Source organism: Sciurus vulgaris, assembly GCF_902686455.1.
Source record: "Sciurus vulgaris genome assembly, chromosome: 7".
NCBI classification, from domain to species: Eukaryota; Metazoa; Chordata; class Mammalia; order Rodentia; family Sciuridae; genus Sciurus; species Sciurus vulgaris.
In genome coordinates this window covers 27,747,811-27,891,989 of record NC_136467.1, presented here as the reverse complement: position 1 = coordinate 27,891,989, position 144,179 = coordinate 27,747,811, and the positions used below count along the sequence as shown (strand labels likewise).

General features: G+C 40.0%; 1 long non-coding RNA gene and 1 pseudogene across 4 annotated transcripts; both read right to left on the bottom strand.

The window, feature by feature from the left end:
• Window positions 1–5,549: 5,549 nt before the first annotated feature.
• Window positions 5,550–20,086, bottom strand: LOC306666899 (non-histone chromosomal protein HMG-17-like; annotated as a pseudogene). The gene is made up of 2 exons: window positions 20,057–20,086; window positions 5,550–5,866 (listed from the first exon to the last, which is right to left on the bottom strand). The product of its transcript is annotated as a non-histone chromosomal protein HMG-17-like (transcript).
• Window positions 20,087–38,065: 17,979 nt separating this feature from the next.
• Window positions 38,066–139,007, bottom strand: LOC306665305. 3 transcript variants are annotated; one of them, XR_013764966.1, is made up of 5 exons: window positions 138,911–139,007; window positions 130,664–130,748; window positions 123,720–123,874; window positions 88,940–89,103; window positions 38,066–38,158 (listed from the first exon to the last, which is right to left on the bottom strand). It is a non-coding gene; the product is annotated as an uncharacterized lncRNA (long non-coding RNA). The 3 variants fall into 3 exon arrangements; XR_013764967.1 differs by lacking the exons at window positions 38,066–38,158; window positions 88,940–89,103 and adding an exon at window positions 104,356–104,682; XR_013764968.1 differs by lacking the exons at window positions 38,066–38,158; window positions 88,940–89,103 and adding an exon at window positions 121,452–121,519.
• Between the last annotated feature and the right edge of the window lie 5,172 nt (window positions 139,008–144,179).

Here is a 144,179-nt window from a genome sequence, read left to right as displayed (position 1 = left end):
TCAATTTCCAATAAGAATGGTTTTTAAAAGCTTGCCAACTAATTCTACTATGCAGCAAGGGTTGAAAACAATTGATTTATGGCATTCACAGTTATTGATTGGGCTTTTATAGGACTTTTTCTTCTTGAGGAAGTTAATTATCTTAGCAATGGACACCTTCCTCTTCAGGTATGCCTGAGTTTCAGAGAGAGTGAGGGAGATTCAAGCTGGTACCAGGAGGGTTGATGATTGAAAGTGCCCACTGTTGTAATGCCTGGTGTCAGAGACTCTGCCACCCTCCTCCAGAAGTATTTGGTCATTGTACATTTAAAATGAACATTTGAACATTGTACATTTACATACATCATCTCATGGAATTTCTCCTCTTAACCATCCCCAGGACATGATCCTGTGTTTGTCTCACAAGTGACCGATCTGAGGAGAGAAGAAGTAGCCTTGTGTGAGATAAATCCTGCCCATCACTCTGCTTCTAACCATGGGCATGGGTCCCACATCCTGCCACGGTTCACAGTGGAAGTGAGACCCACCTCCTGAACTTCTCAACATCAGAATCGGGGCAGCTCTGAGCTTCTTCTCCACCAGGAGACACCTGACACGTTTTTCTCATTCAAGTTTCTGCCAAGAGACCTCCAAATACAGAGCATAAAACATCAATGAGCTTCCATTGAGGTGGGTGAAAAAATGATTTTCCTAAAGGATTAGTCTGTACATGTGAGACCAGTAATACCAGAAGGATAAATAAATATTATAGATTCTAAAAGAAATTTTTAACAGAAGTTTTACATCTATTTAAAGGATAATTTGGGGGGGGGGACAAATTTCTCTCTTATATAGTAATTCATGAGTATAAAATATTCACATATATATTTTATGAAATGATAGCAAACTTGTTAGAATTTCATTTTGTTTCTGCTGAAATAAAGTTCTGCATCTGAGGGTACTTTAAAATATAGGACAAACACAAAGTTCAGTATCAAGGTAAAGGATGTGACTATAATTAGAAAAATATAGATGACTTCTAAGAAATTATCATGACTTCAGAGTCAAGAAAGTCCTAAATTTCAGATTTATAATTTTTTATCATTTATCATTATCAAAAATGTTTTAAATACCTTTAAATGTGTAGATTTAAAATATTTGTAAATGTTCTAATTTAAAATTTTGTTATCCTTAGTAAAATATGGGGAAATTTTGGGGACGCAAGTTATTTTTTTCAAATTTTAGTTTCCATTTGACTTTCAATATGTCCTGTTAAGCCACAGTTCTTCAGATTCCCGTTCCTGAGATTCTGCTAATGATTACTGATGCCTCTGGAGACACCTTACAGTAAAACTCTGAAACCTTCCCCATTCTGTTGACGGCGAAGTCAGATATTCATCTGCATGTTTCTAAAGCAAAAAATTCCCATTTGGTTATTCCAACTTTACTCTTTCTTCTTCCATGATGACTGGCTTTCTGAAAATGTTGGGAGCCCTAATCAGGCTATGGAAGCATTGCAATATTAATGAGAAGCAAATATTACAAAAAATAAACAACCACAGCAATACGACAAAAGCAAACTCCAGTGCGTCCACTTTGTGTGTGTGCGGAAGAAATTCTATTGCTCCTCCTTATAAATAAGGGGTTTGCAATGTGTCGTTCCTTTTCTGTAGGGGAGGGGGTGCTTATTGATGCTGCATCTGTTTTGTCAGAGCGTCAGCTAATGGAGAAAGTTAATTGTGTTGGTTGTAAGGCCACCTGTCACACACATGCCTCATTTCCATACTAATGGTCCAGCAGTGGCAGGCAGTGTGCTCTCTGCAGTAACAGCTCCTGCCTCTTTGGAAACGTGGGCCAAATGTGCCTATGCAGCAACTGTAGGCCTCTTCCGCAATGCCTCTAGTATTGTGTCAACCAGGGCTCAGATTAACCCCCTACTGGCGGCTCCAAGCAGGATTTGCAGTAAAAGTGAGGATGCTGCAAATGCTGCTCAGGAGTGAGGACCAAGTCCATGGTGAACCTGCTGGGAGAAGCAGCTTGAGGCTTCAGAGTTTCAGAGTTCTCTGCACGGCCTTTCCAGCCCATGAGGGGTTCTGGGAGAGAAAAAGAGCTAAAATCCTCTGTACTCAACTTCTCCTTTAAGAACAGCCTCTGTGTATTATTTCATTCTAATACCGAGTCTCCTTTCCCATGACCATCTTTCTTACCTTTTTAAATCAATATGTATCCCTAGGAAAACCTGCAGATACCTATCTCATTGCAAGACAAAGGTTAGTTTTAGAGCTCATAGTAATAACAATTTTCAGTTCTGTTGCCTGAATTATTCCAAACAGTCTGAACTGTAAAAGATTTCACTGTGGATACTTCATCCAGCAGTACTTTTTACAAATCATTTGAATCTCAGGCACAGTTGAGGAATCAATGCCTCTGAGAGGAGGCTGATGAATATTTCAGAGGGAAACTATTAGATGCAATTTTGAGAGGTGGCCTCCCCTCAGCAATGCAAACCAATAAAATGGAGAGCTATTTCTTCCCAGCTTCTAACCCCCAGGATGCAGTAGAATTCCAGGTTCAGTTTCTTTGGGATCCTTTTGTATATGGCTTTCTGCGACCTTACACAGGCATCATAAAGAGAGTTGGGGCTAAGCTCCAAATGCTGCAGTGCAGTCTGCTCTTAGAGAGATGGGGAACACATGGGCCAGACTGCTTACATTTTTTAATGGCCAATTTTGATGGAATTGTAGATTATTTTAGGCTGGGCTCTCTCTATTCCGGTAGCAGCATACACTTTGAATGGATGTCATAGGTATTTGGAGAAGAGGTTCAAGTCAGTTGGGTAGTGGTTTTGTGATCATCCAGCAAATGAAATGTCCTAAGCTATGACATTCTCTCCAGGATTTGACCAGTCAGTGCTGCTTTCTTGGAGAACCCCAAGGAAGCCTAGGAGCCAGATTCTAGAGGCTGCAGGGTTCAAGTGTATCCCTGCCTCAAAGGGCAAAAGACACTGAAAACATGATAGATACATTTCCTGACTGAGCTCTGTTGGATTTGAATTCACCAACATGCTACACAGGTTTTGAACAGCAATAAAAAAGAAGGGAGTTTGGTCACAATGAGGATCTAGCACAGATTCTGTTGAAAAGCTTGCTGGAGTCTGTAATCATTATAAACTCAGTGTCTTGGACCTCAGCCAATCCATTGATACCCAGAAGTTCCCTGCATGTCCTGAATTGACAACCTCCCCTCCCCACCATCACTGTTTCCAGAGTCTATTTTCCTTCAACTCCCTACTCAGAAGACAGCTTCATTTTTAATTCACAGAGAAAATGGGGTGCAATAAACCATCCCAACCTTTAGATCCAAGCTACATCAACAAGTTTATCTATATACACAGCCATCTTCATGACAGTGCTCTTGTCTTAGTAGTAAAGGTAACTTCTTTCTTCATCTTTCTTCTTTCTCCTCCTTCTACTCCTTTCTCCCCTCCCCTCCTCTCTTCCTCTGCACCAGATATGTGCATGCTCACACACACACACGTGTGACAGATCATGCATACATGGCAGAGCAGCCTGAGGGCAGACACAAGCACTCCTGGGACAGCACAATTTTGGTAAATTGGCAGGAAAGACATGTGAGTTGATTAGCAATTACAGTTGTCTGGAATTGTAGGAGCACAGAAGAGACATGTGTCACTAGGTGAAAGATCAGGGAAGGCTTCCTGAGAATGCAAGGTTTAGGTTAAGTTCAGAAGGATTTGAGGTAGATGAGACAGAAGAAGAAAATTTTGAGCAGATGGAAGAGTATTTATCAAAGTGTTGAACTGGTCCCAAGATCTGGATGCACTTGGGTTTGGTGGTAGAAAAGAGAGGTTGTGTAGGACAATAGAAGTTAAAGAGGTCACCAGGGGCCAGCCATGAAGGGCCTCATGAAATCAACCAGTGGACTTTAATTTTACCATCTAAATTTTGCAGAAACATTGAGGGTTTAAAAAACTTTTTTGCAGGGCTGGGGATCAAACCCGGTTTCACATATGCTAGGTAGGTACTCTACCACAGGGCTATAACTCCAGCCCTTTTATTAAGGGATTTAGCAGGAAAGGAGGTAGTGGTAGCATGGGAAGTGAGGAGTGAACAAGGCTGTAGTCTGGGGATGAGTCATTGCAGCTTCCAGATGAAGAATTTTAAACCATGGCTGTGGGAGAAGAGGAGAAGAAACTAACACGAAGCAGAGGAATTCTCAGGACGTGGTGACCAGGTGCTGGGGAAAGAGGAGTACAGTGACTGCCAAGTTACACTCTCAGGCCACTGGGCAGATGGTGCTAATGTTTTGAGATTATAGGACACAGAACAAATTTTAAGGAAAAGATACTTAGTTCTCTTTGGACCATTGTGACCTTGAGGATATGTAAGTGAATCTGTTCAGGAAACTGATTGCTTCATAAGGATAGTGAGCAGCCTGGAAATTCTCCAGAATGGCGGTGATGGGAGCCATTGTAGATGGGTTCACAGAAGGCAAATATGGGTCTGAGGTGCCCTGAGGGGCAAGGACAGCTCTGGATGGTACTGATGGTAGAGGAGGAAGAGGTGAATGAAGGGATCATGAAGGAGAACTAGAAGGAACAGCAAGAAGATCCCAGGAGAATCAAGGAAAAGGAGTTTCCTAGAAGCAAAGGGGGAAGAGAATTTTACAAATGGATTTCATTTTTCTGAAGCCACTGCCTTCTCTGTAACCTCAAGTTCTCAGATTTTTTTTTTCTCCAAGCCAAACTGTATCCAACTTTATTACTGATACTTTTCATAAATGATCATGGTATTTCAGGCAGGACACAGGCAGAGTCCTTAACAGTATACAACAACTTTCAAACTCCCTTCTTGGATGGACTACCAAAATCAGAAAGCCACTATAAAACCCAATGAAGTCTTCATCTGATGCTCTGAATAGGGAAAGTTTAGAGTGAGGGTTGACATTTCACATTTAGCGTGTTGTTCAACAACTTTTCACAAGTCGACCCTGACTTTCAGGAAACGAAATGAAAATGGCAAAAAATATTAATCTGAAGATCCACAATCCAGAAAAGGAACTTCTGTTCTTCTGAGGGACACTAACTCAATGATGTCACAAGGAAGTCCAGATTGCCAACACACTGGTAAAACCAATTGTTGGGAGTCAGGTCCCAACAGGTCTGAGTTTAGGGGAGTTAAGTCTATGCCGATAGCAGGGAGGGAGAGGAGGACATAAGGTGAATTTGAGTTTTTCCATATCACAAGGTGTTTGTGCCAAGGTGGCTATGTGTGCCAATACCAGGGAATCCCTCCTCTTGGGAGCCAAGAGGAAGTCTCTCAAAACTAGCAGGGGAAGGTGTTTTCCCTCACAGCAATCCAGCTTTGGAGACTTTCTAGTCGTGATTATGCTCCTTCCTCCCAAAACAATAATGAAGTGTTCTGTGTGCTAACAACGTAGCTTGAAAAAAAAAAGTAAAACAAAATTCTGCATTTTTATGAAACTTGATAAAAAATAGTATTTCAAACTGTGCAGTCACCAGAAGTACAGTTATCAAAAATGCATACACTTCACTTGGCATCTCCAGCCCCTTCAGCTTTCTGTGCCTGGTCTGTTTTGACATCTCATTTCCTGCAGGGTTATTCCCATCCTTGCCAGCGTCAGCTTTTACCTTTTTCCCTTTGGGTAACTTCTCTCCCTTCTTTGCAGGGGCCTTTTTAGGCTTGGGCTCTGTCTTTGGAGGAACAGATTTAGCAGATAACCTTGCGAATCTTCTCTGTGGTTTGTCCTCCACCTTGGCTTTATCTCCTCTAGCATCACTTTCAGTCTTTCTCTTGGGCAGGGTGGCAATGGTGGTGGGATGCAGGCGCTGGACTCGGGGATGCAGCTGCGCGTGACTTTGGTGGGTCTGGGGGTGGTTCTCTCCTCTTCTTCTTCATACTGCTCTGGGTTCTCAGATCTTCCAGGTTCTGTTTTCTACTGCCTCTGCTACTAGTGCCCTGTTCTCTAACTCTTCTACCATCTCCCTAAGTTTTCTCTTCTCTTGCTTCACTTATTCCTATAAGCCCTTAACAGGATTTCCTGTCTCCATTTCTTCTATTTCTCTTCTTAATAATATTGCCAAATTCATTACCATCACTCTCTTGCCAAAGTGCCTCATCATGTCAAATTTTTGTTGATTCTTTTTTTTCTTTCTTCTTTCCCTTTCTTTCCTTTCTTCTTTCCTTCCTTCCTTCCTTCCTTCCTTCCTTCCTTCCTCCTTCCTTCCTTCCTTCCTTCCTTCCTTCTTCTTTTTTCTTTCTTTCTTCCTCCCTCCCTCTTTCCCTCCCTCCTTTCCTTCCTTCCTCCCTCCCTCCCTCCCTCCCTCCCTCCCTCCCTCCCTCCCTCCCTCCCTCCCTCCTTCCTTCCTTCCTTCCTTCCTTCCTTCCTTCCTTCCTTCCTTCCTTCCTTCCTTCCTTCCTTCCTTCCTTCCTTCCTTCCTTCCTTCCTCTCTTTGCAGTGCTGAGGATTGAATCCAGGGTCTGGTGCATACTACACAAGTGCGCTACTACTGAGTTACACCTTGAACCCAACTTTTTGTTCATTAAAAGAACTTCCAATGTTAAAGTTTTTTTTTTTTTTTTCATTTTGTTTTTATTTTTGTTTTTTAACAAGATGGGAACAGGGCATAGGATCAGAAATGATAGAGGAATCCAGCATTAAAACTGCTAGCTTGGTGTTTAGGCTCTAAGAAGGGAGTGCTTGTGGGGTCTTGATGGAGGTCTGGAAGCTAACTGACCTCTAGTCATGTTGGGAGTGTACAGGCCAGCTGCTGGGAACCTTACAGGGCTGCCCACTGGCCAGGCCATCAGCTCTATCTGCCAGAACTTGACATTCAGTGCCTTTAAAAAGCTAACCCCATCTACCTGTTCAAGGAGATTTTTTTTTTCCACTTCTTTTTACAGCCTGAAACCAATCAATGCTGCTATCAAATTACACCATTTCTACAATAGGCCCAATGCTTTATAATACTGAGACTTATTCAAGCTCCTAAAATATCTTTCGGCTCCATTGGAAAACCTCAGCACACCTTGAAAGCATGGCTCAAATGTCATTTTTTTTCCACAAGACTTCCTTTGAGTCCCTTAAACTTAGTTAGCAATTTATTCGCCACTCTTTCATTCCCCCTATGTTTGCACTGAAGAGCAAGTGTTCTTTTAAAAGCAAGTGATTTTGTTTCCTTTTTATAGAATATAAATGTCTTAAGCATAGAGAAGCAACTTTATTGAATAGAGTTTTTGATGCCCAGAAAAGAAGCAGAGGTAGGAAATGAAGATTCCTTTGATGCAGTTGGAAGATGTAATGGTTTGCTGACTATTCTTTAAAATTTGCTTAGTTTGCTTAAAATAAAAAAAAGTTTGCTTAGTTTGCTTAGCATGATTAAAAAGCTTGTGTTCTGCCACTTGCTATAATGTTGGCCAATCATTTGCACTTATCTTCAGCAGTCAGGCAAAACAAACACCCCTTGAGAATTGCAAGAGGCACCTCCACTAGGAAGAGGCCGGTAAACTGAAGAGGTGTGCATTTAAATGCATGTATTGACCAGAAATGTATTGTCTCATATGGTAATGTGTGATTGTTTTATAAAGTTGAAGGAGGTGTTTATTTTGGCCTCTGAGACAGCTTAGCACACTAGAGGAAATCTGAAAAAAAAAAAAACAAAAAAAAAAAACATATTTGGCAACCTCAACTCTCAAAGTGACTATCCTCAGTTCAGAAAGTGACTACCTCCAGAAAGGCTGTCCTCATCCCATGGGAATTTGTCCTTCTCAGTGGTCAAGAGTTGTTGCTTCTCTCAAACGTTTTGATAAGGGAGCCCCTGGAAGGTGTTCCAGGCCAACAAAGTGGCCTTTCCATGGATTGTAGTGGCCCAGATTTTGCATAAAAGTTACAATAAATTGCTTGTGTGTGAAGCGTGATTGATTTCCCTGGAACGTTATGCAAAGATGTGAGTAAAGAAATTGAGAGAGGATTAAACAATCATAACTTAATGAATTATTAGACTCTTTTTTCTTTTTAATTTTTTAATTTGTTCTAATTAGTTATACATGACAGTAGGTAAATGCATTTTGATAAATCATATATAAATGGAGTATAACTTCTCATTTTTCTGGTTGTATATATTGTAGGATCTCATCAATCATGCAGTCATATATGTACATGAGCTAATAATGTCTGTTTCACTGTACTATCCTTCTTACCCCCATACCCTTTCCTTATGTTCACTCCCATCTACCTAATCTAAAGTAACTCTATTCTTCCCTAGTGGCCTACCCCATTATTGTGAATTAGCATCTGCATATCAGAGAAAACATTCTGCCTTTAGTTTTTTGGGTTCGGCTTAGTTTGCTTAGCATGATATCCTCCAACTCCATCCCTTTACCAGCAAATGCCATAATTTCATTCTTTAAAGCTGAGTAATATTTCATCTTTCCAAATATATGAATATATTTATATCCATTCATCTGTTGAAAGACACTTAGGTTGGTTCCAAAGTTTGGCTATTGTGAGTTGAGCTGCTATAAACATTGATGTGGCTGCATCACTGTAGTATGCTGATTTTAAGTCCTTGGAGTATAAACCAAAGAGTGGAATAGCTGGGTCAAATGGTCCTGTTTCAAGTTTTCTGAGGAATCTCCATACTGCTTTCCATAATGGTTGTACCATTTTGCATTCCCACCAGCAATGTATGAGTGTACCTTTTTCCCCATATCCTCTCCAACATTTATTGTTGTTTATATTCTTGATAACTGCTATTCTGATTGGAGTTAGATGAAATCTTAGAGTAGTTTTGATTTCCATTTCTCTTAATTGCTAGAGATGTTGAACAGTTTTTCATATATTTGTTGATCGATTGTATGTCTTCTATGAAGTGTCTGTTCAGTTCCTTAGCTCATTTATTGATTGGGTTATTTGTTTGTTTGGTGTTAAGTTTTTTGAGTTCTTTATATATCCTAGCGATTAATGCTTTATCTGAGGTGCATGTGGTAGAGATTTTTCTCCCAATCTGAAGGCTCTCTCTTCATTTTATTGATTGTTTCTTTTGCTGAGAAGAAGCTTTTTTAGTTTGAATCCATCCCATTTATTGATTCTTGATTTAAGTTCTTGCACGTTAGGAATCTTGTTAAGGAAGTCAGATTCTAGGTCGACATGACGAAGATTTGGGCCTACTTTTTCTTCTAGTAGGCAGAGGGTCTCTGTTCTAGTGCCTAAGTCTTCGATCCACTTTGAGCTGAGTTTCACCACTGTAAATGACATATTCTTCCCAAAGCAATGTGGATTTAGCCATGGCTTGTTTATTTTTTTTAAACAGCCATTTTAAAAATTTGCTCTTTTTAGACATACAGGTCAGTAGGGTGTATTTTGATATATTATACATACCTGGAATATAACATATTCTATATAGGATCCCATTGCTGTGGTCATGAAGTTACACTGGTCATGTATTCATATTTGAACATAATGAATTATGTCAAATTCATTCTACTGTCTTTTCTATTCCCATTACTCCTCCCTTCCCTTCATGTCCCTTTGCTTAATCTGAAGAACATCTGTTCTTCCCTCCCCCACTTATTGTGTGTTAGCATCTGCATATCAGAGAGAACATTCAGGCTTTCTTTTTGGGGATTGACTTATTTCACTTAGCATGATAGTCTTCAGTTCCATCAATTTACCCACAAAGGCTATAATTTAATTCTTCTTTATGACTGAGTAATATTCCTTGTGTGTATATATACCACATTTTCTTTATTCATTTATCTGTTGAAGGGTACCTAGGTAAGAATGGAATGGTATCAAACTTAAAAGCTTCTTTACAGAATGGGAGAAAATCTTTACCACATGCACCTCATATAGAGCATTCATCTCCAGGTTATACAAAGAACTCAAAACTCTTATACCAAAGATACCCAAATAACCCAATCAATAAATTGGCAAAGGAACTGAATAGGAACTTCACAGAAGAAATATGAATGGTCAACAAATATATGAAAAATAGTTCAATATCTCTAACAATTAGAAAAATGCAAATTAAAACTGTACTGATATTTCATCTCACTCTAGTCAGAATGGTGATTATCAAGAATAAAAGTAACAATCAATAAGTGTTGGTGAAGATGGGGGGGGTGGAAATACACTCATACACTGCTGGTGGGACTGCAAATTGGTACAACCACTGTGGAAAGCAGTACAGAGATTCCTCAGAAAACTTGGAATGGAACCACCTTTTGGCCTAGTCATCCCACTCCTTGGCCTAAACCCCAAAGGACTTAAAATCAGCCTACTATAGTGACACAGCCACATCAATGTTCATAGCTGCTCAATTCACAATAGCTAAGCTGTGAAGCCACCTAGGTGCTCTTGCACAGATGAATGGATAAAGAAAATGTGGTGTATATATACAATGGAATATTATTTAACCATGGCTTTTTTTTACAATGTCTACAAGGTTCATTGCATATAAGGTCAACTTACTGGATTATTTTAATTGCCTCCATTTTGTCTCTCAATTTTACTTTGTCAGGTAGCATATTTTGCTTGTTTCATCAGGGTGAAAAAAGATTTTCCCCAGGTTACTGATGCACATTTAAATTAAAATCGATCCTTCTCTCCCCTCCCTCAATATGTGCCTTTGATTAATATCTAACACTTCTAAATAAAATGATGGAACTAGGGAACTAGCCATATAGTCAACATTCAGTAAATATTTTAGTGAGTTGGTGGATGTAGCACTGATTATCAGCAAATACCACACTGAGTTTATCCTCTTGGCAAATATTTTTCAAAATAAAATACCAGAAAAGCAATAGAGATAGGTGTAAAATGACAAGTACAGCATACTCTTGTAGTAATGTAACAGAAAAGATTAGAAAGAATCTAACTTTTCATCAGCAAGTAACTGGTTAGATAGCTACACCTATTGCTAGAATACTGTGTACTTTGCAGTGAACTATCCACATTGTTCTGGAGATACTTGTTCTGCAAGATACTTTTTAAGGAATAAAACAAGATAGGAAATAGAATATATGGTATAGCATCATTTGCATTAAAAATATATATACATGGACATATGTTTTGTAAAATCATAAGCATTCTCTGGAAGAATAAACAAGGAGAAGTAGCTGTGTGTGCCCCCAGGGAGGGGAACTAGAGATCTGGTGGTGGGAAGATTTATTTTTCACTCTATCCCAGTTTTTATTTTAAAATTTTTCCTATGTTAGGTACAAATTTAGGAGGGAATGAATGGTGGTATTGATGTTGAGCAGGAAGAGATAGAAGTGTACACCTTGAAAGCTCATCATGTGGAAGACCTGGGCTAACTGCTCTACATGTGTTATTCCTGAGCTTTGCTCCCCATCGCAGTATTGTGAGGGGGATTAAGTACTTTTCCTAAGGACTCACCACTAAAATAAAGTGGGGACAATGCTGTGCTGGTAAATTTTTCACAACCAGAGCCACATGTACACATCCAACATGAGAGCTGGTTGATATTTCCATTTATGATAACAAGGCAGAATGAAGCATGTTAGACACATGTTGGAATGTCACTTGTCCCGTTTGCTCCATGAACCATCTCTTCACTGAGTTCACAGTTTTTAAATAGTCAACTATTATTTTCTCAATAGATATTCACAAGTTATCAGTGTTAGGACACACTTCTGGCTTTAATCTGCACTGCTGACATTCTCTCCATGATTTTTTAAAGGTGTAGGCAATTAACAAAATAACAAAGTAAGCCCCAGTTTGTAGTGTTTGTCTCTGTCTCCTGTTTAAGTACTCCCACCACAGCGGATTTCAAGCTACAAACTCAGAAAATGCAGAGGGGAAGAGATACAGAATAACACACAAAATCAAGGGAGGTACTAAAATCTACTAAAATGTAAATCACCCCAAGAGCATAGGCAATAATAATGGAGTTGGGAAATGGTGACTTTTGAATTTATATTGCCTTTATTTTTAATGTCATCTATAAGTTTGTAGAAGTTTATTTTAATGAAGTCCATGTTTAACGATTACCTTACAAATTTCCTGAAAATTGGCTCTCACAGTACAAACCAGATGGCTCCATAGTGAGTGGAGACAGAACTGAACCCAGTTCTTTCTGACTTCATTGTCTGGGCTTCTAGTCCCTTTGCCACATTCTTCCATTCCCTAAACAGTCACTGAGTCTAATCATTTGTCAGGTATGATGGCCTGCAAGGTGTCGTTGCTCCAAGCTGCCCTTCGTCAGTTTCCCAGTCATTATCTGAAGAATATGAGAAAGATGCACCCTCTTTGTGATGGCTTCTCTTATTGTTTCCTTTATAGCCACAGAGTTCCCAAGTTACCTAGAACAAAGGTGCATATGTCGATCTCGCCCCCTTTATTGGTAATTTGCTGTGGACATTCATAACTTGAGAACTTGCATTGAACCAAATAGCCATGAAGGTGAGTTGGAGAGAAGCTCAGACCTCTCAGAGGCACAAGCCTAGAAGTCAGGTTCTTAGTAACAGGGAAAGGGGTGGAAAAAATCATTACAACATGTACTGTTCTTATACTCTTCAAGTGTTAGAATTATTCTACTTGATAGTCTTAGTGTGGGAATGGGTTCTTTAATCTTGTCTGTGTTCAATCTGCCTGCAGGAGCATTTACATTATAATTGTGAAATTATATTTGGCACTTTGGAGTATTTTATACATTTTTATCTATAGCCCCAATGGTGTTTTCTCTCTAAAGATTTGTTTAAAAAAACAAAACAAAACATTGAAAGGACATTTTATACATGGTTTCTTGTGTCTTCCAAAGTCAAAAATGCAGGTAGGATGTATGTTATGACTGTTATAGGCACAGGTCCTAAGATCATTATTGGCCCTTATGCCTATGGTCCAAGTGCTTAGGCAAGTTAAGTCTCCAAACCTCACATTTGGCTTTTCCTCTACTGGGCTTGGAGGAGCATGAAATGAAATAATTCCTGTACATCTTGTAATAGAGTACCGAACTCACAAAGGCTAAGCTTATTGATGCCCACCTAGAGCTCAAGACAAGGTCTTGAAATGTAGGATTTGCAAATACAGAATTAATGCTTTCCTCACCCCCATCTAAGAGTGTATTTGTCCAAACATTATTTGGGGAGAAAATAAGGTTTTCTTCATGACCATTAGGTCACTGACCTTTATTTTTGAAAACTCACATAATTGATTCCATATTTAATTTAGTTGGTAAAATTTACTTGTATTAATTGCTAATCGATTTTAATCTCAAGGATGTGCTCTGAGTGGATGGAGTGGGAAATGCCTCTCATTCTTTTTCCAGGTACCATCTCCATCTACTTGTTGCATTTTATCCTTTTTATAGTCAGCAAGTGACTCACCAGATCTACATTCATTTTTTCAGTAAATATTTGCTGAGGGCGCACCATGTACTGACTCTGCACTAGGGACTGAGGGAAGTCCTGGAAGGATTGTCAGACTTACATATACAAAAATATTGTACAGCACATGATTAGGCTGAAAAAGTACTTGTGTATTTAACATTAAACTCTTTCTGGGCTTCTGTTTTTTCATCTGCTAATGCTGAATCACGGTGTTCATCTTCATATAATTTTTCACCAAGTGAAGGGCCTAGTCAAATGTCCCTCCAGAAACCACAGCTTAATATGCTTGAGGAAATAGAATAGAAATCTAAATCTACCAGTAGATAACACATTCAAAGAAATTATTGCCTGTTTCCTACTCCCCTGAGAAGGTCAATAGATCTTAGTATGTAATCTACAAAATTTCTGCTATTTTTAATGGTCTGGTTTTCATTGCAAGGGTAACAATAATTAGGACATGTAAAAGCATATTTTGGCCTCTCATTCTTTCTTTAAAATTATAGTGACTTTAATTATCTATCTATAGAGGATTGGTTCATGGACTCCCAGCATACCAAAACCTGCAGATGACCAAATTCCTTCCATAAAGTGGCATAGTATTGCATGTAACCTATGAATATTCTTCTGTATACTTTAAGTCATCTCTAGACTACTTATAATACCAAATACAATGTAAATGCTATGTAAATAGTTGTTATACTGTATTATTTAAGGAATAACCCCAAGAAAAATGTCTGTATCTGTTTAGTACAGATGCAATTTTTTTCCAGATATTTTCAACCACAACTGGTTGAATTCACATATGCATAATTAAGAGATGGAGCCACAGATAGAGAGTACCAGTACAGATAGAGAGTACTCTGTAATGTTAGAAATTCAGAGTAAAGAAAAGTCAGAACACCTGGAATCCCAGTTACTCAGGAATCTGAGGCAGGAGGATGGCAAGTTTAAGACCAGCCTGGGCAACCTCTTAAGATCCTGTTTCAAAATAAAATATGAAAAAGCAGCTGGAGTTGTGGCTCAATGTAGAGCTTGCCCAGTATGTATAAGGCCCAGGGTCAACCCCAGTACTTGTGGGAAGCAGGGGGAGCCAGGATATGACAATATGCAAATTTATATGGTCATATACATCAGCCTTGAACATGGTGATAGCTCAATGAATATTTACTCTTCAAAAAATCTGCAGGATCACAGCAGAAATCATCCTATGAGAAATTTGATGAACAACATTGTTATTTATAGAAACTGTCTTAGAGCAAGTGGTTTGTCTTGTCCATTTTGTCCATACCAAAGCTTAATTCCTTTATCAGAGCGTCCCATCTGCTTGCCACACAGCCCGTGCTAATTAAATCCTGTATTTGGGAGTATGCACACACAGAACAGGATTACCAAGGCTAACTGGCCATAAAGCAGTTGTCTGCTCTTATTCCTACTCTTTTCCTATAGAGTCAGAATGTAATGTCGGCACAAATTGGAAACAACACAGCAGCTTTTCTGAAATTTATTTTCCGTTCTAAAATGCATTTGCATTTTCAAATACTTGGTTTTGGCCTTAGTTTTCATGCAATTTTGTTTATAGCACTAGAAATAGAGCAATGTGACTTTTCGTTCCTTTTATTACTCCAATCTGATGCCCAAAGGGATGACGTCAAAATCATCAAACAAATGGCAGAAAGCAATCAATGTTCCCAAATAAAAGGTCACACCATAAGGAAAGATGAAAGTAAAGTGTAGATATCACTCATTGGTTTGCCTCGAAAATCTTCAAATTTTCATCAATCTATAAGGAAAACACTAAAATGAGAAGAACGGCTTTGCTTGGCTGTTTAGATGTATAATTTCTACTGAGTAATGGACTGAGGCTGCTGATTTATAGACATTTTGAAACCCTCTTTGGGTTTAAAAATCAGGGGGTGTGGTAGGGAAAAAAATGCTGTTGAGTCTAAACTTTCCCATTAGTTTGACCAGCAAAGATTCCCCAGACTCTGAAAGCTTCAGGCTTTTTCTGGCTCATGCTCAGTGAAGGAAAAATGGTACAAGAAGGAAAACATTTCTGAATAAACAGTTTGAATGTGTTTCAAAGGCAAAAATAAATGTGTGTCAAGCCTGGCCCTGAGGCCAGGAGTCTTCCTGAAATGTCAGGACAAGGCATTTGGCTTCCAAGTTAACATTAAGACAGAATGGTCACGGTCCTGTTTGGTAAGGCTGTTTCTCCCCAAGTCTGGCTGGCAGCCTAACTAAATGAAACCTCTCAATGTGCTGATGTGTACAGTGGCCGATTAGTGTCGGATCAGAATGAAATAAATCTATATGGCAATGCCTTTTTCAGAGGCAGCTGTCACTTGAACATGTTGACACAAAATATTTGCTTTCTGTTACATACATATTGGACTCTTTAAAATGCTGTTAAGTAAAATGCTAGCCTGAGTGGCGAAATGGCACCCAGCACACCTCAAATATAATATAGGCTGGAAAACCCCGTATGGTAACCACTCCTAGGTGGTTTCTGCCAGTGTGTGGAGTCAGCGCTCCAATGCACAAGATTGGAAGAAATTGTTAGAGCAATGGCGAACTTTATCTGATTGTCCCTCCATAGTGTATATATACACACACACATGTATACACATATATATGTTTATATGTAAAAATATGTTTATGTATGTTTATATATAATGTATGAATACTTATATACATACATAAACTATTGAGTATATAGTACATATACTATATATGTATCTATAAAATATTATATATAAGCTATGTATATAAGTATACATATAAACTATGTATGTATACAAACTATTATATACATAATGTATAAAACATTTGTTTACACACTTCCATATACATATATAGTGTGTGTGTATATATATATATATATATATAAGCATTACCATAGCTGTGTGACTTTTAACACACCTCTCTCACCACTAGATAGGTCCTCCAAACAAAAAAATAAATAAGGAAGCTATAGAATGAAAAAACACAATTAGTAATTTAGACTTAATAGACATATATAGAATACTTCATCCATCAATGACTGAATACACTTCTTCTCAGCAGTGCACAAATCCTTCTCTGCCATATCTTAGGTCACGAAGCAACTCTCAGCAAATACAAAAAGAAAATAGAGATAATACCTTGTATCCTATCAGATCATATGGAATGAAATTAGAAACCAATGATAAAATAAAAAATAGAAGCTACTCTAAGAGCTGGAGACTAAATAATACTGTATTCACTGATGAATGGATAGAAGAAAAATCAGGGATGAAATAAAAAATACTTAGATGTAAATGAGACTAGTGATACAACATATCAAAATTCCTGGGACACTATGAAGGCAGTGCTAAGAGGAAAGTTCATTGCAATGTGCTCATTCATCAAAAGAATAGAAAGTCAATAAATAAATAATCTAATATTACATCTCAAAGCGCTAGGAAAAGAAGAACAAACCAACACCAAAAGAAGTAGAAGATGGGATATAATTAAATCATAATTGAAATCAATAAAATTGAAACAAAAGAAAGAAACAATCCAAAAAGATTGACAAAACAAAAAGTTGATTCTTTGAAAAAAAATCATTAAAATTGATAAACACTTAGCCAAGCTGACAGAGAGAGAGAGAAAGCTCAAATTATGAAAATTCACATGAAAAAGAAAATATCACAAAAGACACTACTGAAATACAGAGATAATCAGAACTTATTTTTTAAACTTTTTATAGTTGTAAATGGACAGAATGCCTTTATTTCGTTTATTGTTTTTATGTGGTGCTAAGGATGGAACCCAGTGCCTCACACAGGCTAGGCAAGGGCTCTGACACTGAGCTACAGTCTGAGCCCAATCAGACCTATTCTGAAAATTTACACTCTAATAAAATATAAAATCTTGAATACATCAACAAATTTTTAGAGACATATTACCTACCCAAATTGAATCAAGAGGACATAGAAAATTTAAACACATCAATGTCAAGCAATGAATTTGAATTTGAAAAGCCTACCAAGAAAGAAAAGTTCAGGACCAGACAGATTCCCAGATGAGTTTCACCAAACCTTCAAAAAAGAACTAACACCAATCCCTATCAAATTATTCCATGAAATAGAAAAGGAAGGAACTCTTCCAAACTCATTCTATGAATCTAGTATTATCCTGATACCAAAACCAGACAAAGACACATCAAGGAAAGAACATTTCAGACAAATATCCCTGATGAACATAGATGCAAAAATTCTTCATAAAATACTGCCAAATCACATACAAAAACATGTTTAAAATATAGTGCACCATAATCAAGTAGGGTTCATCCTAGGGATGCAAGGGTGGTTCAACATATGAAAATCAATAAACATCAATAAACATAATTCATTGCATTAATAAATATTTGTGTGACAAGAATCACACAAATATCTTAATAGAAGTAGAAAAAGCAGTTGACAAAATACAGCATCCATTCGTGTCCAAAAACCCTGGAAAACCTAGGAATAGTTGGTACATACCTCAACATTGTAAAAGCTATTTATGCTAAACCCAAGACTGACATCATTCTAAAAGGAGAAAATTTGAAAGTATTTCCTCTAACACCTGGAATAAGACAAGGATGCCCTCTTTTAGTACTTTTATTTAACATAGTCTGGAAAACTACAGCCAGAGCAATTAGACAGAGAAAGGAATTAAAGGGATACAAAAAGAAAAAGAAGAACTCAAACAATCCTTATTTGCTGATGACATGATTCTTTATTTAGAAGACCCAAAAAACTCCACCAGAAAACTTCTAAAACTCACAAATTAATCCAGCAAAGTAGCAGAACATAAAATTAACATCCATAAATCAATTGCATTCCTATACAACAGTGATGAATCAACTGAAAGAGAAATTAGGGAAAGTATCCCATTCACAATAGCCTCAAAGAAAATTAAATATTTGGGAATCAATCTAACAAAAGAACTGAAAGACCTCTACAAAGAAAACTACAGAACACTAAAGAAAGAAATTGAAGGAGATTTTAGAAGATGGAAAGATCTCCCAAGTTATTGGATAGGTAGAATTAATATTGTCAAAATGGCCATACTACCCAAATCACTATACAGATTTAATGTGATTCCTATTAAGGTTCCAATAACATTCTTCATAGAAATAGGAAAAGCAATCACGAAATTCACTTAAACAAATAAAACACCCTGAATAGCCAAAGCAATCCTTAGCAAGAAACGTGAAACAGGAGGCATCACAACACCAGACCTTAAATTATACTACAGAGCTATAGTAATAAAAATCGCATGGTATTGGCACCAAAACAGACCAATGGTACAGAATAGAAGACACAGAGACAAACCCACATAAATATAGTTATCTCATACTAGACAAAGTTTCCATAAGCATACATTGGAGAAAAGATAGCTTCTTTAACAAATGATGCTGATAAAACTGGAAATCATATGTAATAAAATGAAATTAGGTCCCTATCTCTCACCTTGCAGAAAACTCAACTCAAAGTGGATCAAGGATGTACACATTAGACCAGACTCCCAGTGCTTACTAGAAGAAAAAGTAGGCCCAAATTTCCATCACATGAGCTTAGGAAATAAATTCTCAACAAGACTCCTAAAGCACAAGAAGTAAAATCAAGAATCAATAAATAGTACTGTATCAAACTAAAAACTTCTTCGCAGCAAAGAAAAGAATCAGGAACATTAAGAGAGAGCCTACGGAATGGGAGAAAATCTTTATCACCTGAATTTCAGATGGAGCATGAATCTCCAGAATATACAAAGAACTCAAAAAACTTAACACCAAAAGAATAAAAACCCCAAATAACTCAATCAATAAAAGGGCAAAGGAACTGAACAGACAGAAGAAAAATAATCAATATATGAAAAAATGTTCAACATCTCTAGCAATTAGAGAAATGCAAATTAAAACTACACTGAGATTTCATGTCACTCCAGTCAGAGTGGCAATTACCAAGAATAAAAGTAACAATAAATATTGGGGAGGATGTGGGGAAAAAGATACATTAATACATTTCTGGAGGGACTGCAAATTGATGCAATCTCTGTGGAAAGCAGTTTGGAGATTCCTCAGAAAACTTGGAATGTAACCACAATTTGACCCAGCTATCTTACTTCTTGGTTTAAACCCAAAGGAATTAAAATCAGCATACTAGAGCAACACAGCCACATTAAATCAAAGTTTATAGCAGTTCAATTCACAATAGCCAAACTATAAAACCAACCTAGATGCCCTTCAATGGATGAATGAATAAAGAAAATGTGATCTATATACACAATGGAATATTACTCAGTCTTAATAATGGAGAATGAAATTATGGCATCTGCAGGTAAATGAATGGAGCTGCAGAATATCGTGGTAGAAATATTTAGAGTTGCTTACCAAGCACCATGCATTGTTTTAAGTGCATTCTTGAATTAGATCATTTTTTTCTCACAACAAACCCAAAGTTAGACACTGCAATTGAAAGAATGAGGTGACACCAACTGCCAGTCCACTGGAGAAGTTCCGCTTTATTCAGAGAATACACACACTTTATGAGTGGAGAGAAGTCTCATAGGCCAGGGTATGGGATGGGGTGGTAGGTGATTGGACAAGCTTTGTTGTTAGGGGATTGAAGCAGGGCAGTGGAGAGTGATTGGGTGCAGGGCCATGCCAGCGGGAAACTGACACTCCGGAAGACAAGCAGGATATGCGCCATGTTGCCGAGGTGTGGTTCCAAGGCGGGGGGGCTTTTGCAGCTGCTTGTGGGGGGCTAGGCCTTATATTCCTCCCTTTTTCCTCTATATATGGGAATGGGGTCGTTGTTCTTCCTCTGGCTACTTCCTGCTGGAGTGGATCATCGTGGGGAAGGTAGAGGCAAAAAGGGAGGGTCGAGGAGTAGGCCACTTATTAGTCCCCATAACAGAAGGCCAAATGCAGCCACTTCACCGGGAGGGAAGTCCATGAAAGTCCCTTGGAACCACAAAATTTGCAGTTGGTCGTCCCACTGGGAGAGAGAGTTGCTGGGGTGACAATCCAGGCATCCGCGGCAAGGGTTTCCAGGAATACCTGCCACTAGTGACAGAAGGGGTTGGTCATCTTAACAGCTGGTGAGATGTTCTTGCGAGGAGTTGGTTGGATCCTTGGTGGCTAGAAGCTGGTAATTCCTGAGTAAGAGCTGGTTAAAGGTTTGATTTGAGATTTTTTCCACCTGGGTTTGGATGAATTTCATGATACAAGGTAGGAAGAGACAGGCCACTAAGATGACAGCTAAGGGGCCTAGAATGGGCCACATCCAAGTGAGGAGGGGGTTTTGGATAAAGGCCGAGAGAGGGTTAGAACCTGTTTGTGTCTGTAGGCTAGAAGCGGGTGTGCAAGAGAAGCACAGAGAAAAGAGTTCCCAGGGGAGAAGGAAGGAAGGGAACGATTGAGAACAGTGAGAGTAGAACCTGCACCCAAGTGTTAATGGGTGACCCAGGGGAGTTGGCGGAGGAGTGAGAGGGTGGTTCTAGGGCAGAGGAGAGCTGTTCCTCTTTGTGTTGGATGTTGACAGAAACCAGGGAAAGAGTTCTGTGTACGGGGACGTATTCCTGAGAAATGGAGAAGAAGCCCCAGGGTTTGGGGGACCATTCATAGTAGAAAGCGTACCTACGAGGGGAAGCCCACTTGGGATTCCAGGGATCATGGACATGAAGAAAGAGGTTAAGGGAAAGGGGAATGTCAATGGCTGAGGAACACCCTGTCAGGGGGCAGTCCTTTGTGGAGGCAAGATGAGTGATACTGATTTGCCTGTCCGAAATGGGACAGTGATTGGGGGCTGGAGTGGAAGAGATCATGGAGAAGACAGAAGAGGGAGAGTTTATCCTCGGGAAGTTGTAACTGAGAGTCTTCCTGAAGTGTGACCTCAGGGGTCGTTGAAGTTGGGGTTTCTGATTGCTGGGGTAAGGCCGGGAGGAGGGTGTTGGTGGTCCCTGACACAGCTGCGGCCCGTGCTGCGATATCTGCTTTACAGTTACCCTGAGTTATGGAGGAGTTGTCTGTTTAATGGGCTTTGCAGTGATTGACCCCTAATGAATGGGGCCGTTGAGATGCTCCTAGGAGTTTGGTGATTAGTGCTGGATTTGTGATTTATTCCCTTTGGTGTTAAGTAAGCCTCTTTCTTTCCATACAGCTGCATGGGACAGGAGAATGTGAAAGACATATTTAGAGTCCGTGTACAGGTTGAGGTTCTTCCCTTCAGCGAGGGTGCAAGCTTGGGTGGCGGCAATGAGTTCTGCCTGCTGATTATGACTGAGCCTCTATGACTGAATCGAGGGAGACTACCGCGTAACCCGCATAATGGGTGTGGTCTTCCCTGAATGAAGACCCATCTGTAAACCATGTGAAGTCAGCGTGTGGGAGGGGGCCCTCGGAAATGGAGGAGTGGCAGGGCATAAAGTTCTGGAGGGTCTCCAAGCAATTATGGAGAGGTGTTTTGGGAGGGTATGGTATTGGGAGTAAAGTGGCAGGGTTTAGGGACAGGCATGGGAGAAAGGAGATGGTGGGATTCTCCAGGAAGGAAGATAGGAGGGCTAGGAGTCTGGACAGCAGAAGGGACTGCAGAGCTTTATAGGAGAGCAGATTCTTGGGGTGATGGGGTGAAAGGATGGTGAGAGGTGCCCCCAAAGTTAATTTGTAGGCTTCCTTTTATAATAGGTGCCCGGCAGCTAGGGCTCGTAGTCAGGGGGCCCATCCTTGTACAGTGGGATCTAATTGTTTGGAAAGGTAGGCCACAGGGCAAAGGAAGGGCCATAGATCTGTCCTAGGACCCCCAAGGATGACTGCTATTCTCGTGGATGTAGAGGGAAAAAGGTTTGGAAAGGTCCAGGAGATGAAGTGCAGGGGCTTCAACTAGAGCTTGTCTACGTTTGAGGAAGGGGTGGCGAGGTGTGTAGGATAGAGGTTCTTCAGGGTCCCCTTTCGCTAGGTCATAGAGGGGTCGAGCCAACAGGGAGAAGTTTGGAATCCAGGCCCTGAAGTACCTGTCCACTCCCAGGAATGAGAGGATCTTGGCTTTGGTTTTAGGGATGGGGAGGGTGGTGAGGAGCTGTTTCCTGTCAAGTGTAATTTCCTTTCTCTGTGGGGAGAGCTGGAAACCTAGGTAAGTCATGGTTGAGAGGGAGATTTGGGCCTTGGAAGGGGAAAGGCGGTAACCCCTCTCTGCTAAGTTGAGGAGTGAAGCAGTGTCGATTTGGGATTGTTCCCAGGATGGACTACAGAGTAGGAGGTCATCCACATACTGCAGGAGGACAGATTGTGGATGGGATGCATGGAAGGTTTTGAGATCCTGAGCCAAAACCTGTCCAAAGAGGTGGGGACTATCCCGAAACCCTTGAGGAAGGACTGTCTATGTCATCTGTTCGGAATGCCATGTGTGTGTGTCCAAGTGAAAGCAAAGATATCTTGGGAGGAAGGGTCAAGGGGAATGGAAAAGAAGGCATCCTTTAAATCCAAGACCGAGAAGTGTGTGGATGATGCGAGGACTTGGGATAGTAAAGTGTACGGGTTAGGGACTAGGGGATGTATGGGAACAAGGGCAGCGTTGATTAGGCGGAGGTCTTGGACTAGGCGGTATGATCCATTGCCCTTTTTAACTGCCTTTTTAACTGGGTGTTGAAGGGTGAATGCGTGTGACGGATGTACCGTTTTCGGTGGAGATCCTCAATGATGGGTTGAAGTCCAAGGAGTGCGGTGGTGCTTAGGGGATATTGGGCCTGATGTATATATTTGGTGGGGTCTTGTGGTTTAATAGTAATAGGGGGACATTGGGCATTGGAGGGGCTACTAGTGTCCCATACGGTAGTATTTACGGGGTAGGCCAAAGTGGGGAGGGAATTTTCTTGGATGGTATCCCTGGTTTCAGAAAGGAGGGCTAAAAGGAAGAGGGTCATGGGGGAGGATGAAAATGGTATGGTGATAGACACCTTTAATAGGGAGAAGATATCCCTTCCCATGAGAGGGACAGGGCATTGAGGCATAACTAAGAAAGAGTGGGAGAAAGAAAAATTACTGCCTTGGATAGAGCAAGTTAGGAGGGGGGTTTTGTGGGGGAGAATGTGTTTCCCTCCTACCCCGACTATAGGAGAGGTGCTAAGTGTGGTAAGGCCCCAGAATTCCCTCAAGACCGAGAAAGTGGCCCCAGTATCTAGGAGGAAGGAGGTGGGGGTGCCGTCCACAATAATAATGACCCTGGGTTCTCTTCTTACTATGGACATGGTCGGGGAGAACCCAAGGCCTCATCGATCCTCATCGGCTAACCCTACCATAGACGGTTGCCATGTTCCGGGTGCTTGGGGGCCACTTGATCAACCGCCCCTTTGGGCAGAAGGGCAATCGGAACCCCAATGCCCCCTCTTTTGGCATTTTGGGCAAGGTGTGGTGGGTTGCCTGGGAGAGGGACAGGCTTTTGACCAATGTCCGTCTTTGCCACACTTAAAGCATGCCCCAGGTGGAGGCTTGGGGTTGGGTGTGGCAGGAGAACGCCCGGGGGTAGGTTTTATGATCTGAGCCAGCATTTGAAAATTGGCTTGATCAGCTCTTTGCTTCCAGCGCTCCTTTTCCTCTTCCGGGTTTGAAAAACCTTGAAGGCCACTGATAAGATCTCGGTCTGAGGGGTAGCTAGGCCCTGTTCCAATTTTTTTAATTTGGCTTTAATGTCAGGGTAGGATTGGGCCAAAAAATACGTCATAAGGACATGTTGGCTGTCATCCAAGATGGGGTCTAGGTTGGTATATTGTTGGAGGGCCTCGGTAAGCCTGTTTAGGAATTCGGATGGGGTTTCTTCCTTCTTCTGGATAATTTCCTGAATTTTTTGGAAATTGACGATCTTATGGGCAGCCTTTTTAAGACCCATAACCAGGCAAGAGGCAAAACGGTCCCTGGCTTGGATTCCTTGGGCGGTGTTATAATCCCAATGTGGGTCTTGTTCGGGGACTGCATGTGGGCCCAGTGGGTGGTTGGGGTCGATGTGGTGTGTGTTATTGGCATGGGTTTGAGCGGCATCCCGGACTCGGTGACGTTCTTCAGGTAGGAGGGTGTTGGCCAGGAGCATGAAAATGTCATGGTGTGTTAGGCTATAAGCCTGGAGGACCCATTGAAACTCCCTGATGTAAGTGGTGGGTCTGTGCTGAAGGAACCCAGTTTCCTCTCTAATTGTGTCAGGTCTGCCAGGGAAAATGGCACATGGACGTGGACCACACCCTCGGCGCCAGCCACTTCAAGGAGAGGGGCAATAGTGAGGGGGGTAGTGGGAGGCCCTCGGAAGCGTGTGAAGGGAGGGCTAAAAGGGTCGGAGGTGGGAGGAAGTGGGGGCGGACAGGAAGTTGGGGAAGATACTGGGGTAGCAGAGGGAGCAGCAGGAGGAAGCGCAGGGGCAGAAGGTGGAGGCCTATAAGGGGGGTGGTTCGTAGGCAGGGTTGAAGCCTGTCTCTGAGGCCTGGGGGGGGTGAGGGAGGTTTGCAGGCTAAAAGGACCTGAGACAGAGTGCAGGTGGAGCAGAGTGAGGGATGTTGGGCTAGAAGGTGGAAAGCTTGGATGTAGGGAATCTCCTTCCATTTTTCCTGGCACTGGCAATAATTGGAGAGGTATCCAAAAATGTTGGGATCTAGTGTACCCTCGGGGGGCCATATACTCTGATTGTCTAGGGGATAGTGAGGCCAATCCTGGGTGCAAAATTTGACGAGAATTTTTGGTTTGCTATCTGGCGTGAGGGTCAGGGTGCTAAGATTTTTTAGGAGACGTTAAAGGGGGGGAGGCCCCCAGGGGGGAGGAAGAAGACGTTCCCATTGCCGAAAAGGAGAGGAGGAGAGACAGGAGAGACAGGGAAGGGAGAGAAAGGTGAAAGAGAGAGAAGGAAAAAGAAAGGTGATAGAGGAATATCCTTTGGCCAGTAAGGAGAGAAGTGATCCTAAAGGGCGTCCCCGATAGGTCTCAATCAATCCAAGAGGGTTCGAAAACGAACCGGGAGAAGAGGAGGGTGTGGATCATCACCCAGGCCCTCACTCTTCAGGGGGCAAAGGCCCGGAGCCTGAAGGAACCTGGTACCAGGGTTTCTGGAGACCCACGGTCTGGAAAGAACAGCAAAGAGGAACAGTGGAGAGAAGGGGTGGCGCAAGGGAAGGTCAATTTCCGAGAGTCTTTAAAAGTGAAACTGGGCGACGGGAGTATGAGTCCTGATGGAGTTGTGTGTTAAGGTCTGAGTGAAATGCCGATTTTGGAGTGTTATGGCTGAGGAAGAGCCTGGGAGTTCTCTGTGGCCCGGAAGGCCTAGGCAGGGTGTGATCTCCCTTCCTGTTGGGCATTGGGACATTGCCGGACGATCACGGTCAAGAGTCCCATGATAGCCCAAACGAGAGTGGCTCCTCCGCCCAGGGGGACTTACCAAAAAGATGAGCCGGGTGAGTGAAAAGACCCAGCGCCGGGAAAGATGGACGAGGGCGGAGCAGCAGCAGTGTCGCAAAGAAGAGAGATGGAGCCAGAGAGGCACTCGTCTCTCCCAGGTTTCAGCACCACTGAAAGAACGAGGCGACACCAACTGTCCATCCACCAGAGAAGTTCCACTTTATTCAGAGAATACACGCACTTTTATAGAGTGGAGAGAAGTCTCATAGGCCAGGGTATGGGACGGAACAGTAGGTGATTGGCCACCCTTCAGGAACTCTCTCAGTTACAACTTCCCGAGGATAAACTCTCCCTCTTCTGTCTTCTCCATGATCTCTTCCACTCCAGCCCCCAATCACTGTCCCATTTCGGACAGGCAAATCAGTATCACTCATCTTGCCTCCACAAAGGACTGCCCCCTGACAGGGTGTTCCTCAGCCATTGACATTCCCCTTTCCCTTAACCTCTTTCTTCATGTCCATGATCCCTGGAATCCCAAGTGGGCTTCCCCTCGTAGGTACGCTTTCTACTACGGATGGTCCCCCAAACCCTGGGGCAGCTTCTCCATTTCTCAGGAATACGTCCCCGTACACAGAACTCTTTCCCTGGTTTCTGTCAACATCCAACACAAAGAGGAACAGCTCTCCTCTGCCCTAGAACCACCCTCTCACTCCTCCGCCAACTCCCCTGGGTCACCCTTTTACACTTGGTTCTACTCTCACTGTTCTCAATCGTTCCCTTCCTTCCTTCTCCCATGGGCACTGTTTTCTCTGTGCTTCACTTGCACGCCCGCTTCTAGCCTACAGACACATACAGGTTCTAACCCCCTCTCGGCCTTTATCCAAAACCCCCTTCTCACTTGGATGTGGCCCATTCTAGGCCCCTTAGCTGTCATCTTAGTGGCCTGTCTCTTCCTACCTTGTATCATGAAATTCATCCAAACCCAGGTGGAAAAAAATCTCAAATCAAACCTTTAACCAGCTCCTACTCAGGAATTACCAGCTTCTAGCCACCAAGGACCCAACCAACTCCTCGCAAGAACATCTCACCAGCTGTTAAGATGACCAACCCCTTCCGTCACCAGTGGCAGGTATTCCTGGAAACCCTAGACGTGGGTGCCTGGATGGTCACCCCCAGCAACTCCCTCTCCCAATGGGATGACCAGCTGCAAATTTTGTGGTTCCAAGGGACTTTCATGGACTTCCCTCCCAGTGAGGTGGCTGCATTTGGCCTTCTGTTATGGGGACTAATAAGTGGCCTACTCCTCGACCCTCCCTTTTTGCCTCTACCTTCCCCACGATGACCTACTCCAGCAGGAAGTAGCCAGAGGAAGAACAACGACCCCATCCATATATAGAGGAAAAAGGGAGGAATATAAGGCCTAGCCCCCCACAAGCAGCTGCAAAACCCCCTCCCCCTGCCTTGGAACCATACCTCGGCAATATGGTGCATATCCTGCTTCTCTTCCGGAGTGTCAGTTTCCTGCTGGCATGGCCCTGTACCCAATCACTCTCCACTGCCCTGCTTCAATCCCCTAGCAACAAAGCTTGTCCAATCACCTACTGCCCTGTCCCATACCCTGGCCTATGAGACTTCTCTCCACTCTATAAAAGTGTGTGTATTCTCTGAATAAAGCGGAACTTCTCCGGTGGACTGGCAGTTGGTGTTGCCTCGTTCTTTCAGCAATGATTCCTATTTTTACAGATGAGAAATCTGAGGCACAGAGAAGTTAAATAACTTCCCCAAATTGGAAAATCATGTGTGTGAATGAGGAGATATTTGTTTGAGAGTTATCAGTATATAGACTTTATATAAAACTATGGGAGGTAATAGAAACTCCCTCAGGGCACCCTAGGGTGCTGCCTATGCTCGGAGAAATGGCAGCATTTAAGGGAGAGAAAAGAAAGAGGAACTCCCAAAGAGTCTAAGACTGGACAGCAGGAGAGTTAGGAGACTCAACACCAAGAGGGAGTGCCACAGATGCCAGGAGAGGAGGATACTGTGGAGAGAGAGAGCCCAAGGGAGAAAATGCTGCTGAGCATCTGAGCAGGGGATGGGAGTGTGTCTCTTGGAATTAGCAGTGTGAAGGTCATTAGTAGCCCTGAGAAAATGAGGTTGAACCCAGGGTGTAGGGCAGAGTATTATAGAGTGCTAAAAAAGAAATTCAGCCAAGAAGGCTTTTCCATGCGGAGAACTTACATGACCCCAAGGACTGGAGGTGCCAAAGAGGCAATAAGAGATCCACAAATAGGTCAGCAGGATGTGATCAGAAAATGGATTTTATGAATGATTGATTCAGAGGCTTGGAAATTCCTAGAGATTATAGGTCCATGTTGTGTCCATGAGAATGTGAATTTAAAGTTTGTGAGTGAAAAATAGAACTTAGAACAAAATGCTGGAACTTAGGGTTTTAGATGAACTTTCTTCATAAACTAGGCAGTGGAGAAGAAAGCTTTAAACTAGGAGTTAAAAAGTCTTCAATGAAACAGGGAGGAAGAGAGTGGATATTAGCAAAAAAAAAAATGGGCAAGAGAGTGGTATAGACAGATATTTCTTTGAGTAGGGATTCTTTACATAAGGATGGAAGATTCTCCATTTAGAAAGGCAGAGCTGAGTGACAGGGATAGGCAACTTCCCATTACCTTTGTAGCATGTGAGATGGAGAGAAATGAAGAACTTGTCCTGGAGAGGTCCCAGGGCTATATTATCCTCTGGGGCAAGTCAGGGTTCTTCCAAGGCAAGGGGCACAGTGCGTATTCAATAATGAACTGAAGGACATATATGAACCTGTTAACTATGGAGTAAGAGTTCCATGGGGCAGAATGGAAGATCTGGGGAGAGAAGAGTGGAGAAAGAAGTTGGTTTAGAAGAAAGGAAGGGAATATATTTGGGGGAAAGAAATCTTGGGTAGTGATCAAGGAGAACAGATTATATAAAGCATGGTACATTGGCTGGGTAGAAAATATTAAAATAATGAGTCTTGTCAGCTTCCTGATGAAATCTTGGAATTAGAAGTAGAGAGTCATGCTTGGTCTGGATGATTACACATCTGAGAGTCCTCCTGTCTTAGCTGGGAAAGGAGTGAGTCAGTGCTGGGTAGATTGAGGATTTGGCTTAGGGGTGAAGTACTGTGGTTGGATTGATGGTGGAGTCTAGGAGGGCTACTTGTCAACAGATGCCCAGTGTTGTGGTTTGGATGTGAGGTGCCCCGCAACATGCTATTAATGCCAAACTATTCAGAGGTGAAATGATTAGATTACAAGAGCTGGATCTAATTCGTTCATTCTAGTTTTGATTGACAGACTGGGTGGTAAGGTGGGGCCTGGCTGGAGGAAGTGGGTCACTGGGGACATGCCCTGGAAGGATGCATCTTCTCTATGGTCCCTTCCCCTTTTCCTTCTCTGTTTTCTGACCCCACCGTGAACCGAGCAGTTTCTTCTGCTGGGCTCTTCCCCTTATGATGTGCTGCCTCCCCTTGGGTCTCAAGCCATGGAGTCAGCTGACTATGGATGGAGATCTTTGAATGAGCCCTAAGTGAACTTTCCTTTCTAAGTTGTTCTTGTCAGGTATTTTGGTCACAGTAGTGGAAAAGTAAACTAAAACACCCAGTGCACGGGGTGGAGTCTCTAAGCCAGACAAGGAGTCAACAATGAGATATCTGCATTTTCAAATGCACTTCTTTCTCATAACAGTAAATGATTGTGATTTAGTGTGGATGGAGATACAGGACACTGCAATTGGAAGTTCCTGGAGAAATTATGACCATTAGGTCCTTCATCCTTTAATTTGCACCTTCGATCTCAATTGGGATAACAAGTAACATTTTATAACTGTCAACTTTCCTTCATCATCTAGCCATGGGGGTTTGAGGGCATTTCAAAGTCCTATTGATAGTTGGAGCTGTCTTTGTGTAGGGACTAATTGGCCAGACTAGCCAAATCTTTAGCCTGAAACTCTTTGGAAGTTTTCTTTGGAAACAGCTACCTTCCCCAGACTCCTGGATCTACAGGTACTTGACCTGGACTGGGTTCTCAAAGCTCCAAGCAGAGTAGTGGATGCTTTTCTAGTACATCTCTCAAGCTCTCGGTTGTATCCTTTTGGGGGGCCCCTTGAAGACACACAAACATCTGCATTCCCTACACTATGGAGGCAACACAATGCTTTAAAGCCTCTCAGAAAACCTACAGGACAGTTAATATGATTTAAGCCTATATTTAAATTTTATGAGACTCATTTTCAAGGCTAATAACCCAGTTTACTGTGCACAATATCAAATGCAAATTTTATTACTGACTTGGTAAAAACCAAGACGATCATCATTAGCATATCTCCCTGCATCACCCTTTTTAGGCAAAAGGTGCACCAGGAGTAACAGTGGGGGTTTTTATATGTGTTGTAAATTACAGTTACTATCTCATTAGATAAACACATTTAAAATCAGGTTATCATTCACTTATATATCAGAAAGTTGTTTGTTCAATTGCAGCTAATCTCATATTCTAACATATGGTGCATGAAATTCTTAGACTAATAAAATTTCAAGGTACAGGGAGCTGGTGTCTTGGAAAAAACTGTTTCTGCTCTACGAATGGCTCGATATAATCTGTAATTGCTTTGAAACAATTATGCAGCAGGCTGTTTTGTACTTAATAGTATTTACATCCTTCGTTTTATTAGCAACAAAATGTGAGTGGAACTTGTGAAAGAGAAATTAATTTTTCCACTAAAAGATGTAAACTTTTAAATGAAGCCACTAGCAGATTGAGGAAACTAAAAACATGGGAATCAGGATAAATGCCTATTTCTTCACTTTCTTTTTATTATGATTCTTCCCATTTCTCATCAATACACCAGACCATTTATGCAATTATATTTTAAAACACTCATAACATCCAGGTTTCCAGCTTGAACTTGTATTTAATATTTAAAGATGTGCATCTTTCTAGAGCTATTTGTTTTGTCCAAACTGGAGAGTTCTGTATACCTTTGCAAAAGAAGAAATGCACAGGTAAAGCCTAAGTGTAGTTAATCTGTGTGAATTCAGTTCCCACCTCAAAGTGAGTGAAAGACCAATATTCTTTGAAATGAAGAGTTCTTATTATAGATAATGTATACAGATAATTTCTCTCTGTTAAATCATCTTCATAAAGTTCACATGAGTCTTGCAACCATCTTGGAGATGCTGGGTGTTAGAAAGGACTAAGAACTGCATCTCATTCTTCTGTAAACTGAGGATGTGCATCTCCAAACTCACTGAGATTTTGTGAGAATTCAATTAACCACAATTAAAATCAAAGACCTTTCTAAGTGCTGGAGCAGTGCACAAATATTAGTCCTCACAAGTGATTCCTCGGTAGTTTTCTTTGAATTAACATCCAGGCTTAATATGGAAGCACTGTGCTCATAAGAGCTTCCGTTTCACCTGGTCTTTCCAGGTCATTTGTTGTCTCTGACACACCATCCATTTCTGAACAGCTACTGATGAGAACCAAGGTTCCATTTGATATGTTTGGCTGAATGATTCATGATCTAACATGTTAACAGTCATACTGAAGTAGCAAATAAAGTTATTTTAGTACTTTTTTTCTTCAATGTAAAATGCAAATTTGTTTTAAAAAAGTGACAAACTTTCATGTTAACTTGTTTTGATTTTGATGGATTTTCTGTGCTTAAACACTCACACATGTTGTACATGTGTGAAACACATAAGTGTTTGTGTTTGCATTAAAATCATGTTACACTTAATTGTATAGGTCAAGTTTTCACCTCCTACTTGACACACTTGATAATGGACATTTTGATATGCTATCTGAAGTTGTTTTAAAAGGTTAGTTTTAACGTCTATATACAATGAAGTACAAAAACTTGTCACACAATAATATTTTAATATTACTTTTTTAGTGTGAAAAAATTTAAACATTCAGGTAATAGAATAGGACAATCAACACCAATGTAACACCACTCCATTCAATAGTTGCCTAATCTGGTAGTTTTCTTTATATACCTCTTTCTACAACTACATCTATATCTAGAAAGAGAGGGATTGAGAGAGAGCTAATGTGAAATTAGAAATTATTTTCCACAATGCCTACTCTAACAACACAACAATAACTTTTATGTTTATTAAAAATGATCCAGTCACATTTGGAAGCTGGACTCTCCTCATGTTCCTCCCTGAGACCTCAAGAGCTCTTCTGTAGAGAATGCACCACTTCTAACACCCCTGAAACCAGACCACCTCGACATAGAAAACTGTCTTTTGGAAGTGCCATGGTTTTCTTCAAACTTAATTTGGAGATGATAGGGAGGTGCACCAACTGAGACAGTGAATTTAACCAAACCCATCCCCCTGCCCATGGAATGGACAACAGATGTGGTTGCAAAGTCACTTGAACAATCTCGCCATACTTTGTACGTAGGGAAATACTTGAGGCACTTGGTTTTCATTTTACTGCTACTATTTGTGCTTGTTTGACTAAGACCAAATTTTCCAGTTTGAATTGATATTGAAGATAATACTAAGAAACTTGGAGAGACATACTACATTTTATTGCTTTAAAACATGTTTAATCATTGATCAGCATCTTAACACAAAAATTCTGTTCATCACATGTTATACAAAGATATGTGGCACCTCCTTCTGAATAATGGAGAAAAAATTTATTTTTCCAATTGTAATGTCAGTCACTATTTAAAAGAGCAAACATTTGCTAAATGGCAAGTGGAATCAATGTTAAAGGGGCACCAAAGCTCCCCAAAGTCAGCTGAAGACTTACCTTCAGGCATCATTTCCTGTCCTAGTTCCTTTAGACTACACTTGTCCACTTATTAAGAAGCATTACTACTTTGAATTTTTAAAATAATGTCCATTTTATCTTAATTTAGGTCTTCTCAGAAACTTTGTTGCTCCTTGGGTGTAATTTAGGCACCTTTAGGGGTTCTACTAATTCCTTAATGCCACTAAGCTATCTCTTGGTACATTGCTGCCTATACTCTGCCACAAACTACCTAATTGCATATATACAAAAACAACAGTCAATCAGTTAATGACCTGAAACACTTAGAGCAATTTCTAGAGGGAATAACTTAAACAACAGGAGAATTAAAAAAAAAAAAAAAAAAAACAAAACAAAACTATTTAACAGAACTTGACTTATTTAATATTATTGGGTTAAGGTTTATACAAAGGTGTCAAATGGTATAATTTTTAATCAATTCTTCTATTATGATGACAGTTCACAATAATATCCCCTCAAGTACATTTCAGCATTTTGGTGCAGATTATTTAATATTAAGACAACAGTCATTTTCCATCATGGCAGCAGGGGGCTGATGACTGTTCCACAACCGTTTCTCTCAGGGAGGAAAACACAGATTTTGTGCTGATTCATGTGATGCACCGCTTCCCAGCCACCACTGATCGCAAGGGACACCTTCACGGAAAGAAGTACCTAGTTAGGCAGAGAGGCGGACCAGCAGCAAACGGTTCTGACCCACTCTAGAATGTCAGTCCATTATGGGTTTTACTCAGCTTGAACAGGCCAAAAGCAAGCAGACCAAAAACCCTCTAATTTTTGTTCATTTACAATCGCTCGATCACTTAGTTCCAGAATAAGCTCTCACTAAATCAAATAATCCATCTACCTAAAAGCTTTCATGAAAATATCTCATCTGACAGGGTGTTCTTATATCACCATGGGCATCGCAACTATGAGCTTACGGCAAAGAGTTTCAGCCTAGTGTGAGTAAGTAGACTATGGGATGACTAAATTTTATAGCTTACAAATTGTGACAATCAGAGTCATCTTCCCAACTCAAATACCCTGTAAAGATGAACAGGAAAACAGCTCTGTTCTTCTATAGTCTGTGGTGGGAGAAAGTTTTGCAATTGGTTTGCCATTATTACAAAAATAACTTTCTTTACACAGAAGTATGAGAAAGAATTTCTAGGGGTAGAAACAGCTGCATAGGCACTAGGGCAAGCAGCAGTTGTGATGAAACTGCTATACAATCTCCTTTGGGATGGACCTGGGACTCCTTGTTGTTGTCAGTAAATGCTCATCTTCCAGAGCAGGATGGTCAGGTGCCCGGACAGTGTGTTCAGTACCCAAGTTGCTGTTGTGATCTGTCCTGAGTAATATTATTGTGTGTGTGTGTGTGTGTGTGTGTGTGTGTGTGAGTGTGAGTGTATTCATATTTGGCCAGAAGTCAAAAGATTGGACTTAGCTGTAAACAGATATAATACTATATACACACACACACACACACACACACACACACACACACACGTATAGATATGTACATATATATGTATATATAGAGTTTATATGTAAAATATATAGTTACATATAATATATGCAAATTTCATATATCTATATAACAGGTACATACAATTCTAATGTGATTTTGCATAGAATTTAGTAGTTTTCATGTGCATTCACATGTATATATATATATATAATATACATAATTGGTAGAAGGAATGTCCCTTTTTCCCTCCATATTTGATGGAAAAAGAAAATAAATGGATCTGGACATGAAACTATGAAATTTAAGTGGTTAATTCCTTTCCTGATGGCCTCCTGGGAGGTTTTCTGTGACTCAGTGATGCTGTTTTAGTCAGCTCTTTCCCCACCATGACCAAAGACCTGGCAAGAACAATTTCAGTGGAGGAAATGTTTATCTGGTGCTCATGGTTTCAGAGTTCTCAGTCCATAAGTGGTAGTCTCTACTGCTCTGAGCCATGACAGAAGACTGCGGAGGAGGAAAGCAGCTCAGGGCATGACAATTGCAAAGTGGAGAGAGAAAGCTCTCCCTCACCAGGGACAAAATATAAACCCCAAAAGCACACCCATAGTGACCCACCTCCTCTAACTGTGGGTCTACAGTTGGCACCTATCCATGGGTTAATGCACTGATTAGGTTAAGGCTTTCCTAACCCAGTAATTTCACCTCTAAACTTTCTTGCATTATTTCACACATGAGCTTTTGGGGAATACCACATATCTAAAACATAGCACTATGTAACCAGGACTCCATGTCCTGCAAACCCAGTTCTTGTCAGTTTTCAGGGAAGAGCCTTAGACCCTACTTTGTCTGGTCAGTGTCCCTGTATAGAGGAGAGCTTTCCCCCACCTTGATTCCCACACAAGACAGAGGCCTCTTTCTGAGAGAATTCCTTCTCCCTGTGCTGTGCTCTTTACTTTAATTTTCTCCCTCTCTATTTTTAAAATGCTCATCTTTTGTAAGATCAGGGTTTTTTGTTCTTCCTCTCTTTTTAAAATCATTCTTTGATTGTCTTAATTCTTATAGGTTCATAACTTTTATCCTCACATTACTGGTACTTAATTTTTATCTTTAACCTTTAATGTCATTTACTTTAAATTTTAAAATTTTCATTGCCTTTTGGCCTTTTTGCTTATTTCATCATTTTATACTTTTAACCTTTTACATCATTTGTTTTTTGTATTTGCTTTTAAATCTCATCAATTTCATCTTAATTTTTAAGTTCAACCTTTATCTTAGATTTTAACAAAATGCTTTATTTTGTTTCCATTTATGATTTGTTTTTATAGTGACAGTAGAAAGGTGTAGTTACAAGGATTTTGGAAAAAGAGACCATCACTGGGAAAATGGAGGTACCCATGACCTTCTCGCCTCAGGATGCTCCTGTAACCAATGCTTAGCCCGTTAGCTGCTTGAGGTTGATGGTGTGCCTGGGAGGTATGGTGGATTACATATGCGTGGGGCTATTGTGCTGTCTATGCTGTCTATAGAACATATTAAACTCATTGAACTCATTGGAGTGGCATTTCCTCACTATATTTTTTTCCTTTCCTCATTATTATTATTATTATTATTTTTAAGTCCTGGGCATTAAACCCAGGGGCACTCCACCACTGAACTACATCCCAGATCTTTTTATTTTATTTTGAGACATCATCTCGCTAGTTGCACAGGCTTGCCTCAAACTTGTGATCCATCTACCTCAGGCTCCCAAATTACTGGGATTACAAGTACATTTCACTGTGCCTGACTTCTCTATATCCTAAAATAGGGATTGGTAAACCAAGGACCTTGGGTCAAATCCAGCCTTCCATTTTTATAAAGTTTTATTGGAACGTGGACATACCCATTTATTTACCTGTTGTCTACATCAGCTTTTATCCTACAATAAAAAGCTTGAGTAGTTGCAATAGGAATGAAAATATTAACCATGTGACCATTTATGTAAAAAACTTACCAATCCCTATTTTAAACCATCTGATTGTTATATACTAGACTTTGTAGACAGGATGTTAATGGTGTGGTCCTGAATTCAAGGGACTTGCTGGCAAGTGGAGCAAAGAAAATGAGGCCGTGCATGGATAATTCAGAGCACAGAGTGAAAAATACAACCTCCCTTTGACAGCCTGGAAAGGTATTTTAGGGGAGGTGACACTTGTAGGTTACCTCTTGTAGGTTAAGACCTACAAGTGACAGGAAGTTAGGCAATCGTGCTAGGGGTGGAGGTGGGATGATGTGGTTGACAGATCTTTCTAGGCACTGAAAACACATGTATCTTGACCCAGAGATAAAAAGAACATGGGGAAAAAATAGAACAAAGATGGACAAGTGCACTTGTCCAGGAAATGATGATTTTGAAAACTAAGGCAAGAGATTTGGTTTTTCTTCTAAGGATAACAGGGAGCCATTGAAGGTATGAAAAGAGGAGTAGCACAATTGGATGTCCATTTTAGATCCTGCTTGAGTCCTAAAGGAATATTTTATATATATTAAAAATTCCACAAGAGAAGCCTATTGAGACAAGGAGGCACCTTTGTCTATAAAACGACCTTGACAAATGCTTCACTAGAAGCATAACCAAGAACACAGTTAAAAGATGCCAGAGAATAGAATTCTAAAAACCTTTTTGCATAAAATAAGATGAAATATTTGTTTGTTGCTTTGGGGTGACAGCTGTGAGTGGCGAGAGCAGAGGGTGGAGAAGTGAGTGAGAGGCTCATGGATGGATGGAGGGCAGGCTGGGTGGACAAGGTCCTAGCAAAACTTCCCATTGTAGTAGCCAAGGACATCTAGGGAGCAGTGAAGCCTCCTTAGTAAGTGAACTGTGAGGGAAGTTGGTGGCATTTCCATGTCCTTCTCTGCCCCTTTCCTTAGTCCACAGTAAACCCTACTGCATTCCTAAATTCTAGAAGAGTTATTTTACAAAGACAGAGCTGACTGGGCATGACACATGTTTCTGACTTCCAGGGAGAGTCTCAGTCTTGTTCTATAGAGGGCAAGGTGCCACACTTGCTGTTTGCCAGCTGGGTGAGCTCTGGCACACTTCCCGTGGCTCCCTCAGCTCAGAACACTCATGTACCCGGAGGCTTAGATTCTCATTGCTTCCTCTGCCTCCTGGACTTCCATTTCCTCATGCTGTTCAAGTAAGTGGTAAAACTTGAACCTGTCTCTTTTTTTTTAATCTTATAATTATTATTTTATTAACAGTACTTACAACTTCATTCATTTTTCTCCTTGCACTAGGTACCTCCTATTTATTAACATGATTATTATTTAGAGGAGCATTTAATTACAGCTACCATTATAGTTATGTTATGGATGCAGAAATGAAGGATAAGAAGTGACTGTCAAATTCAGAAAACAAAACAAGAGATTGTGAAGTTTTAGAAGGTGAAGGAAGAGACCTTCTACTGGGACTTTCAGCTACCTTCAGTGACAGTTCTTTGAGTTCTCTGAGCTGTCTCCTCATCAGTTGACATACAAGGGCTGCTGACAGCTCAGGAAGCCTGCCTACAGTCCTCTTTCCAGAATCGGTCTAGAAATATCCTGTTTTGGGTACATCTAGCCTCAATGGTGAACTAGATCCATATTTCGAGTGATGCAGAGTCACAAAATAGGCCCACCGTTTGCACTGAACATATGTGCTTGATAGTATGCTGTGTGCATGATTTTTAAGCATTGCTAATTACACTATATTTTCCCTTAATTCTGAGACCCCAGGCAACATTTTTTTTTCATTGAAGCTTTTATGTTGTATAATTGCTATGATTTGAGTTTGTGTGTATTCTTTGCAAATTCACATATTGAAATCCTAAACTGCAAGGTGGTGGTTTTAAGAGGTAGAGCCTTGGGGACAGCATTAGGTCATGAAAAAAGAGCCCTTGTGATTGGGATTAGAACCTTTATAAAAGAGCTAACTCGCCCCTGCGTGTGAGGGTGTAAGTGAGAAGTTGCTGTTTGTTAGGAACTGACCTTACAAGATGTTGAACCCGTTGATGCCTTGATTTTGGACTTCCAGCCTCAAGACGAACTTTTCATGGTTCAGAAGTGATGGAGTTTATGGTGTTTGTTGCAGCAGCCTGAGGGACTAAGATGGAAATCAAGCACTGTTTTCTTATTGGAAAGTTAAATAAAAAGGTAGATAAAGTATTCCTGTCACCATTATTGCCACTAGAAACACGCAAGCACTACTTGAAATGAAGATATCCTATCTTTATTTATTTGTTCATTAACTCCTTACATCTAGTTTGCTTTTGGAGTACAGTTTCTACCACATTTTAAAACTGATACTACGATATTTGCCTGGTTAGACTATGAATTCTGGGAAGCACTTTAACCAAAAGCAAAAAAAGGACTCATACACCGTGACCTAGCAACTCACATCTAGAATTCTCTGGGATCTATCCTAAGGAAATAATCAGAAAAACAATTACATATCTCTATACAAAGATTACCAAAGCATTATTTACCATAGCAATACTGGGAAACAACCTAAGTTTCCAAAGTTACAACAGAGAGACAAAATTAATTATGATCTTCATCAATGATGGATTATTTAGTATCCATTAAAATGATTTAGAAAATAATAATCATAGAGAGAAAGGCATGCAATCAGCTTTGTGAAAAAGAGCAAACAGAAGCACATAACTAACACATTTTATAAAGTCTAAGACTTCACTGAAGGTAAGAATAGTCAGAGAAAGACTGTGGAAATCTGAGCTTTGAGTCTAGGTCTCCAGTCTGGAAAGAATGAGAGGGTTACCAGCGGATCCATTTCTTTCGACTCAGCATCACCGCATTACAGTCTGTCTTCATCTTCTTTAGAAAAGTCTTTCTTTCTCCACCCCACCTCTCTCTCTCTCGTGTGCTATTTAGACCTCCCTTGAAACACTTACGCATCTGGAGATGGTGCTGTTGTTTCAGCCTGTGGCATTCCCTGACAATACATGGAACCTCAGAACCTCACCTTCCTTCCACAGTCCTTAATGTTTACCACACTCCAGGCACCACCCTAGGTAACACTGTGCTTGAGCCATGAAGGAGGCTGAGTTCGTCTTCTCTCTGAGCTTATAGTCTAGGCAGAAAACACTGGGAAAGGATATCTCTGCTCTCTAATGGCTGATATATTTCAATAAGAAGACAGTTAAATAAATAACAATTACCTTTCAATGCAATTGCAATATGACTAAGAAATTAAAGAGTATAATAAACAGCAAATGTCCCAGGAAGGCCAAGAAGTTTAAGGCTGAAACAGACTAAAGCAACCTGAGATGTGGTCATAGGTTTAGTGGCACTGAAGTGAACCTTAAAGGATAAAGAAATATTCTTCTTTAGAGAAAGGAAAAGAGAAGGTCATTGTAGTTTAGGGGAACAAAAAAAGAAGAATGCAAACTAGAAACTTCCTAACTGGGTATCCTGCAGTATGGGTCCTTTAAGTCTAGCTTCATCCCTGTTTTCCAGGAATACCTGTGGAATTCTGCCAAAGTTTGTTGCACTCTTTGAAAACAGCAGGAATCCTCAACTTTGCCAACAATTTTCCCCTCCACAGTGGAACTTCCAGACTGGAAAACAGGCCGCTTCTTCTCCCAGAATTGATCTACCCTTAACTGGGCCCCAGGTACGGGGGAGGAGCCCTGAAGGGAGGCAGTAGCAATGAATTCTAATGACACTGAAGTTCGGGGAGTGCTCAACTACCCACAACAACCCTGCCAGGCAGGTGTTGATGATGTCACCAGTCCCCTTTTGAGGAAGAACAAGATCTGAAGTGAAATTGTTAACCACTGCAGGAAGAAGCTGGATCCACTTGGTCTGACTAACTTTAGAGCACATGCTCTTATGGAATCTGTAGGAACAGGATGAGGGGCAAGTATTCTCATTACCTTGGATCTGTCTTTTCTGCATGATGAATTTTTTCAACTCTAACTTTTTTTACACTTATAAAGAATATCTTTGGCATACTGAAAATTCTATTACCATATATAAACTAATCTATTAATTTTAAGAAGCTGATACAGATGTAATATAGGGAATCAGCAAGGAAACAGAAAACCGACAGTACCCTAGAAGCTGTCCTGTGTCTGTGATGACTAATTGTGTCCTCCCAAAATTTTCATGTTGAAGCCCCAACTCCAATTTGATAGTATATGGAAATGAGGCCTTTAAAGAAGCAATTAAGGTTAGTGAGCTCATAAGGATGAGGATCCTTATCCAACAGGACTGGTGTTCTTAGAAGCAGAGGGAGAGACACCGGAGGACATGTGCAGATAGAGAAAGGACCATGTGTGGAAGCAACAGGAAGCCATCAGAAGCCAAGAAAAGAGGCCTCAGAAGTAACCAACCCTGCCTGCTCCTTGATCTTGGACTTTCATCTTCCAGAACTGGGAGAAAATTAAGTCATCCAGCCTGTGGCTTTTTGTTATGGCAGCTCTGGCAGACTAATATAGCATCCTTCTGTGGACCATACCTACCCAAAGAGACATGCTAGCCTGATTTCTGACAGCACAGATTAATTCTCTTTGTTTTTGCACTTTATGTAAATTAGAATCACACAATAGGTCACCTTGTGTCTGACTTCTTTTACTCTATGAATGCTATAAATTTCCCTCTAAACACTACCTTAGCTGCTGCCCATAAATTTAAAGACAGTTTTTATTAGCCTTCAGTTAAAATTATTTAAAGAATTTTCTGGTTGTTTCTTCCTTGACCCATGAAGTATATTCTTTAATGTCAAAATATTTACATTTTTTCAAATAACTTTTGATGATTAATCTCCAATTCCATTTTGGTCAGAAAAAATCCTGTATAGTTCAAATGTTTAAAAATTTCTTGACATTTGTTTTATGGATCTGAATTGTTTTGTCTCAGTGAATATTTCATGTGCACTTGAGAAGAACATTTGTACAACAGAGGTTGGGTAGATTTCTACATGCTAATTGAAGAAGATTGGTTGATAGTTGTTCAAGTCTTCTATGCCCTTGCTGAATCTTTTCCCCTACTTGTTCAATTAATTACTAAGAAGTAAATTTTTACTGTAATAGTAAATATGTCTATTTCTCCTTGTATTCTTTTGGGTTTTGCTTCAAGTATTTTGTTTTATTAAATGCCTACACATTAAAGATTACTATCTCCTCAATGAACTTGACCTTTATCATTGTTCTATATCTCTCCTTATCTCTGCTAATATTCCTAGCCTTGAAGTGTCTACTATGGTATGCATACAGACACCCCAGTTTTTAATACTTATTGTTTACATGGAATATCTCTCGTCATCCTTTGGCTTTTAATCTTTGTCTTCATATTTAAATTCTGTCTCTTATAATCAACATACAACTGGGTCTTGCTTTTTATATTCAATCTGACTGGATAGAATAGAGTAAGTGTCTCAGGGCAAAAAGCCTGGTTAAAGGTCAGAGGGAAGAGACAAGAGGGCTGCCTGGAGTGCAGAGAGCCAGGGAGCAGCGAGGGGATGTGGCTGGAATGGTTTCAGGGTGCGCACCATGCTGCAGGCTGGCATAAGAATTTTACTGCCTTTTCCTGAAAACAGGGGCAGTCAAGGAAGAATTTTAACCCGGAAATGACATGGTCAGAAAGGTCTGGCCTTAATGGTGTCTCACACAATTTTGTTAATCTTTGGAGAATTCTAGCATTGGTGATTGCAATCTTTACTTTCACTCGTTGTTTCTGAAAAAATAATAGATACCACACACAGTATTTCAGTGTAACAAGGATAATATTATGTATAGATCTGTAAAACTTTTACTACACAAATTTTTAAGTAATATTGTTGGTTTGCTTAATTAAGCTATAGCACAAATGTCACTTGCTAGTGTGTACAATAGATAATGGTTAAATGTTGTTGCAGTATGTGCTTGTTTACTTCTGTTTCCCAATGTTAAGCACAGTGCCTATTACATCATAAACATTCAGTAATATTTGTTAAACAAATGACTTAATATAAGTGGCATTAAAATATCTTCTATAAGCAGGACTGCTCATATTGCTTACTCTGGGCATCACAATTGATTCCCTGAGTATCTTAACTTGTAAAGTGGAGCACAGCTAATATTATCCTGACCAGAAAAGCATATACCAATGTATTTGACCATAGCATTCCATAAGAATTATAATACAGACACATAAGGACATCACTAGGAATTTATATGTGTCCTTAGAGTACAACCTTAGAATGTCTCATAGACAGATAGGTACATTGTTGGAAATGATGAAAATCTGTCCCTGATGATTCTTAAAATTTTATAACAAGAAAGTAGTAGCAGGCTTGAGAAATTAAAGCATTTGTATTTTATCAAAGCAAGCATATTTAAAGTGTTGGCATTAGGTTAGATACACAACTGAGCAGATATTTCATGGGGTTAATTGTTAAATGTTACCTACCCATTGATGAAAAAAAAAATGATAGTCTTTCATGCAGCAGTTTATCTGCTATATAACTAAGGAACATTTCATAGACAGATGCTCTGTTATTTTATATACCATAAAGAAAGACAAACATTAATTAATTAATTAATTAATTAATGGATTTCAGATAAATTACAGAGAAATGCTTTCTTATGACCTGAGATTTGCCATACAACAATATGTCTATGCCTGCAGGATTATCAGTGTGTAGGATTTTTCAAACCAGGTGTTCCTCTGGGATTTTCTTCTAAGTCGACTATACCCATTGATGATGATTTTAAAAATAAAATCTTGTCAGAAGTTACCCACATAAAACTCTCCAACAACAATCAGATAGCCATTAACAATAGCTCAACTCATGTAGTACAAACCAGGCATATGACTCGATTGAAATGACAATCAAATAAGCAGCTGTGTCCAAACTCAAACATTGCAGCTAACAACCACCACTCCACAGATGTCAACTACAAATGCAAGATGCATTTGATTATAACTTGAATCCTGATATCAGTGCTGGTAAAATGCATTATTAAAAATGTGTTCTTCAGAAGAAGAAAAAAAACCCTATCCTATATAACAGCAAAGACTTTATAGGCCTGTAATATGCCCAACAAAATACTCATGCTGAATTACTCATTAACAAGGAATTTATTTTTCTCTGCCTGACATTCAGCCTCAGTTTTTCCCTCAGTCTCATCTAACTGTGTTTGAAGTCTTGTTGGTTGTTTTCTTCCCTAGCAGTGTCTGCCTGCTCTGAGGAAGAGGGAGAGTCCTGTTCCTCTTGCCTTCTGGCATGGTGGAGAAGCTATTTCTCAGTTGGAGTTCAGCTGAAACATGTAGTTCTCTTCATGGGTTTGGAGGACTACAAATTAAGCCACATTTATTAGCTTGTTTATTTACTTTTTTGTTTGTTTATTTACTTTTTTGTTTATTTATTAGTGACTCAAGCAGGAACACTTCCTCTTGAGACCTAGTCAATTCCCAGAATCCCCCACTAGCACTGGGGTCAATTAGTTAATATAAGTCATCCTGCTTCCACATGCTAGTTGGAGAATATGATGGAAACGTTTTCCAGTCCCGTGGCACTTGCTATGCCCACAGTCTCTCCAAATGCTCCCCCGACCCTGTTAGACTCATGCTTGCTTTGCAGGTTCAAATCCTGGGGACTGGTGGCAGTGGGCCTTTGGGGCTTCCTGCTCCTGCTCCTTCAGGTCACAACCACTTGTGAAGCACACCCAGCACAGGAGGTGGCTCCCAGGTCAGCTTCCAGCCCCAGTTTTACATGGTACCCCATGCACTTGATCCCCTGTGTTAGGCTGGGTTTGGAGACCTCACTTCACTTTAGATGTTGGGAATTCCACTTTAGGGAGACTGGGGTCTTTCTGATCTGTGTTTTATGCACCTTATGTATATTCCCAAGGCTTAAGCTGACCCCAGGTTAAACAGTTAGTGGCTTGAAAGTGGTGTTTTCTTTTACAATAAGGAAGAATCTGGTTCGATAAGGTAAAAGCAGAGGTAGTCCTTCCTGAATTAGCCTCTGGACTTGAGCTGGAACAACCTTAACTTCTCAGTTTTATTCTGAAAGGGACAGTCACCAGTAGTTCAATCAATTCCTTTCTTGCCCACAGACTCCTGATTTCTACACAACTTCATCCTTATCCTGCCCCATGACCAGCTGTCCACACCCACTGATATCCAGAGAAGCAGTCTTCATCAACCAAAAGGCTTCTGATTTGTTCTTTTCTTGGGGCAATATGTACCTTTTACCCTAGAATACTAAAGTAGGGACTTCCTCCAGGTGATTCTTAAAACGTCGGCCATGGTAACTTGCTGTGCCCACTGTCTTGATGCAGAATTCCTGCAAAGTTTTTCAATGATGACAGTAAGTCCTATTCCCTGTGCACCCTCTAACACAGACACACACTAGAATGCTTTGTCTCTCCCCATTTGGCATACACATGGGTGACATGACACTTCTTGGTTAACCATAAACCTCATGAAGCATCCTTTCCTGACCAAAGTAGCTTTGAGGTTTTTCTATTTTTTTCACTTAATGTCTTATGTATCTTACAGTAATTATAATACCATTTTTAACTAGTTAGCCCAAATTCAAGGCCAAACTTTGAAAGTAAACAACTTTTTCAAGTGTATCCCCAAATTTCAGAATCAAACAAACCATATTAAAAAAAATATGTATATATATATACATACATATATATACACACACACACACAATCTACCTTTGAAAGGCAGATTTTTCTCACTTGGGCAGTAATGAGATGATTAACTGCTATAAAAATTCATCTTGGTATATCAGTACAATGGAATATTGTTTGACAATAAAAAGTCATGAAAATGCATGGAAGAAGCTTAAATACATATTACTAAGGGAAATAATTTAATCTGGATAGGTTATATTCCATATAATTTCAACTACAAAGTATTCTAGAAATGGCAAAGCTATAGAGATAATAAGAAAACAGTGGTTTCAGAAGTTAGGAATTAAACTTATTAATTGAAATTTTTAAAACATCAGTTGACTATAAAAATTTCATCTTTAGAATTCCAAATAAAAGCCTATTTTTGCAATACTATAATTTGTACAAAGAAAAAGTCTAATTAAAAGTCTTTATTAAATTACTAAAACACAAACTGTTACCAATAAAAATATGATATTTATTTTTTAATATTTTTTATTTGCTCTTATTAGTTATATATGAGAGTAGAATGTATTTGGACATATTATATATATAATATATATTATATATATATGGAGTATAACTTCTCATTCTTCTGGTTGCACATGATGTAGAATTACATTGGTTGTGTAATCATACATGCACACAGGATAGTAATGCCTGATTCATTCTACAGTCTTTCCTAATCCCATTCCCCTCCCTTCCCTTCATTCCTCTTTGTCTAATCCAAAGTACTTCTATTCTTCCCTCCCCTCCCTTACTGTGAGTTACCATCTGCATAAAAAATATAATATTTATTTTAAGAAATATCTTCTGGGCCAGCCCTTTTCTACGCCAGGGCACCTACATTTTATTGGCTCCACCCTTGTTATGAATAAACATGAAACTTGGTCCTCAGTGGTAAATACTCCCACAGCTTAAGCTGATCCCAGGTTCTAATGGAAACAGCCAGGGACTTGAAAGAGGTGTTGTTCTTTTACAATAAGGAAGAATCTGGTCCAATAATGTAAAAGCAGAGGTAGTCCTTCAGGAATTAGCCTGTGTCATTTGATTTTTATGGGCCCTATTGTCTAATGAGAGTTAATGATTAAGCACATTTGGTAGAATTGTCTTTTGGTTGTTAAACCACTCTGCAAATTTCATTACAAAAAAAAAAAAAAAAAAAAAAGGAAAGAGAGAGAGAGAAAGGAAGAAAGAAAAAAAGAAAGAAATGAAAGGAAGGAAGGAAAGAAAAGAAAAATATTTAATTCTCAATAGTTCAGATGATGCTAATTTGGAATTTTAATTTATTTCAAATTAAATATTTTACCCTTTAACAGATTTTTAAAGTTTGGCTTTATTTCTGTTAACAGAAATCTATAGATCAGAATTCGAAATGTTTTATACTAAATAAAGGGAAAACCAAAAGGAAAAGTAACTCAGAAAATAGCAGGAAACTACTTTGCTTCCACTGTGCAGTGGGAATCAAATTTGAAAAGAAAACTGATAACATAATAGATGAAATTAAAAGTAGAAATTTCTGTTTTTCTGTCTCGACAGAGTGAATTGTTAAATCAGCTCTGAGTGGGCAACCAGTAGTACAAAATTATGAAAAAAAAATTCACCAAATGGGATTCCATTTTTAAATGCAGATCCTATTAAAGAGCTTCACAAAGGAATAGTGCTTCTGACAAGTGGAGAAAAATCTACCCTTCAAAGCTAATTGTGGTATTAAAGTATGTATGAAAGAAAGAAAAATGGCATATAGCTATTAAAACTAGTTTTGTAATGCAGACACAGTTTTTCATGGAAACAGTAACAACAGCCTCCAGGGTAGGGGGGTGGGGAGGGGGTGTGTGTGCCCAGAATGAGCAAGAGAGAGATTCTTCCAGATGAATGAACAAATGAATGAATGCTTAAAAAAAAAAAAAAAAAAAAACTAAACCAAAAATGGTTTAAGGTGACTAATTAAGACCCCCTCTTAGAAAAGCTGTTGCTAGGTAAACAAAACTGTTTAAAACATGTTCATCATTAAAGTGTCCCCTGACAGAAGGATGAGGCAGCAGACTTGGCGACAGAAGGGAGAAGAAGAGCAGCATATGGCCCCCAGTTCTGTCCCCTGCTGACAGGCTGCCTCTATGTGAGCCCCTTTTGCTCTGTATTCCGCACACGCAGCGGATCGCCATGCCCCAACTTTCCCATCTGTACCCGGGACTCGGACTCGTGTCCCAACAACGTGGCTGCCACTCAGTCCTCAGCCCTGGGCTGTGGGGCGGGGCGACACCACAGGCTTACAGGGGGCGGGGGCTGGGAAGGGAGATTAACAACCAATCATCACAATGCTATCCATAATGTATTGTCTCCACAGCATTACATGGTATATTTCCAGTGGGGATTAGCCCATCCATCACAGCCCTTTATTGGCCCCCTTTTTTGTTGTTGTAGAAAGCCCAAACACTGTCGTAAAATTCTAAACTGCTTAATTGCTGTGCTGTAAAAATTTGCATATCAGAGATATGTCATTCCATCATTAAATGGCACTAGGTATTTGTTACAAGGTCCCAACAATCATGCCAGTGTACCCCTGAAGAAAGGTCACTTATTGGTATTATGTACAATTTGCTACTAAATTCAAACCAGCAGCAATTAGAGGTCTGGATACTGTTGGACTCTGTGGACTTTGATTTCCTCTGGTTCAAGACTCAGGGCATGATCTACCCTTCCTACATGATCAGAATGTTTAAATAGCATCTTCTGCCACCTTGGTCTCTGGGCTTATAAACTTTACATCTTCACATTCATATGCATGGATGTAAATAAACTGATTTTTTGAATCCTTGATATTGTCTTTGAACAGAATATCAAAATAGCATCTAGTTAGTTTGTGGTGGCAAACTTGGGTGTGCGTGCACCTGATTTCTTCCACCTAAGATGGATGAAAATGTTTTAAAAACTTAGTTAGGGGTACAGCCAAGGTGCTCAGTAAGCACATCCAGGGGCTAGATGCAATAGAGGAATGTCTCCCGGTGGTGATGTCCCACCTCAGCAGGTCCTCTGCCAGGGAAGTGCTGTGGGTGGAGGCAGCAGGGAGGCCCGAGGATGTGCTGCCCTCTTCCAAGCCTTTGATCCTGGCTGAGCCGGTCCTTCTGGTTGGGATGATTTACAGAGCCCGCTCAGCAAGACTCCCTTCATTTAAAAGCAGCCCCTCCTAATTTACCCGTGCCTGCACCCCTTCACCCAGGGTCAGAAGAAGAACTAATGGGTAACTAATCCAATTGAAGCTGCAACAGAGACCCTCAGACCATCGGGGCTTCAGCTGGAGTTCATCCAGGGCACTAGCGCAGGCTGCATTCACTCCCAGCCTGATAACTTGCTGAAATCTGGTGGTCATTCTGGGAACCGAATGTCTGAAGTCACCTGCATGGAACTGCAGGAGCAGGGTCAAAAGGCAGACAGCATGGGCCAGGGTGGGGGATGCTCTGTTCACTGTCTTCGCAAAGGAAGAAATGGCCCGATGTAGGCGAGAAGTAAATAGCCACGCGTGGTTATGTCTTAGTCATGTGTGATTTGTACCTTTTTCTTTGCTCTTTTTTTTCACCCCAGATTTGTAAGATGCCTATATATTAATTCAATAATGGGGAGGGGGGGTGTGGGGGCTGTTGTCAAAGCAACAGAGGTCCCAGTAAGTAGCATATGTATTCCTCATTAAACCCTGGCTGGAGTGTTAGTGTGGGCTCAGTGAGGAGCAAGAGTAATCAAGATTGCATTTCAGGCTTTCCTAGGGAATTTTCCAGTTATCAGGAAGCACAACTCATTTCAGGTTATGTATATGTTTTAAAAGACAAAATGCATAAAGACAAAGCCCACTGTGAAATGCCTCATGAACTGTGAGAACTAAGATTTTCACCCAGGATGGTGGCAAGAGGAAGCAAAAAGGTGACAGGTAAAGAATATATGTAATAAGACTATCTTGCCAAAAGCAATAATAATAATAATAATAATAATAATAATACCCTTACCTAAAGTCGATGTGGTTCTGTGAAGCTTACGGATATTGTTAGTTAATATTTATAAATCGTATAACACAGGTACTATTTTTAGTCCCCATTTTATAGATAAAAAAACTGATGCATAGAGAGGTTAACAAACTTTATGAGCTCACATAGCTAGTGACTTTAACATGACAAATCCAAATCTCTAGTCCAGACCTGTTTTTCTAGTCCATGTGGAGCTAGGCTGGCTGGACAGCTCCACCTGGGTATTCCAAGGGCTGAAATCAATTTTCCTCCCTTCCTGCACAAACCCCTTTTTGCATCCTATTTCAATGAATGTCATTGTTGACAGTTCTGTGACCTATGCCATAGACCTCAGGGTCTTTCATGGCTCTTCCTGCTCCTGCATTAATATGCCATGGAGGGAACACCTCTTAAGTCTGTTCCTGCCTGTCACATTGTGGCTGCATAGAGGAAGCCCTCACCTCACCATCTTGCAGATGATTGTAAATGTCCCGTGTACTGATTGACCCAGTCTTAATGCCTAATCCATCTTCCACCTGTCCCTACAGGTCCTTTTCTAAGCTGTATCTGCTTTCTCCTGTCTGTCCCATGTACATCCTAAGCCACATCTACTATCCCCTGTACATTCCATGGACATCTCAGTCATATCTTCTCTCTACCCTCTATGCCATGTACATCCAAATTACACCCAGGTTAGGGTCCCAAGAGGCAGAACTGCATAGACTGTGCCAAGAGATTAAGTTGTGACCTAGGGAAATCAGTCCCAAGACAACAGGATCTTAACAGGAACTTTGCTGGCCCTGTGGAAAGCACATCCCATGTCTGGCCCCCAGCAGCAGGAGCAAGCAGGTCATGCGGAGGAGTGAGTGATTCAAGCTACATAGAGGACATATCAGACATGTCACTGAGCATCCTGTGTGCTGCCTCTAAAGAGACATAATCTTTAAGTGTGCTACTTCTATCTGTTGTTGAAAATATGTTCATTTGAATTTTTCTGTCCCTTGCATTCTTTTTGGAATTTAGGGATTTGTTGGCAGCTTATTGCATTCCGTAGTGGTGATATTAGCAGAGGAGTCTGGTAAGGGTTTGAACTGAATGTGTCACCCTCTGTGTAAAACCCTTGGTTGCCACCATCATCCCTGACACGCAGTGACAACAGTGACTGCAGGAAGGGAAACACCTGTGCTTTGCACATCTCCCCAGTCAGCAAAACATAATGACTAGCTCCAGAAGCACGCACTCCACTCTGGAATTAGACATAGTCTTCAAAACTCCCTCCTGCCAAAATTAAAACGGTTTTTGAGAGGAATGACCCATTGACATTTCAGACTGCACTTGACGTATTAATTCTTCAGCATCTACCTTGTGAGAGCCACTGTGGTACTCCCTGTGCTGACGCTGTGGAAAGCCTAGGAGGGGAGAGTTCAGGTGTGCTGCAGAACACAGTGGAGACACACACAAGGTGCCCCAAAGGCAATTCCAGCCCGAACTTCTGAGGTGTTTGTTAGCAGTTTCTCCAGAACTAAACCTGTGCAAGTTGTTCAGATTAACTACCTGGGACGAGGTCCCCAAGGAAGTAATTGGGAGGGAATCTGGGGAGCAAAGGTGGACTCACATAAGGTCCTGTCTGTCCCAGTCTGTGAATAGCCTGGAGATAGCATTAGAAAACTACTCACTCCTCATTGCAATGTAAAAACAGGGTACTAGTTGCTCACAGCTGAGTAGAAGTCACCAGAAAGGAGATGGAAAAGGTCACTGAAGCCAGTTTTTCTGCTCATGTGACACTGAGTCCCACTAGGGTGGTCCTCTCCCGGCATGACCAGAGGTCATCCAAGTTCATCCCGGGTATCATCAGTGTAAAACAGTAAAAACTTCCACCTTGGATTTGGGTTTTGTAGGTCTTCTACAAGATGATACTCACTATTCACCTAGTGTTGATTTTTCCCTATCTTGAGATATTTGCCATGTTTACATATTGGCCAAGTGGGAAAAGTAAGGCTTCCCTAACTGTCTGGCTGAATTGATGCATGTTCTGAGTCAGAGTCGGGGAAGCTTGAGGTGGGGAGTGAGCAAAAGCCCCTTCCAGTCTCCCTCACAACCACATATAGTCAGTGTGGTTAGATGGCCATAGTGTATAAGTTCTCTCCTAGTCAGGTTTATCAGTGGCAAGCAACAGAAACTGACCATGTCATAGTAAGGAAGAAATAAATCAACTAGCAGGGTATCAGGAGCTTACCAGATGCATGAGGCTGGAGATGAAATACTGGACTTGGAAAATGAGCAAAGAAACAAGGCAGCTCTGAGACAAACAGCAGAAAACATCCCCTGCCTCTTAGTGGACATGATAGGTCTTGTCAGACACCAGTATCTGCAGATGTCACCTCTGAATTCAACCCACTTTCTCTGAGGGGATCCCAACCACTCCTGCCACCTTTGGAGATGGCCTCTGGATTCAGAGTCCTGGGTGGCTGAATTTAAGTCCCTGGTTCATTTGTTGATTGTCCAGGTGCATGGCAAGGGAGGGCCTCCTTCTTTTCTCCCACTTCAGTAATGAGGGGCAGGACACTGCATCCCTACCTATGTAGGACATATTATTATGAGGATCCCCCAAACAGTTAGGGGAGAGGCTATTGGGAAGCCCATCATCCTCAGTTCCTTTGATTCACTGGAAAATAGTTTTTATTGTACTGAAACTAGGTAGATACTATTAAAATGTGATATTCAGTTTTTGCTTCCTGTTTTATGAGTTTTAAACATAAGAAGAAATTGGATCTCTAGGGGAAAAAAAAGCAAAATCAATATTATCTATGATGGAAAGTTAAAGAAGTTGTACTGCCTTATTCTCCAAAAGAAAGAGATTTAAATAGAAATTAGGATCAGTAACTATGACTGAACCTTTGCATAAGTCATCTAAGGCTCAGAGGATGGTTTCCTCAAAAACCCTTTGGAACATGTTTGTCCTGACAAGTTCCGCATCACATCAAGGGCTGAATCGAATAGCTTTGAGATATTACGGGCTTTAAAGAGTTCATCTGAATTTCCCATGATATAATGGACTTTCTTAGTTAGGTGGGATTTATCACACTTAGTGTGTGCTTAGCATTTTCTGAGGATCATGCAGAGTATGAAAAGAAAGGACCCCCACCCTTAAGAAGCAGAAACAGGAGCATAAAGACTCTATGAATTGGTTTACACTAGTTTGATCCTTCTCCCTTTTCTGGTGTTTTCATATACCATAGAAGCTGGAGAGCTCAAAATCACATTTCTTAGACTCCCTTCTTTGGAAATAAGATTCTGGGTTTATATTTGATTCTATTAATTAAAAATACTTACGTGAAGTTTGAAAATGAGGCCAAAGATATTTCTACTATTTTTGACTCTTTTTGGGTGTCAAGGAAATTTTGGAAAATAGGAACTACTGCTGCAGCATTCCAGGTTTATTCTGTAGTTTCCAGGATGTGGACAGCAACACAGCAGAGGCTCCTTCCTGCAGTTTTCTCATCCTGGAGCTGACACTTCAGTGGTCTATTCTTGAACCGAGTGGTCCCAGACACTGTCTCTGAGGGAATAGTTCCCTTGCAAGGTCATGTCTGTATAATTCTGGGAGTCATTTCTGGAGATCTGGCCTAATGTCCACTTGTCCAGTTTTGCCAGCTTACATTGTTGGATGGGAGGAGGAGTTGTTTTTAATACACTGTGAAGGTGGTCACTGACTGGGCCTCAAGTCCAGATCCTGGATCCACTGAGGTATAGCAGCAGCACTTTAGAATTCCTCAACCTGACTTTTTATCATAGCCACCCTTGAAGCTGTTGTTGGAAGAAGCAATCCTTCTTGAGTCCTGGGCATCCCTGCATGTTATGGTGGGGTAAACCTATAATATAAGACCCTGACCTTAATCGAGATTATTTCTCAAGTTTTTTTTTTTTTTTTTTTTAATAGAAAGCAGCCTTGATAAGGTGATGTTTCCCTGTGAGTCAGTTTCGCTCACAGACTCACCTATTGCAAATTCCCCAAGTCCAATATTCCTCTGATTCCCTCATATTTCTCTGATGCAAGCCTACTGCACATGCTGCACTTACCTTTTCATATGACCCTTACAGGAGTTGAGGGCAAGGGGAATCAACACTGAACATGATGCTTATGCTGCTTGCTGTGTGTGGGTAATAATAATAGTCCTTTGTCTCTGACCCTGGCCTCGCTTATCTTCTGCCAGGATTCATGAAACCATAACAGGCTAACTTAGTATCTTGTAAGTAGAATAAAATACCAGACTCTGACAACTACTAAAAAAATGTAATTCTCTGGAATCCATTGCACAACTACTGCATAGTAATCTGTAATGGCAGGTCCTCAGGAATCTGTGTACTTAAAAATCACTGGTATAAGACAAGGCAGGCAACTCAGTATCCCTCATTTCTCATATCTCACACACACACAAACTGGCTATAAATAATCCAACTTACCCCAGGCCTGAAGATTTAAAGATGCTGCTGACCAATTGATTGTGATGACAACAGGGAAACTTAATGACTATTGAAGCAACAGGAAAAGAGTAGAAAAGTTGGAATGAATTTTGTAGAGGTACTTCTATAGTTTGGATTTTAAATGTCCTCCAAAGACCTACGTATTAAAGCTTAGTTTCCAGGTTGGCATAATTGGAAGATGGTCAAAGCCTTAGGAAGGCCTAGTGGGAGGTCTTAGAACTCTGGGCACATGCTCCTTCCAAGGGGATGGTGGAACCCTAGTCCATTTCTCTTGCTGCCTTTTGCATCAGGACTTTGGTGAATGGGCTTCCTTCCTCTCTTGCTTCTACTTTGATGGGTGGCCAGAGGCCCACTGGGACCAATCAGTCATGGACTAAAAACTTCGAAACTATGAACCAAAAAACCTCTCTTCTTCATAAATTGATTATCTCAGGTAGTTTCTTACAGTAATAGAAAAGTGACTAATACAAACACAAAAATTACAATTCTTCTCCAAATTACTACCATACGAAGTTTGTATCCATCAATCTAGCACTCACATCTTAGAATTCACTATAATAAGTAACTATTTTAAGCAAAAGGGCATTTAGTAATGGGCATTGAGCACTTATATATCGCATTCAGTGGATCTGCATCACAGTTGAGAACTGAGCTTGGAGAATTCCTTACTTTTGTAGTAAGTGCTAAACAAGTCTGCAAAGGAAACTTTGTTTCAAAGAAAAACATCATCTCATCAACCAAAGATCTTAATATACATATATTTTATAGAATTAGGATAATGATGTATCCAATTTCATATTCTGCTCTTTTTACTAAACATTATTTGCTATGGTCTAACTGTATCTCCATGGAATTCACATATTGAAATTCAAACCTCCAAAGTGATAGTATTAAGAGGTGTAAAGTTCAAGAGGTGATTATAAGGACACAGATGAGATTAATGCCCTCACATGCTCTCAACAGAGGCCCATGGGACCTTGTTTGCCTCTTGTACCATGTGAAGATGCAGCAAGAAATCACCATCTATGAATAATGAATCCTCATCAGATATGGACTCTATTGGCACCTTGAGCTTGAAATTCTCAGTGTTTAGAACCATAAGTAATAAATTTGCCACCTAGTCCCTGGCATTTTGTTATAGTAGCCCAAGTGGACTAAAACATTATTCAATTAGATTGTCCCCAGATAATTGACTATTTTTTCAAAAGCAGGATTTTTATGATGTGGTAAGCATCTGCTATAGTTTGAATCGTGACTGCTCCCCAAAGGCCAATGTGCAAAAGTTTTGGTCCCCATGGAAGCACTTTTGGAAGTTGTGACCCTTGAGAGATGGGACCTGATGGTAGGTTCTTAGGCCATTGAGGGCATATACCTGAGGGGGACTCTGAGACCCAGGCCCTTTCTCCTCTGTTTGCTCCCTGGCTTGAAATACAAGAGACTTTGTTCCACCCTGTGGTCCTCCCATGATGTACTACTACCTTGCCACAGGCCCAAAGCAATGGAGCCAATTGATCATGGACTAAAACCTTCAAAATTGTGCCAAAACAAACCTTCTCTTTTTATGTCAATTACCTCAGATATTTTGTTTTATTAACAGAAAGCTGACTAACACAATATCTCGCTGCAACAACACAGGTATATAACTTAACATACAGCATTGAGGCAGCATGGTGTTTTAGAAGAAACAGGGTCATAAACTTACAAAAGCTGAAGACTGAGTTCTGGGCTTCCACTTACTAACTGTGTGACTTTAGGCAGTGTGCATATTTTCTCTAAATCTCAATCTTATTATTTTTAATACAGAAAAATAATAGCCTGTATTTCATAAAATTGTTGTAAAGATAAAATGAGGTAATGCAGGTAAAGTGTTTTGTATGGGCCTGGTACCAAAGTAGTGGATCTCTAACTATGAGCTAGGACTGGTAATTGCAATATTAATTTTGGACAGATATGCTACTTCCTTCTTCCTATATATGTATGTTATGAAAAAAAAAAAAAAAAAGATCTGAATTAGAGTCCAAAGTGGGTCTAAAGGTCCAAACAAAATTGTAAGCATCTTTCTGAGTCAGTTTGCCTCATAAATAGGACAATGGACTTGGTGTCAGGAGTTCATATTGCTATACAAACACAACCAAACACTTCAGTCCAGTGATAGAACAAAATTATCAAGACTGAACTAAATTAGATATTTTTGACATCCTTGTGATGTCTGTTAAAAGTGACCAAACTGTACATAACTACATGATAAATTATTGAATATCCAGGCATTTAAGGAATTAATTTTGGTCATATGTTAAATGATTATTTGGGGGACAATATTAATTTTGTTCATTTATTCACTTTTTTTGCATAATTCTCTTTATTAGATAATGAATTATCAAACATTTTTGTAAAGGGTCAGATAATAAATAGTTTAGACTTTGTGGGTCAGTGTGATCTATTATAACCACTCAACCATCCCATTATAGAGCAAACACAGTCAAAGAGAGTAACAAATGAACTGGCATGGCTGTGTTGCAAATGAACTTTACAAAAAACTTAACAACAACAAAAAACTGTTGGCAGACCCAATTTTCCCCATTTGTTGACCTCTGTACCAGTCATGGAAACTTGTGGATCTTACAGTCTGTAGATCAGGCAGGTCAGATTATAAGCCAGAAGATAATAGGTATTTTATCTAAAGCATGCTCAAAAATAGAAATGGTGCTTCAACCAACCACTTTGTGAAACAAGAGAGATGCTGTTGGCTAGAAAAGATCTCTGAAACTCACCTCTAAGTTTCTTAGTGGGAAAGAGTCAATTATTCCTTATCAATCAAAATATCTGGTGTTGTTTTACTTTGTGTTGTTAGTGTTAAACCTGAAGCATGTTAGACTAAAAATGTTTGCCTTGCTTTAAATATAATGACGCTTGACCATGTTTCTGGAATGTTGGTATCTCTTCAGGAGATTTGTACTGCAATCCATATTCATTATGCTGTTACTAACTCAATAATTTCTTTTCATGGATAAGCTTTTTTTTTTAACCAAAAGGACTTCTTATTAAATTAAGATGAAATGGCAATTAATCTAGAACATTATCAAAGACCGGAACATGCATTTATCTGGATCTCTGTTTATAAGCATCAATAGCCTGTTAATGTACTAATATTTAGGAGGGCAGCATGATAAAAGACTTTCCTCCTCTGTTAGCTCATTTTGTATTAACATATTCTTGTCACCAGTTAGGCAATTAACGGAGACTAAAGGAATACTAATTGTAGCCTTTCCTGCCAATGTGCTGGGTCGACTTTATTCCTAGGAGCTTGCTTAGTGCATTCATAATCATTGTAAGTGATAAAAGGAAGTGTTTCCTTTTGAAAAGCAAACCTCCTGGTATTTCTGCAGAGATGGAGATTAGAGCAAGTCGTTTTCTACATGACTTTGTTGTCTGGGGGAGATGGAGGGACAGGTAAACAAAATTTTCAGAAAGAGAAATTCAAGAGGGTTCCAAGGCAGTATCACACTCTTCATAGACGATGATAATTCTGGGGAGAATAACTGCAACACAGCGCACTATTTCACAAATTTATACTGAACAAATGCCGGTCTGCCAAATACAACCATACAGAATAGAACTCTTATGAGTTGGTTAAATTCTGCGCACCCATCTTATCCCCTTCCATAGATATTCAAATAGGTCTTTTATACTTTCTTCGCCCTTTTTAGATTTCCTGCTCCACTTGCTGTGAGTGAATACATTTGAAAATGAAATCACTTTTACCAAAAGCAAAATAGCATTGCGCCCATGAGGTAGAATGTGGAAGAACAGAGATGAAGAAGTTGCTGGGACTTTGGGGGCAGAGGGGAATAGAAAGAACTGATAGCAAGTTCAGTGTCAGGCAGAGGAAGGAACGGGGAGATGAAAGGTGCAGAAAAAGTTCCGCCACTGTCCCATTAACATACCAGATTTGATTTGACTCCATTATATTTCATCAATAGTTTAGAAAGCCCCCAGCATAAAACATCATCATAATTATAATCATATATTTGGAGATTTAACGTGCACACCATAATGTACCATTAGTTACACAAATAACTAATAATTTGCTAATGACAATATTATGTTAAGTCAGTTTAGGGGCAATTAAAGTGAGTGATATTTACATATGCCTAATGAATCACAGTCGATGGCAGATTAAGAGATTCTAATGAATATTCATCCAGACATTCGCAACCAGCTTCACAGTTTATAAACTGAATTATGGTTGATTTGCCCTTTTAAAAATGAATATGTGAGTATCTTCTGCATGGTGAGAATGAACAATTGGGCCTGACTGTAAAATTTTTTTAAAGCAATGTACTGGTCAGAACACAAAACATTTTTATGCACTCGCATACCCTCGGCTTCGCGACTCTTTTTTATACCACAGATCAGTGTTGATGAACTATCTCCATTCTCATTCTAATCCATGACATGAAATATAGAAATTGTTTGGTATAAGATTAAATGGAATACAAGTTTTATGCAGCCCCGCCGAGGAAATGATTACAGGTAGTCTTCGCCTCTGAAACAGTGAAGGCAAACTCTTGTTTTATGTCTTCTCCATCCTCTGACCACTGGGAAGGCTGTTTTTGTGGCTATACTTTGCCATGATAAAATTGGGGTAGATTTACTGTCCTTTCAACTTGGTCATTTTAAACCGTAGCAAAACAAACAAAAACACCTTCATGTGGCCCTGTTAACATGGTAAGACCAAACAAGGTTATGGGTTGAACACTTACTCTTTCCTACAAACTATAATCCTTTCTGCCTTTACAAGCTGCCAGTCATGAATACTGCAAGTTTTATCCCTGTTGCAAAGGTGAGGGCCAGACTCCCATTGTCTTCCTCCAGATCTCACAGGAAGCCTAAATCTTGTTTTGATTTTATGAAATTAGATGGTGCCGTCTCTATCGTGTTAGATTAGCAAGGTCTTAGCAATTACTGTTAAGTGTTTCTGAACAGGGAGTTGGAAGCTTGAACCCTTGTATCTTGGAATTTAGTAGGGTAACTGGGTGAGCATGCAGTTGATGGCTGCCCCACGTGAGGTGTTAGCCTCTTGTCAACAGAATGTTAAGGGAAACCTCTAAAAGCAGATTGTTTTAAAGGTGTAGAGGTAGACTTTGCAGCTGGCATTTCAGTCCAAAATGTTTTCACAGCATATGCTCATAATTTTATTGCATATTATTAAAAATTTGAAGGTTGAATAGTTTGGCACTTGTCAAATTGATGACTTTTCAAATTACATTTTAGTTTTCAAAAATAATGCCAATAGGGTATTCCAGTAGAGTGACAGTTTCATTCCTCTCCTCTCCTCTCCTCTCCTCACCTATCTTTCTCTCTTTTTCTTTCAGTAGCTGCCTTAAAGTGCATTGAGATGTCTTTTGTGCTGATAATAGCACTTTATTGTGATGTCTCTGATTTCTGTAGAAGTGTTGTTCCTGGGCCAGTCCTAGATGAAGCTTCTGGTACTGATTTTCTGATCGGTAGGTAGAGCATGCCATTCTGCTTTATACATTATGTGATCTAAGAAGATAGCACATTCTCTTCTCTGTAGATCATACTTCTGCTTTTTAAACTTTTTGCAGTTTTATCTCGGATACACAGAAGTTGACCAGTTCAGTCCCTCTTCAGATCATGCTCTCTTGAACTATGGAGGAATTGTATTCCTGCTCATTCATCTATGACCTTGTGTCAAATACCCACTGAAGACCTTGCTAAACCCTGGACACAGATCCCTGATATATTTGTTCTCATGCATTGGAAGCAAGACAAGATCCCACCCCACTGTCTTCCCTCACCTCTGGGTTTTTTGAAGTCTTGGTTGGAAACTGTAGGTGATTTGTAACTATGATCCCAAGGGTTCTGGGGTTCTGGTGTATGTCCGGGGGGCTTTTGCAGAGAGCAGAGGTGAGGCCCCATGGGCTCTGCCTTAAGCCTCCTATTCCAACCTTAATCAGGAATTTGTGCTTTTCCTTGTTTTAAATATTTTACTTGACAAGAAGTAAGCTTCTGCTGAAACTTTTCTGGGAAATCATTGATATGGTAAAGAACAAATGCAGAGATTTGACATCGTGAAGACCAGAGTTTAAATCCATGTTCTGCTGTTTGTAGTCCGTTGATAAGTGACTTCATTTCTTCATATGTAAAATTAGAGTAATAATAGCCCTCTCTCAGAGTTGTTGCAAGGATGAAGTAAATTTACAAATCTGTGATGCCATTACCTGCCATGTCTCCAAAATGCTGTTCTCCTTTTCTTCTCTTATTGGCTATTTTAGTGAACCAAACTCAAGAAAATTAACTTCAGGTAAGGTGATTATGTGTCCTGGTTTTCCCAGGACAATTTGGCTTCTACTTGTCCTTCCAGTGTACGATCTCAGTCTCTCTCATGATCAACAAGGTCCCACTTTGGAGGATAGATTAAGAGATGACACCAGCTCTGGGGTTGCTGGGGATTTGTAAACTCACCTGTTCTTACATACAAGCCACTATTTGGAGCCAGGACTGCTAAAAGACCCCAACATTCCACTGAGCACTGTTGAATGAACCCATTGCATTTCATATTAATCCCTGAAACTTGTGACCCCGTGACTAACAGGCACAAAGGGTGACTTACCACAATCATGCTAAGAATTATCATATAATATGATAATAATCCTGTGTGGATTCAGCACATATAAGGTGTTCTATGTACAAAATTATATTTAATCCTTGAATCTACTCTCTGAATGAGATATCCATGTTCCCATTCTACAGATAAGGAACTTAAAATAGTCATGTGACAGCAAACAGGCAGAGGAGCTGAGACTTAGTCAACAGTCTGCCTTTTCACTAACAGTGAGTAGCACACTTCAAAGGTTCCCTTTCATATTTTTTATACTTTAAATTTGTAGCTATGCAAGTCAGTTCCATTCCCTCTCCTTTTTCTCCCTCCATTTGCTAAATGTTTCTCTTTTTTTTATGCAGGTTGGTACTTTGAAAAATCTTGTATTTCTTCAGTCTTGTCTTCCATCTATAAGTCTTATAAGTATTTTGCAGGAAAAGTCATTAATGCAACATTTGTATTTTTAGACTTATGTCAAGAGGAAGGAATCAGTCCTTAAGAAAAGCTTGGCAACTCCCTGGGCAGAGTACAGGCATGTACAAAATGGTATAAGTGCAATTAACCCCAAAGTCCCCACTGAATATCTTCTTCACTGGCTTCCAGCTGGAACCATAGGACCTAGATGAGTGGCCATTTCAGTCAGATTAAATATTATAAAGATCAAAGAAATAACACATTGGCATATTATAGTAATATGTTACTACGGACTAGTATGTCTGATTGATTCATTTGGTCTCACTCTGTATTAGTCACAGGGGCAGCTTTGAAGGAATGGCACAGAGTCCATATGGAGATACTAGTGGGAGTCAAGAACTGGGCTTGCTATTCTGGACTTCTGAGCATTTCACATTGAACTCTAGGTATTCTGGTGATTGGGTTATTCTGGTGATTGGGTATTCCAGCTCAAAGCTAGTGAAGGTCCTCCAGGAACCCACAAAAGTGGTGGGGAGATGAAACAGGCCGAGAGCAAATCATTCAACTCATGGCAGATCAGTTCACTGCCTTTTCTTCCCTACACAGGGTTTTCTACAAGGTTTAGTTTTGAAAATGGTGTGGCATCACTTAAAGGAGGGTTAAGTAAAAAACAAAAAGACAAATGACACCAACCAGAGGAGTACACAGGGATTTGAAAATTCCTAGGGCAAAAGGATACTAAGACAAATAAGCATTCAAGGAAAACTTCAAGATTTGTCCAATCTGGAAGAGGTGGTTCAATGATAGTACACACAAAATTTACTTGCTTCATTCTTCATTTTGGGGGCAAATTTCTAGCAATCCTCAGAGAAATGGACTTTGCTGAATTCTTGGATCCCTGTCCAGCATGGTCTGGGTTGCTGCACACAGAGGCTGGTGGCAGGCCATGTGCCACATTCTGAGGTGTCACATCAGTGTGGATCTAACGAGGGGATGACCCATGTCTCTTCTTCCTAACAGACGAGAGATCAAAGTGGGTGGGTTTACTGCTCAGGAGCTCTTTAAGGTAAGAACAGTGTAAAAAAATGTAAAATGGCCCTCATCTTTCTTTCCTATGTAAATGAAGTTTCCAGAAGAGTTATCACTTTGCTCCTTTTTGTTAAAATCTTAGTAAAGATATCAAACCTCCCCAAATTAGTCTACATATTTAAAGAAATTCTAATCAAATTGCCAACAGGATTTTCTGAAGGTATAGATAATATCAAAATTTGTATGGAAAGGCAAAGAACCCGGAAAGCTTTTCAAAGCAGGAAAATAAAGATAGAGGAATCACATTATCCAACTGTAAAACTTACTATATGTTGTAGAGCAGCTTACAGCTCCCCTCATCAGATATTACAATATGCCTTATCTGTGATTGATCATTTAAATGCTGATTCTCAAGGCAAAACTCCTTGAGACATTGGGAAAATACTTCCAAAACAAAACCTCTTGTAAAATGGAAAGACTTACTAACAGGACAGTGGAAAGGACCTGATGTTCTCTTAAGCCTGTTGGGTAATAGCCCCTTGGGGTTTACTCCCATCTACTATAAAGTCACAGTAATGAATGCACTGGGTACTGGAAAAGAATAGATATACAGTTTAATGGAATAGAATAATGAATTTAGAACTAAACCTGCTACATAAATATGACCAAATTTTTTTTTTTTTGACAAACATGCAAAGGAAATCCAATGGCATTAGAACATTTTGACATTTATAGGCAAAAAACAATTAACTATGACCTAATCCTCACCCCTTATATAAAAACTAATTCAGAATGGTTCATAGCTCTAAATAGAAAAGTATAACTTTCAAAAGAAAACAAAAGTAAAAATATTCATGTCCTGGATTTTGGCAAAGTGTTTGTAGACAATATACAAACATAGGATTCCTCCAATAAAATACTGATAGCCTGAACTTTACCAAAATTAAAAACTTGCTTCATGAAAAAAAAAAAAAAAAAAAAAAAAAAGAAGAAGCAACAAACTGGGAGGAAATATTTGCAAACCACATCTAACAAAAGAATTGCATTCAGAATACATAAAGAATCCACAAACCTCACCAATAAGGAAACAACAAATAAGCAAAAAACTTGAAGACTCTTCACCACACAAGATGGATGGGAGCAAATAAGCACATGAAAAAACATCCAATTTCATTAGACAGTGGTAAATGAAAATTGAAGCCACAGATATAAGAATGAAGAACAAGGGGAATTCTCAGGTATTTTGGGTGGGAATGCAAAGTGGTGCCCCCACTCTAGAAATAAGATTGACAGTTTCTTACCAAGTAAATATACACTTACCGTATGATCTAGAAATCTTACTCCTGAATATTGATCCTAGAGAACAATATTCTCATTTGTACACAAATGTTTATAGCAGATCTGTCCATCATCACCAAAATCTGAAAACAACTCAAACGTCCTCCTTTGACATGTGAGTTCAATGGAATACTACTTATCAAATAAGAAGTTATTGGTAACAACTTGGATAATCTCAAAGGCATTAAGCTGAGTGAAAGAAACCAGTCTCAAAGGGTTATGCACAGTATGTTTCCATTCATATGACTTTCTCAAAAAGACACAATACAGTAAGGAAAAAGACATCCATAGTTGCCACAGGCTAGGTATGGAAGAAAGCTATGACTACGGGGAAGATTTTTGAAGAGATGGAATTGTTCCATATCCTGATTATGGGAGCAGATACACAGAACACATAAGTGTTAAAAATCACACACACACACACACACACACACACACACACACACACACAAATAGTTAATTTTATTGCAGACTAACTAAAAAAAAAAAAATTGGTGGAATTCTATTTCCTACTCCATCAAATCTAAGTTCTCCTCTCTGCCTATTTTGAGACCCTCCATAACTTGCTTCCCCAATTTTTTTGTTTGTTTGTTTGTTTTTCTCATGTTCTCTCACCATCCCAGGAGCAACATCCATCTTCAGTTCTTTTACCAGCAAACATTGCCAGTCTCCTATGCAATGCTAGCCACCATGCCAGCTTTCACGTGCTATCTTTTCTCAGCTCTACCTTCCTCCTCTCCCAACCTCTTTCCTCTTCTTCTCTCCTTTGTATTCCCATGTAGTCGCTCCTCCTTTACCACACCTGCTCTGGACCTGCCACCATGGTCACTCTCTTCTCTCAGCCTTCACATGCTCTGTCATCTACACGACTAAGTCAATGTTAGGCTATCGTAGTTTGGGGTTGGATCTCTCCAATAAGATTTTGAGTTTCTTGAAGGCAGGACTTTGTTTTTTGATTTGTGTTGTTTTGTTTTAGGCAGACCTCAAATGTTCGACATAACTCTTACCACATAGGAAGAGACCAATAAATATCTCACCATTTAAAACATGCATGTAATAAAAGAGTAGACATTAATCCTAAGAAAACAGGAACCTGGTCCTGAATTAGAAATGGCTTTTCAGTTCTTCTCCATTGCTTCTCTGAACATTAACATCCTTAAGCTTTCCTGACCCTTGTCAGTAAGAACTACATGTCTTTATTCACACTTCTTGTCCTCTACCCAGCCTCTGATCTTCTGTCATTCAGGAACTTGAACACTTCCTTTTTATTATTCTCTGATTTGCATACTACTTATATACTTAATTTTAATTCTACCACTTTCTAGGACCTTCTCAGTACCAGATGGTTCATTCTTGTATACACTTCACCTCTTATTTATTTTATTTTTTTGCATTTTTAACTCTGCATTTGTCATTTTCACTTTTTGCATGCTTATAGACACATTGTAAGAATAACCTTGGGGTCTAGAACATTATTATTTGTTTGCCCTGCTTTCATCCACCATATGTTAGCATTCTTTTCTTCAGGATTTCTCCATCCACTGCTGTCCTCATGTTCCTGCCTCTGGTCTCCTTCCCTCCACCCTTCCTTACTCTCCCCCTGGGGACTGTGGCTGCTGTAAGTCCTCTGTAACCAGGCCACATGATGGTGGGCAATTGCTTTTTGGGATACCTTGTAAATCACTGGAGACTAGAGTTCAGGGTTGGGTTCTTGTTTTATTTTTAACCTTGGTTCTGAAATGTCTTCCAGAGACTCCTCACCATTGTCATGTATAAAATGATCTGGATTTAAGTGGTGTCTTAAATGATCCTTTCTTTTTTATGGAAGGAGTTTGCCAAATACATGAGGTAGATAACAGTGGGCCTAGCAGAGAGGGGAAATAACCAAGGAATAGGAGAGTTGAGATGCTGAAAGAAGAGAGATTGCAAGCCTTCTGCCACCCAGGCAAGTAGCCAATGCTGTCCTTGGAGAAGTAACTTATTCATCTGCCTAATCATCACCATGAACTGCTTCAGCAGTGTCAGTTGCAAAAGCATCAAAAACATTTCCATATTTAAAGATGTGAAAGAATAAGCTCACTTCCTAACTTCCACTGCAGAAAAACACTGTAAATACAAAAATCCTAGAAGCATCCACATTTGCAGCTCCTGTGGCTGAAATTCACATTGGTGGCCACATTGGCCCTGAAGGAGAGCATCTGCGATTCACTGCAAGAACAGGACAAGGAAGGACCTTCTCTACTGATCGCAGACCTACTGCTACCAGGTAGCGGGGAGGGGTTTCCTCAAGCTATCCAGAAGTGATTGTATGTGTAGCGTGTGTGCGCATGTTTGAGTGAGTAAGAGAGAAAGGGAGGGAAAAAGAGAGAGAGAGAGAGAGAGAGAGAGAGAGCCAAACTGTATCCTTCTGTTGATCTTTGGGGCACACAGTTGGATATGGTTGAACCCAACAACAATTCCTATTAGAAAACCTATTTTGTTCATGTATGTTTGCAATCTGAGGATTTGTTTTTCAATTATGGAAAGTTCTCAGCAATACTGAAAATCTACCGTGTCTTTGTTTCTCAATTCGGAAACTCATGTCTCTCTATGGTGAACTTGACTCTATCCCCTTCTTTTTCCTCTCTCATGCTTTTATCCACTCTGTATTCTCAGCATCCCTTCCAGTTCATTAATGACTTTTGTCCTTAGAAAGGAGTAGGGAGTTTTAGACTGCAGCAAGACACTTGAGCCAAAGCTTGGCTGTGCCCCCGACTGTACCACTCTTTCTGGTAGGAAAGTACATTGTCCCTTCAGTTCTCCTTGGGTTGCCAGGGACAATCTTCCCACCTCCATTCCCTCTCTCCTTCACGCCCCATTTCATCTTTCAATTCTTAGCTACCAAAGAAAAATGTAAGAAAGGGACCATATACCTTGATTAATTACAAAATGGGTAACTGCAGCCACAAGAGGGCCTCTGTTTCTCAACCCCACCGCAGAGCGTGTGCTTTTGGATGATGTTTATGCTGAGCATCCCCCTATCCCATCAAGCAGCAACATTTAAATCTCTTGTTCACACTTTACAGGCTGAAGGTTATAAATGTTTTATGAGCCGCTGAGCTTGCAGCATTACTATTTTATTAGAAGGTTGAATATCTTTTCTTCATAGTTATATTACTAGTGAAATGTTTCTTTCTCTTAAAAATGTTCACTTCATGCTTGCTATGAAATGGCAGTGGACAGGATGTAAATAACCATTCAAAAATAATTTGGTTCGTTTGGAAATGAGTCCAGATAGCTCTGGGATTTGTTTGTTTGGAAACTTTTTTGGCCTCTCGTCATTCAGGAACTTGAATATATCCTTTGTATTACTTTGTGTGGTATTGGCCTACAAATAGTTTAGGGAGGGAAATGGATTTTTTTGATACCCTAACAACTTGATTCAATGCAGTCCTTCTGGAGTAGGTCTGTGATTGCTGGGTTGTACTATTTTGAAATTCTGGTCGGCACCAGCTCGCAGTCATACTTTTTCACGGGTATGCATCAGGATGAAGAGCTAGAGAACCATGCCAACTGGGTGATCATTGACAAGCCGAAGCACAGTTAGGAACATCAGTTTCCTCATCTGTCCTGTCTCTGACATTCCTCATTTTCTTGTTATCTTGCTTTCCTACTTTTCTCTAAACCTGAGAACCAAGTAAGTTGAGGAAGGAGAAAGGGGAGAAATTGCGTTCTCGAGAAAGCTGGAACAGGACTGGGGTTCTTGCCTTCCAAGATGAAAGGATATTGTTACAATGAGGAATCTTGCTCATCACCTAAGAAGGGTCCATATTCCCCCAACTTCCCAAAAAGAGCCTTTGTTCACATTGCCTCCTCTGATGGTGGCATCTACCTCTTCTCTTGTTACCTTCAGAGTTTCTTCTTCTCACCTTCAAACCCAAGTTCAATTGCCACTTCCAATCTGCAGCTTTCTGTGCTAAACCCTCTGTCCCTCACACACAAAGCAACTAAGAATTGCTTCTCCTGTGCTAATCTCACTATCAGTTTTAAAGCATGTATTTACTTGCCTACTGATTCAACAGTCTTCTATCAAATGCCTGCCACGTGCCATGGTCTTGGAGATTAAAAAAAAAAAAATGAGCAAAATACAATCTGTATTCTTAGCTTCACATACTTTTATATTCCACATTATATTTGAGATTCCAAAAATGACTTGTCAAGGGATGAGACTTTACTGAAACGATTTTTCTATCTCAATACTTACTATCATCTAGCACACAGTATTGTTCAAAAGATATTTCTTAAATTAAATTAAAAGGAAGAAGTTAAGCAGTAAGAACCTCAGACTAAATATTAAGCCTTATAGGTAATATATTGGGAGGTCTCCAAAGATTGGGGTCAAAAAGACACTTCATGTGCTGGGGGCTCTTGTAGCCTTCAAATTAAACCACAATTCTTTCAGTTATTAACTCAGAAAATATGTATTGAAAAAAGGGAAAGATTTATTGAGGGTTTATCCTGCACCAAGTCCTATGTAGACACTGAAAAACATATTGAAAAGCACTACATGTGCACATATATATCAGCACAGTGGTTTCTCTTTATTTCTTGGTTTCACTTTCTGCCATTTCAGTTACCTATAGTCAGTCGTGGTCTGAAATTACTAAATGGAAAATTCCAGGAATAAATAATTCACAACTTTTAAATTATGCACCATTTTAAGTAGCCTGATGCAATCTCATGCCATTTGATTTTGTATTCCTCAACCTCCCCACCTAAAAAGCCAAAGATGTGAATCATCCCTTTTTTTTTTATTGTAAACAAATGGGATACATGTTGTTTCTCTGTTTGTACATGGCGTAAAGGCATACCATTTGTGTAATCATACATTTACATAGAACAATGTTGTTTGATTCATTCTGTTATTTTTCCCTTCCCCCCACCCCTCCCACCCCTCTTTTCCCTCTATACAGTACTTCCTTCCTCCATACTTGCCCCCCTCCCTAATCCTAGCTCTAACCCTAACACTAACCCTTCCCTCCCCCCCATTATGTGTCATCCTCCACTTATTAGCGATATCATTCGTCCTTTGGCTTTTTGAGATTGGCTTATCTCACTTAGCATGATATTCTCCAATTTCATCCATTTGCCTGCAAATGCCATAATTTTATCATTCTTTATGGCTGAGTAATAATCCATTGTATATATATATACCACAGTTTCTTTATCCACTCATCAATTGAAGGGCATCTAGGTTGGTTCCACAGTCTGGCTATTGTGAATTGAGCAGCTATGAACATTGATGTGGCTGTATCTCTGTAGTATGCTGATTTTAAGTCCTTTGGGTATAGGCCGAGGAGTGGGATAGCTGGGTCAAATGGAGGGTCCATTCCAAGTTTTCTAAGGAATCTCCACACTGCTTTCCAGAGTGGCTGCACTAATTTGCAGCCCCACCAGCAATGTATGAGTGTACCTTTCTCCCCACATTCTTGCCAACACCTGTTGTTGCTCGTATTCTTGATAATTGCCATTCTAAATGGGGTGAGATGGAATCTTAGGGTGGTTTTGATTTGCATTTCTCTTATTACTAGAGATGTTCAACATTTTTCCATATGTTTGTTGATTGCTTGTAGATCTTCTTCTGTGAAGTGTTTATTCATTTCCTTAGCCCATTTGTCGACTGGATTATTTGAATTCTTGGAGTAGAGTTTTTTGAGTTCTTTATAGATTCTGGAGATTAGTGCTCTATCTGAAGTATGATTGGCAAAGATATTCTCCCACTCTGTAGGCTCTTTCTTCACATTGCTGATAGTTTCCTTTGCTGAGAGAAAGCTTTTTAGTTTGAATCTATCCCAGTTATTGATTCTTGCTTTTATTTCTTGTGCTATGGGAGTCCTGTTAAGGAAGTCTGGTCCTAGGCTGACATGTTGAAGATCTGGACCTACTTTTTCTTCTATAATCTGCAGGGTCTCTGGTCTGATTCCGAGGTCCTTAATCCATTTTGAGTTTAGTTTCGTGCATGGTGAGAGATATAGGTTTAGTTTCATTCTGTTGCATATGGATTTCCAATTCTCCCAGCACCATTTGTTGAAGAGGCTATCTTTTCTCCATTGCATATTTTTGGCACCTTTGTCTAGTATGAGAAAATTGTATTTATTTGGGTTTGTGTCCGTGTCCTCTATTCTGTACCATTGATCTACCTTTCTATTTTGGTACCAATACCATGCCATTTTTGTTACTATTGCTTTGTAGTAGAGTTGAAGATCTGGTATTGCAATACCCCCTGTTTCACTCTTCCTGCTAAGGATTGCTTTAGCTATTCTGGGTTTCTTATTCTTCCAGATGAATTTCATAATTGCTTGCTCTATTTCTGTAAGGTACAGCAATTTAGCAAGTCCCTAAGCAATTTAGCAAGACCCTGTCTCAAAGTATAAATAGGGTTGGGGATGTGGCTAAGTAGTTGAGGGCCCTTGAGTTCAATCCCTGGTACCCCGCCCCCCCAAAAAAAAATCCCAGTGAATGCCTAAAACTGCAGATAGTACTAAATCCTACATACACTATGTATTTACTAGGTGCTTTTGTTGATGTTGTTGTACCAGGGATTGAACCCAGGAGTGCTTAACCACTGAGTCACATCCTCAGCCCTTTTTATTTTTTATTTTGTGATAGGGTCTTGCTAAGTTGCTTAGGGCCTTGCTAAATTGCTGAGGCTGACTTTGAACTTGCAATCCTCCTGCTTCAGCCTCCTGAGACACTGGGATTAAAAGTGTGTGCCATTGTCCTTGGTTTCTTGAATAATACATGTTTCCTGCAGGTAAAAGGGGTCTATTACACAGATAAATCTAGTATTTACATATATAGGAATGTCAAATATAATATAGTATATGTCTTTAGTAAATATTGAATTATTATATAACCATCGTTATTACATTGAAAACCTATAACCTGTCCTGTCCCTTGAAACTAGAGTAGGCAGGATCCTAGTCTGTTAAAAACAAAAAGCTCAATCATCTGTCCCTCCAATAAGACCACAGCTCTGTGAGAACTGTCTTCTTTTATATCATCACCCTGGGAGAAATGTTGGAAATTGTAGTTATTCAGTAAAAACTTGGTGAACGAATGAATCGTACTGCCAGTATTTTGAGTGCCTAAGTTATTGAAGACATTTGCTTGTCTGAAAAGAAAAACCCAGTTGGTTTTCAACGAAATGGCACATATTAATGTAAAATTTATTTGGGATTAAGCCAGCCTGAAGTTTTGGATTTGTTTTGACTTTTATGAAAATTTCAGGGTTTTTATGATAATTCAAATAAAAATTCCTACACTAGGTATTGCCCTAGGATTAAAAGAAAAAAATTATTGGAATGTTCCTCTTGTATAAGGAAAATAATAGACTCACTATAGAAAGAACCATAACTTTGAAACTCATAGGGTTTATAGTCTCTATTATTAGTCCTACATGACACTATTGAACTAGGAAAACTTCAAAAGCCACATTATCAGGAGATGTGGCAAGAACACTTGGAATAATAAGACTAAATAATAAGACTACTAAAGCAAGGAGAGGGAACTGTTAAGCTGGGCAAATAATTTTGAAAATTTTCTTCCAATGCAGTTCAAAGCAGCACAAGAATCCATAAGCAGAAAGTTTCAGGTTGCATCTCCTGTGTGTGAGAGAATTAAGAATAGATCTCCAATGTATGCTATAGAGGTTTACCAGAAGACAACGGATATTTCTACCATTGAAAATAGCATTGCCAATATAGGAACAAATTATTTAAGGTATTATCTAACTTCAATTCTGAAATCACTTATTTGAAGACAGCACTTCTAAAACTTTCTTTTCTTTTTTTTCCTCCTCCTCTTTTTTTGCCATAGAATGTCCAAAAAATTCAGCAAGATTGAGTTAATATTTATGAAAGTACTTTGCAAATCCTAACATACTTTGTGAAGTTCTTTAGCCATGTTTCTTTTATGCCTTGAGATTCTGACGTCTTTTCCCAGGGTTCATCAAGGAAACTTCCTACAGGAGTAGCTCTAGTAATTCAGAGACACTCTAAATAAGCTTATTAAAGCAGAATTGTTAGAAATGTGTTCAGATATACAAGGCATTTTCTTGGGCACAGAAAGGAAACGTACATCTCTCTTGGAGCGTGTGAAGTAAGAGCCATTTTTGAGTCTCCTATTAACAAGGCCATCCTCCAGCTCCTTAGGTGTGGTCATTCAGTAATGTCTCTAAAGCTACTCTATTAAGAAAAAGATAGAACTGACTACACAACAGATGGGCAAGTGCCTCTTGTGGACCTGCCCTGTCAGTACGCTCTCCCCAGCTGTGCTCATAGTTGCTCCTATGGCGATTCCTGGACTCAGGACAGTCAGCAATGGGCAGTGAAGCACTTAGGCAGTCCATGGAGGGTTCAAAGGAGCAGCATCCACACTCCAGATTCTTCCCTCCTGTCTGGCACAGAAAGCCTGGGGACAGAGTCAATGTCCAGCAAATTCAGTCTCCAGCTACCTTTATTAGAACACATTTGTTTGCAGTTGCAGTGAGCTAGGAACAACTGTTCTAGCAGATTTTTTAAAGAGATAATTATTACTAAAATACATTATAGAAAGTTAAGTGCTCAAGAAAAGTTTGCTGGCTTATTGTTATCTTCATAAAGCTACCTATTGAGACAAAAAGAAAAAGAAAAAATTATGTGCCCTAGATAATGTGAAAATAGGTTGGTGGAAATAGAGTTTCCTCTTTCTTGTTTCTAAAGTGCTTGTGGAGTTCTCTTACTCTGAAGTAGTCAGACACCTTCCAAGGAGGAGAAAACAAGGACAAAAAACAAAAAAAGAAGCCATTGTCAATTTTCATAGCAAGAGAGTTTCATATAGGGAATTGGTCACACCAGTGACAAGAGAGCTGAGAAGACAAATAGGCACAGTGAAGCCACTTAAAGTGTAGCAACGGATACCACTTTTGGGGCTGGGGACACAGAGGGAAGAGGGGTTGCAGGTTCTGACATGCATAGGATGTTCGCAGGGGTTGGAACAATGGAGAGTAGCAACTAGAACTAGTGTGTGATATAACCCAGGATGGGGATGCCTTAGGAAGCAGTTGGTTTCACCCTGTGTCAATCTTCCTTGACTAATTTCTCTCATTGGCCAAGTGAGTGAGAGAGGCCAGAGAGCCTGGGAGATGAAGTCCTCTCTGACTTGCATCAGAGGGGGAAGGGCGGGAATGTGCTCAGGGCAAAAGAGCAGTTGACCATAAGCTTTAAGGAGATTCCCCAGTAGTAAATGTTTTATCCCGTTCAAACTTGAATTAATTTAATCTATAGAGTATAGGCTTTTATTTTCCCATGATGTTTAATTAAGATCTTAGAACAGGTTTGCTGCTTAAGATTAAATAATGAACCAGAATTAGTTGTAAAAGAGCCATAAGATCATGGCATCAGCAGAATAGAGGAGAAAAAAATGGCTGGGTTCTGTCTGTCAGAAACATCCATCCAGAGGTAACATGTAAACTCTCTGATTTCTTTTTTCAGTGTTAGGGATTGCACTGAGCTTCATCCCCAACCCCTTTTCATTTGTTATTTTGATTCAGGATTTTGCTAAGTAGCCCAGACTGACCTCAAACTTGCCATCCTGCTGCCTCTGCCTCCCGAGTTGCTGGGATTACAGGTGTGCCAGAATCATATTCTTTAACCAGACTCTGCTTAAGACAGCCCCTACCCTACCCTTTAAGGAAATTAAACTTTGGTTTGATGCCTGCTACAACACCAAGCTCTTACTACTCCTTCTCTCAGGCCAGGATGTCTGCTCTATTATGACTTTGGCTTTCCTTTTCGTGGGGTCTAGTCCTAAGAATTGGATGAAAAAAGATGACTGAACACCTAGTCATTCATTTAAAGGTTGTGAATTATAATATTTTCCCAGTTTTGCTATGGTCAGGATCTTATGCTAGTTCACAGCATTTTCTCTGACTGATAACATAACTGATAGAGAGCCCAAACTTAAGGCTAGATCAGGGGTCAAGAGATGCAGAGAGAGAAAAAGAAATGGAATTTTCTTCTCCCAACCCAGATGCAGAGCACATGTTAAGCAGGCTTAAATATCTTTGAGTCTTATTTAGATCACTCTTGGTTTTCATAATAGTCCTCCACCAAAGGTCCAGAGACCTGGTAGATTGTCCTGGTCTTCCATTTCAGCAACGCAAATCAGCTTAAAAATTACAGATCTTCCCTCCTTTCCAAAACCAATAATGGCAGCCAAACCCAAACAAACAAATACAGTACCCTTTCCTTCACTATGGTTTATAACAGTGATTAATAGTTACAGAATACTTACACTGCATCATGCATTGTTGCTAACACTTTATGTGTATGAGCTCATCCAATCCAGACAACAATTCTCTCTGGCAAATCCTATTGAAATGTTCATTTTACAGATAAGGAAAATCAATGTAAAGAGGTTAAACATCTCACCCAGGGTTGCTGTTATGGTTTGGGTATGAGTTATCTCCTCAACTCCTATGTTAATGCAGGCACATTCAGCAGTGAAGTGATTGGATTGTAATCAGATTGGCCGGTCTTAGTTTGAATGGATTGAGTAGTAACTGTAGGCACGTGGAGCATGACTGCAGGAGGTGGGTCCCTGGGGGGTGAGCCCTGGAAGGGTTCATCTTCCCTGAAGCCCCTTCCCCCTCTCCCTCTCTTTGTTTCCTCATCACCTATCCTGAGTGGCTTCTCTCCCCACACCCTTTCACCATGAGGTACTGCCTCACCCCAGAGCCAGAGCAATGGAGTAAGTCCACCATGAACTAAATCGCTAAAACCATAAACGAAAATAAACATTCCTTTCTCTAAGTTGTTCTGGTCAGGTATTTGGGTCACAGTGACACAAATCTGACTATCATAGTACACAGCCAATAAATAGGAAGAAGATTTTAACAACTCAACACTTTGACTCCAATTAATGGTGTAAGGGACTATGCTAGATTCCTCTCTGCTACAGTCAAGAGTTAAGAGGTAAAGCAAAAAAAAAAAAAAAATTTAAAAATAAAAACATAAAATCAATCAGGTTGAACTAATTCATACATATTTGAATAATTGATAGCTATTAACCTTCCTTGAGAAGTTTATATTTTTAAAACATGGGCATGAACCAATGGAATCTCAACAAATTTTTACAAGTGTCTACTGTGTGCCTAGTCTTCTGCTAGGTTATGGACATCCAAAGATAAATCCATCAAAATCCAGATTGTTGCTTTGGTTTTAGGCATAGGGCTTTGGTCATAGCTGAGTTTGATTCCCAACTCTGACATCTATCAGTTCTCAAAGCAAGCTATTCAACTTTCATGAACTTTAGGTATAAAACAATTGCTTCCTTGGTGATTTAAATGAAATGATGGCTGTAAAACACTTAAGCAACCCAGTACATAGCAAGTATTCAATATACGGTAGCTATTATTAGTATAAAATTCCTTTTCAGAGGTATGCAAAAAAATTGCAAAGCAGTATTATGTCATGGTTTGGATATGAGGTGAAAAGCTCAAGGGTTAATGAAGTTTCAGAGGTGAAATTATTATGAGACCTGTGACCTAATCAGTGGATGAATCCATTTGATGAACTAATATTATGAAAAGATTATTGTATGGAGTGGTAACTGGACAGGTAGGGTGTGGCTGGAGGAAATAGGTCACTGGTGTGTAGCTTTGGGGTTTATATTTTATCCCTGGTCAGTGGAGCATTTCCCCCGACTCCTCTGCTTCCAGGCTCCCAAGAACTGAACAGGTTTTCTCTGCCATCCCGTCTGTCATGGTGTTCTGCCTCACCTCAGCCCTGGAGCAATGTAGTCAGCCGACCAGGAACTGAGACCTCTGAAACCATGAGCCCCAAATACTTTTCCTTCTCTAAGTTGTTCTTGTCAGGTACTTTGGCCACAGCAATGAAAAGCTGACTAACACAGGATATAAATGCTAGAGTGGAAGTGGAAAGTTAAAAGTGATAGTTCAGGGTGTGTTCTTCAAACTGGGCCCCTCAGAGTACAGGGCACTCCCAGGTATGTATCCGGATTCAGGAATGGGTATGGGGTTTGGAGAGGGGAAAAATGCCCCCACCACACCTGCTGCCCCAATCATTCCAACTTGATTGACTCCAGTTTTGTTTGATGTGAGTTTGGTTTTTTAATATTGGCCTTTCCTGTCACATTGCATCAAGAATGAATTCTCTCAAAAATCACTGTTGAGACCAGAGATCCTAAACCCAGTTTTCCAGTCCCTTCTTTGGAGGATGTTCGGTAAAGAATTCCCTTCTCTTTTCTGACTTTGTTCTTGTTGTGTAATATGAGGGAATTTGTTTTCTTTGACTGATTACTATTGTTCCCTTCAGGTATGAAATTCTGACAGTTTTTAGACACATGGTAAAAACATGTATAGATTGATTACGCCAAAGAAACATCGTCCAATAAAGACCCCCTTCCATTAAGCATGTTTTCTTTGTTTTGATCTGTTATTTTCTTTACTTGTGCTACCTTTCATCACATTTGAATTCAAAGACTTTCTAGAAGTTTCCAGGCTGTCTGTAATAGCCCACAAAGCAGTAGAACAGTTCAAGAGAAGTAGATTTTGGAAGGTTTTTTGACAAATTGGTCAACTCTAATGCAAATATTTTTAGCTGGAGAATAGCTTTCTTTAATCAGGACCAGTTGCTAAGCTCATTACAACCTACACCTTCAGGGTAAATGGATGAGAACATTTTTTAAATTATAAAAGCACATAATAAAAGGTACCTTCTTAACTGTTCTGAGTGCACAGTTCATCGGTGTTCAGTATATTTATATTGTTGTGCAACAGATATCTAGAACTTTCTCATCTTGCTAAACTGAAACTTTACATCCATTAAACACCAACTTCCAGTCCTTGAAAGGTGCCATTCTATTTTCTGTTTTTATGAGTTTAACTATTTTAGATACCTCCTTTGAGAGGAATCATAGAATATTTATCTTTTTTTTTAGTACTGGATTATTCCATTTAGTGTAATATCATCAAGATTTATCCATATTGCATCATGTGACAAAATTCCTTCCTTTTAAGACTGAAGAATATTCTATTTTATGTATATATCATAATTTTTATCCATTCTTCTGTTAGCTGACATCTGGGTTGCTTTCATTTCTTGGCTATTATGAATCACTACAACAAACATAATTTTGCAAATATCTCTTTGAGATCCTGCTTTGGATTCTTATGGATATACACCTATTTGTGGGATTGCTGGGTCATGTGGTAATTCAATTACACTTATCTGCAGGACTTTCCTGCTATAGGTGGCCTGGGAAACACAGAAAAAATTTTGAAGCTCACATTTGAGAATTTTCACGCTGCTCAGAACTTCCTGGTTTTGTTCCATGCACGTCTATCAGGAAATGGTTGCTCCAGGAAGAAGCAGGAGTTAATCCCAGTGTGGGGAGAGTACCTGCTCTTTTGAAATCCCCAGCATGCTGTAGAGGATACACTCTTGTAAGAACCACATAGTTTCTGACATTCTTTTGGCTCAAGCCTCTGGGGGCATTTCTTGACTTGGCCCTTATAGTTAGAAATCACAAGAATGTCCTTAATGTAACTCAAAATATGTCAGTTCTCACTCCACTCATCTGTAAACTAAATAATTTGCACAAAAATCCCTGTGATCTCACCTCACTTACCTCTAGTAGTTCAATAACTGAAATCATTGAGAACATTTCAGTGATTTGGAAAACCTTCAAACCCAGCTTTGTGGACACCAAGGAGCAGCATTATATGAAGTCAATTTTGCTTAATAGTATATTCAGAACACTCAATAACTGAACCACTAGGTACCATGGTGACAGAAATGAAGGTAGATGGATGGGAGTTATAGCAAGACAATGGATCCCCTGTCTTTAATGTTAATGAGTTGGCCTCTGCCATATATTCCATCTGTTCACATACTGTGACCTCAACATACATGCTGCATGAAAATATAAAAGAAAAAAAATGTACATTAAACAATTGTCTTCAAATTTGGATTTTTGAGGAAATTGATCCAGAAGGTTGATATTTATACAATACTATTTTTTCTCCTGCCCCTTGAAATTAAATGCAGTTACAAAATTTTCATCAAGAAGAGGATGTTTCTATTTCTTAGCTCTTTTCTTCCCTTTTCTGTCAACTATGCTTAACAGGAAAAGCTATGGACAATTACCAGTCAGTTACTGGCCTATGTGAACCGCTGCCTTGGTCCAGGCACCACTGTGAGTTAGAGGTGACAAAGCACCCAGGAATTTGATTTCTTCAAATGCTAGTGATAATTCTTGTAATTGTCAAAGCAGTGGACCTGTCAGAGCTCTTTAATAGGATGTGAGTTTTAAGAATGACCAAGTTCATGCTAGAAAATAACTTTTTTTTTCAATGCTAAGGATCAACTTAGTTCCTTGATCATACTAGGCAAAGGCTCTGCCACTGACCTACACCCCCAGCCAACCAACGTGAAGGCCTTGAAATCTGAGACATTCCCTAAAGAAGAATGAGTATTTTGGTCCCAAAGAAAGAGAGAAGATGGAAGTTTGTAAGTATGAACTTTAAAAATTTATACAGAAAAACTGGTCAAGATGGGCAATTAGAAACACAAAACATACATTTCCAGAAAACAAGACAAATAAGCAAGGACAATGATAACAACAACGACAAATCCCTGGACCCGGAAACAGCCCGTAGGGAAGATTTTTCTATTCCCATTTGCAAACGCTTTATCTTTGTCTTATTGGCTGTGGAGCTAAGAGATTGTGAAACTTCTGACCTCATGTCACATTGAAGACAGACTTGAGTGGCTATCACACCTCCAAGGAGAGAGAGAGACACACACAGAGACCCTTCAAGGAACTGAAGAACTGGGGAAATGCCTCTTTCGGGGCAGAGGTCCCCCAAAAGGGAAGATACAAGGAGAATTTACCATCACTACTTGAAGTCACTATGAAAAAATAAATGCCTGTATGTAAGAGGAGAGGACACAGAGGTCAAGTACATGAGCCCTGGCCTGAGGTTGCTTGCATATAGACCCTGGATCTACCATGGTGAGCTCTGAGACAAACAACTGAGCCTGTGCCTCAGTTTTCTTGTCTCTAAATAGCGGAATGCTCCTTCTGTACTCCTTGAGGTCTTTGGGAGTATTAAATGGATTTTTAACTATGGTACTCCTACAATAGCCACTGGATACATATGCAGCAAGCATGACTACATGTGCCGGCGGTCAAGGGAAAACCCCAACTGAGCAACTGGGTAAGAAGATCTGAAATGTGTAAAATTCTCCATCATGTTTTTTGTCTGTTTGAGTGTCAGGGATTGAACTCAGGGTCGCTCAACCACTGAGTCACATCCCCAGCACTATTTTGTATTTTATTTAGAGACAGGGTCTTACTAACTTGCTTAGTACCTCGCTTTTGCTGAGGCTGGCTTTGAACTGAGGATTTTCCTGCCTCAGCCTCCGGAGCAGCTGGGATTACAGGCGTGCACTGCCATGTCCAGACACCATTGCGTTTTTACTAGCACACAGTAATGGCTTCTTGCTTAAAACTTAAGGAAAGTCATTGCTTCATAATGCCACTTGAGCCTGAAGTAGTCTGGGTCCCTTCTCACCAAAGCCTTACTAACATCAGAAGATCAAAAAAATGAAAGTTGATTGCAAATTTTCATTATTTAAAGACAATCCTGGTCAGGCACAGTGGAACACGCCTGTCATCCTAGCTGCTCCAGAGGCTGAGGCAGGAGGATCATGAATTCAAAGCCAGTCTCAGCAAAAATGAGGCGCTAAACAACTCAGTGAGACCCTGTCTCTAAATAAAATACAAAATAGGGTTAGGGATATGGCTCAATGGTTGAGTGTCCCTGAATTCAATCCCTACTAACCCCTACAAAAGACAATCCTGTTTGTTTCTATTAAGGGACCAAGGCTTTCAAAGATTGTCCCTGGGAGTTCCCTGGGAGAATAAGGGGACACACACACACACAATAATCACAAGCTACAGGATTTCCTGAGAATGCTAAATAAAACCACATCTGGAGTTTCACATTCATAGACTGAATAGGAAATAACCATCATCCTGACCCCAGAAATGAAAAAGGAAGCATTACACGGGGAAGATTATGTTTATGAGGGACACAGTATAAATAAATAAAATGTAAACAATCCATTATTTTCTAAAAATCTAATGCAAGAGGCAAGGGCCTTGAACCTGTGTCTACTGCATCTCGGGGTTGACAAATCCCTCTGAAAACAAATATAACATGTCATGTATGTGTGTATGCTTATAGGTGAAGTTCTTAGCTTTGATTACATTTTTAAGAGTCACCGAACTTATTAAGATCCACTGGACTAATAATATATTGAAAAACATCAGGACAGGAATAAACGCAGTTTCCTTTTTCATGCTTCTGTGTTACATGTGACCAGAGACACCTCTGAATGTCCTTTTTAAACTCCCAGATGATCCTCTAATTAGCACCACCCAAGGACAAAATTTGTATTATCTTTTTTATTTTTTTGATAGCATTGATCCAAGTCCAAAACCACATAATCTTGTGTAAATTCATGTGGAAAACAGTGACACTGAATTTTAGAGGAAAATGTCTTATCATTCATAATAATCTACTATTTCAGAAATGAATACTGATGCAGAACATCATGCCAAAAGGTTAGGACAGAACACACCTGTGTCATCATAAGACATGGATTTCCACAGTGTGGGTAAGACAGGGGAAGGAAAATCAAGGTTGTGTCACAGTGATGCTGCTTGCAGCTGTCCCACCAATGTCCCTGAATCCTAATGAAGGTCTTTCCAGAAGAAAAGCTGCCTTTTATCTGCCTGCTTGACCAGCAACTTAGACACTGGTATTTAGGTTAACTGTCATGTTTTAACTAGCTTTAACATTAGTGTCACCATCCTTGTCATCTTTGTCAGAAAGGAAGTCCTCATATGGACACAGCCACCCAGTCACGCCTCCAACCTGCACAAACGCATGTAACAAGCATATGTGTGTCCATCAAATCCAGACACATGTGCCCTGTGATGTTCCTTGCTTTCCCTTCTTTACAGAATGCAGTTCAGGTCTTGGGGGACTTGGTGGAAAATAAAAACTAAGCCCACGAATGTGTAGTTCAAACTCCTTAGCAAGGCATTCCAGACCCTCTAAGCTCCGTTTCCCTCTTCCCTCTTCTTTTTGCACAATCAATCCCTCTTCCCCAACCTGTCCCCTTGCCTCCTCCTGCCTCAGGCAGTGGAAACAGACTGTCTCTACCACGCCAAAGACTCCCACACCTCTGCTTCTGTCCCTCTACTTGAAATCCTCCTGGCACCAATCAAATTTCATTCTGCTCTCTGCCACCTTCAGAATCCTACAAGGGCCATCTCAAACATGCCTCAGCTCTGACTTCTCAAGTCAGAAGCAACACCTCCCTCTTCTGGGCAATTTATGCATTCCTTTTATTATACAGCATTTAAAAGCTTTCTCTCCAAAATTGGACATTTCACTCCACCTATTCCTCTGCTCCTTTCCCAACTCTCAGACTCCACCATATCCATCTACTGAGCACAGAGGCTCCTCAATAAACGGTGGAGACATGAACCAAGTTGAATGTTGGGGCTACAGAATAGAAGAGAACTCCAATTAATAAAAAGATGATGGTTATTAATATACTTTTATTCTAGATCTGAGCATATTTTTCTTCTAGTTCCAGCAGCTATGAATACTAGAAATGCATTATTTATTTGTAGGTCTCTATTTCAGGCAATGCACGGAATACCCTGGCATTTCCACTGTTCTCTCATCCTATGTGCTTAAATTTGCTTTGTACCAAGGCATCACCATTTAAGAGCTGGGGGATCCGGGCACCAGGTAGATCCTCGCATGGTCATTGGATCTCGAGCATCTATTTCCTTCTTTCTGTCTTTTCTTCCCTCCATCTAAACTATTGTATTGACTTTCTGGTTATTGTTGCAAACACTGGAATAAGAGGACACTCAGGCAGTATTGGAGCAGGACAGACAGGGCAGTTCCCTTGGACTGTGGTGCTTGGCTTCTGCTTTGTTAGCTTATACTGCCCTCTTCTGATTTCTGGACAGATCTGCACAGTTCACTGCAAAAATACACAAAGCCTTCCAGCAGGCAGAGAATGAATTATAGTATATGGGAAACAATATGAAATATCTCCTCACTTAAACTTTAAAAAACTACTCAGTGCTACTTTTCATACTTTTATTAATTCCAAACATTCCCAAATATTCTTAAAATCCAAAATTCTTAGCATTTTTTCCCCTTGTGGTACAAAGTTTATAAGGTTGAAATAAAAGATGGTCCTGGTATTTTACTAATTTTTTTTTTTTTTTTTTTTTGCTTAGTTTCTGGTTTCACCAAAGTCTTCTTGATTGTGATGGCCGTTTGTTTTGTTAGCAAGTGATGTGGTGTCATGCCCAGGCTCTGCCACTCAATTAATTAGGTGACCAGGGTCCAGGACAAGTCATTACCTCTCTCAGTTTTAGTTACTACATCTGGATAAGGCTCTAGAAATATCTTCACTGTGCTCCTCATCAGGGATGGTGGAAAGATAAAATGATTGCATGTGAAGGCCTTTGAAAAACTCAAAGATGCCACACACATATGAACTATGATTATTTCTAGATTAAAAAGACATTTTAATAAGATATATTAGATATTATGGTATGAAGTGAAATGCAAGTTCATTACAAATATTTGATTTTTTTGAAACTATGAAAATGTTTAAAAATATATGAATCTAGAAAATATTATATTTTTGTTTCCTTCCCTGGAACTCCTTAGAATAATATAGAAAATGATACTTTCCTGTGGAACTTTCATTATAATCTTAGCAACGGTCAGGAGGTTAGACTTAAAATCTAAAGAATACTGGTAACCCTACAATTATATATTTTCAAATTCAGAAATTACATTCTTCCTAGCAATAACTTATGGTCCTTAAATAGGCTTTATAGCTTTAGAATAAAAATAATATAATCACAATTAATCGTATGTCTGTTATGACCATGCATAAGGGATTTCACATACATCATCACCTCATGTCAACAGACAAATCCTGCTGTACTATTGTATCCAGTTTGGGAAGAAATTGAAACCCAGAAAAGTAAGAAACCAAGGTCATGTGACTACTAAATGTTAGGATTTAAACTGTACTTGGCCTTGCTCAATAGCTCGTGTTTAATCAACATTAATCTAATTTGTGCTCCATGAAAAAAAAATTGCCCCTGGAAAATTGGAATCTGGGAGTTAAATAATCACTTGGTTTCTTAAGAACTGTCCTACTTCTCTCTGCTGTACTGAGCTAATATATACTTAGCCAAGAAATAACATTTGAGTTCTGATAAGCCTTGTGGTTGTTCACTAACAGAAAATTAAGTACTCCTATTATGTAAATCAAGAAAAAATACACTCTGTGTAATTTTTAAGTTGGTTAATATTGCTTTACATTTTTGTTTTCAATTCTTTTGAGGCACATAAACCTCTTTAAGAATGCTTTCAAACATTAGGAATCACCATTCAAAGAGAAATTAAGAACATAAAAAAGGTGGGATAAAACTGGAAGAAATTAAGTCCCGAGTTGCTTTTTCATATCACCAAGTACTGACGTGAGCTATTAAAATCTGTACATCAGTAAAGAAAATATGAACTATCCTTGATAGAAAACTTATATATGATACAATGACATCAAAATATTAGGCAATATTCATGATGCATCAGAAACTTCATATGCAGTATCTAAATTTATCTCCGACAAAATCCTCCAATGTAGGAAGTCCTATCCCCACTTTACTGGAAAGGTGACTTCAGGTACCTTGCGTTAGGGCCCTGGGCTAGTCATGGCAGGGCCTGAACACACCTAGATCACAATGCTGTCAACCAGACAAAGGATCTGTGGCCCTGGCCAGTTCTGAAACTCACTCAGCACTTCTTGCCCCTCAGGAGCCCAGTTTTAGTACTAGACTTCATCTCAAACTGCACCCCATTGCCTTTTGAGCATGGTATTCTGGATTCCAGTTTCTAGTGGAGGTTGCTATGCCTGTCAAGCTCCCTGCCATCTCTGACTTCAGCCCTGAGCCCTTATGTACTGCCTGGGGACCAGACTCATTATTTCTACTTCATAAGTAAACCCTCCTCAGTGTTTCTCATTTCATACAGTCCATTCTACTCTCCATCCCAACATCCACAAACAAGTAAGAAACCGTCTCCTAAATCCGAGTCACAGTGGAGTCTTTAAAGATTAGATTACTCTAACAATTATTGTTGATTGCCTCCCACAGGACAGACAGCCTCCAAGAAGGTCTAGATGATTGCTTGCCAAAATGCAGTTCTCAAATCCAGAACGCCAGCATCACCTGCAATCTTTTTAGAAATGCAAACTCAGGTTCTAGGGCTGACAGAGTCTACAGAGAGCCACAGGATTTTTGTATACATCAAAGTTTGGGCAGCACCAGTCCTAATTATCCTTAAATCTAGGGCATGGAGTGCCCCTGGATTTTATAGGACCTCAGTGCATAGTTCTATGGCCCTTGTGGGTAGAAAACATGCAGAGGCTGCTTAGCCTAAGGATGAGCAATGTCTGAGAAGCCCATGGCAGATGCAAGAATTTTTATCAACATTCTAGTCTCTCCCAGGGGTGGGGAGGGAGTGGGAGCTTGGGAAAAAGAGATGATAGGTGGCTGCCTTGGTTTTGGGGCCAAGAAGGAAACATCATGCAGTAGAATCACACTCCTGTGGAGGACAGCTGAGTCCTGGCATCTGTAAGGAAGAGGAAAGTACTCTCTGGACATACTCATCATTGGTCTTTTTGACATTGCTGCTTTGACATAAATACAAAGCATTGTCTTCAGTACTTTCATAAATCCATCAGCCAACTGATTATCACACACACACACACACACACACACACACACACGCTCCCATCATATATGCACATATACTTATGTACATTTTTCATCCAATTTAAATCAGAATTTAACTTTTCAAAGGACTCTTTTTCATCTTTAGAATACCTCCTTTCATCTTTCAGAAAACCTCTTCTCTCCACCTAATTAATTTTCTTACATTTGTTTCCAAAATGGAAACTGCTTTTTATTTCCAATTACAAAGATATAAAACAAAATAAAGATTTTTAAAAAATCAGTCTTAATCCCTCAAATTGCAGAAACCACCATTAGTGTGAAGGTGTATATCTTTCTCCCAGAGTTTTAAAAAAAAATCTGTAAATATATATAGACAGGTTTATATTTTAAATGATAATTTATATCTTTGTTTTGTTTTCTTTTTACAAAATAGGTACATATTATACATATTTTTTCATAAGCAAATTTGTTTAATTAATAGTATATATTAAGCACATATTTCTTTGCCAATAAATTGATATCTATATTTATTTTGAAAGATTGCACTCTTAAAGCATAATGTTCATAAAACAATATTTTGTCATATTGTATTTTTTTGAAGGTGATATTGAAAAATTTCCTTCATGGTGTGCATGTGCCCAATACATAGCTAGGTGTGGAACAATTTCCTTCTTTGCAACAGAGCACAAGAGACATTTGCAAAAATAGCTTCTGGGGAGGGAGGGGACTTAGCTCTTTGCCGAGCTCTAACCCTGCCCCTGGTTTTAAAAGGCAGTGTAGTGGTGATGAGTGAGGGCATGAGGTCCTGGCCTTGGACCTCAGTCAATTCTGAGTTCCATTCCTAAGTTGATCACATAGTCATTCCAGGCCTGGACATGGAACCAGGCATTTCTTTATTAGTTAAAGTGAGAATATTAGTGTTCACCTCAAAAGGAGCTGTTGGGAGGCTCACATGAGGCTATCCCTGCAGAATATGTGGCATGACATCTAGCCTGTAGCTCCATGTCTCCCATACACAAGGACTTAAAAATCTTGACTATTATCTAGGAGTGAGGCAGGAGAGTATATAAAACCACCTCCAGAAAGTAGGTAGGTAGGTGGAGAGAGAGAGAGAGAGAGAGAGAGAGAGAGAGAGAGAGAGAGAGAGAGAGGTGGGAGGAAAAGGAAGAGAGAATGACAAGATACCCAGTCAGCATGAAGAGAGTGGCTGAAGGAATTTTTCAGAACATGCACATTTAAGAAAAATACATGGAAACCAAGAGTGTGCAGGTCTGAGTAAAAGCTGGTGGGAATCCTTTCCCTTTGACTCTGAGCCATGGGGGAGAAAAATGAGCATACTCTGCAGCCAGCATGGATGCTCTTCTCTGCCATCTTTTCTAAGGCAGTAAGGCAGGGCGGTGTGGGGTTGAAGGTAGGACTGCCATGTGTCAGCTGACCAACCTGGGACAGCACACATAACCTTTCCACCTATAGAGCTGCACATACATTTTATCTGTCCATCTATATTGATTTGACTATTGAGAGATGTTGATGCTTTAGTGTTAAAGTACTTCTACAGACAACCAGAAACACATGTGCAGAAAGAAGGGGGAGAAGGAGAAGGAGCAGGGCTGGGGTGAGGAGAAGTTAGGCTCATTTCGCTTGCGGCAGTGTGGGGGCATATACTCCAGGGACACCGTGGAACCTCTCTGCAAGAGGGATTTGGGGGATTCTGAGGCAGGATCTGAGAAGAGGGGTGCTGTTCCCAGGTCCAGAAGGAGATCATTTCACAATCTCGTAAGCTCAGTTCAAGAATCAGGAGGAACAAAGTGGTCCTGGGGGGTCACTGGTGAAGTCAGCCAGCACTAGAGGAGTTAGCCATGGCTTCTGCAGCTGTGGTGTAGCCTTGCAAAGGGACACCGTGCACTTGCTATTATCTACGTAAAGTACCGTAGACGTTCTGTTATAAACATCACAGAAGGATTACCAACCTTGCTATTTTCCTTTCTCATTAGGGAAACACGTGGGTGTGTGTGTGTGTGTGTGTGTACGCAGGCGTGTGTATTTCAAGTAAAAAACAAATGTCACTTATGAAACTGAGGGCAAACCTGAATAAATCCTCTAGTTTCACTGTTTCTAGTTATTTGCTTTCATCGCTGACTTTATTTCCTCAGCTAAATGACAAAGTACATGGCCCTCAGTAGCTTTGCGGTAGATGGCATCTCTGATTATGGTCAGTGGCTAAGGGTTTTTCAGGAATTTGGAGGCAGCTTTGTTTTGCCCAAGCAACAGAGTCAGAAGACTTCCAATCCCTTCATTTGGGGGACACGTGCCAGTGTCTGATGTGGAACCTTTCAACATCAGAGGGCGGAAAAAGCTACCCTCAGATTTTGCTAACATTGCCAAGTTTCTGAACTTGCATCCTACGCAGAGCTGTGAAGTTTGATGACGCATGTGCACACTGCGTACTTCGCGGGTCCTGCCTCCAATCACCTTTCCCCACACCTCAGACCACCCTTCTCTTTCTCCTAAAAGTAGCCCTTAACCTCATTCTCAGACAGGCAAATTTGGGATTTGGAGATTGGTGCTTCATGACAGACTCTCAATGTTGAGAGCAACCCCTTGTTGCGGTGGGTGGCTTACTGCCTGTCAAAACGGCACCATGCGGTAACACACAGAAAGCATTTATACCTGCTGGGCTAGGCAGTTCATACATGCTAACTCCAAGCCGCAAAGCCATTCTCCCAGGAAAATAAGATTATTTATTCCATAGATTCTATGGCAAAATTCAAGAGGGCACAACTACTGTGTAGCTCAGCCCCGATTTCAAACCAGGACAGTCAAATCCCCTTCTGTCCTCCAGCCCAGCCCCTCCAGGCTGCCTCCCTGTCTCAGGGTTAGGTGCTTTCACCAGATCCCTGTGTTATTACAAAGCTATTCTAATAAATCCTCTCTCTCACCTTTCATGTTTATGCAATGTGTATGCATGGGAATTGCATGCTAATGTTTTGTCAAACTGAAAAATACTTGCCATTTAGGGGGTTATGGGAGAATAGAGGGACTTTATATTAGGTATAGGGGAGTGAAGAAAGGGGAAGGGGTGCGCGGGAAGGAACGATAGTAGAGTGAAGCAGACATGACTACCTCATGTACGTGTATGACTGCATGAGCCATGTGATCCTGCAATATGAATAACCAGAAAAATGAGAGATTACACTCCATTTATGTATGATCTATCAAAATGTATAAATGCTTTCTACTGTAATGTACTACTAATTAGCACAAATAAAATTAAAAAATTAAAAAGAAAAAAAATTTACAAGCCATTTCTGCCTGAGCTGAATCTACTTCTGGGCCAAACAGCAGATAAGAAAATACACTCCCCAGGGAGGTAGAGGTGGTGGGGGGTGGGGCTAACTGGAATGGCCATGAATCTGAATCAGATGTCTTCAGACTCTGTTGTTGGTGTAATTCCTTCTGATGGTTCTGTACTGCCCACCAGACTGGCTGTGGTTTTAAGGACTTTACACGTATTATTTTCTGCAAGCCATGCAAGTAGGCTGTTAGGTGGGAATTGCTATTAATCTCAGTTTATAGATGAGGAAAGGAAGTAAACAGCAGTTGACTAACCTGCTCAAGGTCATCCTGCAACAAAAGGGGGTGAAGGAGGTTCAAACTGGGCCTCTTGATGCTGAGCTGTGTGTGTGCATGTGCACATGCATACATATATATATATGTGTGTGTGTGTGTGTGTGTGTGTGTGTGTGTATAACAGCATACGTAATATATGCCTATCATCTATCTATCCATTATCTATCTATCTATCTATCTATCTTTCATCAGAACTTTGCTTTTGCAAAGATCAGGATCAACAGCAGAGACCTGAAAGTCAACATAAAAGATGTGCAAGGCTGTATGGTTTCACTCCCAGCAGGAGCAAGGAATAAAAAAGAGTTGACCGGCTGGGGTTGTGGCTCAGTGGTGCAGTGATTGCCTTGCCTTTGTGGGGCACTGGGGTCGACCCTCAGCACCACATAAAAATAAATAAGTAAAATAATGGTATTGTGTTCATCTACAACTAAAAGAATTTTAAAAATTAAAAAAAAAAAAAAAAAAGGAGATGGCTCAGGGGGGCCAGTCTTGGGCAATTCTGCTCTGCAGGAGGGACCATTACTACTGCACATAGGCGGAATGAGCATGGCAGTGCATTAGTAGATATTTGCTCTGGACTCCAAGGCTCAGAGCTGTTCTGGCTCTCAAGAAGTGGTGCATGGAGGCAGGCTGGGAACTGGGCTGGAGGTGATTCTACAATGGGATCTGAGGACAAGCCTGGGCTGGTTGGAGAGATGCCACACCCATTAATAATGTGTTATGGTCTGGGTGATAGTTTCCTTTTCAGAATCTTTGAATTCTTAATAAAACCATATTTTAGCATATCTCCAGTTTCTGCCATGCTGTGGGCCATTATCAGCAGTGACCATCCCCTGCTTGGACTAAGCAGCAAGATACCGTGCCCTGGTCTCTTTCAGGCCAGTGGGTGTTACTGTGGGGAGTTGAGTTCAAACATCTTAATGTTCCCAGGCATCCCACAATGGCAAATGCAGCAGTCTGGCAAGAGGCCCTAGCAGACAAAAGGAAGGTCTTTCTGAAGCAAATGGTCCTTAGAAAACTCTCAGGTGAAGCTCAGGAATGGCATTCCCAAAGCTGACTAACTTCTAACTGGTAGAGGTTTATCCATTTTTTATAAACAGAGGGACTGTAAGATTAGAGTACAAGGTTTTATCTTGTTAAAAAGACATTTGAAGAAGAAAAGGAGGAGGCAGGAGAAATGAAGAAATAAAGAAAAAACAAATTAACAGTATTTACTAAAGCTGAGCACATGTATACACTGATGTAGCAAATTCTTTCCTAGGTAATTATCAACAGAAATGGCTACCTGTGATCCCCTAAAGACTGGAGTACCTGTAACAGACTATTTATCTGTTTGTAACAGACTCAAACTAGAAACTACCCAATGCACATCAATAGCAAAAAGGATAAAGCAGTTGTGAATATTCATCAAGTGTAATAAGATCCAACAATGAGAATAAACAATAAACAGTTTACCTCTATTCCCAACAACATGGTAGAATCTCACAAACATATTGTAGCATACAAAACCTTGTAAGTCATGTGCTTCTATACACATAAAGTTCCAAAAGGGGTCAAACAAATCTATACTGGGAGATGCAGCTCACTCTTCTCTGATGGCCACAAAACCTTAGAAAATTCACAGGGAAACTATCCACCTGCCATGTGGAAGTCCTCCAGGGGAAAATATGACAGGGGTGGCCTGGCATGGGACCACAGAGAGATGGGAGAGGAATTCTAGGGAGGCCTATGGCAGCAGCAAAACTTGGCTCAGCAGGTATGTGAGGCACTGTATGAAGCTTAACCCTGGCTGTGTTCTACCTGGAAAGGACCTTGTTGATCCTGGTGCACAAAACTCTAACCTTATATTTGGAGAGCAGGAGTCACAGTCTCCTGAAGTAATTATCTGAGGTCTTCTATTTCCTATCCCAAGTTCTCCTGTGACCTCCTCATTGATTGAAGACTCCTCAATTATTTGGCTTACAAAGTGAACTAGAAGTGACGCACCATTCTCAAATCTTTGGGCCTGGCTGGTGACAAGAGGGAGTCAGAAACATTAGCAATTATAATAAGATTTTCTGGAACAAATCTCTTCCCAGTAAAATGAGTGGGTTTTTCCTGAGTTTTTGACATAGTACAGTGGCCCATAGTGTTTCTTGCTGTTGCTCCAGGTTCCTGGAAGGATAGAATCACTATTGTTAGTTCTGCCTGTGATTCTTTTCCATTATGTCAGTTAGAAAGACATGATGGCCTTTCCAGTCAGACACTGGAACAAGGTGGAGTTCATTGTCTCTCACAGTTTATCTGAGAATCAGCTGAAAATGCCACAAAGAACTCTTAACTCAAATTCAGAATCTGTTGGGTGACTCACAATCCTGACCACTGTCTAGCTTATGGAAGCACCTAGGGGACCTCTTTCTTTGCACGTAAAACAAAGGAAGATGATACGTGTGTGTCAAGAAAGTTCTGAGAAGAGTGATTTCATATATAATGAATTTTGTATTTAGTATAGAGGTGGTCAACTTGTTCTTAAAAGGAGACAGACTGGACAGATAACATATTTCCTCTTGAAGTTGGAACTTATATCTGACTTGTTAATTAGCTGTGCATTCATAACTGTGAGCCAGAACTTCACTTAACTCACAATTATAAGCTTAAGGTGTCAAAAAGGCTACCACCCGGAATAAGCCAAGACTTGAAAAGGATATAAAAGTCAATATTAGGAAAAAATGAAGGGAAATTACAAGAGGGGTTGTAAGTTTTGTTTGAGAACTTAAAAAGAATAAGGAAGCTATTTGCCTTTTGCCTGGGGCAAGTGACGTATTGTTGATAGATTTCAGGGAGAAAGTAGACCATCCCCCATACAGTAGTCTACGCAGAGAAAGCTGTTCAGAGAGAGAAAGGTGAGTCGATGAGGTCCAAGATTTGTTGTGGAGTTTTTTAAAAGATGAAGTTGATTCAATGAAGCTGATCAAAGGTATCTGGTCCGGTGGATGAGGCAAGTTAGGGTAAAAACTGTTTTCTTATCTGCCTAAAATAATTTTTGAGTGGTCACAGACAACATGAGAGATATCCAAAAAGGGGAATAGAAGCACATTCACATTGACTTAGACTCTGCAAACTCTAGATCAGCAGGGCTAATGTTGGTATTAAATAAATTCTAGGACAATGTATTGAAAGGATGATCATGATGTAATGACGTGGTGATCCTGGGGAGACATGATGATTTCTGAGAGACACCGTCTGAAAGTCTAAGTGGATGGAGCTCATTGCCTTGGTTGATGGTTTACTGGAGAAGTAGGAACAGTGCACAGATTTGGGCATGGTAAAGACCAAAGGTCACATGACATCCTTACAAGAAAAGGGAGAAAGGTAACCATGTGGATGGTTCTGTAGTTGTTTGCACTGGTCTAACATGCAGGTCACAGCATTCTGAGTGGAGGTCTCTAGCTGTGAGGCAGGGCTCCAAGGCACTCTCCTCTTTCATATTTTACTTCTAGCTGAAGAGATTTATATGGTGCACAGATCATATCTGTGACTACTGATGAAAAGCTGACATTTGTAGTAGGAAGGATGATTTACAAATAAAAAGAGAATTTAGAATAATCTAAGAGTATTAGAATACTCTATCTCAGCCTCACATTTTAACCCGTAAAATGGGGACAATATTATCTTTCAAATAGAGTTGCTGTGGAGAGCCAATAAAATAACAGATTAAAAAGCAATGCATTGGGGCTGGAGTTGTAACTCAGTGGTAGAGTGCTCACCTCACACCTGTGAGGCACTGGGTTCCATCCGTAGCACAACAAAAGAAATAAAATAAAGCTATTATGTCCATATACAACTAAAAATATTTTTTAAAAAGCAATGCATTTAACTTCATGCTTAGTGCTTTGTTAGTACTCAACTATTATTTTCTTTGAGGCTGCTAATAATACAGTTAGAGGCAACAAAGAATACAAAACAAAATAAAACACCAAACACTCTTGGACTTTGGTCCAAACATCAACTTCATATGTATAGAACCAGGAAGGTGTGACTTAATGGAAATTCATAGGGTGTATAGATGTTCAGGTTGACTTAAACTCAGCATGAGCCGACAGTGTATCTATCATTAAAATCTTGTGTCTGATTTCAGTTGCCTCAACAGAATTTTAGTGTCCAGACAAGGAAGGTGGTTGGTTATTCCTTTTGCCCATTTGAAGGTCTCTCCACATTGCAGGTTCTGAGTCCAGAGCTGGGCCACGCACCCTGAGAGGTTCTCAGCCCTGGCTGCAAATTAGAATCACCTAGGGAAGACTACCAATGTTTCTGGCCCCCAAACCAGAACATCTCATCAGAATTCTGGCCACTGGTTTAAATTAATTATTGATCATTAAGAGCTTCTTTTTAGAGATCCATTCAGGACTGTGATGAAATTTGAAACTTAGATATTTAACAAATTTTTAAACAAAGATTCAGAGTTTATTTAAGATAGGTGGGAAGGAGTCATCAAACAATGGAAGGGCTATGATTTAGAAGGATAAGATTTATTTAATTTTTGTCTCCAGAGGGCAAAGTTTGTACTGCTGAATAACTTAACAGAGAAATAGGTATTTTTAACTTATAAGAATAATATTAGAAACAATATTGCTACAAGATTAAATGAATTACTTTGGGAAATTATTAAATTCTCACGATTGTTGGTGTTCAGTATTTTTAAAACTACTTTCCAGGGATGGTATTGAGGATGCTGTATACATAGAACCATTATATTTCAATTCAATAATACATTGGTGATTTCATTAAAATTCCTTATTCTTTTTGTTGATTTAAAATCAACCATATTCACCAAAAAGTCTGGGGTCAGCTATTGTTTTGTTTTGATTTTTGTGGAGCTGGGAATCAAACCCACAGCCTCATCCGTGTTAGGTAACAGCTCTACCACTGAGCTACATCCTCAGCCCAGAATACTGGTATTTTTTAAAAGACTCTCAAGGTTCCTTGCTACCTCCTAGAAATGTTCTGGCTCCTTATGTCAACTTCTGTTGAGAATCCCAGTGATAAAGATGACATACTATTATCCAGGATTGTAGAAAACAATCCATTATTGTTTAAGTCCATTTTCTGCTACTGTAACAAAATAATTGGGGCTAGGTAATGTATAAAGAAAGAGATTTATTTGGTTCACAGTTTGGGAGGCTGAAAGTCCAAGATTAGGCAGTCCCATCTGTTTTTGTGTCACAATATGATGCAGAAACAAAAAGGGTCAAAGTCTTATGCATAAGAGAGAACACGCTAAGACAAGAAGCCAGAGAGGTTTAGGGGTCAATTTGCTCTTTTTTTTTTTAACAACTGGATTTTATGGAAATTAACCAATGTCCTTCAACAACTACGTTAATCTCTTCCTAGGGTGATGGCTCATTTGCCCCTCTCTAGGACTCATTTCTTAAAGTTTCCACTACCTCTCAACATGCATGCACTGGGGACCAAGCTTTCCACACATGAACCTTTGGGGAACAAGCTCAAACCATATCCAAACCATAGCAAGTTCCCCCATGCATAGGGAACCTGGGAGAGATTTTAGATGTAATTAAGGTAACTAAAGCTCAGAAAGTAAGAAAACAGTGAGAGTGAAATGCAGAAACTTAAGGTCCTCTATCATTCGCTATGCTGTTTGACTATTCTAATCTCAGACAGGTGGGTTGAATCCTATTCAAAGTACTTCATAGAAAGGGTCTTCATTATGTCACAAAAGATTTTTGATCCTCAACCAATTACCCATTGATTTGAAAGCAGTCAATACAATTGAATTCCATTGAAATAAGAGGGTTTGATCGGCCCTAGGAGGTTGTGACAATAGAAGATTAAAACCGTACTCCAGGACTCAAAGTTCTGGAATACTATCTGTCTGGCCCAATACTTTCTGTTCCTATTTGTGATGTGTTCATTCTGAATATTTAGTTCATCAAAAAGGAGGAAAAGTGCCTTGGCAAACAAGAGAGGTTTATTTCATGTAGGTTATTCATCAGTGATCAGAGAACAAGAACTATCACATTAATTCCGCAAAGTTCTGATGGATTCCTTTATTTCACTGCCAGAGACTGACTAGGAGAATGATTTTTCTTTTAAACCCTTGAGCTCAGTCTCACCACAACTTAAGTCATTAATTGATCCAATGAATGGGGAGGGCCTTTGTTTTAACTAGATTCCCGAACCTCTTTGTTTGTCTATGTGTTTTCTTGAATTCAACATAGCTTTTAAAAGAATTGACTGGTTTTGAGCAATCTAGCATACTATCAAAGGATATTAAGAGATACCTTCATAATTTGATTTGGTTTAGATCATTTGGAGTCAAAATGGGTCCAAAGTCGAATTCTTTAGACCTACAATACTTTGGGTATTTAACAAATATTTTTTGAATTAGTGAATAATTCTCTTAACATTAACAAAGATTGAAATTTATTTTTATACTCATATTTCCTCATGTGATTCACTTTATTCTAGGGAAGTTCCATAGTTTTGTGAATGTGTTTTTAATTGTCTTCTCTCTATCCCTTCTCCCATTTCTCAGTTACTAACAGAACCCCAATTTTGTTTAGGGCAGCCTTGTGCACAAGAAAATACGCTGGCCACTAGGTGGAGGCAGGAGGTACAGTCCTAGCCAATGAGCCAGACCTGCTGAAAGCTTCTAGGAAAGCTCCGGTTTCTTACGAAAGGAAATGGAAATGGTACCGGCTGATTCATGTTTTCGAGTCTCAGAGCAACCACTTGAGTATCCTTCTTGGGAAGCTGGGAAAAAGCCAAGAGAACTGCAGAAACAATGGCCCTGACATGGAAAGTTCACAAGAGTCACAACAAATATGACCTATGAAACATGTGGAATGTGGTTTCTGGTAGGCCTGCAGCACTGTTCTGTCCACAGGCAGGTAACTGAGACTTGGGTGACTAAGTCGTGTATTCAGGCAAATGAAAGAGGAACATTCAGACTTTTTATCATGGATAAGAGGTTAGAAAACTTAATGTAGTCTTAGCAATGTAATTCCTACTCAGAAAGATTGGAGCAAGGAACACCAAGAACAGAACCCAGGGAAGAGGAACAGTTAGAAGACAGCTAACAGCTAAAGGGAAATGGAATGCATGCTTTCATTGTATGCAGTGACTGATTCTTCACCTAAAAAAGTTTGAACCTAAAAGAAGCATGATTAAAGTCAAGAAATAGTAAATATGAAAGACCTTTCATTTCTTTATGATTTATTCAGTTACCCTTGTATGAGGCAATACTTACCTGGCAGTGAAAATTTTTGTTGGGTATTTTCCCAGTTAGTTCAATGTTTATATTTCTATGAATTTCCTTTCTGGTCATTCTATGATAGTTTAGTAGGGACATAAAAATAAATATTTTGGTGTTGTGTTGATTCTTTAAAGAATCACATTGAATTTCTCTAATGTGGAGGTGAGCAAAATTGTTTTAGTAAAGGATTAGATGGCAAATATTTTAGGCTTTGTAGACCACATGGTCTCTGTGGCAACTACTGCTCTTCACCATTGTGTGGGAAAGCAGCTCTGGACAATATACAAATGATATGTGTGGTTGTGATTAGATAAAATTTGATTGTCGATCCCTACTCTGAAACAACACCAATATGAAATGCCAACTTTCTGGGATAGGTTAAGCTACTTGGTCTTCATTTCCTTGATCTTTCCCTATATGAAGTGGCTATATTAAGACAATTCTCAACAGACTCCAGGAAAGACAACAGTCATGGAGAAAAATAAAACCATATTCATAGAGGAAGAAACAAGGGAAGGCAAATATAAATTTTTACTATAATCAGGTCATAAACTCAGATATATGTATAAATACAAACTCCTTTTGTGCCTATTATGATCTTTAAAGACATAGGAGGATTAATAATTGTAGATTCCTAAAATTTCCAAATTGGAAATAAGCATCACATTTTTGTTGACCAGAGAGCCAGGTGTGGAATCTGGGGGTTTGGAACCCCAAATGAGTGGACTCTTCACAGGTACCACAGGAATGTTCTCAAAAAAAACACACATTTCTAATGGGGGTGGGAGGGATGAGTCCTAATATAGAAACTCTTCAGTTCCTTTAGAGGAAATTTTTGTATAAAATTAAAGCATGATATTAATGTTGCAAGACTTCTTGTTGAATTTTGCTTTTGTGTTGCAGATTTTACTGACTGAACACAAACATGTATTGTCCAGCTGATGCCAGTTTTCATGGCAGAGCTCACTAGCTCTTTGTAAATTCGGTGCTTCTTTCGGGACTGAACTGCAGTGTAAACAGTGATAAGCTCTTAGTCCCAGGTGCGTAGGCCAGCATGGTTCTCCTCCTGGGTCTCCGGGAGCATCTCACACACATCCCAAAGTGCAAGAGTAAGCCATCGCAGCAGGGTCCATGACTCACCAGAGTCCTGGGGTCTTCTGGGCAGCTGTTCACCTGGATGTCCGAGAGAGAACTCCAATTTCCACACAAAAGGAGGTAGTATAAAGGCAGGCTGTTGATGGGTGAAAGAAAACAAATGGACATCAAATAGCTGGGAAGTGGGCAAAACATTGTGGTTATTTTCTTTCTTCTGGGCAAAAAGACAAAGTCAAAAAACACTAATACTCATTTCCAGTTTCTAAATATGCTTGTCTGAAGTTCTCAGCCTTCAGGATGCTTCCCATCAAGTTAATATCTATACGACTGCCCTCTTTTGGACAGAGACCAAATTTCATTCTTGTATCATGTTTTTCTTGCAGGCCTGGAAGTAAACCAGAAAGGTTTGAACTGAGCTGTAGGCCAGGGGGCTCCCAACCACCTACGCAAAGCCAAAGTTCTTGAGATGTATATTTTTTCCCATGTTGGCAGTTGAGGACATTGATGTCCATTTTGAGTCTAAAATCAATACATGCTACTTTTTGTAATTGGTGAATACAAAGCTTTCAAACTTTCTTTTTGTGGTAGCTAAGTATAGTACTTAAAATCTTGAGTCAGCTGCTTAGACTGGAGCCAGGGCTCATTTCAGCCCCAATGGCAGTCCCTGCAGCTTCTCTGAAGAAGCAAAACCCTCAAGTCCAACTTGAAAGGCCCCCCCAAAGGGATTTCTGGGTTTAGAGAAACCCAGAAAGATTTCCTTTGCAAATTTCTTTCTCTGTTTAAAACTGCATTTTTATGAATTGATTCTCAAAACAGGAAGTATTTTTCTCTTCAAAAACTATGGTGCCAATATTATTACAATCACAGACAAAATTTCTGCCAAATTTCTGCAGCTTGGTGAACCATAATACTCCATAATACTCTCAGTATGTAGTGCTACAGTCGTCCAAGGACATGGGAACATGCTGGGATGTGTAGAAGTTAGAGGAATGGATACCTGTCCACATGAGATGGTCCCTGGCATGTCTTCTCACATGCCCTCCAGGTTTCATTTGTTTCTTATTTGGTGATGTAGCCCCTTGGCACCTTTGTGGGCTTACAACACAAATTAGAATACACCAATAGTGGCTTTATCTTATGTGAAGATCTACTATAAATAAGAATCAATTTGGGAGAGGGGGGCTGATACCAAGGAGTGAACTCAAGGGCACTCAGCCACTGAGCCACATCCCCAGCCCTCTTTTGTATTTTATTTAGAGACAGGGTCTCACTGAGTTGCTTAGCACCTCATTTTTGCTGGGGCTGGCTTTGAACTCATGATCCTCCTGCCTTAGCTTTCTGAGTTTCTGGGATTACAGATGTGTGCACTGCACCTGGCAAGAATCAAAACTTTTAAAGAATTAAAAGAATTAATTTATAATGCAAAATAAGACAAACAGAACATTCTTTGCCATGGCAGACCTATTAGATGTGCAGAATATCCTAGCCTATCCACCTAAGACCAACAGGGACAGAACTGAAGTCTGTAAAATCAAATTTATTAAACCATTTCCAGAGAAAGGAAGAGATGAGTTATTATAGGATTTGAGAGAGGACTAAAATTAAAGGGAAAGTTCAATGAAGCGATGCTTTGATAGGCTTATGGTAAAACTGACTGCAGGGAAAGTCTAATCTGGACCATGGCATGAACTTCAGGTCCTTGGAAATCACAAAGTTAAGACTGATATGTGGAATATTGTCCCTAGGCATTCCTATTCAAAAATTTTCAGCTGGGCAGGAAGTTGGGGTGCTTCGCCATGTCAGTGACTGAAATCCTCCAAGCAGAAATGGAATGTCTCATCATATAATTTCAAGCAGCAGAGTGTTCTGATGGCCTTTGATAGCAGAGAAAAATGTTTTTCTATGAATAAGAGAGCAGTAATCCCTCCAAAAAGAGAGTTTATAGGATACTCTGGAGTATCTTTGAGAAATACTGTTTCCCATAAACTTTGCTGCTGGTTTCATTGTGTCTGTGGTTCCAACTTAATGGATGTCTGTCTAGATGAATTTCCTTTCCTAGGGAAATGGCAATTGACCACCCGAGTTTGCTGGGTGTGTGTGGGAAGACCAGCAGAGCAAGATCGTTGGTAAGCCCAAAGTTGGAGAGCCTTGGGCCAAGACTGGCAGCCAGACTCACTCACATTGGCCTTGACCCTTGCTCCCTCCTACCCTTCCATCTCTCCTGGGTCCTTCCTCACTTTCCCTTGAGAAGAGCAGAGAAGATAATGGGTGGCCAGAGCTCTCTTTTGAAATATACTTTCTTCTTTATGGTCCAGTTTATGTTATCTTCATAGTTTAACTCTGAGAGGGGGATAAGGGCCACATGTTATTTCCAAATTATTGGGAGAGACACCTCCCAGCTTGCCCTAAGATATAGCTGCCAATGGGGTTATAATTTTGGCTGTGGTCATAGTTTGGTTGAATTATAATTGTAGAAAACACTAAAAAAAATCATCTGATCCAATACCTTCATTTTAGAAGTGAAAACAAAAACAAAAACAAAACAAAACAAAGTGAAACCAGAAGCCAGAAAGGCATAATAATCAGCATCAAATTTCAAGGGAGCCACAGGGCCTGAGCTGATATAAGATAGGTTGTCGATTCCTAGTACTGAGCTCAGTGGTAGGAGCCCTGGGAGCCAGAGTGTGTCGTGGTGACCATCGCCAACAGACATGGGGTCTGAGAATTTTTTAGTGTAATGAATTCCAGGCTTGTCTATTGTTAGCTTGAGAGTAGCTAGCCAAATATCTATCTTCCTCCTCAAATGAGCCAAAATAAGATACAGAAAAAAATGGCTAAGGCAACTTGACTAGTTCATATTTACCTAGTAATGTGGTAATTTATCATAACATCATTAACAGTTTGCCAAACTAAGAGAAAATGAAAATGATATTCTAGTCCTGTAGTTTCTCTCTCTTTCTCTCTGTCTCTCTTGAAAGTAAATACTTGTACGTACACACTTTCCTGTTTTAAAAGCCTAAGGGAAAGTTAATAAATGATTAACTTTCAAGCAAACGTTTTCTTGGTGTCATTTCTACATAATTTTTTGAATTTTCCAAATGAGGTGGAGCTGAAATCCCCAGGGCAATTTCTGTCCATGGATCAGCTGGATAAGCCTGGACTTCCCAAGTGATGTCAGAGAGCTGGGTAACAGAGCTTCAGAGAGCAAGCCAACATCTTGAGAGATGGCTTGCAAAAACAAGTGTGAGGTTTTGGTCAAGCAACATTAGTATTCTTCTGTTAAATACCTGTAATTATATATTGAAAATGGACTTTGAAAATGCCTGGCTATATGAATTGTCATTCAGGGAATATTGTAAAAACTGTCTAGCAAGGAGTTGGAAGTGTTGAAAACAACTTATAAGACGATCTGGATTGTAAAATCCTAGTTTGGTTGAAAAAAAAGAAGCAAAAGAGAAAAGAAGAATAGTTACTTGTGGATGGTTGTGTGTGTACAAGAAAAAATGCAAGCATCAAAAATATCTGGAAGAAAATCCGTCAAACTATTAGAGGTTTTTACCTTTCCAACTATGCGATTGTAAAAAAGGAGATTTTCATTTTTTGCTTTATGTTCTTTCATGTTTGCTTTTGTTATAATTGGCATTTTAATTTAAAAACTCAATTTACAAAAGGCTTCCACTTCCAAGTGTAAAAACATCACATATTTCAGTTGACTGAACTTCTTCAGGTGTGAATATCACTAACATTAGCTGAAATGTTAATATGAATTATTTTTAATTTTAATGAAAATGGCCTTATAAAGCTTTCTGATATATTAAGATGTAAAGGTATTACACCGTACCTTATAATGCACGATATTAATATTATATCACATATAACATAAGATATATAGTACATGAAATAAGTATTACAGGCTCTAAATTTGTCCTAAGTATAATGTAATGAATCCATTTGTTTAATAAATGTTTAAGTACCTGCTACACATAAGGCTCTGAACTAGATATTAGAAGCAAACATGTAAAGTCTTGCTCCTTACTCCTGAAGTGTTTTTGTTCTTCTGGAGTGGACCAGCACACAGAAGAAGAGTTGATGCATCGTGAGAATTGGTATAATAGATAAGTCTCAAAGGCAGTGGGGATTCCCACCCAGTGATTAAGGACAAGGAAGCTTCCCAAGAGCTGACTCCAACTTGAACTTGAAGAGCAGAAAGTTTCCCAGGCTGAGCACATGGGTAAGAACATCCCTGGCAAAACAAGCAGCAGAAATAAAGAACAGACACATCAAAGTTTCTAGCACAGAGTGGGAGAGGATGGTGTTAGAGTAGCTTACAACAACCTCAGTTCCTCTGGAAAATGCTCCCAGGTAACAGAGCCAGTCCTCTGGTAACTGTGCCTAAATTATATGATGTCCTCCCTTCTGGGTATATTAAATTAGAACAGATAAGTCGCTCTATAATGACATCTCAAACATACACATGTGGGTAAAGCTATGGTTTTTATATAATTGAGTATCAGCGAAATATGAAAGAAACCAATATCAGTGTATCCAGTTGATGGTTCACCAATGCTTGGATGAATAAATATTGATATATGCATTAATGAATCATGGCATATTTATTTTATAAAATGTAATTTTTTCTATTTTAGTCAAATTGGTAGTTATGTTGTTACAATTCAGATTTTCATAAGTTTGTAGTCTATCAACAGAGATGCCTAATTAGACAATGTTTGCAGAGTCATTATGGTTTTTGTTAGTTTCAGTTCAGGTCACCTCTATTCTCCTGAGGTAGCAATGGGAATTGTTGACAGAATTCTTAAAATAATGATTAGACTCAGAATGAACGATGCAATTTTTACATATGGCATTTATTCATTGTTAAGGAGCTACATATCATAAATTACTATGATCACAGAAAGTATTATAACCTATTTAAATTTCATATGTCACCATCATGAAACTTCTATGGTCTCTTTCAGTAATATCTATACAGTACTTCTTGTTTTTCTTCTTTTGGAAATTTCAGTGTCATAATATAAAAAATGAAAGTAGCAATAACATAGCATTCAATTTATTGAAATCTCACTTCACTTAAGACTATATCTGGACCAATCATGTGTTCAGAAATCAATTGCTTATAGAAATGGTTTCAGAGATTATGGGTACATGAATCATCTCAATAGATAGGCAAATATTCTCATTTCCTTTATCTTTATTGGAATGCTACTTTTGTTATTTCACTTGTCATTTTCTTCAATTTAGAAAAACATTTCATTTCTCTCTAATTTTTGAAAATATACTTTAAATTTTTCTAAAAGATAACCAAAAATAATATGTTTCAATTTCTCATAAGCTTTTGTTAACATATTAATAACAAATTTGGAAATGCAAGATTAATTCATTTTCTGTCAAACAATATTTTTTCTCTGTATTTTAAATCTGCCATTTTCCTTTTCTGTTCTAGGGTATTTCATATATCTTTCTTAAATGAAATCTAATTGCTGTTACAGCAGTTATTTAGCTGACATTCTTGTTGTGTGTCTGAGAAGAGTGATATTTTCTGGGCAGGCCTAGGAAACATCTAGTATAATAATTAAATTCTTCCACAGAATGTCATCACTACTGAACCATTAGCACAGTGGAGGCCTTGTCTCAAGTGGCCAATTCACCAAGTGTAATTAATAAGTATCACAATTCTAATCAAGATTAGTTAAATCAAGCCAAATCTTAATTTTTGATACTTTAGTGACATCTAATTGATTTATTAATATAAAACATTTTGCAATTTTGCCATTTCATGGCCAACTGGTTGTCAATGAGAAGAATGAATATGATGCTTAACTGGTATTGTAGGTCTACACGCATACAAGTCTAAAAGTTTAATTGCTTAACCTTGCAAAATGCTTCTCCCTGCAAAATGCTTCTCCCTTCCCTGTGCAAGTACTGTGAATACCACGCTGGAATGATAGATGGTAACATGAAGGGCAATAAGAGCTCGATGCTCAGCACTCCTGTGAGGCATTATTTCACTGTGGAGGGATCTATTTCATTTATGGTATCTGAGAAGAAGACGTTGGTAAATTAATTAATGGGTCCTTTTTCTTCCCTATGTGCAAGAACTCAAACCTTCTCTGTACTCTAAAGCAATGTTTGCTTCAAACCTTAACTGCAGCCCAATCCCCAAAGCCTCACAGGAGCCAAATGTGGTTGCCTTTTCTGTGGTTCTTGACGTGGAGAAATGTTTCCCTGAGGACGTGCCAAGAACTGCATGGAGGAACCCAGCCATAAAGAAACAGTATGTTCTTTAATAAGATTATTTTTGTCATGGGTTTGTCATCTGCAGGGACTTCTGATATATGGGGCTCAGGGAAGAGGTTGGCACTGTCTAAGGGAAAAAATTGGTTGGGTCGTTCGGAATTTTTTTCTAAAGATTTTGAATTCAGAACTAAGGCTGACTGGGAGTTGAGCCATGCTAATGGCAGAGGAGCGGAACTTCCCTTTGTGGAAGCTCCTAGATCTTCCAGAGGCTTGCAGGAGGTCAGCTCTCCATGGGTTCCATGAGATATCATTTTAATAAATGACTTTTTGTGGAGACTAGTGTTTTTGGTTTCTGATACATGTGACCTACGGACTCTGTTGTGGGGAAGAGGAAGCTATGAAACTGGAGTGTGGTCTGTGAAGGGTTATGGAAAACAATATTCCTACAAGGCATCTCCCCAAGCAAAATGGAGGGACAGTGTGGTTCAGGAGGAAGGAAGGGAAACGAGCCAAGCATTAACCTCTCTGTAAATCCTTTCCTAATAACAATGGGCGCTGAAAGAAAGAGGCTCATACTGAATGCTGGGCTCTGGATTTTGACCTTCCCCTATTGCAAATTAGTCCTAAATGGAGGCACAGCGAATATGGAAACTGTGGGAAACAACAGATCCCAAGGAAAGAAAAGTGATGGGCAAGATTTGGGCACTCAATCTTCGGGATCTGGACTCCTATCTCCCCAGATAACAATGAGTTTCAACTTTTTACAACTACCTTTCTAAGTTAAAGTTTTAACCTGCACAACTAACCCCTGGCTGTCCAAACTGCACATCTGCAGTCTCCAATGAAACCATCAAACCCAGACTCCTATAACCCGGGGGCCATCTCCATACCCAGAAAATGAGCCCTCCAGTGCCTGACCGATTGTGATTCGCTGCATAATAGAGGAAAGCTTGCTGATCCAAGGTTTGCTTTCGGTCTCCTGCCTCCATCATTTATGGGCCATGAGCGCAGGCTGGACCAAGCAAGATCAAAAGTGGCCTCAATGTCTTCACACCAGGGAGAAGGAAACACAGTGTATGAAATACATTGTCTCTCAGATTGCCTTGAGCTCACTCTATAAATGTTTCTTTTCAGCACTTTTCTTTGTTTCACTCATGGTCATCTGATGTCATTGGACAAGCAGGGTTTTGTCTTATGATAGGTATTTTTGAGCACAGACTTAGTGACAAGGAATACAAAGTGGAATTGTCTCCCTTTATTTTCCTATTAGGTCCTCTCTGCTTCTGGCTGTCTGAAAGGACAGGAATTCTGGAGACCCATTGATCCCAAACTGGTTCAAGTCAAGTCTCCCTGTTTCAGAAGTGGCAACTGTGCCACAAATATCCCTTTTCATCACCATCATTTCATCTGTGGGGACAGTGATAAATTCTAATAGACAGCATAGCTCACTCTGCCTGGATGTTCACAGCTAAGGCCAGAGAATCCCTGAAGCCTTCTGCAGAGCCATACATTCATATAGATATTCCCGAATACTACAGCAAGCATTCCTCATTATCTCTTTACATAAATCCTTTTAAAGCTAAAAAAAACCATGAACATAGAAAAGCTTTCTACCTTTTCTGAACTTACTGATGGAATGAACAGCCTGAAAATAATTGCTCAGCATAACACAGCATGTAGTAACAGGGAGCTGTAACACATGAGGAAATTTCTTTCAAACATACTTAGTTAAAGCCAACTCCCAAAGCCAACCTAAAAAATACTCCAGGGCACTTTTCACAAGCACGAATGTTTGTGAAAATGCTTGTTCTAGTAACCCAGCCAATGTATGGAACTGGCATTTGATTTGACTGACTAAGTCCAGGAATTTTTTCAGGCTTTTAAGACCAAATTGCATCTTGTAGCATTTTGGAAAAGAAAAAAAAAAATACACATACATGCGCATGTACAAAATCAAACACACACACACACACACACACACACACACACACACGCAGATTTGTTAGGCAGATAAGAGACTGAAGAGACACATATAAAACCAAAATTTGGATGGAACTAAGTTCTTTGAAGAATTAGGCCCATAGATTACCAAACGCCTGAAAATTTTGTGAAAAAGCAAATTCTGACTAAACAAATAGCTTCTGCTGATTTAATTTTTATGTTCAAATAAAACTCTGTACATTTGCTATTTTAAAAATATCCTTGGTCATTTGATTATTCATAAGTGATCTTTATATTTTTGTCCTTATGTGTACAAGGAATGATATTGCCAAACATCTTTAGCATATAAACTAAAATTTATTTTTTAAGTCAATGCGACAATGACGGTCTTATGTAGACTGTAAGCACCAGGAAAACTGCAGCACCGCCAACACCTTGGATCTTGTCTGGTGTTGGATGGATGCTAGTCCACAGTGAATGAATGAATTAACAGAATTCTGTTCCTCTCAGTTCATTTATTCTTTAAATTTTAAGTTGTTATTCTTTTTGTGCAGCTATTATATACCATTAGAAATATGGTATAATTCCTTCAGTAAGTCTTATTAAACTGTAATAAAGGCTTGAATTGGTGTGGTCTACTACAAACAGATATGGTCAGCATATGATTTATCATGTTAATGGATATGGCTTTCAAAACGAAAATTCCTGTATTTCTTTTTTTTTTTTTTTTCCAAACAGAAAATCAACTCTCATGGTATAAACACAATTATGGCTTTTTATTCATTTTTGGTTCCTAAACTCTCAAAAAAACCCTGAAGACCAAGAATATAACTCCTTGGTAGAGTGCTTGCTTAGGGTCAGTTAGTCAGTTTTGCATTGCTACTTCCAAAATTGTTGCATTGCTACAAACAACTTAGAGGAAGAAAGATTTATTTTGGCTCATGGTCTTACAGGTCTCACTCCGAGTTGGCTGACTCCATTGCTCTGGGCTTGAGGTGAGGCAGAGCATCATGACAGAGAAAAGCTGCTGAGTTCACGAAGCTGGGAAGCAGAGAGAAAGAGAAGAGAGAGAGCAGTCAGAGACATAGTATAATCTTAAAGACATGCCCCCAGTAATCTATTTCCTCTAGCCACACCCTACCTGTCTACCTCCACCCATCTAATGATTAATCCACTGATGAAGTTACAGCCCTCATGATCCAAATCATTGCCTAAGAACCCCACCTCTGAATATTGCTACACTGGGGAGCAGGTTTTCAACACGTGAGCTTTGCGGGAGGACAGTCCAGATCCAGACCATAGCACCTAGCATGTGCAAGGTCCTGGGTTTTATCTTTAGTCAACACACACACACACACACACACACACACACACATGCATACAAATATTCTAACGAAGGGAGTCTAGAAAATAGGCATGGGAGTTGTTCTTGATACATAGACTACAGCTATGAATGAGTTTCAGGAAATCTTCAAATGAAGGTAGGAACATGGCTCAAATCAAAACCTATTAAATTTCATGTAAGATAAAGCCAAATAAAAATGTATAAAACAAGAATTTATTCTATCTATAAGGACGACATTGCTGTTGAAAAAGTTGAGATGTTCCAGCCATATCTGTCTGAATAGTCTCAAAGTTCCCATAGATTACCCACCTGAGGGCATTGCACAGTGCATGTGGCTCAACTTGTGGGTCTTGAAGTCCTGAGGGGCTGAGGAATGTGAATTATTCTAAAAGGTCTCTAAATTATCTGTATAGTAAATACTGTCGATGACTAAATAAATAACTTCCACATGTGCAATTATGCTTCACTTAGCAGGGTTGTGTTCTGAGAAATGCATCCTTAGGAGATTTTGTAGTGCAAACATCACAGAGCATACATACACAAATCCATATGATATACACCTATGTGCACACATTCACCACTCATCTTCACTTTATGGAATGAACAGCAATTCTTAGATCATTTAAACCACCCAGAGCTAGCTGTGAATTCAACATCATAGTCAGGTTCAATTTTTCTTTGAAGATCTCCAACAAATTTTTGCTTTGACCATGCTCATCATGATGCTAACAGGAACACGTTTCTGTGGCCAGTCTTCAATCCAGAATATTAGAAATGTCTTTGTATTTGATATAGTCTCTTCTAGCACTTGTATTAGTGTGGTGACCTTCAATGAAACAGGTCCTTTAACAGTTTCTGTCACTGTTCTCATTTTTCAAAGATCGTGGCTCTGGTAGCCTAGGACATGACTGACTGGCAAGGAAAAATCACTGATCTTACACCTTGGTAATCCTTGTTAATCACATTTAATTTCATTTCCAAAACCACTTGGCGTGTACATATGAATGGTATAAATCTACATCGTGTACAACCATAGAAATGAAATGATATACCCCATTTGTGTACAATGAATTGAAACGCAGTTTGTAAAAAATAAAAAAAAATAATAATTAAAAAAAATCACTTGACGTGGATTTTTACTGGCAACATTAGCAGTGGATTTTATATGCTGGCCATGATGAACCAAGCAAGAGACTAAATCAAGCTCATGACAACATGATGTAATCAAGAGATGTGGTGAACACCAGACATATGAGGCTGACCACTATCATGTCTATGCTTCACTGTTGACAGAAATGTCATTATGGCTTGTAATCCCAGCAACTCTGGAGTGTGAGGCAGGAGGATAGGAAGTTCAAGGTAGGCCTAGGCAATTTAGCAAGACACTGTTGCAAAATAAAATATAAAGGGTTGGGATGTACCTCAGAGGTAGAGTGTCCCTGGATTCAATTCCCAGCACCACACACACACACACACACACACACACACACACGCACGCACGCACGCGCGCTCACATGCACGTGCTCTCTCTCTCACACACACCATGAGTAAGGAATTCATCATGTGGTGCTTGGACTATGACCAATGGGTTTTAAATGTATGCAAATGCTTTGGCCAAAACTACAGTATAATTTGTCTAAAAGCTTTACAGATATTGGGACACTTTTGAATAATATGGACTTTCTGTATCAATAAATACTCATAGTTCCACAAGCAGAGGGAGAGGAAATACAGAGCCACTGAAGTGAAACTGAAAGACAGTTGGGGAAGCACATCACCCTCTGGCTCTGTCAGCCCATAAAACAAACACAAATGTTTCCTGTCCCTAGAATAATAATAATTGGGCAGCTACTGCATGATTGCTTTGAAAAGCTCATAATTTTGAACCATTGAGAGAATTTGAACAGGATCTAGGCTGAATCTTGTCTCCACATATCCCTTTTAGTTATAGTTTTAAAAATAAAAATCAGTATCATTGAAGTAGATCATTGTAAAGTACTTAAGAGAATAAACTATGTTTAATAATGATTACATTCATTTGATACAACATGAACTTAATAAACTATTATAGGTCATTCTGTTGAAGCAATATATTCTACTAGGAAGTCTTTGGTTTTACTAGATTAAGTTGTTGATGCATTAACTAATATGTATACTGCAAGAATACTTTGTAAATTCCAAAGCATTAAAAATGTTGATATTACACATTATAAGCAATGAAATTAATTTCATTAAAATGCCTATCAATTGCACAAATCAATAACCTTCATATGCAGATAAGAATCCCAGTTAAAATATGTTGTAAGAAAAAACTCACATTTAGAATAGCATTAAGAAAGTTAAGATATTTAGGAATAAACTTAAGAAAAAAATGTTCACAATCTAAATGGAGAAAAATTGTAAACTTTTTGAAAGATACAAAAGTAGAGCTGAACTAATGGAAAGATACCTTGAGTTCTTGGTTAGGATGTTTTGAAGGTAGCTAAATGTCAGTTCTCAGGGAAGATACTTTATAAAGAAATTCCAACAAAACAATAAGCCTCTTTGCCCCCTGGAACTATATAAATTAATACCAAAGTTCACATGGAAAAGTTAAGATGCCAGGAAAACACTGAAAAGGAGTAGATACGCATGAGGGTGCAGGATGGGGTCTAGGAACAGAGATGCTGGCCCTAGTAGACATTAAAAGCACATTGTAAAGTCTCTGCCTTGAAAACTGTGAACAGATGGAATAGAAAGTCCAGAAATGAACCAAACAATGCATGGAAATCTAGAATATGATGAAACCGATACTATCTTAGATCGCTGGGGTACAAGTGGACTTTCTAATAAACGTCATAGAGCAACTGGATGGACATTTGGAAAACAGGTAAAATTATGTCCACTTGTCACACATACAAAATAAGGTCACTCTTCAGGATAAATTCCTAGAAGGAGAACCACTATGTTGAGTAAATGTCCATGTGATTTTCAAATGGATTGGAAATCAAAATATAACTATAGAAGTACAAGAAAAACACCAGATGGATTTCTCTAAAATCTGTGTGTAGGTAGATTTGTATCTACAATTTAAAACTCAGATACAAGAGGAGAAATGCTTGATGATTTTGACTACAAAATGTTTAATGGCCAAAACATAAGTAACATTAAAGACAAATGACAAATTAGGAGCAAATACTTGATAGACCTGAGGTACATCAAAGATAAAGGGCTAATACCCTTAACATGAAAAGAACATTTAAATTTGAGGAAACACTGAAAATATTGTCTTAAAATGAGCAAAAGACATCATAATCCATTCCCCAAAAGAGATGTAGATCAACATGACTCTTAAAAATAGGAAAAGATTCATAATTTCATTCATGAAATTAAAATTGAATCTACACAGTGATGCCACTTCTCACCCACCAGATTGGCAAATATTCAAAACCTTGATAACACACTCTGTTGCTGAGACTGTATGGACAGCTCCTCTCATCCACTGACAGTAGGAAAGCAAAATGGCACTTCTCAAGAAGGGGAATTTGCCAATATCTCACAAAACCACATAGACATTTACTCAATGGAGCAATCTTCCTTTGAAGAATTTATCCTAACGAGTGACCTTTGAAATCTGAAAATACACGGGTGCAAGATCCTCAACTAAAGTTTATTTGCAATAACAAAATACGGGGACTATCTGAATGGAGTACCTCATTCATACAATGGAGTACAATACAGTTAGAAAATAAGATTTACCCAACTTCCAACAGACATTGTTAAAAAAATAAAAATAAAAAACTAGGCAAAAGAGCATAGCATCGACAATGTTACTTCCCCTGCAAGCAAGAAGGAGAAATTAAGAAAACATATAAATCTGCTTATTTTTTGAAAAAAAAAAAAATAAACACAGGGAGAATAAACCAGAAAACAATGAAATTATTTTCCTACAAAAGATAAAGGTAAGCAGGTAGAAGTGATAGGGAAGGCAATATCCTTCTTTGAGAATACCTTTTGGAAATGGATATGACTGCATTAGAGTGGGGTTTGGGGATGAAGAACATATTCAAGAAACTTTAAACATAATACTTTGATAATACACTCCTACGGGGGGGGGCAGGAAAGAACTGTAAATAGTGCATATTAATTTCTTCTTAGTTAATTTGATGTACATGGTGATTTGAATATGGCAATTCTGAAATTATTTGTTGCTAAATGAAGAAAATGAGTCCATATCTTGATGTTGCTGGAAGTCAGGGTTTTCATGGTAAAAGAAGGGAGTGGAGGAAGGCAGTGCAGAAGCTTGTAGAGTAGGTTTGATATCAAAGATAAAACTTCAGAATTTCTGTTATAGGTAGGGACCACCCTTGTGTGTATATGTTTGTGAGCATCCATGTGTGTCTATGTATATTTTTCCTAGATCTGTTCTCTGGAGAGGCCTAGAGGCAAAGATGCCTCAGTAGCAATGAATATACCTACATCTCACATCTTGGTTTATAGGCACCATTCCCCAGGAGAAGGAAACAGAGGTCTTTGTAGAAAGGGCAGGAGTAGGTAAGGTGCCTGATGAGTCTAGAACTGCTTGCTGAACTGGAAAACAAGTTTTGTTGTTTTTTTTTGTTTTTGTTTTTGTTTTTGTTTTAAATTATGTGACCACATCAAAATCACAAGGAGCCAGCTCAGAGGGTCTCCAACTTGCCAAATCTGGAACAATTTAAGCATTAAAAATAATAATGACAGGAATGGATTATAATCCATGGAATAAAATTAGACTCTACACTAAAAATTGATAAATAAGAGAAAAAGAAGTGAAAGAAGAGGAAGAGAGAGAATCATTGCTTACAGAAGAAAAGAACACCTATTGATGAATATGAAGAGAGTGGGTAGAGATGGAAAAAATAACATTTACAACCATCATGGCAAAGATTGATTTGGGTAAGAATCCAGTTTAGGAAGAAAAGAGTCACGAGGAGCAAAATATTTCTATGCTCAAAAGCATCTCCACACGGATTGCTTACTACTTGTGAGGGAGGAAACAGAAACCTATGGTGGAGAAAATGGACAAATTTCATCAGGAGATAAAAATTAATACCACAAAAGAGTGGCAGATGGCCAAGGACACATATCATCATTATGTAGTTTTTAGCCAGGGATGCATGAGGAAATACCAGCAAAACCTAAAGCAAAAATATTCCACTAAATCATTGGCTTTTGTCATACGAGGCAAAGAAAAGACCAAGAAACTGACCCAGATTAAGAGACACTAAAGGGACACAACTACTAAGTGAAATGCTTGGCCCTGTACTGTGTCCCAACTGGAGGGAGAAGCAAGTTATAAAGGACATTATAATCGGGAAAATAAGAACAGTAGAATAAACTATTGCATCAATGTTAAATATCCCAAACTTGATAACTTTCCTGTGGTTATTTAAGAGAATGTCCTTAGTCTTAGGAAATACTTAGCAAGTATCAAGAGGCACAAGAAAGTATAAAGGGAGAACCCCCTCAAGTGGTTCAGAAAAAGAACACAGACATGTGCAAACAGAAAGATAGAATTGATTTAAGAGTGTAAAAATCTGGAAATCTGGGTAAATGATATATGGGGATGTTACATATCATTCTTGTACCTTTCCTGTAATTTTGAAATTATTATAAGAAAAACTTTTTTATGCTTATGATTAAAAGATTTTATTAATTCAGACTGTTCTTCATCCAATTACTTTGAATTAGGAAGAAAGGTGGTAATTTGTTGAGAAGTACCTGAGGGGCTGTGAAAACTCTTGTAATGATACCCACATGGTCCCTTTGTGTAAATCACATGCCAGAAACATCTGCTGTGTGAATCTACTGGGATTTCTAACTTCTATCAATTTGAGGGAGTATGTTGGGAAGAAAAGCAGAAGTTTCATGCTACTTAAGTCTAGAGAATGAAACAGAACTCATAGTCTTTGTATTTCAGAGCTAATCAAGTGGAAATGTCAATGGGGAAATCCAGGTCAACTTTAATTCCCATCATAACTAAGTGGCCTGAAGGCTCAGAATACAGTGACCCAGAGCTGACCTGAGGGAGAAATCACAGTCAAATCGTGATCGTGCATTTCCAGGATTCTTGGTAAGGTTGACCCGGCAATTCACAATTCTCAGCATTTACAATAAACACAAACTTGAGGTGACTATGTATGTTTTATTCTCAAATAGGCAGCACAATATCTAGTTACTTCTCAGGATGAGACATCGTTCTTACATATTCTTTTAAAGGATAAGTCCAGCTAGAGAAACAATTTACCAAGTTTAACAGCAATGTGAATGACATCATCTAATGTGCCAGAAATTAAAAATCTAATATGCTCATCACTCAGTTAGAACTTCTTAGCTTTGGAAAATAGCATATTTTTCAAAAGTTACAATTTTCATTGACTAGGAAATAGAAACAATAAGGATTTCTTTCAAATTTGTTTGATCCTTTTGGTTGAAAACGCAGGCCCACTTTCATTTGAAAGAGAAAGCATAAAAGTTGTCTGGACCAATTTCTCACCCACTGTAGATATCCTGTTCTTCGCATCCTGCCCTCTCTGCTGTTTTACAGGACACTATTTCCTCTAAAAAGGAGTTGCTATGTTGCAAGTGGATTCATTGTCGACAAATACAAATTTCCACTCTGATATTTTTGATTGTATGACTTCGACCCAGTTATCTTTTGAGGCCTCAGTTTCTTCATAAAATAGAGCTTCCCAAGAAGGGTAAGCAGAACAGTGAAGGATCCAGAAATCCTCTGACTTAGGGAGTGGTTGGGAAAAGTGGAGAGATGCAGTCTAGACTGGGGACCCGGCTTGGTACGCCATGGCTGCTTTTCCACTATGATGTGGAGAGAGTGAGACTTGGTCTCTGGGGCTCAATAGGCAGATTAAGCCCAGCAGGTGAAAGTGCCAGGGAAGCAGATAAGAGTAAACTTTAAAAAATGAGGGTATTTCCTAACAACAGTGCTGTGCTACGTGGAGTAGATTGTTCAGGGGTCCCTAGTGACCAAAGGAGACCCTGGATGATTCTTTTTTTTTTTTTTTAATTAATTTATTTTTTTATTGTAAACAAATGTGGTACAACTTGTTTCTCTGTTTGTACATGAAGTAGAAGCATACCATTTGTGTAATCATACATTTACATAGGGTAATAGTGTTTGATTCATTCTGTTATTTTTTCCTTCCCCCCACCCCTCCCACCCTTCTTTTCCCTCTATACAGTCCCTCCTTCCTCCATTCTTGCCCCCCTCCCACCCTCCGTTATGTGTCATCATCCACTTATCAGCAAGATCATTAGTCCTTTGGGTTTTTTGAGATTGGCTTATCTCACTTAGCATGATATTCTCCAATTTCACCTGGATGACTCTTGATAGACACAGTTCAGCACCATGAAAGAGACTGGTCTTCTAGAATACAAAAACAACAACAACAAAACAACTTAATGTGATTCTTTGTTTAACTTCATCTAAGATTAGCCAGTTTAAGAAATGAAATTAAGCCCTTAGTTCAGATTAAGCTAGATATCAATTAAGCCCCCAGATCTTTTTCGCAATAATGCCTGCGAGGTCACTTCCCCAAACCTAGCTTTGTACAATCAGTTCTTTATTTTTTGGGGTGATGTAAATGTGGAAAGACTTAGCACAGATAATCGTTAACACATGAAATTCAGCAACTGAACAGGCAAATTATATAGCATGCATCAGTGAGTCAGCAACTGGCTACATTTGTTAAGCTGGTCCGGCATCCTAACTTCTTGAAGTAGCGCGTCTTTTAAAACTGTTTCTATATTGGTATATAATCTGGAATTCCCCCTAGTGTTATCATTTATTAATTTGCTGTGCAGATGGTTTAATCCAGGATCTCAAATATGCTAGGCAAGTGCTCCAACACTGAGCTACATTCCCAGTCCTTTAAACATTTTCTTTTGAATCAGAGTCTCACTAAATTGTCCAGACTGGCCTCAAACTTGGGATCCTCCTTTCTCAGCCCCTTTAGTCATTGGGATTATAGGCATATACCATGTTCCTGGCTCTTTCAGTTTTATTTTAAGTATCTCACTTTTTATTTTCTGGATGGTTAGTCTCAACTTTATCAAAGCCAAGGTAACTTCAGTTGCTCAACTATTTGGTGAACTTGAGCCATTGAGCAGGGATCAACCTCATCAGATTAACAAGTATCTATTAAGGGTCTGTTTACTTTATGCTTTGCCTACTGCAGTGGGAAAAATGAAGGAGTAAAAAATAAATCGTGGTTTCAAATAATGTGCAGTGTGCTTGGAGGGAGCATATGAATAGAACTCACAACGCAAGCGTGATCAGTAAGGAGAGTTGAGTGAGCGGAGATCATGAGTGCTTACAGGAACTGAGAAGATACCATCACTTGCGCTGATACGAGCAGGAAAGTTTTCATAAAAGGAGTAAGAGCTTAAAGGATGTTCAGATAATGACCAGGTCTAATTGTGGTTTTTCTTTTCTTTTCTCTTTCTATCTTCAAAGCGGAAGATTTATTACAAAAATAGAAGTGTGTTTGAAGAACTCCCAGAGGAGAAAGGTAGCCAGGCCTCAGAAAGCAACCACAAGCCTTAGAAAGCTGAGGCTTCCCTTTCAGCACCTCCTTCTATTTTGCCTGAGCCATCTGCATGATTCTCTATCCCTCTTCCCAGGTTTTCTTCTGCTGCTTTGGTCTAAGGGCAGGTAATCCTACAGCTCTAGAATGTATATTTCATCAATGCAGTCAACCACAGAGAGAGGATCCCAATTTAAAATTCATTTGTGGGAGAGGGAGTGTAAAACTGTTAGTTCTAGATAAATTATTTGAAAGATGTAATTTAGAAACAGTTGTCAAAAGAAAGAGAATGTGAGGGTCTCAGTTCATTAAATCTCACGGTCTCAAAGATCACTTCCTAGCTCTTTCTCTTAGACTTTTCATAAAGGTTTTAAGAAAGTTCTGTGACAGTGAGACCTACAGGTAAGGTATTCATTGAATGACGACCATTGTATCTGCTTCATCTATTAGCAGATAATCAAGAATCAACTTTACTATTTCTCCATAAAAGGAGAGAGTGCTGTGGAGCAGTCTGTTCAGATGGTAACACATTATTCCACTCTTCTCTCTCGTGATCAGTCAGACTGACAAGTCAAGCTAGGACTTCTAGTCTGTTTCTTTGGTTATACAGAGAATATTTGCCTTAGATTGTGGGGAAAGGCAAAGTGGGATGGGGGTGGGAGGAGTCTAAGAAATGAATCGAAGGATTTTTATTAGGATGTTAAGGAAGTTTGGAGTTGGTTTATATAGATCAGAATCCAATCAAGGTCTAAGCATTGAATTTGGTGGTTAAGGTTTTCAAGTCTCCCTGATTACAGAGCAGCCCATTGCTCCCCTTCCCTCTTCTCCCATCCTCAGTATACCATGGATTTATTGAGGAAACCAAGTCACTAAAGGTCTTAAAGATGGTAATGACTTGATAAGACGTGTATTTTAGAATGAATACTGTGACCAGAGTGAAGAGTACATTGGAAGGAATGGAAGACTAAAGTCTGGGAGGTCCCATTCAAGTAAAAATTGCTGTTTGGGGGAAAAGATCATGGTAGACGGAATTAGACTGTTAAAGCAGGGAAAGGGATGTGCAATTCATCTTAGATGCAATCCAAGAGACAATTTCAAACTCTGAAGAACATTAGATCGTCAGCAAGCTAATAAATGAGAGTAATGTTCAATAACTTTTTACTCAAGTGTTTGGGCAATTATCATTAGGTAATAATCTCTCCATCCCAAGCTGTATTCAAGAAAATGACCAGCCACTAGGAATGATGTGATTTAAAGGCAAGGATATCTCATCTCTTCTTCCTCAGCAAGTGATTGTCCAGCCTGTGTCTGGGGGGTAAGAGCAAAGCCACAGCTCTGTGGGGCACCTAATTTTTTGGCTGAACTTCTATAATTCTTAGAATGTTCCTCCTGACGATTAGCTCAAAATCGACTTCCTTGCCCTTGACCTGCCTTCTCATACTGTCTAGAAGAAATACCATTCCTTATCCTGTCTTTCTCCAGGCCGAGCCTTTTCAGGTCCTGCAACTATTTCCAATTTCTCATGTTCTCAGTTGTCACTGACCTGTTTGGAGTGTGTGCCCTGCACTGAATACCCTTTAGGAGACACCTCTAACCTGAGCAGGCAGAGAGGCTGATGATCCAGATGACATATTTCATCGATGCAACCAAGGGTCATGATCAAGGTTTGGGCAGCTTCCTCTTACTCTGGACTTGTTTTGATTCAACACGATTAACTTCAACACGAAGTTACACCCTGCCTGTGCCACTGTTTGGACTTGTATACCTATGAATCTCTTAATCTAAGTGTGAAACATTAGGGATGTTCCATGTTTTCTTATTTCCTTGTTCTAATCCATAGGGTTCCTTTGGAACCCCACATCTGTTTCCAGTTTTAGTCCTAGCACTTTAAAAGGCCAGCTTGGCTCATATCCAGATCTCTTTCTTCAGGATTATGCTATTTCATGAGCAGCATTTCCTTGATGTGCTCTCTTATGGTTACAAGTGCACTTAACTGATATATTATAATCTAGCCCCAAATTTCCTTGTCACCTCCAGAGATATTAAAGTTTGTGGGTGTTGTCTGCCTGCAGTCTTCCATTTGTCTGCCTGGTAAAGGAGATGAGTCCCTCAAGCTTGGGTTAATGAAATTTTGTGGCTTCCTCCTCAGTCCTGGCTTGCCAGACTGTGGATTGTAGACTTCACCTCTTCCCCTCTTGAAAATCAAGGTATCAAATGCAAAATTCCACTTTTCTGGAGCCTGTGCCATTCTTTGTATCACAGGTCAATGTTGCCCTGAGGCCTTGCTGGTCAATTTTCTCAGGCAGTTCATTAGTTTAGGCCAAATTAGTTTATTACCTTATTACTTAAGCCAATAAATTGAATTTTTAGAGTCTTTTACCAAAGTTTAAGCTAACATTTCAGGGTTAAAGATTATGCTCATGGATGAAGACAATGCAAGCAATGTAGAAGTGGAATCGCAATGTTTTCCTTTTCCCCTTTGCCTCTCATGTCTTTCTCTTCCATTCACCAGCTTTGCTTTCCCTTGTTTTTCATAATTCATTCAGGGTAGAAGTTCCCCTCAGGAGTTTTTGTTCTCTTTGGGAAGTCAATGTTCAGCCAGGTAAGTTGAGAATTTATCAGGCTTCTGCTTTTAGCTTGGATGAATCAAGCTCTGTCAGCATAGTAGAAATCCCCCATCACTGGTACATCCAGTCTCTCTATTGCTTTTGCAATCTGGGTCATAACCTCAATCTTTTCCTCCATCTGGACAGGTGTTGAAAAGTACTAAGTCTAAAATAATTGGAAAATACTGAAGATATTTTCAACCCTTTGCACTTAGTTTCTCTTGGGTTTAGCTTCCTATTCCCAAACATGACCATCTTTCACTTCACAAGGGTGACTTGGCTCATCCTAGAGAGCTCAGTTCTAAAGAATTTGGATGGAAAAGTTTCATGGAGAGGCCCAAATCAGATTTCCTTTAGTCATGCCTGGAATTCTTTTAAAATATATTTTTAGTTGTCAATGGGTCTTTGTTTAATTAATTTATTTATATGGGGTGGTGAGAATCAAAATTGATGCCTCACACATACTAGACAAGCACTCTATCACAGAGCTATAACCCCAGCCTCCATGCCTGGAATTTGGGGCGACAAATCTGACCTTGGTGGCTTTGATTTGGGCTCTTCATAAACACTATTCTTCCTTCATTTCCAGATTTGGGACTGAGCAGAGGTATTTTACTCTTTCTAATCTTCCTTTAATTTTGCTTACTTCCTCCACTTAAAAATGCCCACCTTTTGGGGTTTGAATGGAATAGGCATTGACCCCTACAAGTTCATTTTCTATCAGTGCTGTGTCTTCTTCTAGACAGACTTAACCCAGGCAACACAGACCCATCCTAAGAGGCCTGAAACTAAGCCTCCCTGTGAGGCAAAATATACTTGTCAGTCTCTAGCCTGAGTGTACCTCTCCTAAGTGACAGGGAAGGAAGCAGGAAGTACAGGAGGGATCACAGTTCCCTCTGCCTCATCTATTTCTTTAGCCTTATGTAAAATAGGTATCTTCAGACCTCTCTGACTGACCCCAATTTATTTACATGAATTTGTCTCTTTAGGTTCAGCCTTTATCCAAAGCTGGAAATACAACATACATCTGGACACACACACCCTTCATGATATTTCTAAAAGTAGTTGTGTTTCATACGACAGCATATGTAAGTGCCAATTTATGTTAACCTTTGAAAAAAGGTGAGATTTTAATGCACTCTTTTTGTTTGGAGACTTTCCATCAAAAATCTTTAAGGCAAGTCCTCCCTCTCCCCATTCCATCTTCAGTTTTAAGCAAAGTTTCAGTCATTTCTGTTACCTTTGGACTATAATTTTACAACTGAGACACCATTCCAAGATTACACAATGCAGATAGTTACAAATAGAAATAGGATAGTCTATATTCTCTGATCCCCAAATATCAGAGTCTGGTCTGTTTTAACAATTTGAATTTCATTCCTGTTGGAATACCTGTCTCACAGGCCAGAGTGCCTCCCTATTTTCATTTTTACTTCAGTATCTCCTCTGTGAGTTGATTTTCAATTTTATTCCATGACCATGGGCTGCTAGATCTCATGAGTTTTGTGGGTATATCAACAATGGCATTTTATAACACAGCACATTTCTGACTTCATTGGGAAGTACAATCTCTGAGACAGGCTTTTATTTGTGGTATTCATAAAATCTATGAACAAAGAAATATTTACATGTGAAACTTTGGAAGGTAGAAGGAGGCAAGCTGTATTAGTGGAGGATCAAAGGTCAAAGCTGTATGGGATGTTTTGTTCCCGGGCAAACCAATGTGGAATCACATCAGAGACTTGTAGGAAATGGGCATGGAACTCCCCAATGTCCCATGCCAAGTGGTGGCCAGAACAGATGTGAGCAGAATGATAAGCACAGTGTCCCACAGCAATGGAAACATGGAGACTAATTTGGAAATAACTGAAGTAGAAAGGTCAGGGAAAAAAAGTCATCATCTCTGTGTGGGTGAAAATATGTCTGAGAAACTCCACTTCAAGGAAAATGGGAATGCCTTGTAACCCAAGTGGAGATTCTCTCAGTGTTTTTCTCAGACTCCTTATATCTAATTCAAGCTGTCTCTTACCCTTAGTGTGTGTTCTTAGATTTATCCTTGTTACTATTGGTCTTAGAAAGTTGGGCAAGCTACTGCTAATGAATTGCTTATGAGAGAAAATCCTTTGGCAATGAAGATAGGAAACAAATTTTCCCTCCTGATGTTTTTAAGATACTTAAAAAACTTCAGGAAAGTCATTCTGAGCTGATCTTTCAATGTTTATTATTTCTTCTTCCTTTAGTGTGATGTTACTTGTGAATTTACCAGCATTTATTGAGTATTTGCAATGGGCCTGATTCATGGGAATCTTATGATCAGTCATGTATACCCAAGGGGCCACTTGACTGAGGAATTCAGTGTTTCGTGGAACCAGTGACTCAGGAAAGCAAAGATTAGAAAAAAACTCACTGGTATTAACACAGATCTTAATATCAGCACAAGAAGGTTCTAAAGAGCAGAGAGGGTGAGAGAGTGTGTAGAGGAATTGAAGGCTCTGAGATCAGTATATTCCAGTCTTGTTTTCTGCATAGAAACTCTTATAGTTTCTGGTTATTTATGCTGTGCCCTTTGAAAGAAAGTCTACCTTTCCCTAATCATGATGAAAGACATCCAGATTGTCCAATATTAGCAATAGAGTAAGAACCTCATGTTCAGAAGGAAGGCTGACCTTGTAGCTCTGACTTGCTCCATCTTAGGAATTTTCTTGTTTTCCTTACTGCCACCACCATGGTGCCTCAGGAACCACTGTTCCCTCCTTCAAATTCTCCTCTAGGAAAATAACAGGTCTAAAGCCTTAAACCCTCCTAGTAGTGCTTGAAAGAGAATGCCAGGATTCTAGAAAATGTGATTTACAAGATGGGCTTACCCCCTAGGGCTCCAGGCCTCTTCCCATCCTATGTCAGGGTTTATCTCCATTAGTGAGACATCTCAGCATTGAGATACTATATTTCCTGCACCTCTACCCAAGGGGCCATATCCCAGAGGGAAGTATATGCTCAACTTTTGTGCATGAAGTCATTGAGCATGTGGTGATAAATTTAGTGTACCAATTTGACTGGGCCAAAGGATGCCTAGATGGTTGTTTAAAAATTCTTTCTTGGTGTGTCTGTGAGGGTGTTTCCAGGGGAGATTAGCAGTTCGATTCATGGGCTAAATAGAGATCACCTTCACCAATGTGAGCAGACATCATCTAGTCTGTTGAGGTTGTAAGATAGAACAAAAATCTGAAGGAAGGGAGAATTTGTTCTTTCTATTTGAGCTGGGCCATCCATCTTCACTGGTTCTTGGACATTAGAGCTTCTGATTCTTAAGCCTTCAGTTTTGGACCAGGATTTACACTACTGGGTCCCCTGGTTCTTGGGCCTTCAGACTCAGAGTGAATTATACCACTGCCTTCCTGCAGTTTATTGACAGCAGATTCTAGGACCTCTTGGCCCCATAATTTTGTGACCCAATTCCCATAATATTTCTCTATAAGTCTGTCTGTATGTATATTTATCTCTATCTTATTCATTCTTTTTCTCCAGAGAACATTGATTAACATGGATTTTGGTAGCAAGAGTATGTTAGAGGTTGAGAATAGACTGTGAAGCACTGTGATTTGTTTTGGGATCCTTGGGTGTGATGTCTAAGATTAGGATAATTACCCCAAGGCAAAAACAGAAGTCCAGCAAGGCAAGGATGGCAATTAGAGCAGTTTTATTGCAAGGAGAGGGAAAGACAAGAGGAAGTGAGATAGACCCTGGAGAGATCAGGGTCAGTGAGATAGACCCCTGGAGAGGAAGACCAGCTAGGAAGCAGATTCACGCAGACATGATTAAGCTTTAGGCTTTCCTTAGGATGTGGAGGGAGCGTGTAGTGGCAACAAAACCCTGGAGTGGCAGATGGTCATGTGTCCTTGGGTCCTGGACTTTGTGTAGTTGCTGCCCATTTGGAGAAAGTCAAAGGTCTGTGCTGTGTAAGACTTGAGCGCATGTGCTCACTCATTTGGACCCCTTTGCCTTTTCTGGACTAGTGCCTCAGACAGAAGGTGATATAACAGTCCACTGACCTCAGAGCCTCTTGTGGGCACATGAGTGGCCCTGAGAACATGATGTGTATCCATAAATCTACAGGAGAGAGTGTTGGGCCTCTTTCTAGAATTGGAGCAGGATTGGCACCTTTGAGTCAATTACCAGCCAGGGGTCTTTAGATGCCTCCTCTTTCCCCTCTCCCTCATTTCCCATTCCTGCTCATCTCTAGTTAATCTGCCTGTGCTAAAAAAATAGTTCTAGAAGAGCAGAATTTTAAGGGCAATTTTTTTTTTTTTTTTTTTTTTTTTTTTTGCGGTGCTGGGGATAGAACCCAGGGCCTTGTGCATGCAAGGCAAGAACTCTACCAACTGAGCCATATCCCCAGCCCCCAAGGGCAAGTTTGTTTTTTTTTTTTTAAATGTTATGGGGTTCCTGGAATGGTTTTCTAATCTGATTAGATTTGAAGATGCTAATGACTATTTCCAGTAGTGAGGTGAGCACTGATATTCCATGGCATGAACTCATTTTTTTGTTTGTTTGTTTGCGGTGCTGAGGATCAAACCCAGGGCCTCTACCACTGAGCTACATCCCCAGCCTGGCATGAACTGCTTTTTATAGATTCTCAATATCTACAATGGATATTCTTGATCAACTACTTATATGAAACAAGGAGTGATGTGACTCTGTATATACTTCTGAACATTTTTGGTAAAACTAAGGGATATGATAACTTTGGTCGGTTGGTGCTAATGTTGCAGGACAAAGCGGGAAAAGAAAAGGGCGAGCTCATGGATTTGAAGTTTTAGCTCAAGCACTGCATAAATGGTCTAGGGAATTCAAGGTGTACCCTGAAAGACAGACTTATGCCCTGTAGACAGAGGATGGAAACTGGAAATGAAATGCATAATCTTATCCTGCAGTTGTTTGAATTATGATGTAAGCTGAATTTCTAGCCTCTCAGGGCTGGAACAGTGTCTGTTTTAAAGTTAGAACATTGAAGAAGAATGGGATACTGTGAGTTTGGATGGGAACATATGGGGGTGTATGGGAAAACTCTGATGAAGCTGGAGACTTCAAGCTCCTAAATTCTTATGAGTCTTTTTGCCAGTGAAAGAGGTCTCCCCATGCTTACCAGAACTAGTCTCTCCTCCCCCAGCAATGATTTTTCCCATCCTCAACAGAAGTGAACACCTGTTCCTCACCAATGGCAACAGCCTCCCCACCGACATTGCCACCAGCCTTCTTATCTTCTGCTAAGGGGGTTAACCCTGAATTACCTAAGGAAATAGGAGAGTAGAGGCAGCAATCAGAATGGAGTAACTCCTGTAGACCTGGCGGCATTAATCATAGCATTCCTAGAAGTGAAAAAAAAATAGCCGAACAAATTCTTGCTTGATCTATATAAGCAATAAAGTTCTAAACAAGTGAATTAAAGTCTAACTCAGATCATAGAAATATAGTCATATGCCCTGAGTCAATTCCCAAGCTGAAGTCAGTTTATAAGCCAGAACTCTATGAATGAAAAGGAGCCTGACTCCACTCAAGAAAGGATCCGATACCTACCAAACACTGACACAGTTAAACTTCCTCCCACCTTCTCCAGAGGATCTAGGGGTTTTTTTTCTTTTTCTTTCTTTCTTTTTTTTAACTGTAATAATTATACATTGGAAAAGGGATAGAATCAGATCTTTTGTAGACTACTAGACATGGACTATAAATTGATCCTAATTCCAGGAGACCCAACAATCATTATTTCCCCAAAGTAGGGTCTGATGGAGGTTAGGTGATCAATGGAGTTTTAGCTCTGTATGTCTCAAAGGTTCTCCAGCAGGGTGTATATGTTCTGAAAAACCTACAAGGCTGTCTCTCCCACAGCCAGGGTTCATGGTTTCAGGAAGCTAGGAGAAGAAATGGGAGTAGCACCCCTCATGACTACCCCTAGTGACCCACTAACAAAATTTTGCTTTCTGTTCTCAAGACTTTATATTCTGCTAATCTAGAGGTCTTAATTCCAGGGGAAGGAATACAGAATTCCAGCCTCTTCCCTTCTCTGGCCCTCCAAAGAGGAGCCACTCATTACTAGTGCCATTTTCCAACTGGAGAGGATAGGGTCTTCCTAACTGGGAAAGCTGGTAGATGGAGATACACAGGGAGAATGGGGGAGGGGTGGGTTGAGAGCCTGGGAAAGAATCAGGTGGGACGGGGGAGGGGGGTGGAGAGATTTCGTATGTTAAGGAGAGAGGCAGTCAGTGACTGCAACGTGTTACAGAGGAAGGGGAACTGTTAGAGTGGCCACGGTAGCATATTTGAGTCCCTTTTATAGTTACTTTTAAAACACTCAAATTAAGTATTAATGTAATCTTTCAAAAACTTCTTTTGGTTACTGGACCGTAATTCTGCAATTATGCCACCATTCTAAGAAAGCACAAAGCAGACTCTAATTTGGGGAAGGATTCGGAAACAAGCTTCTCAACTTGAAAATCCAAATGTGATGGTCTATAGATTTTCTGTTCTCAAAACATCAGAGCCCGTTTTATTTTAAGATTGGAATCCCATTCCTGTTAGACTACGTCCCACAGGCGAAAGCGCCTCCCGGGTGGCCATCCCTCTTCAGTTCCTCCCTTCCCATTCAACCCCTGTATGATGGCGGCCTATTTTTTCTAAGACACAAATCTAATTGGATAATCTACCCTCTCCAGCTCCTTAGAGGCTCTCTCTCTGCAGCAGTATCAAAGTCAAGTTTCTCAAATGACCCTGACCCTCTACTCAGGCCCCTCTGCTCTGGTTCCTGAAACTCTTCACCCCATACCCAGGCCTGCAGGCAGGCTGAGGATTCTGCTTGAACCATGCTGTCCACCCTTCCTGCCTATGGGATTTAGGATTCCCTTGAAAACCTCTCCAGCAGCCTCCCCCACTGTCCCACCCCTGTCCAAGGAGAAGAGAATGCTTCCTTGTATGGCTCCTTTGGCCAGGTTTAAATTCTACATTTTGCAGCAAACATTGACAGTTACCAGATTCCTCTACTAGGTTCCCAGAGAGCGAGTTGTCATTCATAGCACATGCAGTTGCCATGTGGTGGGTGGGCACAGGTGACAGAGAGTGGAATAAATGAAATCAAAACTGTATTTTTTTTTATAAAAGTCAACATAGAGCATTGGATCATCCCAATCTCCATTGCTTTAAACCCAAAGAAATTTAAAAGTAGTCCACAGGGATTTATTTTGTTTTTATTGTGATTTTTTTTTTCCATTTTGAAAATACTTATCTCTCACTGTCAGGTCTTTAAAGATACAGGTACCCTTTCAATCTCACAAGTGAAGATCATGTAATGCTATGAAGCCATGTATCTACTGGGAGACATTCTGAATTTATCTTGACCAATCTGGAAACCAAAAGAATATTTTTCTATTTTTACAGGAACTTATGATTGCTTCGTACATGGTAGACAGTTATGAATATTGAACTGAACTGACATCTTGAAGACAACATGATGAAACAGAGATAGGAAAGCACCTACCTGGAAACCCCCATACTTTGCAGAATGCAATGACCCACCTTCTCCATTGCTGTTCTTGGACTGCCAAATACAACTGGAGAGGAGCCACCTGGTAAATGGATTGGTCCTGCTATGATCTCTTGGTCTCAGACATGAGCACTCCCAAATTTTCATGGGGAGTTCGTTGACAATTTTCTGTTTTCCTCCAACCTTTCTTCCTCCTACTTTCCTAAGAGCAAATAAAAGCCATTGCATAGAAACTCTAGTAATGATTTGCCACTAAGAATAAGCTCTTACCTACAATAAGATATATTCCATGCATGCATAATTATATCAAAATGGATTCTGCTGTCATGTATAACTAAAAAGAACTAATTAAAAAAAAAAAACCTTCAAATATCTTTAAACAATGTTCTCAGTTGCAAGTGTTACAAAACCTAACTCCACGGGATTAATCAGTAAGGTAAGGTTTTTTCCTTTTTCAATTAAATGTATTTCAACTGAAACACTAAGGTAATTTTATCAGATCACGAATCTATAGGAGTTCTTTCAGGGCCTCCAGATTTGGTTTTTCAGTAGCTCAGGGATGTCAGGGACCCAGATTATTTTCCTTACAGCTTTAGCCTGTCAGCAGGCAGCTCCCATAGTGCCAGGTAGCACATCCACATGGAAGAACATTTTCTGTTGTTCCTAGAGACTCTTCTAAGCCCTATAGCAAATTTTCCTTTGCATGTGCTGTATAACATGTCTACCCACATATCCTCTCTTGGTAAAAGGAATGATATACCTATGCTTGGCTTCTTCCAGATTGAAGTGAGAACTGGGTTTTCTTTCTTAAGAGGCTTAAAATTAGCATACTACAGTAACGCAGTCACATCAATGTTTACAGCAGCTCAATACACAATTGCTAGATTGCAGAACCAACCTAGATGCCCTTCAACAGATGAATGGATAAAGAAACTGTGGTATATATACACACTGGAATATTATTCAGTCATAAAGAAGAATAATATTATGGCATTTGCAGATAAATGGATGGAACTGGAGAATATCATGCTAAGTGAAATAAGTCAATCCCAAAAAGTCAAAGGCTGAATGTTTTCCCTGATGAGTTTTCCCTGATGACAATATATAATGTGGGTAGGGACTGAGGGGTGAGAGAAGAATGGAGGAACTTTAGATTAGGTAGAATGAAATGAGAGGAAGGAGGGGGGATATGAAAAATGGTGGACTAAGACAGACATCATTACTCTATGTACATGTATGATTACACGAATGGTGTGAATTTACATTGTACACAACCATAGAAACGAAATGATGTACCCCATTTGTGTACAGAGAATCAAAATACAGTCTGTAAAAATTTAAAAAAATAATTAAAAAAGAGGATTATAATTGAACAAATTTGGAGAATGGACTTACTCTCCAATCCTGCCTTTACTAACCGTTTCCCTCACTGTTCCTTCTGCACCGAAAGTCGAATGTGACAATTGACCATACCAAGATGAAGTTCGTCTTGTCAGATCCCATAAAAGTAGAATCAGGGGATCATGAAGGAGGCATGGGGTACTCATGCTTGTGGGTCTGAGATAAGAACCATCACCAGGAGGTTCTAAATCCCACAAGAAATTCCTTCTCATCTTACATGCATGGACATATTTGGCCCACACACCTTGCTCATTCTGCACCTCTGCACATATTTATGTAACAATGTTTATCTAAAAGAATTCTTCAAGGCTGCAGAAGTTCAGATAAGACATTTGCCTAGCAATGGCTATCCCCACAAACTCCTTGCAATGCCCTTCTGCGACTAATGAATCTTAATTCAGACTAGTTTAAGTGGACTTGTCCTTTTTGCCTGTAAAAAGTGTCCCCTCATCTCAACCTGTCTGGGAGCACCTATGTCTTGTACTCACCCATGTTTCCCAGATTGCAAAACCCTGTTACTCCTTCCTGAATAAATTCAATTTTTTCTGAAAGCTGTCCTCTGTGTTGTCATTTTAGGTTGACATCCTGAACATGGCATACAGCTTGATTAATATGTGTTGAATAGATGAATGAAACTTGGCTTCTTGCTTTGGGTCTGCCATTAACCAATTATGTAACTTTACAATATTTATTGAATTTCTAGGGTTTCTATTGCCCGTTCTGCAAAAGGAGGGATTCAGTACATCTTGAGGTTAACTACTGCTGTCCCTATCTCCAAGACTCCCTAGTGAATGAAGAAGGCACCCACACTTTATGAGTGCCCAGCCTGCTCAGGGTGAGGCTGCAACTCTGAACATTTGTAGACCTTCTTAGCAAGAGCTGCCCCTGACCACAGATGTACAGCAGTAACCTTCTTTCAAGCTAGGTCCACCAGGCAGGACTGGGCATGTTGCCTTTTTGGGACAAGTGCCTCAGCTGGAGGGAGCAAATGCTGGCCTGACCCAGTCCTGCCCAGTGGCCCCTCTCTGGCCTTCCCTCCTCTCAGGTTGCGTTGGGAGTTTATCTCCATAAGCCTTTGTTTTCAAAGCTCAGAGAGCTCTGGACTTTCCCAGGAATTCCACTGGAATGTAAACAGTCTTCAGAACCCTTGAAGCAGAAGCCAGAGGATTTCCTGGGCCATGCAAAGTCCACATGTTAGATTCCTAAGATTCGATGTTTTCAAATTTAAAAAATGTATTTCTACTTCATTAGGCACATTTCTTTATATATATATATATATATATATATATATATATATATATATATATATATATAGAATATACCTGACATCAGTTACTATTAGCTCTGTGTAACAGAAGAATGAATCAATAATAATGAGGCTATCACGTAATTTTAATGTTTCTTCACCCTAGAAATTGTTAGAAACACAAACTTATCACATCCACTTTTCATTGGCTCTGATGGAGTATTACAATTTTAAATCCAGGTTTTTTATTTTTTTTGTTTTTTCCCCTGTAGTGAGGGTTGAACCAGGGGCCTTAGTACTTGTCCTGCAAGCACTTTACCACTGAGTTACATCTCCAGTTCGGTTATTTTTGTTTTTAATGAAATACAAACTTCTTTTCTTCCTGTGCCAAAATGCCTCTGCTGCCCAGCACAGCTGTCCTGGGGGTACTGCAAAGACAGAGGGCCTCAGGAAGCCTGGTGCTAACAGGTTGATCCCTCCTGTGTATTGACAGTGACTCTCCTGGAATGCTTCTCTGCCTCTGTCCCTTAGATTCTTTCCATGTCACATCATGTCTCAGGAATCACATCTCCTACCCCATCTCCCTAGTGCACCAGAAGGCCAGGTAGACTGGCAGTGGTCTTGGGAAAAGATCACAGCAGCACCGAGAGAATTTAGGTGTGACTCCTGGGTTGATCCTGGAGGGAGCAGGACCAGTTCTGTCTGCTTTAATTCCAGTGACCTGGAGCAAGTTACCTAACTTCTCTGAGCAGCTGTTTCCTCCTCTGTAAAATGAGGATGCTACCTTCTCCATGTGGGACTGGGATGGAGATGAAAGAGAAACCACATGTAAAGCTTCTGAACCTGCCTGTCACAAAGTAGCTCAGTTGCCGCTAGTTCCTTCTCTTGAGTTACTGCTTCTTGGAGTGACAGAGCTTCCAGGTGAGCTCATGTGAGACACCCTGGAACAGTCTAAATGTAAAGATAGTGTGTCTTGGCCAGTTCAAAACCAGCCTAAGCAACTTGGCAAGGCCCTGAGCAATTTAGCAAGACCCTGTCTCAAAGTTAAAAAAAATAAATAAACTGGGGATGTGGCTCAGTGGTTAAGCACCCGTGGATTCAATCTCTGGTATATTAAAAACACTAACATTACAGGAGCTGATCAGTCTACCCTGTGGAAGAACATCTGATCCCTTTCATGATTGGGAGACTGGGACGAGAATGGAAAGAAGTGCAACCAGAGGTGAGGATGTACAAATGAAGGCTGACCACACGTGTCTTTCCGTTTTTGGTTTCCTTTTCCCTTGAAAATACTTTTAGATCTCTGGGACAGCCCGCGGGTGCCTTCCTCTTTCAAAACCCTTCATATTCTTCTCTCTGGTTGGCAGCTGTGAGGCCCACAATCAGAAGGGCATGTCCAGGCTCATGGGGTCCGAGGGGGAAATCTTCAGATTAATCTTTTGTTAGTTTCGGAAGCCTCTGTTACAATGTAAATGTGGGATCTGTAGAGTGTGGTCAAACTGGTACACTAGGGCATTTTTTGACAAAGACTCAAACCTGAGGAGGCTTTAATAACGCAGGCCTCCCATTTTCTAGGACCCTAATGCACTGGAGGCCAGTGACAAAGGGGGAGAGTTTCAGCCCAGCTCCTATAATGTTATTATTTCTTTATGTACCAGAGATTGAATCCTGGGGTGCTTAACTACTGAGCCACATCCCCAGCCCGTTTTATTTTTTTTAGATTTCGAGACAGGGTCTTGCTAAATTGCTCAGGACCTCGCTAAGTTGCTTAGGCTGGCTTTGAGCTCATGATCCTCCTGCCCCAGCCTCCCAAGCTTCTGGGATTACAAGCATGTGCCACCATGCCTGGTCTCCTATAACAATTTAAGATTCTTACCTTGGTCTTTGGTAGTCTTTTCTCAGGCAGAAGACTTAAGAACATTGGAGAACTAATGTTCTGAGTCTTTCATCTTCTGGGATAAGTCACAGAAAGAATAAAAGGGGTTTCAACATCCCATCCCCGCCCACTGTAGCCAGATATACCTGGGAGTCTGGCTCAGACCAGATATCACCACCATGGTGACCCAGAGAGGACTCACGTCAAGAGTCATGCCCACGGACTCCAGAGAGTTCTGATTCACTGAGGGATGAGGGAGAAGAGGAGGAAGGAGGGATATTCCAGAAAATCTCAAGTCTGGGTGGGTGGGCTGCCATCGTTAATGCAGATTACTCATCTGTGTGCCATCTTCTTTCACCCAACAGGCCTTGCATCCTGTCTTGCTCTTTAAGAACAAGAAAATCTCAATTTTTCTTTGGATATAGGTACTCAATTTCAGTAGTTCTCAGAATTTTGTTTGTTTTTTAGAAGGGGTACTGGTGACAGATTGCTTTATAATTGCCAAAATAAGGGCATTAAGAAAACCCCCAAAACTCCCAATACATCTGAAGTCATTATTGCCTAACAGAGACAATATTTTATCACCATAAAGGGTAGAAGGGTTAGAAGGGCATACATCTCAAGATAAAAGATGTTTTTTCTGACTTTCACATTCAGGAAAAAACAAAAACAAACAAACAAAAAAAACTCCCTCTCTAAATTGTCTTTTTTTTTTTTTTTTTTTTTTTTCCCAATGGGTTGTTAAAACTTCATTACGAATCAGAGCACAGAATTAGGAGATCTGAGTTTAAACCAAGACTCTGATGCTATTTATGTCTGTTGGGCAAAGCGACACTTTTCTCTGTCCTTTATCTGATAATTTCCTAAATGAGAGAATTCTATTACCTGATGTCTTGAGGAACCCTAAGTTTCTCTGAGCTCCTATTTCTCTGATTGCAATGTGGAAAACAGCTCTGATCCTCCTTCTAGATAACCATATGTGTGAAAGAAGAGTTCGTGATAAATTTGTTTTGCTGGCTTCCCCCTTTGCAACCCAGCGAACAACTCTCCCCCTCGGATTAGTGGAGGGTTGTAATATCATACAAAACCCAGTGATTTTCCCACAAGTCTGGGAGTTTCCCAGGATTTTCTGCCAAAGATTATTTTGGCATCTAATAACTTTTTTTAGTTTTCCGTCATCGGCATTATGATCAACAAAAAATATTTCTTAAGTTAACAAGGAAAATACTGAATAAAGATAATAAAGACATAAAATCACATAATGGGTAAAGGTTCAGAGAGTCTATAAAAAAGCAGGACTTTCCTCACATCATAAACACGCTGAGGATCTGGGAAAGATCTGGATGGCAGTGACCACAGTGCCGCTTTGAGAGAAGCCCGTACCTCCCCACTGATCAATCCAGAAAGTGTCGTGGAGAAAACAGAAGCTAGACTAGGGGAGGACAGGAAAAGTGAGATTGTATAGGGCAGGAGATCAAAGAGCATTCCACAAACATTAGCTACACATCAGAACCATACTCTAACAAGGCCATGTTGTCCCTCTCCCCACTGACATTTAGCAATGTCTGGAAACATCTTTGGTTGCCAAAACCATGAAGTAGTGAGCTATCAGTGTCCAGCGAATAGAGACCAGGAATGTTGCTAAACTTTTCTGAGCTCCGACTTCTGTGATTATAATATAGAAAGCTGAGCTATTTCTATCTCTACATAACCATGTGTTGTATACAATATTTCATAGCAGATTTTATTGACCCATTTGCTCTATTTCCAGGGCAGCGTCCCACAATTAAGAATTACCCGGCTCCAAAGGCTAATAGTGTTGAAGTTGCAAAATTCTGTGTTAGAATAAACTTGGGAATGGGAATAAGACCAAGAGCAAGAGGACATTCAACACAGGTGTAAAAAGCGAGGAGGGCGATAACTTTGAGGCAAAGAAGAGAGTGAGAAGGTACAGTTTTTACTGAAATCTGTGGAACTCCCATCCCTTCCAAGGTGCCAAAATAGTCCTAAGAAGCATCAATGACCCAGAACTCAGGCGGATCTGTCGTCGCCCTGGGAGCAGGTGCTTGGGTCAGGACCCAGCGGAGGGAGCCATTAGCCTTACTAATGCATCCACTGTGGATGTGTGAACAGGTGTGAAGTTTGCTGAGACTACTCAGAATGGGAAGGAATGAGAGCTAGACCTTCAGGCATGAGGCCAGGGAAACCTCCTGTATCCATGGGCTCTGCACTCCCGGCTCAACCAACAGCAGACCAGATTTTGGGGGGGAAATGGCATCTGTACTGAACAAACACAGACTTCTTGTCTTCTTATCATTAGTCCCTAAGCAATACAATATGACAACTTCTGCCATAGCACTGACTTGTATTAGGAATTATAAATGATCAAAGAGATGACTTAAAGTATACTGGAGGGTGTTTATGGGTTATATGCAAATGCCACACTGTTTTACCTAAGAGATTTGAGCATCTGTGGATTTTGGTCTCCGTGAGTGCTCTTGGAACCATCCCCTGAGGATACTGAGGGTCTTCTGTACTCTGAAGGAACAAAATACACCTGTTAGCCACAAGTGTATCGGTGGAGCCTTTCAGTGAAATGGGTCGGGAAGGTCTTTTAATGAAGAGGCATTTACAGTAAAAAAAAAAAAAAGCTGTAAATGTAGACTCTTGATAATATGAGCAAATTTATCTAGTTGCAGAGACCCCTGAAGAGGCAGAGAAAAGTTTCAATTGACCCCACCTCTGAAACATGCCCCATCCTCTCTTTCCATTCTCAGTTGGTGCCAGGTTAACCTTTTAGTGTTTGGACCAAAAGTCTTGGGTCATCTTGGATGCCTCTCTCAGAGCTCACAATGAAAATGTCCTTACATTTTGCCGGTTCTTTCTTTAAATGATATTCAGAATTCTTTTCACCTCTACTGTGAGCTCAGTGCAGACCATTCACTTCCCTTGCCTGGCTGAATTGAGTAGTTTGCTAAGGGATCACCTCTATCCCCACTCCGTACAGTCTATTCTAAACTGAGCAGCTAGCATAATCCTTACAAATGTTATGTCAAACCACATTCCTCCCTCCAGTAACTCCCCGTTGTACTCAAGACTAAAACCAAAATCCTCACTGGAACCTGAGAGGTGTTATACAACCCATCTCCCCGAATTACCTCCCACCCTGCCTCCAGCACTCTGGCCTCTTATGATTCCAAGCACATCTTTCCTCAGGGCCTTTGCACAGATTGCTTGCTCTCCTTGTGTGGAATGCATCTCCTCCTCATGCCCAGAAGGCCAACCCCTCCATACACTGCCAGTCTCTGCTCAAATGCCAGTTTTCCATAAGGTATACCCTGCCACCCAACTCCAAATTACAACTTGCTCCTCCAGCATATCTCCCGCCCCCACTCTCTGAATCCTTTTTTCCATACTACTTATTAGTGTTGCTCACACTGTGTGTATAATGGACTTAGTGTATTCATCCCCCCACTAGAATATATATGTTTAGGGTATACATTTTAGTTTTCTCTAATTATGTATCCAAGCACCCAGTAAAGTGCTTAGCATATACATGGTGTGTGTGTGTGTGTGTTATGTCATATATATAATACATACACATACACACATTAATGAATCATAAAACTATGGCTATTCATTTCATTGCTATGGTATTTTGTAAGCTCATATTTTAAATAAATCTTACAATTATATATTGATTAACACAATTAAATTGCATTTGCATTTTCCATAAGGTGATATTGTTTTCAATGTTAACATTTTAAATATAGAATTTTTTTAGCTCTACTTAGGCATCAACAAGTTTTTTTTTATAAAAATGAACAGGGTCTCTTTAAAAATGGAAGTGGTTGATACTTGATGTCCAGTTTCTCTTACTGATGAATAACCCAGATGGTGGAGCATTTAGAATCAACAAGCTTCAAAATAGGCAGGAACTCATTTGTTTTGTTTAAAAACTGCCTTTTGCACATAACATATGGTAATCTCAGAAGGCCCATGAAGTAATCAGAGATCTAAAGATGAGAACAGTGTGTTCTTGAAACCCTTCTGACAGGCAGATGGTTCCTTCTTCCCTCAAACCATCCTAAAGGGGAAGCTTGTCAGCTTGGACAATAAAGAGACGGTGTGGGAATTCCCCCTGCCTTTGGTCTCCTGTACAGCTGAGCCTCGTCAGGGCTAAAATGGGTCATTCCCGTCCATGAATTCCTCAACTTGATTGAGGCTTCTTGGGAAATAGAATTTTGGAGAACAGGTGAAATGAACTTTAGTTGCCAAACAATATTTTCTAAAAAGAACAAGTGGCATTGAAAATTGCCCACACTTAATCCTGCAGTTTCACAGCTGTGCCAATAGATGGCAGCACACAACTCAGCTTCACCACTTGGTGGTTTAACCCTATGTTTACTGGTGAATGGCCTCTGACAGTTGGGCTTGACTTTTCAACTCCTTTGCTGCTCTCCTGTCATCAGACAGCAATTTGAGGTGTGCAATACAATCTTGGTTTTCTCCCTTCCTCCTTTAGAGTCTTTTGGTGACCTCAAACCACAATCACCAAATCAACTGTGTTACTGTGACCTGGAAAAAACAGCCAGGAAATGCAAGAAAAAACAAAACAAAAATCATACTTTGCAAGAGAGAACAAGATCACAGCAAGCAGACAGCTGGCAAACCAAGTTGGAGACTAGAAATATACAGAAGAGTCAAAAAACACAGGGATCAATTTTTGTGACTAGCTCTTTCAGTATCATTATACTATGTCCAAACACAGAGCTTTAACACAAACATGCTTAATTGATGTGTTCTTACTGGTCATTGCCATTCCTTCCAGTTCTTAGCATCTCTGATTGTAACCAGAAAGTTTCAGCAGATAAGTTTCCAAAACAACAAAATTATCTTCTCTAGAACCTAGGCCAGAACCTACATGTAGTAAAATCAAAAGCCAATCAACCAATAAGCAAAAATAAAACCCTTCATGTTATTAAAATATATCATAACAGTAAGGAAACAGAACCTGGCTCCTAAAACTGTTTTTCAAACTATATGTCACAATCAATTTGTGCTTGGGAAATCAACTATCTAGCATTGTATTATAAAGCATTATACTATACAAAGGGATGGTATGGAATGGAGTGAAGTAATCAGAGTGTATCACGGTATATGGGCTTCTAAGAAAAAAATTCTTACTATGGATGGTGACCAGAGGAAATCTGTAAAACCCTGCTACGGAGGACTGTCTGCTTTTAACCTTTGTATTTTCTGTAGCCCAACACCACACCAACACGCTTCTCATTATCAACACTGAATTTAACAAGTAAAATTTGAGACAGGTCTGAGAGGCAAGCTGAATTAAACATCTCAGTCAATGGTGTACATAGGAGAATTCAATTATTTATCATCGTCCTTCATACATAGCCATGCTTTTCCAAGACAATCTCTGTTTCTGACACTCTACCCTATTCTCCCATAAGCACATCCATATGATGCTTTCTGTCCTAAATTTCATTTTGGAAAAATCTAGTGCCTGTTTAAACCAATAGGCCTGGGGTCAAAACTTAAAGGTCTAAGGGAGCTAGGTAGGTGGAATAAATGAGTGACGTCGGCTAGGAGTAGCTAAGAATTAAAATGTGGGTTTTGTAGGAAATGTATAGCTTTTTTAAAAAGTTGATAAGTTACATTAGAGGAAGAAAAATGAAAAAGATACTGTGTAGGCAGAAACCAGGCCTGCATGGATGGACTGTGCTCCTTCCCCTCTCAAGCCAGATGCTGAAGCTTGACTTCTGGTTTAATAGAAACTGGAGGCAGGATCTTTAGGAGGTAACTAAAGTTAAGTAAGGCTATTAAGGTGGGTCCCTAATGCCATAGGACTCGTGGTCTTTTAAGAGGGAGCTCTTACTCCCCCCACCCCCAACCTAACCTCTCCATAAGCACCACAAAGGCTGTGTAATCAGGTAGATGTCTTCAAGTCCGAAAGAGATCCCTTACCAGGATCCAAGTAGGACAGCACCTTGATCTTTGAGTTCCCAGTCTCCGGAACTGTGAGAAATAAATTTTTATTGTCTAAGTCTTGCAGCCTGTGGCAATTATTACAGCAGCTAGGGTTGGCCGATCCAAGGCCTAAAGCCTGGACATGCCAGGTCCTGCAGGTGGCCTCCTCCACTCCAGTGGTCCTTCAGATTGCATGAACACAACTTAGGGGGTACATGTCAGAAGTCACGTAGACATCAGTCCTCATCATGACCTTGAACTCTCTGTACAACAGTGACAGGGTATTTATTCATTGAACAATTATTTCAAGGTATATAATTAATACGAGTTTGTTAGTAAAATGGGGAAAAAAAAAAAAAAGAACAGTTATTTGGAGAGCATAAAAGAAACTGTGACCATTTCCAGGGGAAAAAAGTAATTGCCAGGGTTTCAGAGAAGGCATTCGAGCCTCCATGCCCTGGACCTGGAGAGGGTCTGGCAACCAGGAGGACCAGGGCCTTGGCCACAGACCTGGGCTCTCATTTTCCTCTTCCTCTGCTCTGACGTGATGTCCCTCCTGTTCTAGGGCACTTCATTCTTGATATGAATTAATCCACATGGGTTTCAGAATTCAATTCATTTTTTCAATAACTGTTTTAAGTACTGGCTTTGTGACCAGCACACATTTAGGTGCTAAGGCACGTCGGGGAAGATGGAGGAAAAGTCATGTGTTCGAGATATTCTCGTTGGGTAAAGAAGTCATGCTCATTGATTGGCAGTACTGTCTAAGAAGAGTCAACTTTGCTGCAGAAGAAAACAACCAAGATGGATGCCACTCATATTTAAGCACATGTAAGTAAATCAGTGGCAAGTGAGACATGCCGGAAGACCAAGCAAAACATGTATACGGGAACATGGGAAGGAAGGAATGGTACAGCCAGGATGCCTGATATTCAGGACACAGCAGTATATGTGAGGCACTTGGGATCCATGAGTTCTTTATTTGATCACTCATTTGTGAAATTCATCCTGACTTCAAGTGACCTTTGCTGAAAAAAAAAAAAAAAAAACCCAAATAGAATCCTTGCTGCCCACCAGGCTAATTGGCAAGCAACAGCCATGGCTCTTGGGGCCCCTTTCTTGTCTGCTGAGACCACCTGATCAAGCTCTGCTCCTCATGATCATCAGAGCAGGCTGGTGTCCTGGAGAAGCAATCGGAACACTGCCACAGCTGTGACCCAGGTACAGTGGCTCTCTCACCACCTGTGTGCTGTGTTAAGCTTGGGATCTTATCCCCACTGCTTTCCCAGTATGAGTTTCAAATTGATTTAATAAACCGTGTGATTGGATCATCTTAATTTGATTTGTGAGCCCTTCTGGGGAAGCTGGCCTGATTGTGGGCTTAAAGATGGCCATCGCAATGAAATAATTTCCCACATGGCCAGGACAAAATGTACTGCATCAAAAATAAAGCATGGGAGGGAGCTGGGGAGCGTTGGGGATGGGTTACATCCCAACAGAGTGCTCAGGGAAGGCCTGACTGAGAAGGTAGCATTGGAACAAAGACTCAAAGCAGGCAAGGCAGCAGCTGTCTTGAGACAGATCATTCCAGATGTGAGGAACCACCACTGCAAAGAACCTCTGGAATAGGAAGCCAGTCAAGATGGCAGAGTAGAGTAAGCAGGGTAGCAGGAGCTAAAGATAGAGGTGACACAGAATCTGTCCTTATAGACTCTGTAGGTCACTGTAAGAACTTTGGCTTATATCCTTAGTATAGTTTGAGACAGAAGAGTGGTGGAATTTCTATTTTAATCTGGCCATTGGGAGTAGTCAGGAGACTACTGCAATGATCCAGGCAAATATGGTGGTCAGAACAAGTGGTAGTAGTAGAGTTGGTAAGAGGTGAGGAGACTCTGGCTATGTGTTGAAAGTAGAGACAACAGGATTTGCCTTGGGTTGGATGTAGGGTGTAGGGAAAGGGAAGAACCAGTGATGATTCAAGACAGGTTTAGCAACTGGTAGATAGGCGATACCTCAAGGCAGGAGGAAAAATTTCATGAGGAGAAGTTACTATCATTTTATAGATAAAGGAACTGAAACTTAAATAACATCCAAACTCACATAGGAAATGACTTGTTCAAGTTAGAATCCACTCAAATTAGGTCATTTCCAGGTCCTTGCCAGAAAGAGTATCCAGAGAGTATCCAGAGAGGAAGACCCAAGGAGCATTGGGTGCAGCGTGCATGGAGCTGCTAATTAGGGCTCCGAAGAGGAACAGAGATTTCACAGAGGAGATTTACAGCTCGGCCTTCAGGATGACCAGGTCTGAGAGAAGGGAGATTGTGGGGACAGCCAGGAACATGAACCCGAGTGAGAAGCATATAATGTAGAGAAAATTCAGAGAATCTCAAAGAAGTCAACATATTCAAAGCTCATGTTACAGCATCGCAGTAATTTTATTTTTGCCCAATGTTGCCATAAAAATCTAATAGCATCAATTTTTCTTTCACACGGATCCTTAACATTATGCAGAGCTCCAGAATAGCAGCAAGGCTTTTATTATTCAGGGGAAAGAGTATCTTTCAAACAAATTTTTCTTCATGTGTCTGTTAGCAATGCTCATCTCACAAAGCACACCAGCGACACATATTTGAGTGACAAGACTCCAATCCTTCATGAAGTACACCAAAATCAATGTCACCTAACAGGGAGGCCCGGAGATCAGACTGGAATTCTAGTCTTGGATGTTAAATAAATAGCATTGCTGAGAAGTTAATTTATAATGTTTGAAAAGGAAAAAGTATCAAATTTAGTTAGTGAGATTAAAAAATGAAAAGGCAGAGAAATCAGGAGGACATGTTCAGGTCGCTAAGACCTTGATGTGAAAAACAATACCAAATGAGAAGGAGGAGGAAGAAATTATAAAATATTTGCCTTCCAGTCACCACTAGAGCAGGAAGAGCCAAGAATCCAGTTGGAGCTTGACCCTGCGGAGCAGAAGGATGGTCTGACCCCAACCTGAACATGACCATGACCCTGAGGATGGTGGCCTCAGTGATGGGCACCCCTCCCAGATAAAAGAGGTGATAAAGGGAAGAATCATATGAAAATGAAGTGAACATCTATTGAAAGTGGAACAACTTTTTCCCTAGCTGGGTATGTTTCTAGAAATTTCCCACAGGTATTTGGGAATGTTTGTGTAACAGATGAAGGGTGAGGCCATCAGAGGAAGAATTATTTATGTAAAAAGATGTCTGGGAGGTTCTGAGCTCGTCTACCACACCTGTGTGACTTTGGTCAGAATCAGTGGATGTAACTCCATGCTGGGTGACCCAGGGTGCCTCACCTATTTTATCTTCTGCTACTTTGCATAGAAGCATATCCTCAGTTGGTCGCTCCTGCCATATGTTAGCTGAGTGACTGTGTACTCTTAACTACATTTCAAAGTCGTCATCATACCAAAATTGTGATTGGTTGGTTCTCAACATGGTTGTGTTAGTCAACTTTTCCTTGCTGTGATTAAAATACCTGGAAAGAATTACTTAGAAAAGGAAAAGTTTTTCTGGGCTCATAGTTTTAGAGATTAAGTCCAAGCTCCACTAAGTCCATCACTCTGGGTCCCAGATGATGAGGGGTATCACTCAACAAAAGGGCAAGTCAGAGGAAAACTGCTCAGCTCATGGTGGGGAAGCAGAGAGAGAGAAAGAGAGGGACTGGGGGAGAGAAAAAGTGTAGGGAAGGGGCCCACAGAGAAGATAAACCCTAGCAGGGAACACACCCGCCTCCTCCAGTCACACCCATCTGCATTTCACCACTGAACATTAACACAGGAGTTTTGGGGTGACACCTTATATATAGACCATAGCAAGAGTCTAGCACTTATAGGCATGGACTTGGGCACCAGACTTCTAGGATTTAAATCAAAACTCCACCACAGGTGGCAACATGACCTTGGACAAGTTACTTAACCTCACTTAGCCTTGGTTTTCTCCTCTCTGAAAACATGGATCCTCATGGGATCTGCCTCATAGCCCTGTCGTGAGAATTAAGCTAAGAGCTGTACTGACCTTGGAAGGGGATGTAGCTCAGTGGTAGAGCACTTGCCCGGCAAGCAGGAGGCCTGAGAATCCACCCCCAGCACTACAAAAGAGGAAAGAAAGAGCTATATAAGCATCCAATAAATAAAACTAGAGTTCATATGTCCCTAGAAGCCTAAGGACATATTTTCAAGTGTCCACCATTCTTTCTTAAATCTCTGCCTTAACTCCATGTATTGTAAGTTCATCTGGGATTGTCTAAAGGAGCACCTTGTAGCTGACACTGCCACGCCACCTCAGGGCCCCCAGCACACCCGTGTGCTGTGCAGGTAAGGTCATTTAGTAGTTTCAATAGAGAAAAGTGGTAGGAGATTTTGAGCATACCCTCACCGTCAGCCGGCAATGGAAGAGTCAGGCAGAGTTCTTGGACTCCAGTTTGCTGGCAGATCCACAGTCACATGACAAGCACAGGGGCAATACAGATCCCATCTCTGCACAGGCAATACTTATTTGCATAATAAACCCAAATGAAATAGTTAATTCCCAATTGGAGCAATAATTGAATGAGATACCAGCTTAATACATACTGAAAAGTTGCTAAAATATGACTGGATATTCAAGTGAATAAGACAGCTTTAAAGAATCACAGTGACATTTCGGACCCTGGAGAGGAAGCACTGCCCAGCTGCTGCTTACCTCCTGAGCTATGCAATCAGGCTGGTTTGGCAAGGTGGAATGACGCTGGAAGCTCCAATGAACCTAGGCTTGTTGCCTGGTGAAGGACAGCTGTCTCTGCCACGCATGACATGCAAATGGGGAGGATCAAGTCCGTCCCTCCTCCTGCCTTTCAACCTCACTGCAGGGTTTCTTTGGCAGAATTCCACAGGAAGTCAATACAGGCAAATCAAGGTTTTCAGAGTACCAGTCCAGTATCACAAAATCCAGCATTTATGGCTTAGTTGGGAGCTCAGAGCCAATAGTGTATTGACAATTGTATGAACTAAAATAGGGATAACAAGACCTTTTTCAAAGGTTAACTGAGATTATATATGTAAAAGTCCTTACCAAATGTGCTCTGCATTGAAAAATAACATTGAGGAAGGCTATGTCAAATGTCACTTGGGCTGACCAAAGGGATTAATTTTAGGTATAGGACTTTAGTATTCTGCAAAATAGAAAAGAACTTGGCACGTTGGAGGAATATCAGAAGGTCAGCGTAGCTGAAGTGGAGGGAGAGGTCTTGGTGAAGTTGGAGAAAAGCCAGATCCTGCCTGTGTTTGGGTTTTTATTCAAAGATCAACAGGAAGCCTTTGGTGAATTTCAACAATGGAGTGGCATATTCCACTTTGACGTTCATGTGAACAATGGATAACCGGGCAAAAGTGGACAAAGGAGTTTAATCAAGAGATGACTGCAGTAGTCCAAGCAGTATCTCTAATGAAGGATCTCTCTACTCCAAGACATTATAACCATGACTTTTTGCTGACCAACTTGACACCAAAGGACTAAATTGTGTATGTCCTGGAATTGCAAAATTGTTCCTAGAGTTTTTTTTTTTTTTTTCCCATTTCTAAAGTCAGGAGGCATTAATTATTTTTAATGGCAATGAATTACACTAGGGAAGTTTATAGAGAAATACTCATGGCCCTATTTCAAGTAGTTGCCAGCAGAAATTTCAGATTTTAGTAAAGAGATACTGTCTTCCAGGATGCAGTCTGTTATATGCCACTAATTATTGGTGCGTGTTCTGTTTGGAATGAAGCATTTTTCAGTGCTGTATGCATACATCAATTGGTTATGCCATGCTTTTCACTTGTGACATCATTTTTGGGCTCTCCTCCTTCATTTTTCCTATTGTCACAGTTCTTTCTTCTGGAAGAAAGGTGTTTGAGCCAGGAACCCAGCATTATTCTTTTCGAAATACACACAGTAATGAAGTCTTGCAGATTAGACCTTCAAAATAGATCTCAGATCTAATTCCATTTATCTTTTCCTCAATCAAAGCTATCATAATTTTTTTTCTTTATGTGAATATCGTCTCTAGGGATAGATGTATGGTGACTTGTGATGTTCCTGAGGTCTTGCTGATTCAGAAAATGACTGTCATGATTAGAATCTAAAGGGAAATAGGAGTTGAGTTCATATGAATTTGAACAGATGACAAGAATTATCCAAAGACAACCTACCACTTGTGGGCCTCAGTAATACCATCAGGCTGTCTATGTTCCCCAGAGCAATACATTGAAGTATTGCTTTATGCTTTATTTAACTGAACTGTTTGGATATTGTCTTTCTAATAAAGTCTCTAAAATTTGGGTAGATCAATAAGGTCATAATTACAGGTATTCCTTCAACAGTCTTTACTGTAGATCCTGAAATGACAAAGAAAACCTATAATGCCAAGAAGAAGAAAATGTAAAACCTCATTTCATTTCAAAGGTATTTCCCTGCTATTAATAATGATAGATGAAATCATCTATCAGGTTGATAGATGATTTGGCAGGTTCAAAGCCAGCCTCAGCAACTCAGAAGTTAATGATAGATGAAATCATTAACTTCTGCTAGGAAAGAGCTATAAATACAGAAATTGTTACTCACTGAACTTGACCGTGGAATGTGTGGCTTCTAACACTTTGTTTTCAGTACCTGGGCCTACCCTAAATTATTTGTCACATGAAAATCCTAGTTGATGATGGCTGCCGATGAAAATAGGGAAGGCCATTGACAGACCAAAGCTGGGTTTATGGAGACACAGCTGAGGAATTCAGAGCCAGGCTGCCTGGGGGTGAGGTCCAGCTTCCCTGCTGTCACCACCAGCTCCTAGCTGCGTGATCTCGTGATCTCGGGCAAGTTAACGTCAATGCCCTGAGCCTTGGTTTCTGTATCGTGTGAGGGTAACAATCTACCCCCTCCCAGGGGCTCATGTGGACTGAGTGAATGTTTACAGAGGTTGGCAACATGCTACCTAAGTGTGAACACAAACACACTCTGGATGACGGTGCAGAGGTGGCGCTTGTTTGGGTTTTAGCTCTTCATAGACAAACCGCAGGAGGATGTGGTGACGTGATAAATGAGCAAATGTTTGTACCTTATTCTTTATAAAACCATTCCTGGTTAGGATGTAAACAAAAAGATATGAAAAAACTTGTCTTGCAAAGGAGTTGGTAATATTTGGATCCGTTTGACTATCATTTTTTACTCAGCTGGTAAGCAATATTCATGTTCAAGTTGCTTATCCCCATTAAGTATTACTTGAAGACCTTGGAAAAGAAATGCATGGCTGGGCATGGTGGCACTCATCTGTAACACCAGTGGTTTGGGAGGCTGAGACAGGAGGATTGCAGGTTCAAAGCCAGCCTCAGCAACTTAGTCAGTCTGTAAGCAACCTAGTGAGAACTTTCCTCACAATAAAAAAACAAAAAGGGCTAAGGATGTGACTAGTGGTTAAGCATCCTTAGGTTCAATCTCTGGTACAAAAAAAAAAAAGAAAAGAAATAAAAAGGAAAGAAAGGCATGATAGCTCATATTTTAAAAATTGATTTTATATTCATCGGGGATATGCCACATGCAAAGCATTTTGCAAGGTTGGTGGAAAGGATTTGAAAATCCTAAAATGTAATTGCTTATGGGAGAAGTAAGTGTCTATTTCAGAAAATAAAGGAACAAAGTCTTGAATGGAACTAAAATTAAAGGTTTCCAGTTGCCGATTCCAAATTGTGGTGCCGGAGTCACCGCCTCGCAACCACTTTAAGTCCCAGAAATAGAGAACCCTCCCACAGGCAGGAGTGCTGGTCTTACAGAGGCAACTCCTTTGAAACTCCCTCTGGTAGCCCGTGGTGGAAAATCCAGCTGGCCTTGGAAAGCAGCATCAGTACCTGAGGACCCCTTTGGTATTTACTCTGGCTTTAAGGACTGATTGTTTCATGGGAGAGATGAGGCAGATGCCCCAAACACCCATCATTCCACTCCCCACTTAAAGAACTGTATTGTCCCTCAGGACAAAACCAAAGTCCTTAGCAAAGCAGAAAGGACGTTCCTGTTCTTGCCTGTCAGTGTAAGTTAGGGACACTTCAGCTGTGAGCCACAGACAGATTCACTTGAACCAGTGCTTCTCAACTCCGGGTGCACCTTCCAGTCACCAGGGCATGTTCTGATTTAAGAGTTAGGAGTTGGGACCTGAGATTCTGCATTTCTAATAAACTTCCAGGTGATGTCAATTCTTCTGGTCTAAAGCCTGTGGTTTGAATAGCAGGTGCTTCAAAATGTAGTTTTCTTCCTCTCATACAGCAAGAAATCTCAGAGTTTTTCTAGACTTTGTTCAGAAGGTCAACAATGTCAGTGCTGTGGGCCTGGCAGTTCAGGGATGTCACACTATGCCCCACAGGCCATATCTAGCCAATGATTATTTTAGTGAATAAAGTTTTATTGCAACACAGCATGCTTCTGTGTTTATGCGTTGCCTATGATTGCTTTCCGGGGGTGAAAAGCCCAACATGTTTACCTTCACCTAGCCCCTTACAGGGAAAGTTTGCTAGTGCCTAACTTAGATGTTGCTGTTCACTCTGGATCCAGGCATGTGTGCTCTCCCAAACTCAGGGCTCTGTGGAAGGGCAAAGGGGAGGAAGCACCCATGTCTGTAGCATGCCTCCTGGCTCTCACATCCTGTCACCCCTGGTGACTCATCTGCTAGCCATGGCAGCTGTGAGCAGTTCCCCAAAGGCTTCAGGCTTCTCTGTGGCTTCAGAAAAATGCCAAGTCTGTTCGGAGGGCAGTGAGATCACTGGAGCAGAATGTTTGCCTGAAACAATGTAAAGGCCTACGGGCTGGGAGGCAGTTACGAAGGGGCCAGGGAGGGTGGCCTCAGATTCCAAGCTAAAGATTCTGGACTGAGAAGCCATTGAGAATGGCAAGAGCCTGGCAGGTTTTCAAAGCTTGGAATCGGATTAGTGTTTTCATGCTTCTCGCTCTGCAAATACTGTGCAGGAAGGCCTATTTTTTCATCTCTTAGGACCAACATAATACAACAGACAGGGTGGCTCAAACAACAAAAATATAATTTCTCATCGTTCTGGAGGTTAGCCATCTAGATCAAGATGCTGGAAAATTTGGTTTCAGGTGAGGCCTCTATTCCCGGTTTGCAGATTCCACTCTTTTCTCACCGTCTTCATGTTGCCTCTTAGTATGTGAGCAAAGAAATAGATTATTCTCTGGTGTCCTTTCCTTTTCTCATTGGCCCTTGATTACTTCCCCAAAAGCCCTATCTCCAAATGCAGTCCCATCGGGGTGAAGACTTTGATGTATGAACTTGGGAGAGAGGAGGCACAATTCAGTCTTTAACAACTGATGGAGGAGAAATTTAGGCCAGGAGACAAGTTGAACTACAGAGAAGATACTAGAGCCTGAGAACCCCAGGTCTGATCCGGAGAGAGAGGCTACGGGAATGGAAAGGAAGGAGTAGGTGGCCAGAAAGGGGTGGTAAAGAAAAACTCTGTAGGTCTTGGTAACTAAATAAATATTAACCCAAGATTAACTTCCTGATGGTGGATTTAAAGCCTGGTGATTAGGGAATGGAGCCAGTTCACAGAAAAATGACCATGTGGGAGCAAGGGCTTCTTTGGGCAAATACAATGGTTTGGAATCTGTTCAACCTGAGGCACTGCAAGCTTATCTGGATGAATATGGAAGACTATTAATTCATTGTCCCTTAAGTAAATGCTACCTAGCACACTTTTTATCATTGTTGTTGACAATGATTTTTTTTTTTTAAATCATCATACTCTCCCCTTGAAACCCATTTAATCATTTGTAACTATGATTATCAGACTTTTTGTTATATAAACCCAACCATGTATGCTAGGACTGAAACCAAGGTCTTTTCTTCTCATCGCTACAGATGATTCCAGCTGCACAATATACTACACTTACTAGCCTCAAAAGAAATATCCAGAGGACAACAGGCATTCAC